The 130,271-nt window shown below is 41.6% G+C and overlaps 1 long non-coding RNA gene across 1 annotated transcript; it reads left to right on the top strand.

The window, feature by feature from the left end:
* Window positions 1–10,983: 10,983 nt before the first annotated feature.
* Window positions 10,984–97,178, top strand: LOC141990048 (uncharacterized). The gene is made up of 3 exons (XR_012640062.1): window positions 10,984–11,048; window positions 76,564–76,648; window positions 97,029–97,178. It is a non-coding gene; the product is annotated as an uncharacterized LOC141990048 (long non-coding RNA).
* Window positions 97,179–130,271: the final 33,093 nt, after the last annotated feature.

Raw genomic sequence — 130,271 nt, 5'->3', positions numbered from 1 at the left:
ATATCAATATTACATCTCTATAAAAGCCTAAATTCACATTTGGCATTAATAATTTCTGTCAAAATATCATTGAAATAATTAAGAACACTAGTAAAGGCAGATAGATAATAATTGACATTGAAAAACTGAGCAAATAATTTAAATCCAATTCTGTTCTTTTGCAATGCTAAAATTAGTCAGTTTCCCTGACAAAGATTTTGAATATATAGTATCTGAAAAAGTAAAGCTAGATAAAAGCTGCCCTCTAGATCCACTGAAAATATTAATTGTGAGTAGAGCAGGTTAAAAATAAAATAAAAAAAAATGTAGGGGCATTTTTCTCTTTTGTCATCAACATTTTGGTTTTTATTTTTTTTTCCTGACCAACTTTATTCATGAAAAAATTATCAGGTGAATTTACCCCCCCCCCTTTTTTTTTTTTGCTTACAAATCATTCTTAGAGCTTTTCTAGTGTCTGTGAATATATTCATTTACAAGTACTTTTCAAATAATTTACACAAGCAGTTTTCAGTCTATGAATTGTTTCCCAACTTTTCCAACTCAATGTGTCTTTGTTTGTTGATTTGAACATTCACTGCAATTAGAGACCTGTCCACTTTAATACCATTTTATTCATGTTTATTCCTTTAGAAAAAGAGAAGCAGAAGTTTTTTGTCCTCTTTGTTTGCTGATATTATTCTGGCAGATTACACAATTTGTGTTCCAGAAACTATGCATCTGATAAGCAATGAACGCATCATTCATAGCAACTGTTGGATGAAATACACTAATTCCATCAGAGTTTTGTTGTTGTTTGATGTTTGTTTTTTTATTTAAATATTTATTTATTTATGGTCAGACATATATTTCTACCACCGAATTTTCTCTCCTATAATCCTGCACTTGATTGACTGAAATGTCCCTCAAAAATCTATCAATGACCCAAATAATTGAAATGTAATGCTTCAACAATAATTCTTTTAAATATTTGTAACTATTGACATTTTAAACAGTAAGTCGCTTGTCAAGTCAGTTTGCCTGATTCTTTTGTAGAGAACCTCTCCAAGCTTATCTCAGCCAACAATAATCCCCTCTAGGATTCTTATGCAGAGAGGAACATCTTCAAAACTCATCCCCGCCACCAATAATCCTCTTGGGTCTGGAGCTCAGAATGCAGCAGGCTGTGCTATTGCTACTTCAGTTTTCAATATCCTCTCACAGCAACTCAAATATCTATGAAGTTTCTGCCCATGGGGAGAAATAGCAGAGCTGGATAGGAATGAATTGACATGGCAGTGCCCCTTCATCCTCTGACCAGCTGAAACAAAAATGTAAAACCTTTTTCAATTTTTTTTAATTGACAATGAGCACGGGAAGCAAACCCTATAGTATGTCATTTTGTAGACATCTCCCAAAGGGCAAACTGAAACATTTTGTGAAAGAAATGAAAAGGAAGCAAAGAAAAATGGGTGGGGGAGAAAAGAGGGAAAGAAAGCTGAAGGAGGGAGAGAAATTAATTTTTAAATACAAAATCAGTAATAGAATATGTGTATATTAAGAAATTAACATATGAAAGACACAGTCCTGCACACAAGGGACACACTTTAACTGGGCAAAATCTCCACTGAGATCAGTGTGCCTTAATAAGTAAGCACTGCAGGCTTGCTCCCAAATAAAGGTTAAAAGACTCATTCCTCCATTATTCCTCTTCCAATATTTGAATGAAGGGGTTCTGTGTTTCTTCTGCAACAGCTCATGAAATCACTAATGCCAAAAGTATGTAAAAAATGCAGCTGTCTGCCCCATTTTAGGGTTTTAGTAATGTCACCAACTGTGGCAGGAGAAACATAAGCCCCTGAATTTAAATCTTGGCAGGGAGAAACATTTCTATTCCACTTACGGTTCTGGGTGAAAAAATCCTGACTCCACTGAAGTCAATAACAGTTTTGCCATTGATTTCAATAGGGCCAGTGCTTCACACCCCCACCCCCCACCCCCCGGAATCAGGCTAATGTTCTTTGTATTGTTACATTTAATTGGGTGGTAAAAGTTCTAGATTCTTCTACAGGTTAGGACTGTCACATAAAGGGCAACAGACTTTTGAAAACAATTATCTGTTACAAATGGTGAAAGGTAGGGTGACCAGATGGCCTGATTTTATAGAGACAGTCCCAATTTTGGGGGCTTTTTCTTATAGAGGCACCTATTACCCCTCACCCCCCGTCCTGATTTTTTACACTGGCTATCTGGTCACCCTAGTCAGAGGAATGGATGACTACGTTTGCACTACAGACCTGAAAGAAAAGCACAATGTAGAGTCATTTGTGCCAAAAGAACAGCTTGCCCTAAGAAGACAGCAGAGTGGATGAGATTCAGAAGTTTGAGTGAACATTAAAGAAAGAAAATGTATCCCACTTTTTCTTTTCTCAAAATCATGAATATCTGCATAGTATTTCCTGTGGGTGAAAAGCACCTTTGTGAATAGGACTTGTGCTGGCCCTGTGCACAGGACTGAATTTCATCTGAATAGAATAGAGAATATAGTGATTCTCAGATACAACATTGTGGTTGCTGTGGATGAATGATGTATTTATAATGGTGATGGCAGTATATGCTGGGAAATGGGTATTCACATTTCATGCTTCAGGACATCATTGGTCATCACACTAGTGAGAAAGGGCACGTTTCCCCGATACCCTGCATTGCGAAAGCAGCAAGGTGTATTGTATTTGCCTTCCTCTGGAACATCAGGCATAGTCATAGAATCATAGAATATCCGGGTTGGAAGGGACCTCAGGATGTCATCTAGTCCAACCCCCTGCTCAAAGCAGGACCAATCCACAATTTTTGCCCCAGATCCCTAAATGGCCCCCTCAAGGATTGAACTCACAACACTGGGTTTAGCAAGCCAATGCTCAAACCACTGAGCTATCCCTCCTCTGTTGAAAGCAGGATATCGGACTAAATGCACTACTGGTCTGATCTGGTATTTCCAACACTGTTGCATGTTCCTATCATAACCACACTAATCCATTGTTCAGGAGATGAGAGTTCAGATGGCCTGTTGTTTCTCGGGTGACAAGCTCTCCCTCCTGCTGCCTAATGGCTTGGAGAAATATTGACAGACCCCGGAGGAAGCTGCATCTAATCATTGTCAGCAAGATGGAGAATTGCAGTGATTTGACAGAGAGTGGGAAGCATGTGGCGAAAAATATAGGGAAGATTTTATAAAAATGACATCTGGGCCGGGCTGTCACCTGGAGTGATTAGGGGAATTGGAATCAAGAGGCCTTGGTAGCATTCCTGGCTCTGCCACTGACTCAGTGTGTAACCTTGTACAAATTTCTTATCTTCTTGGTGCCTCATTTTTCAACTGGTAGAATAGGTACAATTATACTGCTCTACTTTGAGGGGAAAGGGGGTGTTAGTAGGGTTAATGAATGTTTCTAAAGCTCTTTCAGAACCTTGGATAAAAAGCATCACAGAAGAGGAAAGTGTTATTACTGCTGAGTTTCTTAAACAGTATGTTATACAAAGTGTGTAATTCTACAGTCCTTCACTTGCTCCTTGCTCAGACAAACCTAGATTGAAGAAAAAGAGGTGTTTGCATGAGGGTAAGGATTGAATAAGAGACTGCAGGATTTGGCACAACATTTGTTTTTTAATTGTTAGCTCAGCCCAACCTCTGAAATCAAGTAATGTCATTTCTCTCCATTTCAGCTCTACCAACCAGCACTACAAGACAGAATCAGAAATCGGAAATGAGATGGAAATTTTGTTATACACTCATGAGACAGAATCAGACCCAGCTGTGCCCTTCTGCAGCTGCATTGACTCAGTGGTGCTGACTGAGCTAGGCTGAATCCGTAGATAACAATAGCAGTGAAGACAGTGCAGTGTGGGCTTCAAAGTGGGCTGGTGAACCGAGTACATACTCAGGGACTGTGTCAGAGTGTACTACCTACAAATGCATGGTTCACTCGTGTATTATTATTATTCCTGACAAATAAAAAACATCCAAACAAAACAGAACAGTTCAAACATCTATGAGTGCAGCTGACTGAATACAGAAATAATAAATACAAGAAATTGTGGATACTAGGTCTGGTTCAATTTAACTATATTCATAGTCATCAGTATTTGTGAGCATATGAAGCTTTACAAGTGGCCTGAATGATTCAGATGCAAACATCTCTTTGACACTGAATATTTTTACTAAGCCAATTAAGGCTCTTTATGAAGATTTAGTCATCCAATGAGGGAACAGAAACAAAACCATGTGATTCAGCTCAGCTACCAAATACCAGAACTGGCTATTTTGTTAATAATTTCCTAGACAAGCACTATGTGCTTGGAAAATGTCTTGATTAACACCAAAGATATTCACAAAAGCTGTGATTGGTTTAATTTTTTTAAAAAATTTATTCTGTGCATGTTGTTCAATCAGCTCTACTCATGCAATTTACAAAGATATTGGTCATAATTGATAACCAATGGCTGGCTACAGGGTCAACTGTCCTGAAAGAGAAGAAATCCTGTAACTCAGTCTGTTTTATGGTTTATGAGGAAACATTAAATGAACTAAACATATATAACTGCTTCATCCTGTATTGGCCATTTCCTACCTCCATCTCCACAGAGAGTGGTGGCTACAGAGCATCAGTCCTTCTCAGCAGCGGAACTCTGTACAGTGCTCAGATGAATTTTGTGGTTAAAACCCAAATCAGACATGAAATTCTCTTAGGGCTTGACTATACAGAGAGTTAGTGCACAGCAATTGGAGTATAAATCTACAGTGTTCTAATGTGCCATGCAATAACTGTTCACATAGATGCTAATGCTGAGCAGTAAAAGTTCAGTAGCACTGTGAAGTCTAGGACCGTTTAGTGTGTAACAACAGGGTCAACATGGACAGCTAATGCATGACACACTACAGCTTTATAGATTTACACCCCAACCTGCCACACACTAACTCTCCATATTGACAAACCCTCAGTGTTCACCTTTCCTTCTGTTTTCTAAAATCTAAATTCCGTAGAGTTGCCTATGTACATGGCTGGCCTTACCATGAGGCGAACTGAGGCGGCCGACTCAGGTGCCAGACTGTGGGGGCACCGCTAGGACCCAGAGTGTAGAAAATTGTGTCCGCTGCTGGTGCATATGTATTCTCTCTGCTCTAGATGCACAGAGATGGTGGAGTGCTGTGCTGGAGGAAGGAGGGCACAAGAGACATAACAGGCAGGCAGGAGAAAAGGTGAGCGGGAATAACAGAAAGCAGCAGGAGCTGCAGGGAGAGAGAGGAGGAGGAGCCTTTTATGTACCTCTCTAGCACCCCCAGGAGCCTGGACTGATTAACCACAGCTTCTCAGGGAGCTTCCTGTTTTCTGCTGTTTCCCTGAACCCACTTGAGAAGAACAGGCAGTCAACTGAAGTACTAGGAGCCAGTTAGGCCCTTGAGACGCTGATATCTTCCCTCACTCAGGCCCTGCTACCAGCCTGCTTATTTGTCCCCTTCAGTTGAGTGTTGAGAGCCACTATAGCTGGCACGGAATACCAGTCATGAGTGAAAGAAGAAAACACCCCTCTGGGGCAGCATTCAGAAAAAGAAAGCAATCAAAGGAAGCTTTTCTATCTAAGCAGGAAGGAGCTCTCCTGAGATACATAGATATAAATGTTCATGTTGAGCGCAGTGAGGATGTGAGTGGTGAGGAGATGCCTGATCTTCCAGATAGTCAGAGTGCAGGTGTCCTGGCAGCCACTGCAGCATCCATATCTCCATCTCAAATGGATGTAACCATGCACATTCCTGAAGAAAAGTGTAGATCAGAGAAGAGTGTGGTTGAGGCGCAAGAAACAGCTGCTGCTGAGTTTAGTTCCTTAAGTCGAGATGATCCAGGAGCGTGGACCCACTTGAGCAGTAGCTTGAGGCACTTCCTTGTACTGCATGGGCCACAGTAAGTGAAAAACTTCATGTTCCCCAAAGACAATGAAAATAGAAGTTTCCATCCAACACATTACTGGCGTGAAATCCCCAATGGTGACAAAGTGGAGAGGCCATGGCTTATGTACTCAAAACCCCAGAATGTTGCATACTGTTTTTGTTGCAAACTCTTCCAGTCTAATGTTCTAGCCACATTGGGTTCTATAGAAACAAAGGACTGGAAAAATCTGGCTAGAAATCTGGCATGCAATGAGAAGGCAGCAAATCACCAGAGAGCATTCCATAGGTGGAAAGAGCTTGAGATGAGACTAAGGTTAAAGGCCACCATAGATGATCAGCATCAGAGTCTCTTTACTGGTAAAATGTTCTGAAAAATTTCATTGCCATTGTAAGAATGCTTGCTACCCAAAACGTAGCACTGCATGGCACTTCAGATCAGCTGTATGTGCTAAACAATGGAAACTTCCTGAAAAATTGTGGAGCTGATGGCTGAATTTGATGTTGTACTCCAGGAGCATCTAAGAAGAGTCACCACCCAATAAATGTACACACACCACTACCTTGGAAAATGAGATCATACAGTTACTGGCAACACAAATCAAACAGAAGATTGTGGCAGATCTGAAGTGAGCAAGATATTACTCTGTTATTCTGGACTGCACACCTGACATCAGCCATATGGAACAAATTACGGTAATGGTGTGTTTTGTAACAACAACACAACCTAGTGAAAATGTCCCTGCAATGGTGACTGTCAGCGAGCATTTTCTGGAATTTATTGACATTGATGATACTACAGGAGCTGGGATGACAAATGTGCTTCTTAAAAAGCTGGAAGATACAGGAATTGCGATAGCTGACATGAGAGGTCAGGGCTACAATAATGGAGCCAACATGAGAGGAAAGAACAAAGGAGTGCAGACACAGAGCCGAGAATTAAACCCTCAAGCTTTTTTTGTCCCATGCAGTTCTCATTCATTGAACTTGGTTTTCAGGGATGCAGCATCAGCTTCTAGTGAGGCTGCAGCATTTTTTAATGTAATTCAAAGCATCTGTGTATTTTTCTCTGCATCAACTCATTGATGGCAAATTTTGAAGCAACATTTGGGAACCTCCTCTCTGACACTGAAACCACTGAGTGCCACACAATGGGAAAGTTGAGTGGAGGCGATAAAGCCTATCAAACACCAAATTGGAAAGATAGATGATGCCATAGTTGCCATTATGGAGGATAATGCTATGACAGGAACTGTTCATGGGAGAACAGTGGCAGAGGGTAACGAAATCACCAGAAACATACATAACTTCAAATTTCTATGTGGCTTAGTGTTGTTGCATGACATATTGTTTGAAATAAATGTTGTAAGCAAGAGACTCCAAGGTGTTGACCTTGATATATCTGGAGCAATGGAAAAACTGGAAAAAGCAAAGTCATACCTACAGTCTTGCCGGTCAGATGAGAGATTTCAAAATGTTCTGAAGAGTGCACAGAAGTTGGCAGAGGAACTTCACACTGAAGCTATTTTCCCACCCATTCAAGAATACAAGAGTCACCGAAGAAGAAGAAGACGACATTTTGATAACGAGGTACAGGATATTCCCATAAGAGACCCCTAACAACAATTCAAAGTTGAATTCTTTAACCAGGTGCTAGATTGTGCAACACAGTCAGTTGAAGAACGTTTCATGCAGCTCAAGGAACGCAGCAGTATATTTGGGATGTTGTATGATAATCCAAAACTCCTCACTATAACTGAAGAAGACCTACACCAGCAATGCAGGGCACTAGAGACAGTGTTGACACATGATGACATGCGTGATATTGATGCAAGTGATTTAGGTGATGAACTGAAAGCCCTTTCAAGATACATTTCAGCAGGATCAACTCCAAAGGCTGTTCTGGAATATATGTGCACAGATAAGATGACCACCCTCTTTCCAAATGCTTTTGTTGCTCTGCACGTACTTCTAACACTTCCTGGAACAGTTGCCAGTGGAGAACCCAGCTGCTCCAAGCTGAAGTTAATAAAAACACATCTACGTTCCACAATGACACAGGACAGGCTGATCAGCCTTGCAACCATCTCAATAGAGCACGAGCTGGCCCAGACTGTGGACCTTCAGCAGGAAGCAGTTCAAATCTTTGCAACCAAGAAGGCATGGAAAGCACTTTGATTATTCAAACAGACAAAAATGCCAGTGTTTACTACGCAGACAAGAAATTGCAATGATTTGGTGGTGCAAGGGCACCTGTGAAAGGGCCATTGTCAATATTCATAACAAACCAAAATATGTTTTAGAAGCCCTAAGGGTATCAATCTGCTTTAGGTCAGATTGGAGAATATTTGCATCATGAAATCATTTGGACTAGAAGGGAGTGCAGACTCTAAGCATATAGTCTGTCCTGCTGTAGAATGGTAGAATTGTGATTTCAAGAGCACTCCTTGCCTGACTATCCTTCCTGGGGACATTTGTCCCTTGTAAAATCTACTGGACTATTTGGCTCATTAGTTATTTTTGAATATCAGAGGGCCAGAACTTAAGTCCCCCCAGGCCTGATCCAAAGCCCATTATGGAGGTTTTCCATTGACTTCAATGAACTTTGGATCAGGCCACAATACAGCAATGCACTTAAGCCCTTGTCAGACTTCAAACATGAGTAGTCCCATTGACTTAAAGAGTGGCAAAAGTGCTGTAGAGCAGATCAGAATAAAGGTGCCTTGGTAAAACTCTCTGGTGCCCAAGATTTGAATAGCAAGGATGCTGCTAGTCATGACTGAAGTTCATTGAAAGAGCCAGCTTGAACAGCATAAGAAATGCATTTTAAAAAAAAGAAAGAACATGCATTACATTGCAAATATGAAAAGAAAGCAAACTATTAAAAACCATTGAAAGCAGTGTTCAGTTTGACCCGGTAATTTTATAACATTATAAATAAATATAACAGTTATAAATTCATAACTTATCAATGCTCTATCACAACGGTCAGTCAGGGGCAACATTAAAATAATAGAAACTACACTATGTTTATGGAGAGAGTGTGAGAGACTGGCCTCAACTATTAATACAGTCTCATCTCAGAATCCTGGATATGCTTGGTCTGTATCAGTGGGAAATTAAAGGGTTTATTTATGTTTACATGAAGGTGCGTGCAGGTAAAAACATGCTTAGAAAACATCACAACTGATTCTGTGCAAGTTAGCCTTACACAGTGCTATCAGTCTAATAGTCTCCTTTGGGGAAGACATTTAAACTCTGTTTGCTTAGAATCAGAAGACTGATTGCTGCATTTTTGGTGTATCACTTTGACAGCCCTTTTGAATTCCTGTCTCTGAAGCTGAAATTGGAAAACAAAATGCAAAGCAAGGTAAGCCAGAGATTCTAAAGCTGGTACCATAAGAGCATAGAGATTTCAATACTTTATCCCAGCTCCCTTAGATCTCTGGTCCAGAATCCAAAATAAGGCACATTCAGGTTCTACCCATGATCAAAAAAGTTTGGTATGCTTTCTCACCAACCAGTACGTTACACAGAACATTGAGCAAGACACTGAGAATTCCATATGCAGCACTGATGGGTCCTTCAAGAGATGAATTGTTAAGAAATGGAGAGAGTTTAGTACACAAGCAATGAGGAAGTTGTACTGGGTGCAGCACAAGGATTCTTCTGTTTTCCATAGGAGCAAGAACCATGCCTTCCTATTTGTTTGCACAATTCTTAGAACAATGGAGCCCCACACCTGACTGGAGCCATTGCACAATGCTGCTACACATATAACTAATAATTTTAATTAATAATTAAGTTCCTATATCCATGGATCTAGACTGTTCTCAGTGGTAGCAGATAACAGAACGAGGAGTAATGGTCTCAAGTTGCAGTGGGGGAGGTTTAGGTTGGATATTAGGAAAAACTTTTTCACTAGGAGGGTGGTAAAACACTGGAATGCATTACCTAGAGAGGTGGTGGAATCTCCTTCCTTAGAAGTTTTTAAGGTCAGGCTTGACAAAGCCCTGGCTGGGATGATTTAGTTGGGGATTGGTCCTGCTTTGAGCAGGGAGTTGGACTAGATGACCTCCTGAGGTCCCTTCCAACCCTGATATTCTATGATTCTATGCTTAGGCAAGTAAATAAGTGACCTGAATTTCAGTACTCAGCAACTCTGAAAAAAAACAGGCCATTTCTTTTGTTGCCTAAATATGAATCTGGGTGATCAGCTCCATGCACGTCAGTTCCAAATTTTGCCCATGGTATTTCTCAAAGGGCTTTGAACATTTTTTTTTCTAAATTTTACAAAATTGTACAACTGTAATGAGTGTCCTATATGTTACAGGCTCACAGCCTCTGGATTGTCAAGTACTTCATCTTCACAGCACCCTGCATGATAGATAAGTAAGTATAATTTTAACTCTGCTTTGCAGATGGGGAAACTAACAGTATTGACAAGAAGTAACCGTTGCCCTCGTTGTTGGGGACGCCCTGACAACAGTGAACATCCCTAGACTTATATAAAAGTATTGAATTCACAGCCTATGAAAAAAATGAGCCTACTTGAAAATTGTCAAGAGCCACCCACATTCAATCATTTCTCCTTTCTTAAATGCAGAACAAATGATAGAAATACCTTCCTACATGACATTAAAGGACAATATGGTACTAAAAAAATCCCACCCAAAATACCTGTATTTTTTTTAACCAATGCAGTTCCCTGAAGGGCAGATTAATTGTACCCATAAGACTAAAAGAGAATGGCAGTTTTAGAAATGTGCTGGAAAGGAATCAAATCAATTGGTCTGAACCTATTTTAAAGCAGATTTTAAATATTACTCCCTGATCTCCTTAAGTCTGAAATATTTATAAAAATTGCTGCAAAACCTTCTGTTCTGAATAATTATATCCTATTCTTGTTGTTTTTTGATGATGCTAAAAAAACAACAACAAGGAACTTGGACCAATACAGGCTTTTTTTCATAAACAGAAATACACTTTAGAAATCTTTACAACATAGCCTGAATTTGTTGAACTACATTGAGAAATAAGATGAAATGGCCAATCAATGAAATACTAGCTAAGAGCTTGATTCTGTGAGTAGCTGTGCTTCCTAAATTTTCATTGCTGAAAGCTGAGGGAGGTAAGCACTTTACAGATGTTTATTCCAAGTGTGATTAGATAAATAGGGAAAAAAATATGTACCTATGATTTTATCTGCCCTGAACATGATACTCAGCAATATAAAGTTTAAAGTCCTGAAATGTTTAGCTTAACCAGCTGAATACTTTATGATATGCCATGCAGACTTTTATTTTTATTTTTCTCCTTGGTTTGCTTTTGGAACATGAAATGGTATAATTTTCTCCTGTGATTAAATGTTCCCATTAATTGGCTCAAGTGCTTTCAATGGTGATAGAAAATTGTTTGGTTTGCATTTATTCGGAATAATTATAATACTCCAATCTACTGACTATCAGTTTTGCAAAAATTAAGAGGAATATAAATATTACACAAATACACCTTATGAGCCATTTTGATGACATATACTTTAATGACTGATTACTATTAGGACTAGAACATGGACAAACCATGACCTACACGTAGAAAGAACTGAAATATTTTTCCTTTCTAGGGTTGTATGACAGGGTTTGTAATCAGGCACTGTCATTTGTTGTGGCTGTATTCCTAGGATTTAAACTGGACAAACCAAAACCTAGTGAAAGCTATGGTAGGAATGACCTTTTCAAGGTGCTTTTGTGTTTATGTGAATATATTTGTAGTTTGGGGATCTTAAATATCTACACAGCCTCTGCATGGGTTCTTTGATCAAAAGGGCAAATTGATGATAATGATCTTCCATTTATATAGCCTCCTTTCATCCACTTGAATCAAAAAGTGCTCTATATACTTCACTGACTTACAAAGTATGTATGGGCGTGATCCTGCTGTCCTTGGAAAGAGCTATTCTGTGTGTGTGTGTGTGTGGTATAACGCTTCCATTTTTATTCTTGATAGGTCATTAGATGTCAGATTCTTAGATGTTAGATCTGTCACTGTAAAGCACTGAACATTCTCCATGCTAGACTTTGAGCCATGGTCATTGGGTGGTGGAGAAAGGGGATACCATATTCTGGGGGGGAAAGAAAAATAAATGTCTGGTAGCTGAAATTGCTTAGATCAGGTGTTCTCAAACTGGGGGTCAGGACCCCTCAGGGGTTGTGAGGTTATTAGATGGGGGGTCACGAGCTGTCAGCCTCCACCCAAACTCCGCTTTGCCTCCAGCATTTATAATGGTGTTAAATATATTAAAAGGTGTTTTTAATTTATAAAGGGGGTCACGCTCAGAGGCTTGCTATGTAAAAGGGGTCACCAGTACAAAAGTTTGAGAAACACTGGCTTTAGACATTTGTAATATTAGAAGCAGCTCTGATAAGAATGCATTAGTGGATAAAGTGCAGGGGAAGTAAACTCTGTAATTTATCCCATGGTTCTGCAATTTATCACATGAATGTTACCGTCACATATGTGGTAATTACACATATGCAATGTACATATATCTAAATATATTTGAAAAGTTTGTAAATTTAAATGGAGAACTGAAGTGTTAAATACAATATGGTGGGGCTGATAGCCAACTGTGGACTAGATCCTCCACTGGTATAAATCAAGATAGCTCCACTAAATTCAATTGAACTCTGCCAAATTACACCAGCTGATGATCTGGCCCTGTGTCTGTTAGACCTCTAGATAAACAATCCTTTTCAACCTGTGGACAGATAATAAGAAACAATTATTCTTGGGAAGAGATAATTTGCAAAAAAATAAATGGGGACAAATGGAATAGAAAATGTGATAAAACATGTTAAATTAATCAATGTGAATAACTTGATTTTTATCCTTCCAGCAAAAAATAATCAGTTCTGTTTCTCATGTATTTGGGGGGGGTGGGGGGTAGGAGGGAGGCATAGTCTATCTCTTTCTAGTTTTTTTTCCCCTAAAATCTGAAAGCTCTGAATGAGAGCAAAATGAGAGTTCCACAGAAAGAGAGAGAACATCAAAGATAATAGTGAAGAAAATAAATGCATAAGAAATGGATCAAATCCAAGCCAATAATATTTAAGGTCTGCAATTCTAAAACAAGGGTTTCTTTCATGCTAGAATAACTATAGGTATTTGGAAGGTAAAGAAACAAAGCCTTTTATTTCATGAAACACAGTTTTCAGGTATCATTGAGATAGATATAGATATTTCATTTTTCACCTACAATCTATATCTATCCATCTATAGCCAGATATATCTACAGATATATCTAGATATAGATTATATAGATCTATTTATCTATATGTATGTGGCTTAGGGAGAGTTGCCACAGAAGTATTGTAAATAAAACTCCCAGAATTTAACTAAGATTGCAAAAACTATAAGAAGTCAGAGAGCACAAAACAGAGGTGAAATAGGAGTACAAGAAAGATTTTATATAGTATCTGCCCAGCAATGGCCAGATATAGAATAATTATTTTATTTATTAGCTATTATTATCAGACAGAGGCACTTACTAGAACTGGGGAGAAAATTCAAAACTTTGGGTATGGCAGTTTGAAAGCTATAAAATAATTTCTGTAACACTCTTCATTAAAGTTTGAATTTTCAAATGCATAGGGCCTGATTCAGTCTTCCAGATCCAAGATGTGCATATTAGGCACTCCTAAGGTTTACAGTGGCGCCAAAGGTGCCATTGTGCCGGGGTCACACTCAGAAAGGGCCCATTATGGGTGCCAGGCAGGAGCACTGGAAGCTCCCTAAAAGTGTGGGGGGGCTACCGGCACCTGGACCGTGGCCCCGCCTGTGCTCCACCCTTCTCCCCGAGGCCCCACTTGTGCTCTGCCCCTCCCTGTGACCCTGCCCATGCTCTGTCCCAAGGATCCATCCCCGCTCAGCCTCTTCCCCTGAGGCTCCGCCCATGTTCCACCTCTTCCCACCCCTGTAATGCCCCTTCTTCCAAGGCCCCGTCTGCTACTTGCTCCTCTCCATCCCCTCTCTCCCCCGTTCCTTGCCTTTAAGGAAGGAAAAAAGTGGTGGGTCCATGGCCCCCTGATCCTCCCTGCTCTGGTGCCCCTGTTGCCAGGTGTCTGCTTTTCAGTTGGAAAAGTCCAGTTGGAAAGCAGAGCTGGCAGTGTTTAGTCAGCCGTGCTGTCCGGACACTAAAAGTCCTGTTGCAGGAGTAACTGCAATCAGTCTCCCTGCCAGGAGCGTGGGAAAAGCAGCTGCTGCCACCTAGAGGAGCTGCTTCTCAAGCTGGAGAGAGAGAGAACTGGTTGCCAAGGTCTCAGCTCCAGTGGAGAGAGGAAGGTACTGGCTCCACGCTGCCTCTGGGGGATCTCGTCCACCCCTCTACCCCACTGTGCTTATTCCCAGCCGCTGCCTCACTCCAGGGACCAACCCTTTCCCCCCTCCCCACGCTGTGCTCTTACCCCAGCCCCTGGCTGGCTCCGGGGACTGACCCTCCCCACCCCCAGGGGGCCCACAAATATGTTTGGTGCCAGGCCCACAAAAGTTTAATCCAGCCCAGTGCACTCTTAGTTCTACAACAGCACTGCATTCGCAGCAAAGGCTGCCTGGGAAAGGTGCTGAACCAGCACATCTACCAGATGACCTTGCCCAAATCTAATTTTGGTTGTGCTGGCCAGCCACAACAAGGAGCATCAACATGGTAGGGGTTGTGGGTGATTTGTACCAGTGTATCCACCCTCAAACTGGATTTTTTGCTGTTCAGGGCCCAGACCCTGAGTTCCACTGGCTCAGCTGGCTCCACAGTCTGAAGAGAACTTGGTCCTGTAAACTTAAAAAAACAAAAGTATGGAACAAAATAGTATCTGGATTTATTGACTATAACATACAGTACAATACTGGACTTATTACCCAGCCTCTGATTCTCTATTCTGTCATCTGTGTCGCTGTGGTGTATTATTTATCGTTTGCATTAGAAGTGGAAAGCCTGTACTGTCACACAGGTGTAATTTGTTTTGTTGTGTGTAAAAAAGCCAAAAATGGGGGCTTTTGTCTTCATGGAATTTGTTGTCGTGAGCATCGTTTGTGCATGTTCCCACAAGCATGTGCACAGAGCCAGACCTTGGCTGGAGCCACAACCCTCTCTTTGTGACCTCACATGGCTGTTACATCCATTTGCTCTGATCAATGACCACACTCCAACTGCCACAGAAACTTTAGACTCCAACATTCCAGCTGGTCCTCACAGGGCCCAGTAACAATTAAACTCGGTGACAGTCTAAACAAAAAACCTCTCAGCCATGTATGTAGATGTTTCTATCACTTCACCCTGATCAAACAGACAGAGCAACAGTCCTGGAAGATTTGTGTTGAGTTTTTGTGGGTGGTGAATGAGGTGTGTGTGCTGCAGTGAGGGACTGTGTATGTTTGGGGTTATTGTGTGTGCTGGTTATATTGTTGTGTGGGTGATTTTGGAGAACTATGCAGCTGGGTAAAGTAATCCACAATCTGTGCAGTTTCCCTCATACAACCAGTGATATTGTTGCATACAAATTAGCAGCAGATTAAGGTGGGCGATTGATTGAGTTACCTCTGATATCACAATGGTCTAAGACTTTTGGCCAGGCATAAAGGTATGCATTATTGTAGCTGAAAGCCCATGAACATAAGAATGGCCATACTGGGTCAGACCAAAGGTCCATCCAGCCCAGTATCCTGTCTACCCACAGTGGCCAATGCCAGTGCCCCAGAGGGAGTGAACCTAACAGGTAATGATCAAGTGATCTCTCTCCTGCCATCCATCTCCACCCTCTGACAAACAGAGGCTAGGAACACCATTTCTTACCCATCCTGGCTAATAGCCATTAATGGACTTAACCTCCATGAATTTATCCAGTTCTCTTTTAAACCCTTTTATAGTCTTAGCCTTCACAACCTCCTCAGGCAAGGAATTCGACAGGTTGACTGTGCGCTGAGTGAGGAAATTCCTTTTTTTGTTTTAAACCTGCTACCCATTAATTTCATTTGTTCTTGTATTATGGGAACAAGTAAATAACTTTTACTTATTCACTTTTTTCACACCACTCATTATTTTATATACCTCTATCATACCCCCCCCTTAGTCTCCTCTTTTCCAAGCTGAAAAGTCCTAGCCTCTTTAATCTCTCCTTATATGGGATCCGTTCCAAACCCCTAATCAATTTAGTTGCCCTTCTCTGAATCTTTTCTAATGCCAGTATATCTTTTTTGAGATGAGGGGACCACATCTGTTCACAGTATTCAAAATGTGGGTGCACCATGGATTTATATAAGGGCAATAAGATATTCTCTGTCTTATTCTTGATCCCTTTTTTAATGATTCCTAACATCCCGTTTGTTTTTTGATGGCCGCTGCAGACTGCTTGGATGTCTTTCGAGAACTATCCATGATGACTCCAAGATCTTTCTCCTGATTAGCTGTAGCTAAATTAGCTCCCATCATATTGAATGTATAGTTGGGGTAATTTTTTTTCCAATGTGCATTACTTTACATTTATCCACATTAAATTTCATTTGTCATTTTGTTGCCCGATCATTTAGTTTTGTGAGATCTTTTTGAAGTTCTTCACAGTCTGCTTTGGTCTTAACTATCTTGAGCAGTTTAGTATCATCTGCAAACTTTGCCACCTCACTGTTTACCCCTTTTTCCAGATCATTTCTCCATCTTTCCTATGGGAGCAAGTTGTAAAGTCAAAATGGCTGTCAATTTTCAAACTGGCTGGTAACAGACTGAAAAAAACCAGTGATGATAGCAAGGTTTAGTTAGAGATGTATCAGCTGAATGACAAAGAAGAAGGGACGTGGGTAAGGAGACAAGGCAGGGAAGAAGAGGGTAATGGGGCAGGGGTGGAATGAAGCTGAGTTGAAGAGACTGTGAGGGAGGAGGGGCAAACAGTATGGGACAGAGAAATCCGGTCAAAACTACAGGATGTTGTTTACAGGCCAAGAGTCCCTGCTTTGGCTGCTTCTGCCCTACCAGCTGGAGACTCTGGCTGGCTCCTTTTTGTAGTTTATGCCCAAGCCCACAAGGCAGGGGTGAGGTCAGTCACCGCCTGGGTCCTAGTATTCCCAGAATACAAGGATCTGTCCTGCAGAATTATGGGTCCATTGGGGAGGGGATGGGAGAGGATGGGTGATGTTCCACTGAACTTGTGATGCGGCAAGACATATCTGCTATGGCCAGAGAGCTAAAGCTGTATTTTGCTCAGTATACAGAAGTCACCACTGAAATGTCTGCAGTTTTGCTTGTGCCCAGTTAAGGATACTGTGGCATTCACAGTATGTTGAACACAATGAAGGTTCTGAATGCCACAATATCATTCATGACTGTTGTAAAGACTGTGTACTGTATAATCAGCTCCAGGGAGTGAGGATTTCTGTGGTTGAATTAAGAAAAGGAGTACTTGTGGCACCTTAGAGACTAACCAATTTATTTGAGCATAAGCTTTCGTGAGCTACAGCTCACTTCATCGGATGCATACTGTGGAAAGTACAGAAGATCTTTTTATACACACAAACCATGAAAAAATGGGTGTTTACCACTGCAAAAGGTTTTCTCTCCCCCCACCCCACTCTCCTGCTGGTAAAGATAAGCTATTACCAGCAGGAGAGTGGGGGTGGGGCGAGAGAAAACCTTTTGCAGTGGTAAACACCCATTTTTTCATGGTTTGTGTGTATAAAAAGATCTTCTGTACTTTCCACAGTATGCATCCGATGAAGTGAGCTGTAGCTCACGAAAGCTTATGCTCAAATAAATTGGTTAGTCTCTAAGGTGCCACAAGTACTCCTTTTCTTTTTGCGAATACAGACTAACACGGCTGTTACTCTGAAACCTGTGGTTGAATTAGTGGACTGAAAGGCTGTGTGACCTGGGGTAGTCACTTAAGAAGTGGTGCATTTATACCACACAGGGTTGTTTTGAGGTTTAATTAACCAATGTTTAGAAAGTACTTCTACATTCTCAGTTGAAAGGCACTAATGAAGGGCAAAGTATTGTGAGAGAGAACACATGTCAGCAATGGAAGAGTAAATGAGCCTAATCATTTTGGGTCAGATGTCCAGATACCTCAGGACATGATGTATAGCACCATACTCTACAGATAGTCCCATTGTTTTCCACTGGGACTGGGTGTTATTAAATATTAGTAGGAATATCAGAATCTGGCCCTTTGAAATTAGGATCTGTGTCTTATTAGGTTCAAATATATAGGATAATATGGCAGATTTGCACATGTTTAACCAGCAGGCTCAGTTTGCAAATCTATAAATTTAAAGATTCTGAAATGCAGTAAGAGAAGAAAAGGAAGGCGAGGAAAAGAAAGACAAAACAAGAAATTATTTAACTAAGAACCTTTTATCTTACTCAGCCAATGGATATTTGTCTGTAAAGATGATTGCAAAACGAAAAATATATAACCCATTCTAGATAGGAAGAAAATGCTCTCATAGGAAAAAACATAAAGAATTAGTACTGAGCATCATGGAATAATGGCTGCTGTCTAGCAGTGATGGTTTCTTGACAGTAGTTGCTGATTATCCAATATGTCTGCATAGTTGCGTATTTGAAAGCTTCAAAACAATGTTAATCTCATCACTTCTATGGCACTATTTCAATTTCGGTGCTATGGTACTAGATCTGACCACCCCACACTTCTGAAATGAGACATGGCCCTTGCACCAGCCAGAGTCTCCATTTTATGTGTCATTCAAAAGCTAGAAGGCATGAAGGAGTTCAAGAAAGAATGGATATTAGTTTATGTTATTTTGTTAGGACCCGGGCACTCAAGTACTGTAAAAGGTGCACTGGAAATGGAGAGAAAATAAGACAGATTTGCCAAAATTTGGAGTTAACACCTGAACTACTTTGTGGTGTTCTCATCCCAACTACGTAAATATTTTTTTTTACTCTAAATCTAAGTGAAAATCCCATCCTGTGGCTAATGCTCAGTGCCTTCTGAGTCCCTTTGCTCCCCAGCCAGTCAGGGAAGGGAGCATATATCTACACCATTGCTGGAAAAGAGGTGTTTCTTTTCAATTGGCAAGTCTGCACCTCTGAGAATTACTTTTCCAGGAACCCTCTTTAAGCACTGCAGTGAGGCTGCCAAAGATGTAACACAAGTCTTTAAAAGGACATCTTTCAGTGTGTTCCGAAAACAGCGAACAAGGCTAGCTGTCACAAGGAGCTGGGGTTGGAAGGCATCATGTTAAGTAGGACATCACCAGCTCGTTTCATTAATTGGTACAGATTGAAAGAGCGTTTCATTCCTATTAGATATCATTATGAAACAACCTTCTTTCCCCAACAGCCACCTTAATTTAATTAATGTTTCACCCATTACTGGCTGAATTCATAACACTGGCAGCTATATTGCAAATGGAGGAGTGGGAATGACTTGAAGCTCAGGTCACTAGAGCTCTCTCCCTGAGATATGTTACCTTGCTTAGTACAGCAGTGACTAGTAAGAAACTTCAACTCATATGCTTTATGGATATTTAAAAAAAAAATCAGTGAAGCCTCATGTCAGGGATTCATTTGTTTCTGAAAAGATTGATTTGCTTTATTTCACAGTGGTGTTCTGCAACAGGGGAGGAGAGGGTAAGATGTAGAGAATGGAAAAAGACACTGAATTCTGTGGGCTCCACCAGAAGTTTGTCTAAGTACTCATTCATAGGAATATTTGAGTATCACACAAACATTAATGTATTAACCCTCACAACACCCTTGAAATATAGAGCAATGTTATTTATCCCCACTTTATATATGAAAAATTGAGACACAGAAAAGTATCACACAATAAACAAATGTAAAAGGTAAAAACTACAGTGCTATTTTTTATGATGTCTTCAAATTGTTTCAAGTGAATTGTGTTGAAGGTTTAACTCTTTTGATGGTCTGTGCTCATGTGCTTCAGTGCTGATGTATAGCAGCCCTACTCTTCCAGGTCTAAATCCCCAAGCCTAAATTCCAAACAATCCTGATCTGCAACTCCAATATAATTGCAGCCTTGATTATTCCTCCACAGCAGCTGCAACAGGTGTACTTAATTTCTGGTCTACATTGCTTTTTGTTATTCCAGTCTCCCATCTTCTATCCTGACCTCTGATGCACTTCATTCCTAACTTGCATCACCTTCTGCTATTTCAGATCTGGCTGTTCAAAAGTCTATGTCAATGTATTTCAGTCTGATTGCCACCCACTCTATAATACTGAAAGTGCCCTCATCAAGGGCACCAGTGACCTCTCCTGTGTGAAGTCTCAAGATCTCATCTCAGTTTTCATCATTATCAACTTATGTGATGTCTTAGTAATTGTTGGCTCACTCTCCCTTATTTCAAAATCTCTCTTCCCTGGGATTCCATGACTCCTGATTGTTCACTTAGCTCTCTAAGCATTTCCTTTAATTGTTCTTTCTCTTTCCTGCTCTGTTAGGGTCCCCAAGGAATTTGACGACCTTGAACTGTCTTATATTCTCCTTGTATACCTTATCCCACCCAATCTTGCCTCTGTTCATGGCTTTAATCATTCTATCAGTTACTTCCAGATCCACTCCAACCATTCTGCTGCTGTTCAGTCATGTCTCTGAGTCTGTCTAATATGTCCTGATTCATGTGCAGACGGTAAAAGTGTAAACACCACATTTTTCATCCCAAATCTTCAGACCTCTCATTTCTCCATTACTGCTGCATCGCCATCTTCTCCCAGTCCTTCCAGGCCACAACTACAGCTGTTCAGAAATGGATTTTTTGTCTTTTGTGCGAGATTTTGACATTTCAGAATTGCTTTATGATCCAAATCAGAATGAAAAGTCAACATTTCACCAATTTCATTAACAAAATCAGAAAAATTTCAAACGGGAAATGTCAAAATAGCAAATTGAAACTTTTTCAGTTGAACCATTTCAACACATAGAAGTAAAATGATTCCATGTGTCAAAATGATTTTTTTAAAATTTTCAATTGACATTTCAACATGAAAAAAAAATCATTTTTGAAATGCTGATTTCAAATGAAATTTTTCAATTCAGTGTTCCCATTGGACATTTGAAAAAAAACTAATGGAAGTCAGCATTTCAGGTTCAGATCAGTTTTGCTTAGACAGGCACCAAATCCTTTCAGACAGCAAATATTGTACTAGCGGGAAACATTACTGGTCAGAACTAAGAGAGGTAAACAAATTTGTATATGTGGGTGGCGGAGAGGACTCAGATTCAGCTGCTAATCACTGGTAAGGTTTCCTAGCATCTCTTTCATGCTTCCTTTTTATTCCCCACAAATTCAGCTCCTGTTTAAAGAAAAATAATCTTTTTTCTAAGTGTTATGGTTGTTGAGAGAGCCTCAAAAACATGAACTGAGTGTAAATGATGCAGACACATGTACCTGTGTTTGCAAAATTTGAAATAATAGCTCAGAAAGGTGTGAACTGCCTCATTTATCTGAATGGAAGCTAATTCAGATACTCATTGAAAACAGTGTTGACATTTAAAGAATTAGCCATGTCACTACTTATTAATGTATGTAAGAAAGCAGAGGTATTATTGTATGATGAAGAGCTGCACAATATACTGCAAGTGACAGCATATTTTAGCATCACGAGTAAATGGACTGGGAGTTTGCCACCATTTATCCCCGCTCCCCAGTCAAGAAGTAGTCAGACCCAAGTTGCCTAACAGAGCCCTGTGGTACATTGGAGTCCCCACAAGTGACCACAGCTCAAGAAGTCCGGTGGGGCACATCAACCTTATTGACAGGAAGCCAAGAAGAAGGGTCACCGCAAAGCTTATGAGCATATTGAGACACAATGAAAGAACATATATGTGACCATATATTAAATGTCTCTGCAATCTACTATGGTGTCTTATGTGGGTGGAGTTTATTTTGGGGAGTGGATTGGAAGACTGCCATGACTTTTTTTTTCTGACCCCTGATGGGGAATATATAGTGGACAGCTGAGCTGGAATACCAGACTAGGCATCACTAGCAAAGCTGTGTAGGGAACAAAAACTGGAACTGTAGGGTCTACTGCAAGTTAGAACTGAGGTGCACAGGTACAGTTGAACGGGAACCCAGGACTGGAATAGCAGAGGGTGGTGTACCTCATGATTGAGGAGCATAGGTATAGCAATGTGAGGCCCAGAACAGGATGAGCAGGGGTTTGCTGGCTAAGATGGAGGTTCATTGGCATAGTTATATGGATGAGAGGATGTAAATCTTGCACAGCACCCACTCACACTTCACCTCACTCAAGCTAGCACAATCAGCTTCTCACTCCCACAGGAACTAAATTTATTTACACACTGTGACAGGGTCGGGCCAGATGGCTACAGGAGAGTAATAGAAGACAGATATATTAGCCCCAGTTTAAGTAGGTCCCTTTTCCCTGGGTAAGGTAACAGGGAAGGTTCTAGAACAATCAGGAACCTTCTGGACACAATTAAGACAGACAGGCTGATTAGAACACCTGCAGCCAATCAAGAAGCTGCTAGAATCAATTAAGGCAGGCTAATCGGGGCACCTGGGTTTAAAAAGGAGCTCACTTCAGTTTGTGGTGCACGTGTAAGGAGCTGGGAACAAGAGGCGCTAGGAGCTGAGAGTGAGAACGCATACTGTTGGAGGACTGAGGTGTACAAGCATTATCAGACACCAGGAGGAAGGTCCTATGGTGAGGATAAAGAAAGGGTTGGGAGGAGGCCATGGGGAAGTAGCCCAGGGAGTTGTAGCTGTCGCACAGCTGTTCCAGGAGGCACTCTAGACAGCTGCATTCCACAGAGCCCTGGGCTGGAACCTGGAGTAGAGGGCCCAAACCTGCCAACTCCTGGTCAGACACAGGAGGAGTTGACCTGGACTGTGGGTTCACGAAAACGGCCAAACTGAGGGCTGCTGTGAAGCTCCAAGGTGAGCAAATCTGCCAATAAGCGCAAGACCCACCAAGGTAGAGGAGGAACGTTGTCACAACACATTAAAAAACAAGCTTATAAAACCTCAACCCTGGAACATAGAACATTAAACCCTGACATTCTAGGCAGGACCTTGGCTGATATGATGGATAATGTTTTGACCAAGTCAAGACTTATTTTGCATTGTTATTATCATCCTTTTTTTAATCCTGAAAGGTCAGCTGTCAGAAACAGTCCAAGTTTATCATCTTTTTCCCCCTCCCCTGAGGTTTTTAGTTAGCAGGAAACGATGATGAATTTCAGTAACAAGTACTATTCCAAGTCTTTCAAAGGATGGAAATAAGTCTATAAGATGCTTTTTTTAATGTGTCCACAGAGTTCTTGCCAATTTCTTGCACACAACAAGCAAAAGTGGAGAATGTCAAAAATGAACCTGCTTTAATGCATAGTCTTGCAGAGGAATCATAAGATCAAAAAAAATCAGACATAGCCTTTACGTTTGTCTCATCAACACAATGTATTCCAAACACTATATTCACCAAAAATGTGTCTAGTTCAGTTTACAATAACTCAAGAGATATGATCTCTGCCACATTTGGTAGAAAATAATTGTTACTAGTTAAACAAGTGCCTAGAACAAACATTTTTTCTCGGTAAATTATTAATCATATTCTAACACACAGAAACATCAGTGGAAAGGGTCAGTTGTTTAGCATTCAGAAATTTTGGCAATGGTTAGGCGGTTGGGCTGGTTCCTGCTTCTACTTAAGTTAATGTTAAAACTTTCATTGACCTCAGAGATGCTAGATCAGGCCCCCGGTGCACTGGGACCACTGTGTATCATACTGACCATTTTTCCAAGTAGCAGCCGTGTTAGTCTGTATTCGCAAAAAAGAAAAGGAGTACTTGTGGCAGCTTAGAGACTAACCAATTTATTTGAGCATAAGCTTTCATGAGCTACAGCTCACTTCATCGGATGCATCATCGGTTGCATCCGATGAAGTGAGCTGTAGCTCACGATAGCTTATGCTCAAATAAATTGGTTAGTCTCTAAGGTGCCACTAGTACTCCTTTTCTTCATACTGACTATTGTTGTCTTCTGCTCTCTGCCATCTGTTTGTTCAATTCACCTGTTGCCTCTTGTGTTATACTTAGGGATTGTCTACATGGGAAAGTTATACCAGCATATGCTAAGGTATGCATTTAAATCAATATAGTTATACTGATATAACCCCCCATGTGAATGCTCTTAATCAGTAGAAAAATGCCTTTTTTCAGTTTAGCTTATGTTGTTTAGGAAGGGATTTAAGTTAACCTGAAAAAAGCTATTCTTATACTGGAATAAGAATGTCCATATGATTGGGTATACTGGCAACACTGTTGGTAAAACATTCCCATGTACATAAGACCTTAGATTTTAAACTTTTCAGAAAAGGAAATCATATTTTGTTAGGCATTTGTGCAGCAGTTATCATAGTAGAGCCTGTTTCATACATGGAGACCATTGGCACTACCACAATACAAATAACTAATAATAATAACTAACAATAATAATGCCATTTCCAGTGGGCTCAGTGGTAAGGGAATTAAGGCAAGAGGGTATATCTGACAAGTCTAAAATGATAAGAAGAAATGTCACTGATTTAATCTGCAAAACTAGTTCCTATAAAATGTTCTCCAGTTAAGCAAATGCTGTAAAAGACAAAGGCTTTATATCTCCTGAGACACTCACAGTATCAAGAAACTGTACCCTTAGCTTGAGGAGGAAGGTCGGTCTTGTGGTTGCGATACTGAACTGGGATACAAGAGATCTGCATTCAGTTTCGAGCTCTGTCATAGACTTCATGTATTACCTTGAGTAAGCCATTTAATCCTTCTATGACTAAAGTTCCCCATCTGTAAAATGGAGGTAATATTTCCTTTTCTTTCTGTTTGGTCAATTTATAGTGTAAGCATTTTGGTGCTGTCTTTTATTATATGTGTGGACATTAGTGCTGGTTGAAAATTTTCAGACAAAACGTTTTGATTTTTTCATCTGAGAATGTTGTTTCATTTTGAAACAAAAATCAGAAATTCTGAATTTTTTTGCTTTGTAATGGAGGGCTTTTTCACACCTTCTGACTCTTCTCCTCCCCCCCCCCAACTTTTGCTAGATGGAAAACAGGAAGTACAAAAAAGTAGGAAGAAAAATATTTCCCATATTTTCAAAAAGTCTAATGAAAAAAAACAAAATTTTCCAATGGGAACATTTCAAAAGGGAATTTTTACCATGAAAATGTTCATAGGGAAAATCCACTTTTCTGGCCATCTCTAGTGTACAGTATCTAACATTATGGGGCCCTGATCTTGATTGGCACCTCTAGGTGCTACCACATTACAAGTAATAATAGTTGACCCTATTTACTGCCCAAAGCTGCCTCTAATGCGATAACATTTTCATCGACGAGAGAGACCACACTCTAGAAAATGCTAGTATATACTATTGGGAATAAAATGGCCATTTTGCAATAAAGTTGTTCTCGAAATCACAGATTGTGTCAACATCTGTGTTTTCACAGCATCTAGCACAGTGGGGCTCCAATCCTGCAGGGACCTTTGTGTGTTACAAAAATATAAGTAATAACTAGTATGGCTGGTACATTTTCTAACACTTAAAAAGTTACCCCCAGGGCCAATGCACATTCTGTAAGCTGCTTTACAAGCAAAACTCTATGCCTAATCTGAGGGTATGCGTACGCTGAAATCATAGGGTGTGATTGTACATTGTACCTGAGTTAGCTTTTCTCTATTTAGCTTGGTACCAGCAGCATGGGCTGCACAAGTCCACCTGGAACCTTGGATAAATACTCAGGTGGCTAGCATGCACTGAAACCTGTGCCACCATGGTTTCCCTGCTCCAGTACCCAAAATAGATTAAAGCAGTGATCAGCAACCTTTGGCACGCGACCCGCTAGGAAAATCCTCTGGCGGGCCGGGATGGTTTGTTTACCTGCAGCGTCCACAGGTTCAGCCGATCGCAGCTTCCATTGGCCGCGGTTCACTGTTCCAGGCCAATGGGGGCTGTGGGAAGCGGCGTGGGCCGAGGGATGTGCTGGCCGCCGCTTCCCGCAGCCCCCATTGGCCTGGAACAGTGAACCGTGGCCAGTGGGAGCTGCGATCAGCCAAACTTGAGGACGCTGCAGGTAAACAAACCATCCCGGCCCGCCAGAGGATTTTCCTAGCGGGCCACGTGCCAAAGGTTGCCGATCCCCTGGATTAAAGCTAGGTCAGGTAAGTCTACATGATCTGAAAGCACACACTGTGAATTAGGGTAACCAGATAGCAAGTGTGAAAAATCAGGACGGGGGTGGAGGGTAATAGGATCCTATATAAGAAAAAAATCCAAAAATTGGGACTGTCCCTATAAAATTGGGACATCTGGTCACCCTACTGTGAATGCAGTGTAAATATACCCTAAGTGTGTAAATTGATCTATAAAATCAAATTCTGTTCTGGGGGAGAATACAGAAAGTATTCTTATAACCATAATAAGTATCCTCCTAAGCTTACCTAGATCAGTAAATGATTTTCAGATTTCCTTTGCTTTTATGTATAAGACATATTCAATTGGCTGGATTATCTACAACCTTTCAGCTTGCACTATCATTTACATCTGTGCTAAGTAAGTGTTAAATGGTCTTGTTTTGACTTGGCAGTATTTTACACTCACTTTGCATAAATGGACATGAAGATGCAAGTTGCAAAGCAATAGGAAATCAGGCCCAAAATGTCTGTTTCAGACCCTTTCTGTACTTCATATCCCTTACACGTCAGTCACTTTTGGCAAAATCAGTCAGACCTCCGTGTGCATACAAATGATATTCTGTTTTGACTTGCCATGCTTCAGTAAATGATTTATATAATAACAAAGAGTCAATGACAAGCTGATTTGGGATCTGGAGCCCTGGACTGAATCCATTTCAGACTCTGGCATTGACCATTCTTGATTGCCAAGGTTCGCAATGGCAGTATCGGCAGGGTACTGAAAAACCCTCATTTCTGTTTTCCAAACTTCTTCCTTGAAGTGCTTGTGACTTGCCTGTTGCTGCAGACCCCTAAATGTTGCAGTTGAACATTGGATAATGGATGGGAGTGGGGGAATAAATTCAGGCAAATTAACTGAAAAGACTTATCCACCTGACTTTCAAAATGGAAAAAGGTGAAATTCACCTTTGTGCATAGGACCAACACAAGGCCAATACATAATTTATATTTCAATTAAACTCTAATTTCAGGGCATAGATGAACTATAAGTTGTGCATAGGCTTTGTACTTATTCTCTGCAAAGGGGTGAATTTCACCCTAATTTAGTTAGATGCTTATCTGAGGAAAGGGATGTACATATTAAAATTAATGTTATCATCAAGTTTGCTATGAGAGGGGTAGCTGTGTTAGTCTGGATCTGTAAAAGTGGCAAAGAGTCCTGTGGCACCTTATAGACTAACAGACATATTGGAGCATAAGCTTTCGTGGGTGAATACTCACTTCGTCAGATGCATGCAGTGGAAATTTCCAGAGGCAGGTATAAATATGCAAGCAAGAATCAGGCTAGGGATAACGAGGTTAGTTCAATCAGGGAGGATGAAGCCCTCTTCTAGCAGTTGAGGTGGGAACACCAAAGGAGGAGAAACTGAGTTTGTAGCTGGCTAGCCATTCACAGTCTTTGTTTAATCCTGAGCTGATGGTGTCAAATTTGCAAATGAACTGAAGCTCAGCAGTTTCTCTTTGAAGTCTGGTCCTGAAGTTTTTTTGCTGCAGGATGGCTACCTTTAAATCTGCTATTGTGTGTCCAGGGAGATTGAAGTGTTCTCCTACAGGTTTTTGTATATTGCCATTCCTACTACCTGATTTGTGTCCATTTATCCTTTTATGTAGGGACTGTCCAGTTTGGCTGAGGTACACAGCAGAGGGGCATTGATGGCACATGATGGCGTATGTTACATTGGTGGACGTGCAGGTGAATGAACCGATGTTGGTGTGGCTGATCTGGTTAGGTCTGTGATGGTGTCGCTGGTGTAGATATGTGGGCAGAGTTGGCATCAAGGTTTGCTGCATGGATTGGTTCTGAGTTAGAGTTACAATTGTACGGTTTGTCGTTGCTGGTGAGAATATGCTTCAGGTTGCCGGGTTTCTGTGGTGGGTTGTCTGCCTCCCACGTCCTGTGAAAGTGACGGTTCGTTGTCCAGGATGGGTTGCAGATCACTGATGATTCGTTGGAGAGGTTTTAGCTGAGGAGACTGTATGTGATGGCCAGTGGAGTTCTGTTGGTTTCTTTCTTGGGCTTGTCTCACAGCAGGAGGCTTCTGGGTACACGTCTGGCTCTGTTGATCTGTTTCCTTATTTCCTCGTGCGGGTATCGTTGTTTTGAGAATGCTTGGTGAAGATCTTGTAGGTGTTGGTCTCTGTCTGAGGGGTTGGAGCAAGTTTGCTGGCTCTCTTGTTGGTCTAGATTGAATAGACAAAAGGTTTTGCCTAAATATATTATGGGAAACAGTAGAATTCATGTGGCTTCTTCTGTTGTAACAATGGCATACATACTTAATATTGCTGTTTCAGTGTACTCACAGGTCTGCTCTAAACCTCCTCCGTTCAGATTTGCCTTCAAAACAAGATGCTGCGCTATTCATTGACAGTTCATGAATAATCAGTTCATACATGCACAGTACTTATATATCAAATGTGTGTTATGTTGATAGAACACTTTCTGGTTAAGATACGTGATTATATTTACAAAAAATATATTATAAGGAAACAATATCCATACAGGTTTCAGAGTAGCAGCCGTGTTAGTCTGTATTCTCAAAAAGAAAAGGAGGACTTGTGGCACCTTAGAGACTAACCAATTTATTTGAGCATACGCTTTCGTGAGCTACAGCTCACTTCATCGGATGCATACTGTGGAAAGTCTAGAAGATCTTATTATATACACACAAAGCATGAAAAAAAGTGCAATAGCTATTACCAGCAGGAGAGTGGGGTGGGAGGAGGTATTTTTTCATGGTTTGTGTGTATATAATAAGATCTTCTACACTTTCCACAGTATGCATCCGATGAAGTGAGCTGTAGCTCACGAAAGCTTATGCTCAAATAAATTGGTTAGTCTCTAAGGTGCCACAAGTACTCCTTTTCTTTTTGCGAATATCCATACAGTGTTGCAGCAATCCGTAACTTGATTGCAAATAGTAAGAGCAGTAACAACCCGATGCAAAGCCAATAAGTGAGTAGAAAGCTTGGCTCAGGCCCTAACTGCTTTTTTTTTGGTTAGTTTTTATTATAGTCAAGGGCCAAATTCAGTGCTGGTGTAAGTGGAAACTGCTTCACAGATGTTAACGATTATACTTTGGGCTCAATAATTAGAAAATCATAATTAGAATTTACCAGGAAGTTAATTTTGACAGATTTATTATTTGGTTTAAAGTGCTGTAACAGGCCTCCAAGTGTGTCACAAAAAGAAAACAACATTAAAAACTCTGTATTTTAAAGGATCACAAAAGCCTTATCGACAAATGAAGTAACAAAACTAATAGAAAAAAGCCTATTAGAACCAATCTTCTACTAATCCATCCTATCCCAATATAAAAACAACCCCCACAGAATGTTAACTAAAAAAGAAATAACCTTGTCACTGATGGATATATCTTAAGGGAGGGACCATTCTAGTCACAGGCTCTTGAAAGAGAGGGCCCATCTTCTCTTTTTAAGACTACACCTGGAACAATCAGTAGATCCAGCCATGCTGATCAGATGCCCCATGTCAGGAGACAAACTGAGGTGGACTATCCAAATATTATTTATTTTAAAGTTCATGTAAGAGATCATTACTTGGTATTCATTGTAATAAGCCTTTGCTTTTGGAGTACAGACCTGGAGCCTTAAAATTCCACCTTTATTATAGGAGTGGATGTCAGTTTTTCCAGGAACTCAGTGTTTTTTAAGGGAATCCACCCTACAGGAGAATCGTGTTCAGAATTGTACAGGTATATGGGGGCTTCTCATTTGGAAGCCTAAATAATAGATTGGGAGGTCAGTAATTCACCAGGTTCATCCAGGGCTGAAGCACAAATCATTGTCCTGATAAGAGAAAGCAAACAAAAAGAAGAAATGCTATTAATATCTTTAGTCTTCAAACATTACAAGGGGAACTTGCAATAATGTTAACATGAGCTTCTCTTTGCTATTTGGGTCTCATTATGGAACAGATTAGTGAAGCTATGGGAAAGGGAAAAATCTGTATAATCTATACACTGAAACTATATTCTGGGAATGTAGGTTGTGGTAGGGCTCAGTACATGGTATGGCTTCAATAAAACTATGTTTATTTACACCACCTAAGGATCTGGTCCACGGAGTAGTAACATTGGATCATGATACAGATATATACAATATTGTACAATATATGCACAAAATATATCAGAAGGACAGAACAGGTCGTGTGGTGGGGGAGGAGTGGCACTATATGTGAAAGAAAATGTAGAATCAAATGAAATAAAAATCTTAAATGAATCCACATGTCCATAGAATTTCTATGGATAGTAATCTCATGCTGTAATAAGAATAGAACAGGAGGGATCTATTATCGACCACCTGACCAGGACAGTGATAGTGATGATGAAATGTTAAGGGAGATTAGAGAGGTTATCAAAATTAAAAACTCAATAATAGTGGGGGATTTCAATTATCCCCGTGTTGACTGGGTACATGTCACCTGAGGACGAAATGCAGAGACAAAATTTCTCGATACTTTAAATGACTGCTTCTTGGAGCAGCTGGTACAGGAACCCACAAAGGGAGAGGCAACTTTCAATCTCGTCCTGAGTGGAGTGCAGGATCTGGTCCAAGAGGTAACTATAACAGGAATGCTTGGAAATAATGACCATAATATAATAACATTTAACATTCCTGTGGTGGGAAGAACACCTCAACAGCCCAACCCTGTGGCATTTAATTTCAGAAAGGGGAGCTATGCAAAAATGAGAGGTTAGTTAAACAGAAATTAAAAGGTACGGTGATAGAGTGAAATCACTGCAAGCTGCATGGCCACTTTTCAAAGACACCATAATAGAGGCTCAACTTAAATGTATACCCCAAATTAAAAACACAGGAAAAGAACTAAAAAAGAGCCACCGGGGCTTAACAACCATGTAAAAGAAGCAGTCAGAGATACAAAGGCATCTTTTAAAAAGTGGAAGTCAAATCCTAGTGAGGTAAATAGAAAGGAGCATAAACACTGCCAAATTAAATGTAATAAGAAAAGCCAAAAAGTTGTTTGAAGAACAGCTAGCCAAAAACTCAAAAGGTAATAACAAAATGTTTTTTAAGTACATCAGAAGCAGCTGCTAAACAACCAGTGGGGCCCCTGGATGATCGAGATACAAAAGGAGCACTTTTGTATGATAAATGATAAAGTCATCGCAGAGAAACTAAAGGAATTCTTTGCTTCAGTCATGGCTGAGGATGTTAGTGAGATTCCCAAACTTGAGCCATCTTTTGTAGGTGACAAATCTGAGGAATTGTCCCAGATTGAAGTGTCACTAGAGGTGGTTTGGGAATTAATTGAGAAACTTAACAGTAACAAGTCACCGGGACCAGATGGCATTCACCCAAGAGTTCTGAAAGAACTCAAATGTGAAATTGCGGAACTGTTAACTATGGTTTGTAACCTGTCCTTTAAATCAGCTACTGTACCCAATGACTGGAAGATAGCTAATGTAATGCCAATATTTAAGAAGGGCTCTAGAGGTTATCCTGGCAATTATGGACCGGTAAGTCTAATGTCAGTACAGGGCAAATTAGCTGAAACAATACTAAAGAATAAAATTGCCCGACACATAGATGAACATAAATTGTGGCGCAAAAGTCAACATGGTTTCTGTAAAGGGAGATCATGTCTTACTAATTTATTAGAGTTCTTTGAGGGGGTCAACAAACATGTGGACAAGGGGATCCAGTGGACAGACTGTACTTAGATTTCCAGAAAGCCTTTGACAAGGTCCCTCACCAAAAGCTCTTACATAATTTAAGTTGTCATGCGATAAGAGGGAAGATCTTTTCATGGCTTGAGAACTGGCAGCAAAATGGCAAATGAAATTTAAAGTGGATAAATGTAAAGTAATGCACATTGGAACAAATAACCCCAACTATACATACAATATGATGAGGGATAATGTAGCTACAGCTAATCAGGAGAAAGATCTTGGAGTCATCGTGGATAGTTCTCTGAAGATGTCCATGCAGTGTGCACTGGCAGTCAAAAAAGCAAACGGGATGTTAGGAATCATTAAAAAAGGGATAGAGAATAAGATGGAGAATATCTTATTGCCCTCATATAAATCCATGGTACACCCACATCTTGAATACTGCCTACAGATGTGGTCCCTTCATCTCAAAGAAGATATACTGGCATTAGAAAAGGTTCAGAAAAGGGCAACTAAAATGATTAGGGGTTTGGAACGGGTCCCATATGAGAAGAGATTAAAGAGGCTAGGACTTTTCAGCTTGGAAAAGAGGAAACTAAGGGGCATATGATAGAGGCATATAAAATCATGAGTGGCGTGGAGAAAGTGAATAAGGAAAAGTTATTTACTTGTTCCCATAATATAAGAACTAGGGGCCACCAAATGAAACTAATGGGTAGCAGGTTTAAAACAAATAAAAAGAAGTTCTCCTTCACTCAGCGCACAGTCAACCTGTGGAATTCCTTGCCTGAGGAGGTTGTGAAGGCTAGGACTATAACAGAGTTTAAAAGAGAAGTGGATAAATTCATGGAGATTAAGTCAATTAATGGCTATTAGCCAGGATGGGTAAGGAATGGTGTCCCTAGCCTCGTTTGTTTGTTTGTCAGAGGGTGGAGATGGATGGCAGGAGAGAGATCACTTGATCATTACCTGTTAGGTTCACTCCCTCTGGGGCACCTGGCATTGATGAAGTGAGCTGTAGCTCACGAAAGCTTATGCTCAAATAAATTGGTTAGTCTCTAAGGTGCCACAAGTACTCCTTTTCTTTTTGCGAATACACACTAACACGGCTGTTACTCTGAAACCTGTCGGTAGAGAGGATATTGGACTGGATGGACCTTTGGTCTGAGACAGTATGGCCATTCTTATGTTCTTATGATGTGACGATGTTGCATGACACTGAGATTTGATGCAGTTTGCATAAGTATTCAGGCCTAGAAGAGTCTTGTGCTCTAACATTCTAACTTCAGACTATGGAAAGGAGTTTTGGTTTACCATAAAGAGCTTCACCAACCCATACCTAATTGCAGCATTTCCATTCCCCCATACTTCCTCACCTCTGGCCTAAACGAGACACAGACTTGAAGCAAACTCTGAAAGAGTCTCAATGAATGCAGGAAGAAAGGATAGAGAGGGTATAACATTGACCAACTGTGACACTAGTATTTTATGGTAAATCATTTTTATAGCTTTTCCCCCCAGTCTACTCAGTATTCTGGCTGGGCCACAACTGAAATGGCAGAAACACAATAATAAAGTTGCAAAAGAAATTGAAAGGTTTCAGGGGGAAGACTATAGCTGTGCACAGAGGCAAACTGGTGTTTGATTCTGGTGGTGGCAGAAGGTGAGCAAAATTCAGATACAAACAGCAGGCACCCACGAGCCCTCAGCTCTACTTTACCTCTTCCTCAGTAAGTAGTTTAAATGATATTGAGAATTTATATTCTTCAGCTATGGCAAAAACTGGAAGATTAAAATTGTTGAGTGTAGGGGTTATCCTGTGGTAAAATAATCATTAGAGTTATGTATGACTTTGATCAGCTCAGATTCTGTAAAATAAGGAGGCTTGGGATCTGGCTGGTATCTGTTTGCCAGACTTACAAGAAAAATCAGGGTATTCTGGGAAGCTAGATCAGTGTTTTAGTTGTTGGTTTCACTGAACTAATGTCCCAGCATGGCACTGGAGCACATCATCCTGCTGCAAATGCTGCTGCTTGGATGACATATAAAAAAAAATGCATTGACCACGTTATTATTATTCATTGTGCTTAGGAGCAAAGATCAGCCACCATTGTGCTAGGTTCTGAACAAACAAGTAACCCAGGAGACAGGATCTGCCTCCGAGAGCTTACAATCTAGGTGTCAGACAGGTTATAGCAAATGAAGAACACAGACAAATGGGGAGGAAGAAGGCTGTGGTCATGAAGTAACAATAAAAGAGTTTTGCATAAAACTAGAAGCCTCAGCTTTCTTGACTGCCCAGACAGTAGTCACTTGGGAGCATCACAGCAGAAGCAGATTTTAAGAAGGAATTTAAAAGTAGATAAAATGGTAACTTTACTAGTTTTGATGGGGAATTTTCCCCAGGCATAAGAGGTGGCTAATTACTGAAAACATGGAGGTGCTTGAGGGAGAAACAGAACTCTCCCACATGGTTATTAAAAGTAATGACATTTTTTAGCTACAATAGGGGTATTATTCCCAATGTCTTGGCTAAACTCTGTAGTTTTAATTGAATAAGGTGATATTATGCATGTCTTGTCTTAAAATATTGATTAAAACAATGAAAAATCTTGATGGTTTCTCCCTTACAGCTGTTACTATTTCATTGGTGAGTGAATTGAATCCTGAATGTTTATAAAATGTTTAGGCATTTTTCAGGGTGAAAAATGTTATTTAAATATAAAATACTATGAAACGCTGCAGTAAAATTGTACCTCGTAAGGGCATACCCAATGATTTAGAAAGTGAACAGCAACAAAAGTGTTAGGAAATTTTTACTGAGCATGGGACATTTGTGGCATGAAATTGAAAGCAGTTCATGAAAACAAGTGCAATATTTCCTGAACTGCTTTTACTATCCTTCTCTTCTCTAGGTTACCAATTTGATTTAACTAATTCATGCAGATCAGTGGAAACCCATTTGCTTTGCTGACCCAGCATCAGTATGTAGATATTTTTGTATATCTTCCTTTGTTTTTTTAATCTTAAAAGGACATTTGAGAGCTAAAATGGATATTATTGTAGTGTTTTAATGCTGTGTGAAAAGACTGTGTTTGGTAAATAAAGAGAAGTTCTATGTAAGATTTTTTTTTTAAAGTTGACAGCTAGAACCATGATGTGAGCCAAAAAAATCAAAACCATAAATTTGAATCATCCATTGATGGGAGTCTAGTCCTCTACCCAATTGTTGTTCTTATTATGAATAATTCCTATATCTAGCCTAAAGGCCCAATTCTGCAAATACACATGCATGTAGCTTTTCACATGTGCATAGTCCTTGCCCTTTCAATGGGACCAGTTATGTGTGCGAAGTTAAGTATGTGTCTTGGTCTTTGGAGGCCTAGTGCTGATTCACAAGGGCTCTCAGTTAATAGCAGTGTAAACCTATAGTAAATCCAAAATTATTCCTAATTTACATTGGTGTACATTGCAGATCAGAATTGATCCTTGGTATTTTTCCACCCTTACCACCACGAGAAAGATGATACTGTTTGGAAAGTGAATCCAGTCCTCCAATGCAATGGGGAGAATCAACCACTGAGCTATTAATACTGATAAGAACTGAAAACTGGAAGGGACCTCCTGGGTCATCGAGTCCCGTCCCCTACTGTTGCAGGCAACCATGCCTTACAATCCCATTCATACTCAAAGACCATACGAGTCTTCTCGTTAGCCCAATTTTTTGCCCCTGCTTTACGCAAGATGAGCAGCAAGATGGTGGTTTTAACAGTGCTACTCCATTGTACTCGCCATTGCACTATTTTACTAAGCTCTCTGTTTGGACCACCTCCCTCCGGTAGAAGGTATTCTCATCTTGGGGTTGCCCTTGAAAAAGACCTTGAGGCTTCAGCAGTTCATCTCTTGAGTGGAGCAGGTAACTATGAACACAGAATAACAGTTCTTTCTGGCTGTTTAGTTTATTCACTTCCAGGTGCTGTTCCAGGAGGTTACAGTTATAACAGAGTGAAATTTTTCAACCAAAACTTTTTCTGGCTTTGTGTCATCAAAAAAGGTACCTCAAACTATAAAGTGCTCACTAATGCAATTTAGCACTAAAGCTAAAGGAATAAGTAGCTATGTTACTGTGATGAATTTGTTTCCTTTCAACTGCATCTTTACATTATTAATGAGTCTTCTGCTCTCTCTCTCAGGGCATCTGCCATTTTGTTTAGGCAGAGATGATGCTGTTCATTACCAAAGAAACACATGTAGGTCTGTCATTGGGACTTTATTTTTGTTCTTTCTTGCATTCTTATTTTTCATGAGAAACTGAGGTCATTCAAAGTGACTGTATAAAGCTATTCTTTTTGTATGGAAAAATATAACATGATGAGATAATGGTTCTGGTACTAACTTAGAAATCAGCATGCCAGCTACTGAATCCACAGCACCAATTCCTGCATCTTCTCGCTTCTCCCTGGAGGGGTCCCATCCAAGTGCCGATCACCCACTTCTGCTTTATTCATTCCTAGTGTGTTGTAGTTGCAGGTGTTAAACAACCAGAAAGCATTCTTTTGAAATGAAAAGTGCGTGAAAGTATTTTGCAGCCAGCATTTATATGCACTTAATAGAACAATAAGTCAGCAGTTCTCATCCCAGTTCATCCAGGTGCCTAATTGTTAATTACAACTGAAAGTAAGATTATTGCTAGGGGACATTGTACAAATAACTTCAGTGAAGTCATTTACTGAAATCTCCAAGCTGCAATAAACATTACCTACTTGTTAGTGTACTAATATAAGCCTAGTTTTACCAGGCTAAAATAATTATTTACTAAATAATAATTATTTATTAAAAATAATTCAATTTTATCTCATTTCCAGGAAGAGTTTAATACAGATTTGGATTAAATCAGCATTCTTTTAATGTTTTAAAGAGACCTCATCACAATAGAATCATAGTTGTATCATACACATTAATTGAGAATTCCATCAGTGAAAAGTTAGGAGGAGACTAGACCAGTAATGTGGTGAGAGAGACCAAAAGTTGTAAAAGAACAGTCCCCTCCAGGGTTGTATGTTGTTGGATTCAAGGTTGGCTGAACATTAACAGCGATCACTTTACTAATCTTGCTGTTGATCTAAAATTAAGGGCTAAGCTAATAAAAGAGTAAATGTTTTGTTACTTGATCTTGGAAGGTAATTAGGAAACCATATAAAAAGAACAACTCCAGAGCAAACCCTAAATATGGCTGAAACTGTTATAGCTCAACTGTCTTTCAGCAACATATAAAATAGCACATATTCCATGGATTAAAAAGTGGCTCTTTGATTGCTCTCAAAATTTATTTGGTAATGGGGAGTCCTAATTGATTGGGTGAGTTTCTAGTGAGGCCCTGCAGGGACTGGTTCTTGGCTCACCATTTAAGATTTATATCAATGATCTGGAGGAAAATACAAAATCATGAATCAGAGGGCTTTATTCATATCCTGGGGCAAATCCTTGCATCTGAAGCTCTAAAGGTATATCTACACTGCAATTAAACACGCGTGGCTGGCCCAAGTCAGCTGACTCAGGCTTGTGGGGCTTGGGCTCTGAGACTACAAAATTGCAGTGTAGATGTTTGAGCTTGGGCTGGAGCCCAGGCTCTGAGACCCTGTGAGCAGAGAGGGCCCCAAGCCCAAACATTTACCTTGCAATTTTATAGCCCCTCAGACAAATCCCATGAGCTTGAATCAGCTGATATGGGCCAGACACGGGTGTTTAATTACAGTTTAGACATAGCCTAAGGGGCAACTCCTGAGGTACTCACTTTTTTTTGAGTCCTTATTTGGGCAGACTCCTAATGATCTCGACTGGAGTTTGTCCTTAATAAGAACAGCTGAGGCCTAGAACACTCCCATTGAGGAAGAGGAAAGAGTTGCAAATATGAGAGAGATCTAAGGGAAGAAAACACTATAAGCATGTCTGTAATAGAACTTCTACCAAATTCTTCTATCAGGGAAGCATTGTTAGCCCTTCCATCTTTCTGCGGAAGGAGCAGGGGGTTCAATGCCCAAATCCTTCAGATTCCTTGAGATCTGCCACAGATCTGGGGGATTTGAAGGAGAATGGGACAATCCATGTGGAGCTCCTGAGCCTTGACAGCAGCTCTCAGATCAAATCCAATGGAGAGTATTAACAGGTTCACTACGAAGGAACATCATATCATGGAGGAGCCTCCACAATAAATACAAGACAGCCTGTGGCTGTATTACTGTTTGCATGGTTTTCCTACAGTGTTTGTAAGGAAATAATTCAGTCCCACTATCCTCCAATATCACCCCTCATCCTGACCTGGCTCTTCCTCAGTCATGGATAATTGACCTAGTGAACAGCTCCTGAAAAAAAGTGGTCTGAGACTATGGAATGAATTCCCCAAAGAATTAAGGACCATCACACACCTTACCACCTTCTTCCCCATGTGCAAGGCACATTTCTTTTACTTTTTTGGGAGAAAGAAAGACAGAAAGAAAGCTGGATTGGGGATTATTTAAACTAGTTATTTTCAAGAGATGAATTTCTCATTTAGTTTAAATATGCTATTATTTAGTAGAAGGTCACAGCTCAGAAGAAGGCTGGTTTGTCAGAGGTTTACTGTGTATATATACACATATAAAACAACAATAAAAAATACACTGACAAACCAAGAGAGGAGAGAATGAAACAACACATGACAGATTTGTAGTCACATTGTTTAACACATTAGTGCAAACCCTCAGATACTATGGTGATGAGTATTGTATCAGAGTTAGATAGATCCACAAAAGGTGTGAGGCATTTAAGAAGGGAATGATGGTTTTGTGAATAAGGAATTTATCACTTGACCAATTGACTTTATTGTGGGTTGGGGATTCTCAGCAGGATTTGGCCCAATATTTCTACATTTTAAATACCCCAAGAAGTACAAATCAAACACAGTAATTTAGTTTTCTGTCCCAAAGAAATCCTATGTTCACATTAGGACTGAATTCTGTTTCTTGCCCTAATCTTACGCCTTTTTGATATATCTATACAATTGTTATTGGAAGCGTAAATGAATCATTTTGTTTAATTAGCTAGCTTGGTTTTTCTTTTTGTCAGTGCAGGTACTTAATGAAAATTAAACTTAGAAAATGACAACTGCCCTTTGACATGGACAATCTCTTATGCTGCAGGAGTAAGTTATCCTATAGGCAAGGCCCGGAATGTTCTGCAAATTGCAGTTGCAGTCTTCCCTGCAAATTATGGGCCTTCTGTTGCAGAATTCATAAAGAGCAAAGTGATATACAGATGAAAGCAGCACACATGTTGTTTGGATCATTGAGGCAAGGGATGTGCCAAACAGAATCTGCTGTAACATCATCATAGTCAGCACTGAAGAACTCTAGGAACCCAAAATGTCCTGATACTTATTGTGTTATTCCAGTTTTATAATTCCACTGAAGTCAAGTAATCTATAATGGCATAAAACCACAATAAGGCAGTAGAAAATTAAGTGTAAGGGCTCTTATAATGCAAAGTCATTTTCAAGAGAGTTGCCATAAAATTCCATGGACCTAAGACTTCAGTAAGTCAGTGTGAATGGTCACTGCATCTGCCATTTATGCTGTAGAAGCTAAACATAAGGAAGCATAGATGGGTAGCAGTTTAGATCAGATTTTTATTCCTAATTTTGAACATATGGGCTTTTGCAAACTTCTGTCAGCCCTTGGACTTGGTGTGATTTGAATAACATTTGTGGGGTTTTTGGTGGCTTAGCTACTATTGGTACATGAGTAACTAACAATCTGAATTCCTGCAATCTTTTGTCTGTTCTTATTTCCACCTACGCCAGCCAAAATGTCAGATGATTGGTTGAGGGCACACATATTTCTTCTGTAGGAAAGAGGCAAATGAGAGAAAACATATGAATTCGGACATGACAGACACATGAAGAAGCCCATGTTAATTAATACAGCATTGTCCAATAGAAAATAAGTTTAAAAGATTTTTTTTCTTGACAACATGCATATTTATTTGGGGAATTTTGAAAAGCCCCGAGGAAAAAGGGTTGTAGATTTAGTTGAAGCATTGCTTTGCCTGAGTGAGCAGGAACAAGTGTCTGCCTTTGATAATTGTGCAGACATCAGACTCTGAATATTAAAGAGTGTTGGCAGCTACAATATAAACTGGGGCACTTGCCATTACTGGACAAACCCTGTTGTTCTTATTGGGCAGTCTGCTAGTAAATGCTCCAAAGTTTCTCGCCTGTGTTTGTTCTCTGGGAAAAAGAAAAATGAAAGAAAGAAAGCTGAACTGGGAATTATTTAAACTAGTTATTTTGAAGAGATGAATTTCCAATTTAGCTTTAAATGTGCTATTTAGTAGAAGGTCAGTGCTCACAGGGAGGCTGATTTGTCAGAAGTATACCTTAAGTAAAATAAAATACTAGATAAATTCTCAGATAATAGAGAAGATAGCCTGCTCTTGTTGTTACACACCCTCCTATTTGGCCAAGTAGCTAGGTAAATCAGCCAGCAGTATCTCCCTGTCTATCAATATGAACCCAATCACTGGTCATTCACCCAAGAGTTCTGAACTCATATGTGAAATTGTGGAACTATTAACTATAGTTCGTAATCTGTCCTTTAAATCAGCTTCTGTATCCGATGACTGGAAGATAGCTAATGTAACGCCAATATTTAAGAAGGGCTCTAGAGGTGATCCTGGCAATTACAGACAGGTAAGTCTAACGTCAGTACCGGGCAAATTAGTTGAAACAATAGTAAAGAATAAAATTGTCAGACACATAGAAGAACATAAACAGTTGCACAAAAGTCCACATGGTTTCTGTAAAGGGAGATCATGTCTTACTAATCTATTAGTGTTCCTTGAGGGGGTCAACAAACGTGTGGACAAGGGGGATCCAGTGGACATAGTGTACTTAGGTTTCCAGAAAGCCTTTGACAAGGTTCCTCACCAAAGGCTCTTACGTAAATTAAGTTGTCATGCGATAAGAGGGAAGATCTTTTCATGGATTGAGAACTGGTTAAAAGAAAGGGAACAAAGGGTAGGAATAAATGGTAAATTTTCAGAAATGAGAGGGGTAAGGAGTGGTGTTCCCCAAGGGTCGGTTCTAGGACTAATCCTATTCAACTTATTCATAAATGATCTGGAGAAAGGGGTAAACAGTGAGGTGGCAAAGTTTGCAGATGATACTAAACTGCTCAAGATAGTTAAGCAGACTGTGAAGAACTTCAAAAAGATCTCACAAAACTAAGTGATTGGACAACAAAATGGCAAATGAAATTTAAAGTGGATAAATGTAAAGTAGTGCACATTGGAACAAATAACCCCAACTATACATACAATATGATGGGGGATAATTTAGCTACAGCTAATCACGAGAAAGATCTTGGAGTCATTGTGGATAGTTCTCTGAAAATGTCCATGCAGTGTGCAGTGGCAGTCAAAAAAGCAAACGGGATGTTAGGAATCATTAGAAAAGGGATAGAGAATAAGATGGAGAATATCTTATTGCCCTTATATAAATCCATGGTACGCCCACATCTTGAATACTGCCTACAGATGTGGTCCCCTCATCTCAAAAAAGATATACTGGCATTAGAAAAGGTTCCGAAAAGGGCAACTAAAATGATTAGGGGTTTGGAACGGGTCCCATATGAGGAGAGATTAAAGAGGCTAGGACTTTTCAGTTTGGAAAGAGGAGACTAAGGGGGGATATGATAGAGGTATATAAAATCATGAGTATTGTGGGGCACCTGGCATTGGCCACTGTCAGTAGACAGGATACTGGGCTGGATGGGCCTTTGGTCTGAGCCCATATGGCCATTCTTATGTTCTTATGTCTGTGTCTCAGCATTAGTATTTCAGGTATATATGACTTCATTTAGGATGCCCATGCCTTCCTGAACAGCATGTGTCCTTAACTCTAGGGAAATTAATGCCTACTTTCCGTTTAGTTAGTATGTGTTCTAATCCTCAATGTAAGTTTGGTTGCTCTGAGCCCCTACCTCCCCATGGGGGTTAGAGTCTGCATAGGAAATGGCAGGTCTACATCCAGGTCTAGAGCCTAATCCTACTCCCCCTGAAGCAATATACAAAAATCTTACTGACTTTGGGGGTTGCACAATCAGGAGCTTAGTCTGGTGAGGCTGGTAACTACTCTCAGACTACTTCTAGACATCTGCTTGCCTTTCTATTGACAATGTGTACCCTGGTAAATTTCACACTGATTGTAATAGGCTGCAGGACTACAAAGCTGCATTTACAACTGACTTCAGGTGGATTGCAATGTATTATGTTATTATTATTATAGGTTAAATATATTTGTGAACTGCTTTGATTATTTGCATGTGAGGAGGAGGTTGGCAATTTTTAGTATTTTGCTTTTTACTCTACCTTGTTTTTTTCTTATGTCCTTGACACTTTTGCCTTGGGATCCTCATGTAAAAGAATTCTCCAAAACTCAAGATGACATCTTGGCTACATTTAGGGGTTGGGTTAAACCTAGTTGAAGCTGGGGGATGTAACAGCTGCCTTTCATTCAGGACAAATGTAAAAAGCAAGCAAACTCTTTTATGGAATAGAAAGCTGAACCAAAGCAAAGCCATGCAGAAGGCTAGAGTTGGAGTTAGCCTTGTGGTCCCAAATCAAATTAATCTACTGTTAATCTGATAAACTCAGGGGTGAGAGATTGCTTGGATTGGAATTATGTGTTTGTGAGAAAGAGAATGTGAGAAAAACCAACAAAACCCCTTTCCCACAAGACACTGAAACAGACACAGAGAAGGAGCACAAAGCCAAAGACTCAGCAAAATAGGCACAGAGACTGTCTCTGAGAAAGTCAACCAAGAGAGCTTTCTGGGCTGAGTACTGCTTGAAAGAGGCTTTGAATTATGAGGAAAGAAACTATATCCTATTGTTTGATTCCTCCTGGGTTCTGAGAAATAGGATTTTGCATACATTCTTTGTAAATAAACAAGATTGCATCAAATAAATACCTGACTTATCGTCTCTTTCTTCTCTGAACCAAAACAACCTGGCAGACACCCAATATCGGCTAACTACATACAAATATACATACATTCTGTAGTGTAATAGCAGAAATCCCTTGATATTTGAACAATTAAATTTTGTTATGACTATAGCTATTTGTGTCACTTTCTTACTGTGATTCTTGGAACTACTGGGATGATTTGACAGAATTTTGTTTTTACCTTTATTTGATATTTTCGTGGCCCTGATAGTGTTCCTTAATGCATCACTTTCTGTTTCCCTCAGCCTGACAGTCACAATTACACTCAGCGGTAGGGAAAAGCTGCAATCCTATTTCAAGCTTTGTGAAGAGCTAGAATATTCCTGCAGTCTCCGCTACACGTATTCTTTTATTTCACTTCTGTTTCTGTTTCCTACTTACTGTGGAATACTTTAGTGATCATAATAATATTTTACACTTCAATAATACCTTCCATGCCAGGCTGTGGAAATGCTTAGCAAACATTAATAAAGCCTAATATTGGGAATTTTTCAACAAAACTTTTTTTTCATTGGAAAATGCCAATTTGTCAAAACCAAATTTTTTTGTGAGAAAGGGTTAATTTTTGACAAATTTCCCATTTTGGAAAAAAAAATGGAAAAAAGTTTCAAAATTGTTGAAATATACCCTTTTGTCATTTTTGAAAGGATAAGTTCCAATTTTTTGGTGCAAAACTACTTTTGTTTTGAAATTTAAATTAATTTGTTGATAAAACATGAAAAGTTAAAAAAAATCATTAACTGAAACAGAATTTTTAAAATGCTTGAAATGAAATGTTTTGACTGACCCAAACTGATTTTTTTCAGATATTTGGTTCACAAACATTTTTGAGATTTTGACTTTTTGTCTTAATTCACAAAGAGCAAAAAAAATCAAAATTTCTATTTATTTTTCATGGGGTGGGAAATCCAGTTCCCATCTAGCTCTACTGTGAAGAAATTATAATTCCCATTTTTATGGATGGCAAAAACTGAGCCACACAAAGGTATGAGTGAGTTACCAAAGATCAGAAGGCAAATGAGTGGTATGGAAAGGAATAGAATCCAGGAGTCCTGTTTCCTAGTTCTCTGGTATAAGCACTACATCATATTGTTTCTAATATAATGATAAAAATACACTTACTGGATACAACATATTTTCTAACCTCAGATCGTTTACAAATTATATTAGCCCTATTTCACAGATGAGGAAACTCACACAGACAGATGGTAAATAAGATGCCCGAGAGAACAGGCAAATTCAGGTCTGCAAAAAGCAGAATTCAGGTCATCTGAGTCACGTGATGCTGTGCTAACCACTTGACTATGTTGCCTCCCATTACTGAATGCCTTTAATTAATGTTAGACTAATCTGGGATTATGGAAATATTAATAATTTCCATTGGCTATATTAAAGGTTTAAGGAAACGTATCCAAAATGAATTGATTCTCTAACCCTTTAGAGCTTCAGCCTTTACTAATTTATACAAATTACTATAATGTCAGGTGTTAATGTTCAGTCTATTCTATAGTATAATTGCATACTAGTTCAGAAGCAATATGAATGATCATGTAGTTCAAAACTATAGCAAAATGTGTACACATGTAACACTGTACATTTTGTAATACAATATACATACACAGAGAGACATTTAAGCTAGTTATTAAAAGAAAAAGCATAATAAGTTTGAGCTTGCTTTCGTCAAGGTTTTGGCTCGAAATTGATCTGATCTGATAAGGTTTATAGACAGATGACATCAACTCTAATGCTAGGAAGGAGACGATGCACAGCAATTAGTCCCAAAGCTATTTTCCAAACCCCAGATATAGGAGTTAATCCTGAAAGGTGCTGCCGTCTCCTGGGAGATGCTGTGTGCTCTCAGCACTCCACTGGAAGATGAGCATGCTTGGCACCTCACAGCAGTGCTCAGCACCTGTTAGGATTAAGCCCTTAAAAATCATCATGCACACTGGCCCATGAGAAATCTGATCCAATATTTTAATTTCATTTCTGCTCCCCAGAATCAGGAAGTCCATCAGTAAGATCCGCTGTCATTTGGCACAATAGGATTACAGAGTCAGCAATTAGATGTTGTCAAAATGACAAAACAGTTATCACCGGCATTCCCTTCCCCATTTAGAAATTATCATCCCCACTTAGCTGCTCTTCCTCAGAAATTATGTTGATAGACTGTAAACTGGACATGGTTTCTTAGATACCACAATATTGCAGTCAGACTCCCCATTCAGCTGATGCACAAATGAGGGATAAAGGCTTATAGCCAGTGGTTTAAGGGAATTTAATATGATGGTGCATTATATCATTTAGACACAAACAATTGTGCCCATAATGCTAATTTTCTAATTCTTGAGTGGTCAAGATGTTTTGAAGTTCAAGTGGTGTATTAAGGCCCATCAACAGAATGGTCTGCAGGAGGTCTGCACTTCTGGAGACCACATTGTACCTAACCCTTATAGACCATTATAATCTAAGCAGAGATTTTTGATCTCCAGCAGAGTCAATATTGAAAACTTTTCAGTAGGATTAAAATTACTTATAGTAGAAAAGGGGAAAAATATTTACAATAATTAAAGTGAAAGAATATGATTTTGGGGAAAGGAAGTAAATTTTCACTTATATTAGGGGCAATCTTTAAAGGGTTAGGATGTAAATTTATGATCTGCCTTAAGTAAGGGATGGTGCATAGATGCCCCCCTGCCCCCCCAAAAAAACCAATATTGTTTCATGGTCTCTGTGTATATAATGTCTTCTGCAGTTTCCACAGTATGCATCCGATGCAGTGAGCTGTAGCTCACGAAAGCTTATGCTCAAATAAATTGGTTAGTCTCTAAGGTGCCACAAGTACTCCTTTTCTTTTTGCGAATACAGACTAACACGGCTGTTACTCTGAAACCTGTCGAAGTGCAAAATGAAATGCTGCATGCCATTTCTACCTCACGGGAGTGTTCTGAGGTTAAATTAATTAATATTTGTAAAGTGCTTTGAAATCCTTGAATGAAAAGATGCTATGAAAATATTTTACTCTATTGTTTACTATGTTACTCATTTGGCTACAGGCCCCAAAAATCCACTGTTTGTGAATATTCAGATGAAGAAAACTTGGACCTTAAAAACTATCATAAACAGTGAATACTACGGGGCACAAGAGATTAAATTGCACACTGCTCAGCCAGCTCTATGGACAGCTATGATTCCTTATTGTAAGAAAAGTGGAAGAGAATCATTATTAATCACTAGGGATAATGTCTGCTATACAGGTGACACCTATATCAGCACAGTGCCTTTCAGCAATATGTTCAGTACCAACTCAGAGGAGTGAATGCCACCTGCCAATCACCAACGCTATTTCTGAGTGTATGTAGGTTTTTCTTGGTCATTTGTCTTTTTCCATACATAGGTCCCAATTCTGCAAAGACATACACTCATGCTTAACTATGTGTACCTTGAGTTGTTCCATAGGAGTCAAGTAGTAAAAAAATTAAAATCTGTATCAGAAAACAAAGTTTGTGTGTATTCTCAGAAGGAGGCCACAACTGCAATAACAAAATTACTGCTGTCTCAACATATAGCTGAAATGGCAGGGTGAAGGGCACAGAAAACAGACACACCACAGTTTGCATAGCTTCCCGCACCAAACTGTTTATTATTTGTGTTACATTAGAGTCTAGAGACCCCACCGTGACTCAGGGTCCATTGTTCTAGTCATTATAACAATGTAGTAAGAGACTGCCCATGCCCCAAAGAGCTTAGGCCCAGAGCCCCAAAGGGACTTAGATGTTTTGGATTCATTTAGATGGAATAAATGGGCCAAAGATGTTAATGTAACCCAGTCACTGTCCACACTAAACAGTTTTAAAAAAGGTTTAGGGTTTGATATACTGAGACCTTAGCCAGCTTAGTACCATGGCAAACACCACTAAAAATCCTTTTAACCTTTTATTAGAGATACAAAAAAGAAGGAAAAAATAGTTAAAGCATTTGAAATGTAAAGTATGAAGTAAGGCTTTCATTTTAATAATATTTCTTGTTCCCTTCCCTTTAGCTGGAAAGAGTTCTTAGATGGAAACCCCTTGTTTGACAGTCTCCTTGATGGTAGTAAAGATGGTAATAACTATCCTTTTTGGGAAAACAGAATAAATTAATTGAGATGAAATAGAGATGTTGTTGGTTTGTTAGGTCTGATTATTATTTTAGCCCATGTAGTGTTTGGGATTCAGCTGGAGCTGGTAGGGATGGTGATGTTATCTGGGTCTCTCTCTCTGGCCTGATCTCATCAGGACAGCCCTCAGGATTAGGATTAAGAAGAGCTAGGATTCCAGAAAACAATTGGGGTGGCAGGGATGATGGTGAAACTCACTCCAGTGCTTAACTCTCATAGAAATCAACAGGAGTTATGCAATTTTCTGCACTATCTGGGCCACATATTCTAAGGCCATGATTCAAGAGAGCACATAAATGTGTGAATAAGTCCATACTTATGTAGGAAAGCACTTATGAATGTGCTTAACTTTAAGTCATTAAAGTTACTGATGTTTAAGTGCTTGCCTGAATGGGGTTGCTTTCTTAAATCAAAGACTATATAATCATGAATGTCAAAGGGTGAGAGAAAGGAAATAGCAGTATTTCCATTTTATAGGTGGGAAGCTCAGGCACAGAGAGCTTAAAGGCCAGATTCTCAGAGCTATTTAGACTCCTAACTGCCATTGAAATTAGTGGAAGTTAGAAGCCTAGCTATTTGTGGATCTGTGCTTAAGTGACTTGCCCAAGGTCACAGGAGGAGATGCTGGCAGAGCTGGGAATTGAGTTCTATCCCATTCTTTAATCACAAAGCCATTCTTCCCCCCCCCATCAAAGTACTAACCACACTTATTTTATGAGATCTGATGAGATTAAAACCCTTGGTAGAATGGGTTTTGGCCAATTTTCTTTTTATAGTATTTGTCACAATTTCAGGGTAACTGCTCCTGTATTTACCTCTCTGTGGTGCCTTGAGGGTGTCTACTTAAAGATTTCCAGTTCCCAGTCATCACCTCTCTTGGGCAGAAACCTGCATCTCACCTCTTCCTGACTGGAGGGCTTAAGATTGTATAGCTCCCTAGATTATAATATGATAGTCCCAGGAAGCCAGTCTGCCTAAAAAGGCCATTGCCTGCACTTTGCTTTCTCTCCAAAGGCTAAGGACACTGAACATACCAGCAGTTACAAGTTACCACATAGTTTTGTTTTGTTTTTTTCTAAGCAAGAATGCTTATTTTTCAGGTAAAAGCATTACAGAGACAAAATATAAAAACATTCCTAAAACTTTACCAGAGGTCACCCTATAATTTATGGTGGTTTACCAGTCTTCTGGGAACTGAGAAGGCAATCCTTCCACATGGTTTTGGGTTCCACTTGGACAGGCTGTCCTGTGCATTTGTTGGATCAGCAAGAAGACCCGAAATCAGTTTAAGCTCAAGCAATTTGTCCTGCATTTCTTTGTCTGTTGGTCTCTGGACAATCCAGTCTGAACCACAATATGTGAGAGTGGTGGTACCTCTATGCAGGTGTTATAACCTAAGTGATTTGCCTTAATCATCCCCTATTGTTTTCATTTCCTGGAGAAGCTGTGACAACCCTCTCCTCGTGTAGTGCATACAATCCCTGGTTCACAATGAAAATAAACCATTCACATACTTAAGACAATAGTCTCCCAAAGATATTGCAGGAAGTTGCCCTACCTGTCGCAGTATTATAGAAACAATAGTCAGTAGTCAGTAAAGTAGCTGTGAAACCTCAGTTTTGCAGTTTAGCAGGTAAGACTACCTAGCAGCAAGGCTATTCTATCATATAGACACAACAGTATAAAGGTCAGCAAAATATCTAGTGGCTCATTAGTGTGGAGTTGGGATGAGTGGATATGTTCTAGCTTTCCTTAAGGCAGAAAGCATCAAAACTCTAGGGCTGGCACATTCTGCTCATAAACCTTGTGCAGTTTTAGACGTCTTTCTGAATTTCCCAGCTCTGAGTATATTGTATTGTGTGTCAGAGAGGTAGCTGCAAGCACACCTGCACTGTTTGCTATTTATAGAATTGGTAATTACAATGACATCGTGTTGAAATAAAAAATTTGCTGGATTGGAATTAAATTGTGAAAACAATGATGTATTCAAATGATTTGCATGTCAGTCATTCCATTCATCAAGACTGCAATTAATCTAGTCCTATCCAAAGCCATTGTGGCTGCAACAAAGACAGATATCCTAGCATCTGGTTAGTGATAGCGAGAAAGGCTGCTTATAGTTGTACTTTCTTTTTCTTTTTTTTTTCCTCATAAAACTTTGTAACTATCGTGTTTATGAGGTGCTTAAAAATTCTCCAGTGTTCAGTGTTTTATCTTGACTGTGCTCTGGACTCAAGAGCATTCCAGACCAATGAAGAGCAGCAAAATACTTGTTTAAAAATAAACCACTTAAAAACAATTTCTATCTTTTTTTCCCTCTGCAATTTCCATGGAATTCCTATAATAAATTGCAAGAGAATGTGATTTGGTTTTATGACTTTTTAAAATAACTTCACTTTAATACCAGGATTAATGTTATACTTGCAGGGGAGAAGAAATGGCTGGGAGATTATATGCTCTATTGATGAAATGGAAACCTGACTCCCAAATTATATCTGCAGAGAGGTAGAGAAATAGCAATATGAAATGAATGCAGTGCATTAGTACATCCAAAAGTTAATAGAGGCAAAAGACCCTCTAAGGAATCCCCCTTCCATAGTTTTGAAAAGTGGGTTCTTCCCCCCAGATCCAAACACTGACAGACTTGTTGCTAACCATGATCCAGCCTACAATCCTCTGGGACTTTATCAGTCAGTCTAAATATCTGGTTAATGTGGCTTTGTCTAAAGATGGCCATAGAAGTGGTGAACTGGGTGGCTCTCCATTGTGCTGATATTTGAGGAAGGAAAAGAGTAACAGTGTTCATGAAGGATTGGGTTTGGGCTCTCCTGTCAGCCACAAAGTTAAAGGTAACAGGCAATGGTTCTCCTGCCTATCTTTTCCTCAGAAGTTTCTAAAGAAGGATGCCAGAGATCAGGGTTCTTCTCAGCCAGGAATTTGAGACTGCTTTTAATCTGAGGTGATAATTACATAGTAATGCAGTGTAACACCTTAGTAAAGTAAGATGCCACAAAGACTTTCTGCCATCAAAGCCCTGGATCCTTTTAGCCTACATCTCTGATCCCACCTCTTAGTCTTTCCTCCCTTGACACCATTCTGTCTGCCAATTAATACAGTCCTCAACACTGACTTCTTGTCTTCCTTCCACTCCTCTCTCTCTGCCTACTACATCCTGCCTCTAATGCATTGAATGGCCTCGTTATTCCAGTGGGCCCATTCTCTATTCTCTTGTCATTCAAATTCCTTCTAAAGATGTGTTTCTTCTGCAATACCTAAAAACACAAGCTCCCTTGTATTGTGTTAAAGAAGAAAATTAGGTCAAAATAACGTACTCAAATTCTTAGCTTACTCACTTCTCTAGGCCTCCCAGTGCATCTTGCCATCTCTGTGTCGGTCTCTTCCCCAAATATCTTATCAGCTATAAAACAATCTTTATATTTGTGTTTCATTTAGCAACACTGAAACCACTGTTACCTCTTAATAAAAAGAGGAGGAGAAAGAAGATGGCAATGATTTTATGGCTCACTTTATAGACCTGCGCTATAACACACTTGCCACAAAGGGCCTGATTCTCCATTCACTTCCACATGTATACAAGTGTTGTAACTATATTATCTTCAATGGACTTAATTTCTTATTTATAATAATGTAGATGTCAGAAGAATCCTACTCAAAGTGTATAGGGGAGCTGTGCTATGAAATATTTTTTCTAGCTATTTTCTAGCTTTGAAGAGTTATGCTGTATTGTGGCCAGTGCCGTATGTCGTTCAAAAATGGGTATCTGAAACCTGGAAGGACCAATCAAAGAGCTGACCCATTAGAATTGGGCAAATATTTTTTAATGGCATCAGATAGTTTATTTACTAGATATCAAGACAATTGTTGAATACACTTGAGACCCTAAGAGCCCTCACTGCCATATAATGGCAACACCTATCAACCTGACAAAACTCACTACACCTAACACATTCCATTCATGATACTTATCTATAAAATCCATAAGATATCAAATGAAAACCTATATCATTGATGTCATCATAGGCATATGTGGGTGTTAATCAATGACGTATGTGTATACTAAAAATATGTTCAAAACAGCATAACCAAGTAGGGTTGATAAACAAGTCTTCCCCAGCCAAGAGAACGTTGATTTATCTCTCTGCCTAGATATCTATTGTGAATCAAGTATTGTGAAACCAATACAACAGATTCTTCATTTGCATTTTAAATCAACAGAAAAAGCAAATAATTAGGCGAATAAAAAAACAGCATGATGTCAGCTCACTGGAACACAAAAAGCAGGGGAAAAGACCTGTAGCTGGGGATACTCTTCAATGGTTTCAAAGATTTATGGGACTATGAAATGAAGGGGAAAGAACCCATTTGTTTTCTGGCAAACAAAGATCAAAGAGGTCAGTTATCTGTGTATTCCATGAATCGTGATCCTTGGCCATGTGAGGTGAGTGATGCTGAAAGATTGCTTTAGGAAACTAAATTGTCTTAGTCAAGGACTGTAGCCAATTGAATAGAGTTTTAGTCACTAGGACACATGATTATACTTTTGTTTTACTTGTAACCATTTTTTGTTTTTATTATCTCTGGTAAGTATCACTTAAATCTCTGTTCTTTAGTGATAAAGTTATTCTTTTGTTTAAATTAATCTGTTTTGTTATATTTAAGTGAGATGTGCATCCTCAGCTGAGCCAACAGAACAGTGTGTATTCTGTCTCTTTGGAGATGGTGGATTTGGTAATTTCCGAGATGTCCAGTGACAAGGGCTGGATGCCACAGAGAGATTAACCCACAAGGCTTCGTTACAACTGGTGGAGTCCTGAGGAGTTTGTTTGGCTGGTTAACAAACTGGAGTGGCAGGGAGCTATCACACAGTTTAGCCCCAGCAAATTCCTGTTTTGCTGAGGCAGAGGGGTAACAGGGTGATTTATAGTTTTGGATGCTGCAAGGAAGCATCACAACATTATTAAATCCACGGCTTCTACTCTGAAACAGAATATTATTTGACTAGCTCTAGTCTCCACACAGGCAGACCAGAAGCAAGTGTAGAGGAACCTGGGAAATACCTTACAATTACCCCTTTCAGATTTCTCAGGAGGTAAACTTCTGGAGTCAAACTGCCAGCGCCAGCAGCTAAATCAGAATTAAACATATTCCAGAACTGGTGGATCTTGTAGTGTTATGAGACTGTATTTGTTGTTCTCTTCAGGGCCAATCCATGGTATTGGTTGCTGATCTAATTAGAGGAATCTTCAGTGCAAACAAAGTCAGTCCAATTGTTTATGATTGAAAACACTCACATTTGTATATCATAGTGCAGGGGTGGGCAAAGTTTTTGGCTTGAGGGCCATATCGGGAAATAGAAATTGCATGGTGAGCCATGAATGCTCACAAAATTGGGGTTGGGGTGTGGGAGGGGATGCGGGCTCTGGGGTGGGACTGGGGATGAGGAGTTTGGGGTGTAGGAGGGTGCTCTGGACTGGGACCAAGGGGTTCGGAGGGCTGGAGGGGGATCAAGGCTGGGGCAGGGGTATTCCATGCGGGAAGGCATGCAGGTTCCGCCTGGGGGTGCGGTCTCTGGGGTGGGGCTGGAGATGAGAGGTTTGGGGTGCAGGAGGGTACTCTGGGATGAGATCGAGGAGTATGGAGAATGGGTGGGGAATCAGGGGTGGGGCAGGGGGTGAAGGCTCTGAGCAGCGCTTACATCAAGTGGGTCCCCAAAGCAATGGCATGTCCCTCTCCAGCTCCTCTGTGGAGGCACAGTCAGGCAGCTCTGCATGCTGCCCCATCTGCAGGCACCATCCTTGCAGCTGCCATTGGAGCATGTAGGAGCCAGAGCGGGGCCATGCCGCGCCTTCTGGGAGCCGCGTGGTGTGGCCCTCCTTCCTGCGTCATGGCCAGAGTACTGGAGCAGGGAGGAACTGCATGGCCGCGTGGCCCAACCCCAGCTGGAGCGCCGGAGCAGGGGCTGGCTTAAAACATCTCGCGGGCTGAATGCAGCCCGCGGGCTGTAGTTTGCCCACCTCTGTCATAGTGACTTGGTAGTGAAGTTAAATCTCTGGGTTATGATTTAGTTGGGGATTGGTCCTGCTTTGAGCAGGGGGTTGGACTAGATGACCTCCTGAGGTCCCTTCCAACCCTGATATTCTATGATTCTATGATTCCACATGGTGGTGTTGTTCCAGTTGATGAGAATTTAGGAAAGAAGACATTAGGATAATTGTTGACCAGAGAGCACCAGTAACAATGATAATGATGGCATCTGCCAGAGGACTGAGGAGAAAAGGGAATATTGCAACTGGGTGGGGAGGATGGAAATCTTTGAATATTCAGTACAGTGGGAGTTAATTAGCAAGGCGCTGTTATCCATCTGGTTCATTTATACATGCTGGTTGTGTTCTAGAAGCCAGAATATTTGTGTTGGCCCCAAACACTCACTAGTCTGAACTAGTTCCAGTCCTGATTTAAATGGAATCTGATTTAAATTTGAATTTCCATAAGTTGGGCTGTGGTGGAAAAGGCTGCATTCAATAAGCCACCAAGATTAGCTTTGCAACAATAGGCCCTTTGCATTTCTTTCAGTGAGTTTGATATTGTGGTTTTCAAGGCTAATTCCCCACTCTGGCACTTCGAGTGCAGAAGGTGGGGGCCTGCAAGGATTCTAAAAATTAATACTGGCCACTCCAGGCTTGTATTAAATTCCCAAGGTTACAGCTTCTCTCTGACCTTGGATGCTGCCACCACCCAAACGCAAAACACCTTGGAATCCAGGAAGGCACACTTGGGAATTCCTTCCTGTGGGGGTATCCCTCCGGGGAAGAGCTGAGAAAGAAAACAAAGGAAATTAGCTATGGCCCCAGCTAATTTAACAACATATGCACAAACCTCTTAGGACACCAAAAATCCAATCTTGTTCTTTAAAAGGTAAATTTTATTAAAAACAAAAAGAAAGAAAATACATCTGGAACTTAGGCTTTTGCTAGATTTAAAAATCCCACTTACAAAAATTAAACATCAAAAATAACCTTCTTGAGGTCCAGCTTAAAGGTTACAAGCAAAACAAAAAACATTTGGGGTTAGCACAGAGGAGTCCACAAGCCAAAAAGAAATAAACAGAAATAAACCTCATTGTGTCTTTCTAAACATTCCTGATCTACTTACATATCTGGGTTGTTAAATAAGTAGTCCTAGATATGATCCGATGATTTTCATATCTGGCCTTCAGCTTCTCAGAGCATAACTGCTCCCTGTTTCCCTCTTTCCCAGAGAACAACAACAGAACAGACAAAGGGAAGTTTTTTCCCCAATTTTAAAAGTTCTAGCCTTCCCATTGACTCTTTTGGTCAGGTGCCCACTCCTTTCCTTTTTACCTGTGAACTTTCTAACCCTTTACAGGTAAAGCAAGTAGAGAACAGCTACTAAGATGAATTTTATAGCTAGCTGGCTGGCTGGGTGTCCATAAAAGGGAGCTACCCCCCCCTTTCATTTATCACAGTGGCACATAGGGAGAAGAATTTATTCCCAGAAGCACAGTCTACAGGTGCCATGTTTCTTCATTCTATTCCTCCATCTTTTGCCTAAATTGAACCATCAATATCAGAAATATGAATTCTCAAAACTAGTTCTCACTTGAGGTAAAGGAACTTTGCTTGACATTTCATGCTACATTAGTGGTCTGTTCTCACTACCCATAGAATAAGACTGTCACCATTGTCTCTTTTTCAGTTGTATTGGAGATTCTGCTGTCTTGAGTATAAACTCTTTAATAATTGATGTAAGAATATACCAATATTTTTGTCTATTTGGATTATTTTTAGGGGGTTGAAGAGTGGACTTCAACACCGGACTAAGATTTTTTTTGATCAAAAATCCCAACCAGATCTAGTCAAGATAAGCTGTTATGTTTTTTCTATCAAAAAACTTCAGCTACTCTGAAAACCATGCCTCTCAGCCAAAAGGTTGGATTCCAGCTGTTTATATTGATCCCACGGGTTAAAGGTGTTTTACGTTACATTCAAAGTTAAGGCAGAATCTGGCCCTTTGTATGCATGCTAATGTTTCACTCTTTCTGTAGAAAGTAGAAAGCAACCAAAGAATGGATTGTGGGGAACAAATATCAATTGGCCCCCAGGGAGAAGGCCTACATAGAATAATTGGTCTATTTCTCTCTTTCCTTTCCTAAGAAAGGAGCAGCCACAGAAGAAAGAAAAATCAGAAGTTCACTATTTATCAATAGGTCAAGCACAGTTTCCACTTTGTTCTGAAAAGTCTTGCTTTCTAAGGGGGAAGATTTGCTGATTCATGTGGCATGGAGAGTGCAAATGTCCTCAATTTCTGCAGAGTAAAAACATCAGCAATTTTTCAGCATGAGGAGGCAAGAGGCTTGACTTAAAAAAATACATGAAAGCAAAATTGGGAGAAGCAGAAAAAAACTAAAATTATTTCTTGCATGAACAAAACCTATTTAGGTGTCATAAAACTGCTGCCAGAATAAGTGGTCCAGTATTTCTATGGCTTTTATTAGGTCAGCCGTTAAGCCTGCTTTTCTCTCAGAATGGCTGATGTCATCTAGCACAGTCTGCCAAATTCTGCATCCTTTATTCAGACAATATATTCTTTTTATTTCAGTGAGGACACACATATGAGTAAGGGCTGCAGGATTGGACCCCATGTCAGGAGAGGACCCTTAACACAACAAGCTTTAGGGACCAACATTCCCTTCATGGCAAGGGGGAGAGAAAAACCTCCCAGAAATCAAGGTGGGATTGCCACTCAGACAAAAAAATCATCTTGGGCTTTGTGACAGTGTTCAGCTCTATGAATGTCTTTGTGTCAATGTTTGCTTGATGTTGCATGACCACATGATGGTTCAAAACCATACACGTAAACGTAACATCACACAACAAAGACCCAAATGCCATAACGCTATAATACTGCATCACAGCATAGTGGTACAATGAGGGTTCTTGGACATCCCTGTAGTATATTAGTCTTGAGGAAAAGCTTCCTAAAACTTAAAGATGATCCTGCTAATGGGAAGGGGAAGGAGAAAGGAGGAAATGACACTTCTTTGAAAGGAATCCAGACAATTACCAGGAATGGCTAATACTAAGCAGGTTTTAGATCCACCAAAATGTGTACCTCAACTCCCATCTTCCTTCCAGCTTCCATAGCATGGGCCTCTTGTCATTCTCCCTTTCCAGAGTCCTTTATTTTTCTTGTGACACTGTTCATCCATCCAGCAGCAATCACCTTTGTGCTGTACTATCACTTGTTTCTCTTCTTCACTCTAGGTGTAGGGCCCAGATCCCAGTAATCCAAAGAATATGCTACCTTCTCTGGCACATCCTGAAACTAGGATCTATTTAGAAAAAAGTAGGATTGGTGCTTCAGAATTTTCTTGAGATGCAGGAGCAAAGCAAAATAAATATCACCAGGTGGATTTTCAGAACAATGTTGCAAAATGAGACTGAGGCCAGGTAGCTCCCAGGTATTTTTTTCTGATCCTGTTCTCCATCAAATGTCTTGGGATCTTTGAGTGGAAGATATTAGAGAAGGTCAAAGAAGTAGTAGTAACATTATTTATTCCAACCTGCAGTTCCATGATAACAATTAGAGAGAAAGTATATCATGTTAAAAAGCCAGAGGAAGATACACCAAATCAGTTGTAAAACCAAATATTTTGCTCCTCAAAAGTATTGTAGCCACTTCCAAAGAAATAGTCCTGATGCAGATATTTCCCAAGGTCACATGCTGCCTTTTGAGCTATTATTGCCTGCTGTGTACACACCATTCCTGGGGAAGGGAAAAGGATGGTTCAAAACCCACCCAAATGTTTATTTATTTATTGGGAGCCAATTTACCTGACATTCAGCTTGTGCTGACAAAACAGCTGGTTTCATGCCAAACTATTAATATAAAGGATTGTTACTGATGGCAAAATTCCTGATCTCTCCTTTTAATTGTTGGCATCTGTCAATGATTTTCTTTCAGAAAAAAATTTGAATAATCTCTGGGCACTGTTGGATAGTTGTTCCAAGAATAAGACAAACAGTGTGATTTTTTTTATTGGCAATATAAATATCCTGCACAGTCGAGGCCAGAGGACCAAATTTAATCCACCGTCCTGTATCTTTTTAAGTCAACGGCTAATTAGTTTGTAAATCCCCAGAGTGAAAATTATCTGGTAGAATTTATCATGACTCTTAAATAAAATAATAATAATAATAAAACCCCTAAACCCCTCTCTTTCTCAAATCTCTTATGCATGAGGCAAACAAACAAAAACCAAACAACTCCCACCTGCCCCGTGCATACAAAGACTCTAACTCTATAAATATGTATGTGGGAATGGATAGTAAAACAGGAGACTAATGCTTAAAATCGCACTGAGACCTATATCAAATAACAATTAGTCTACCTTGACAGATATTTTAGAGCAAGCTATGCCTGCAAGAACTAATGAACCTGGGCCATTTTTAGGTCTCTTCTTAGGGCAGTAACTGAGGGATATATCCCTCCATTCCAAAGAAAAACTCTTGAATAAAGTGTTGTGTATGATAAGGTTGACAGATAAATTGAGAGAGAGATCACAGTATATTTTTCAGAAATGTGAAAGTGTACTGGCTCGAATGCTTTCAGAAATATGGCATTGCTTTTCCTTTGTTTTTAACTCTAAGCAGTGAAATCAATTTGATAACATGAAAGGGCTTCACCTAAAGAAAGCTTTGAGAGGTATAACCTTACATTGAACTCTGCATAGGTTTAGCCCTGCTTTTTTTGCAATAGCAATATCCCCCCTTCACTGCCCGCCATCCAACACAGACACTCATGATGATGGCAGTAACTTTTCTTCTTTTATTTTTTTTAAAAAAATCCATCCTCAAGAAGATACTGTCTTGTTTCCTCCTTTATAAAACTAAATAGGTTTTATTGCTGTGGCACTGGAGAAGGAAGACCTCTTTATTCAATGTATTTGTTCTTGTTGTGATGATGTCTGAACTTAAAGAAACTCCAGCCAATCAATTCAAATTGAAAGGGAGGGGAATATCACAGTTTGATTTTCAGAGAAAGCAGCTGACAAGTGGAAATAGTTTATGAATAATAGTTAATGGAGTATGCTTAGCTTTCTTATTTCATCTCCCTTCTGGTGTTATAAATCCATGCTGGCAGGAATATCATATTTTATTTGTTAAGCCTCTCGGGGAGGGGAAATAAATAAAAATTAGTATTTGAGGGAAATGGTCAATATGAGATCTGCATTAAATACCTAGAATTCAGTGGGTGATGGATATACTGCCTCTCACTGCCTAAAAGTTATTTAATGGTCTAGTTGAAATGACTTCCATAATAAAGGAATACATGAAAACAAATATTGCAAATGGCTGTTGTGCTGTCCATCTATCTGTCTGGCTCATAGGAGTATGTGCTCTAAGGGGAACTATGGGAAATAGAACAAGGAGTACTTGTGGCACCTTAGAGACTAACAAATTTATTTGGGCATAAGCTTTTGTTGGCTAAGACCCACTTCATCAGCTGCATGAAGTGGAAAATACAATAGGCAGGTATATATACACAGTAGATGAAAAGATGGGAGTTGCCTTACCAAGTGGGCAGTCAATGCTAATGAGACAATTCAATTAAAGTGTGGGTGGGCTATTCTCAACAGTAGAATACCAAGGGAGGAAAAATCACTTTTGTAGTGGTAATGAGGCCAATGTAATAAGGGTGGCCCATTTCAAACAGTTGGCAAGAGAGTGTGAGTAACAGTAGGGGGAAATTAGTTTTTGTAGTGATCCATTCAAATAGAAAGCTCTTTGGATCCATATAGAGAACATACAAGCAGCAGTGGGTAAAGAAGTCTCTATATTGTTTTTTAAAGAAAAGTGACAGAAGGATATGAAAGGGTCCATGCTTTCCATCTCAGAGTGTAACCTCCAGCAGGAGATTTATATCCTTATCAGAGTTTTGATCACTGGGAAGCAGGATCTGATAGTTTGCAGGTTTATCAGAGACAGGTCAAAGATGTACATCATATATGTTTAGAACTAGAAGAGATCTGTTGAGTATATAGTCCATTTCCCTGGGGTCACTGCAGGATTGTTCCCTACTGACAATTGGTTGTGTTTTGTCTAGATTATTTTTACAATATCTAAGGTGATGGGGCTTCCACTACATAATTTAGGAGTCTACAGTCACAATGACTGGGGAAAAAAAGGAAGAAACACAGAATCACATGAGATGAAGATGGAGAAGAAGTCTAATTACAATCACAGGAGAAGGACCACATAGATTCTAACTCCAGTACTTCCCGGAGAAAATGTGAAATTCCACAGGATCCCTGTTCTACAAATGTGCCATAGAAGAAAATTCCCTCACCACCAAAATTGGCCATCTCTGCCGTCCTATACATGTGAATAAGAGTCACCAGAATCAAGAGAATACAAGAAAACATAACTTTGCTGGACAGAAGACCAGTACAAGGGCTATATCCCATATAAACCCTACCTGGAACTTAGGTGTTGACATTCTGCACCAGACAATTATTCTAAAAAGATGATACAGGCTGTGGAAAAAAAGGGACAAAAGTAAATGTTCAGCCAATTGATAGTGTTAGACAAAAGTAATATAAGCTTTCTTTAAAAAACACGTTCTGGTGAATTGTGAGTTATGGAAAATTACTGGATTGTTGCCAGTGCTGCAGACTAAAATCCTTTGTTTATTTGAAACAAAATCTGCTTTTCTGATCTTGGTTAGGATGTGAAAAAGTAGAATTATGGAAATATTTGACAAAGATATATTAACCATTCAGTATTATTTGAATATTTTAGCATTTTGCTGCAAAATAGTCTTATTTTAAAAAATGGTCAGAGAAATCACAATTTTCGGTGCTCTTACATTTTGATGCTGCAGTGAGTCAATTTTCAAACATGAGGAGTCATGAAATTTCTAGTAAAATTGGGCAGAATTAAAAAATGAAAATTGCCTGGTTTTAGCAAGGTGGAATGCCAGAGAAAATGTGAAAAAGTGGATTTTCCAAATTTGTTCCAGAGGAACAAAAGGGTTACTTACCTTGTGTAAACAGAGTTTTTCAAGATGCATGATCCCTATCTGCATTCCACTGTTGGGTACATATGTGGTCCTTGAGGCTGAGACTGGAATTCTCACATGTATTCATCATCAGATTGTACTAATTCCACAGGTGGACTGCCTCTATGCAAAGGGATGTAGATCGTCTTTGTTTATTGGTATAGAATACAGTTGTCATATTGTTCAACCTCACATGAACAAGCTGGGAGTGAATAAATGGTAAGAATTTTTTGCCGGCCTCCCAGACTGCTCTCAGTTCCAGGTCGACGTCGGTGTCCTTCGCACCCCCCCCACCCCCACAAGCAATGCCGGTACCGCTAGCAGTGGCATCGCCGACAGGAGTTCTGGCATCGCTGTTACACCCTACAGCTCTGGAACCGACCCTCCCATCAGCGGCACCACTGGCATAGACGAGATCGGCACCGCCGGAACTAGCAGCTTCAGCATCTACATCGGCACGGATATTTCTGCCTCCAGCGACCCTGGTACCACACACAGTGGAATACCGTGTACTGCGAGACCGACAGGATGCTGAAGGCAGTGAGCAAGGTCCACTGCCAGGTCTCTCCTCCTCATCCTCCCCAAATGAAGTGGTCGCGGGGATGTCGATGGCCCCAGCTTTGGAGGATAACAGGGCACTCCAGCAGCACTTACACTGTGCTGCCCAGAACCTGGGTATACAGACGGAGGAGGTGGTGGAGGAATTGGACCCAGTTGTTGACATCCTCGCACTCTCTGGTCCTCGCAGGTCACCTCACCTTTCATAAAGAAGACAGCTGAGATGACCAAAACCCTGTGGCAGATCCCTGCTTCTCTGGCCCCTATGGCCAAGAGGAATGAAAGGTGATACTTTGTCCCTTCTAAGGGATATGAACATTATATACCCACCCATGCAATGACTCACTGGCGGTTGATGCAGCCAATCAGTGGGAGCACCAGGGCTTCCAGGGCACCTCCCCTAAGAACAGGGAGGCAAAAGACTCAACCTTTTCAGCAGAAAGGTTTATTCTACTAGGGGACTACAGCTCCGCATCGCAGACCAACAGGCCATCGTGAGCAGATACGCATACAACACCTGCACTGCGATGGCCAAGTTTGCAGAGCTCCTGCTGCAGGACTCTCATACTGAGTTCTCTGCATTAGTGGAGGAGGGAAAGCTGGTCTCCCGAACTTCCCTACAGGCAGCATTGGACACAGCAGATGCGGCTTCACGTACAATGGCTATAGGGGTTGTAATGAGTAGGGACTCCTGGTTGCAGGTCTCTGGTCTGCCCCATGAGGTCCAGCAAACAATCCAGGAGCTCCCCTTCAAGTGTTCAGCCCTCTTTTCTGACAAAACTGATAAGAGACTCCATAGTCTGAAGTACTCAAGGGCCACTCTGAGGTCTTTGGGGCTCCATACACCAGCCACCCAGCGTAGGCATTTCCGGCCACAGCCTCCCTCCAGGTTCTGCCAACCCCAGAATCTCCAGGACGCTCTTCATAGGAGGAATAGGAGTGGTAGAAGGAGGGAACATCCCATCTTGGGGCAGAGCTCTGGCCAGCCCAAGCCTCAGCCCAGCCCCAGATCCCCTTTTGAAGGTGCAGTCGAGGACGGCACACCAGTACTGCAACTGGATCCATCCCCTCTCACCTTTTTGTCCCGTCTATCCTCTTTCTACCATGCTTGGTCCTGTATCACCTTGGACTGCTGGGTGCTCTGCAGGGTAGAGAGGGGATACTCCATCCAATTTTGTGCCCTCCTGCCCTTCCATCCCCCTTCCCTGTCCCTCTTCAGGGACCCTTCTCACGAGCAACTTCTAATACAGGAAGTGCACTCCCTCCTCTAGGTAGGGGCAGTGGAAGAGGTTCCTCAGGGCAAAGGGGCAAGGGCTTCTACTCCCGGTATTTCCTAATACTGAAAGACAAGGGTGGCCTCAGAGCCATCCTGGACCTGCGGGAGCTTAACAAGTTTGTCAAGAAACTCAAATTCCGCATGGTCTCCTTGACCTCCATTATCCGCTCATTGGATCCAGGAGACTGGTACGTCCTTCGACTTGAAGGACACATATTTTCACATAGCAATAGTTCCACCTCACAGACGATACCTCAGGTTTGTGGTGAACAACAGCCACTATCAGTTTACTGTCCTCTCTTTTGACCGGTCAGCAGCACATTGAGTTTTCACCAAGTGCATGGCAGTCGTCGCAGTGTTCCTGTGCAAGTGGCAGATACAGGTTTTCCCGTACCTCGATGACTGGCTGATCAAAGGCCACTCTAGATCTCAATGGAGGAGCAGGTCAGCTTCATAAGAAGGATGTTGGACGAAATGGGCCTCCTTCCAAATGAGGCCAAATCCACCCTGTCCCCGGTGCAGAGGATAGAGTTTATAGGCACAGTGCTAGACTCGACTCAAGCCAGGGCATACCTCCCAGAAGCCAGATTTACGATTCTGGGTGACATCATCTGGGGCCACAGGCAGTTCCCCATGACCACAGCAAGGAGCTGCCTGAAACTGCTGGGACATATGGCCACTTGTACCTATGTAGTACAGCATGCCAGACTCCGACTTCGCCCGCTCCAGGCATGGCTAGCATCTGTTTACCGCTTGAGACGCTTTGGACAGCATTGTAACTCTGCATTGCCCAATATTAGACTCCCTCCTGTGGTGGCTCGACCCTCAGGTAGTTTGTGAAGGAGTTCCCTTCGCCAGCCCCCAGCCATCCCTCTTGTTAGTGATCTCGGATCTGGGATGGGGAGCACATTTGGGAGACCTCAGGACACAAGGTCTCTGGTCTCAGGCAGACCTAGCTCAGCATATCAATGTCAGAGAACTGAGAGCGGTGCACCTGGTATGCCAGGTTCTCAGAGCCCACATATTACAGACAACACCACAGCGATGTTTTATATCAACAAGCAGAAGGGTGCATGCTCCTCTCCCCTGTGCCAGGAAGCCCTCATGCTGTGGGACTTCTGTGTAGAGCACTCAATACACCTGCAGGCTTCATACCTCCCTGGGATACAGAATGAGCTGGAAGACACTCTGAGCCAGTTTTTTCATGGCCAAGAGTGGTCCCTCTGGCCGGACATAGTGAGCTCAATTTTCTATCTCTGGGGCTTTCCCAAATAGACCAGTTCACCACATGCCACAACAGGAAGTGTCAGCTATTTTGCTCCTTCATGAAACACAGCCTGGGTTCCATCGTGGATGCCTTCCTTCTTCCATGGGGGCGCTGTCTACTTTATGTGTTCCCACCGGTTCTGTTGGTCCACAAGGTGCTTCTCGAAATCCACAGGGACCAAGCCCTAGTGATATTGATAGCTTCAGTCTGGCCATGCCAGTACTGGTTCACATTACTCCTGGAAATATCTGTGGTGACTCCATTCACCCTATCACTTGTCCCAGACCTAATCATGCAGGATCACTGCCACCTTCAGCACCCGAACCTCGAGTTGCTCCACCTCACAGCATGGATGCTCCATGGCTAAACACCATGGAGCTGTCCTGTTCTGATCAAGTCAGACAAATTATCCTTGGCAATAGAAAGCCCTCCACAAGGGCAACATACCTTGCCAAGTGAAGGAGGTTCTGTCTCTGGTCAGAGCAGCGCCATCAGCTGCCGACTCTCACCTCGGTGCCACTTATACTGGACTACCTCCTCCATCTTAAGCAACAAGTTCTGTTTATGTCATCAGTAAGGGTCCACTTGGCTGCCATCTCCGCCTTCCATCTAGGTACAGACAGCCACTCAGTCTTCACGAACCCTGTGGTCAGCCATTTCCTTAAAGTTCTCGACAGACTCTACCCACAAGTATGACAGCCTGTCCTGACTTGTGACCTTAATCTGGTCCTTTCCAGACATGCTCCCTGCTTTATCTCTCATATAAGGTGGTGTTTCTGGTGGTTCTAGGAGAGTGTTGGAGCTCATTGCCCTTACATCAGAGCCCCCTTACACCATATTCCATAAAGACAAGGTTCAGCTCAGGCCTCACACGGCTTTTCTCCCTAAGGTTGTCTCCCAGTTTCACATCAACCAGGACATCTTCCTCCCAGTGTTCTATCCTAAGTTGCATTCCTGCGGTAGGGGGAAAAGGCTTCACCCATTCGATGTCCGCAGAGCGCTGGCCTTCTATATAGAGAGAACTAAGCCATTCCGAAAGTCCCCCCAGTTATTCGTAGCGGTGGCAGACAGGATGAAAGGCCTCCCCGTCTCATCCCAATGCATCTCATCGTGGATCACGCCATGCATTAGGGTGTGTTACGACCTGGCAAAGGTGCCGGCTCCACCGCACACTCCACCAGAGCTCAGGCCTCCTTGGCAGCATTCCTGGCGCAGGTCCCCACACAGGAAATCTGCAGGGCGGCAATGTGGTCCTCGAGACACACTTTCACAACGCACTATGCGATCACACAACAGGCCAGAGACGATGCAGCCTTCGGACAAGCCATGCTCCAATCAGTATATGACTCTGACCCCACCTCCTGAACTCTGGCTTGTGAGTCACCTGATTGGAATGGACATGAACAAGCATTCGAGGAAGAATAAACGGTTACTCACCTTCTCGTAACTGTTGGTCTTTGAGATGTGTTGTTCATGTCCATTCCAATACCCACCCTCCTACCCCTCTATCGGAGCAACCGGCAAGAAGGAACTGAGTGGGGGGGTTGGCAGGGTGCTATAATGGGTGCCATGAAGGCACAACTCCAAGGGGTACCTAAGCCAACCCTACGGACGCTGCTAAGGGAAAAATCCTCTGGCTGGTTTGCGTGCAGCGCGCACACACCTGATTGGAATGGACATGAAGAACAACAGTTACGAGAAGGTGAATAACCATTTTCCCTCTTTTATTTGAGGATAAATAGGAAACTTCACTACTGCCCATCCTGTCCCATCTGCAATGAAACAATGTGCTCTGCAATTGAGTTTGGCTTAGTGGCTCTTCAGAGACTATGACAATCTTATTTTTTCAGTCTGCCTAATAAAGGAGCTGGAGAGAGATGTGAAACATTTCTTATCTCCATGCCATTGACCCAGACCTTTCAGTCCCCTCTGCTCATCACCTGAGAGTGAGGACAAAGATTAAAATTGCATCATTCTGAACCTGTAATTGCAGACTCCCTCCTTCCCACAGTCAACTAAAGCAAAAATCTTGTCCAGAACATTACATAATTGCAGAGCAGGGCCTTAAAAGTTCACTAACTCATGCAAAACTACACTACACTAAACACCACATAGGCTGTAAACTTGCTGATTTATTTCCTCTTTAAACAGAGATGGGAAAATGAACTTTGTAAAAATCACTTTGTATATAAGCTGAAATCTTAAATCTAGTGCCTGACCTGGACAGGAGGGTCAAACGCTGATGAGACGTACAGGGAAGAGGGAAGTAGAGAAAGAGGAATCCTTACCCATCAGGCCATTGGGGGAATGCTCCACAGAAGTAACTTCAGGCCAGTGGTGGCCCTGTCTTTGGCCTATCCAGTCCCCATCGCTTCTGGCCACTGTTCATGGCTGCGGAATAGGGCTCCATACTATGGGATGCAGTGCACAAAACCTTCATGGCAGTGCTGCATTCAGTCCCTCCTTATGCAGTGGAACCATGAGGGATTTAAATTATTGGATGCTTTAGAAAATGTTGACCTAAGTGACTTGCCAAAGGTGACACAGCCAGGCAGTGGCAAAGCCAGAGCATCCGCCCCCCCTCCCCCACAAACCCCCTGAAGAGTCTTGATTATCACTTTCCTGCTCTAACTCTTTCGACACTATTCTGTACACTAATACTAGCATGACTGATACTCTGCAAATAACTTGATTGGACTAGGTTAGAATCAATATATTGAATTTCTCTTAACAAGTGACCAGGAGTTGTGCTGTAAATATTTTATCACATTTATTTATTTTCTAATTTATTTAAAAATAAACCTATTACATTAAAGGCCCTCCATTAGGCCTTGAACCCGAGTTCAATCCTTGAGGGGGCCATTTAGGGATTGGGGGCAAAAATTGGGGATTGGTCCTGCTTTGAGCAGGGGGTTGGACTAGATGACCTCCTGAGGTCCCTTTCAACCCGGATATTCTATGATTCTATGTATAAATAGGGCACATCTGGAGTAAAAAAATAACAAGTCATATGAAAGTAGTTAACCAACATCAGTCTAAAATAAATAGATTTGTCCCTTCAAACCAGTCATAAAAATGACATCAGGACTTACAACCTCAAGCTTTCAGGTAAAAAGGTTTAGAAAGCGGCAGTGAACACAAAATTAAACACAATTCATTTCTCTTTAAAAAGTAATTTTGTACATATCAAACAAGTTACTTTATAGAATACAGTAGTTGGGCCAAAATAAAATACCTACCTGAATTTCCTCTGCTCCATGCCTGTTTATAAATCACTCAGTCATATGTGACCATAACTGTTGATTGGTGAGTTACAAGCTTCTCTCTTCACCCAACTGAGCCATCTATTATCCCATATGTAATGCCTATGGAATTATATCTGACATTTCTATTAGCACCAGAAGCGCTTGTCTGTGATTAACACTATTGCTATGAATATTAAAAGAATTAATAATGATTTACTGCTATTGTAAAGCATTGACACTTTCACAATAACTGGAAAGACACATTGCTTGAATATGAATTACATTTATTCCTGAACTGTAACTATGCGGCACTGTCTTCCATTGATTTTTTTACTCCTTTCAGACTGATTTTTTTTTAAAAAAAAATCTTCCCCTGACTGATGTGGATGTATCTTTTGCCTCCATACTGTGTGTATGTGTTTAAATGATTAATTGTCTCCGTGGTAGTTATTCTGAAGCTATGCAAAACTGGAGGTTAGCAAATGCCTGTGAAGGTGATTGGCAAGTGGGGATGCACTATCATCCAGCTGATGATTAGGGGCTGGAATTTGCTTGTTTTCTTTGATATTATTGATTTTTTTCCCAATATGACTGGCTCTGTATTTATCACCACGAATATTGTTTAGCCACTTCTCTGCTCCTATCCCCAGGCACATGACAATAGTTTTACCCTTGAAAGGTAGTTGATTCTACTCATTTGCAGGACAATATGTCAAAGAAAATTGATGTGCAGCAAATACGAAATATATTTAATGGGCTCTTTCAATCTGTCTAAAACCCCAAATGAAGTTTTCTTCAACAAAGGTACATTTCATGCACCTAGAGCTGGGAAAAATATTCTTTAGTGGAGAATTTATTTGATCATTTTAGCCCTTAATTACTCATAGAAAGACTTCAACTTTTTAAAGTATGCTTGTTACGTAATGGAATTTTTACTGTAACTGCGCAAAAAAAAATGTATGCAAAGTTATTCCAACACATGAGATATTGGTGAAGTGTTCACTACAGCAAGGTCTTTGACTATTGGGTATTCATTGCCTCATTGTTTCCTCATGCTCCTCCGTCTGTCTATCTATATCCAGCAATCATCTCTTCTTGTGCTTAGACTCTAAGCCCTTTGGGAAAGGGACCATCTTTTTGTTTGGTGTTTATACAGTGTCTAGCACAGTGGGATCTTGGTCCATAATTAGAGCTCTTAGGCAGTACAGCAATTTAATTAATAAATCAACATAAATAACCGGGCTGGTCACTAAGTCACATGCTGTTAATTCTGCTCCTTGATTGGGTGACTAAAACTTTGTTGAGAGGATGTGGGCACTTCTGATACAGATCAGAATAATTAATAATTGGAGTAATTAATAATTGGAACAATTTGTCAAGGGTTGAGGTGGATTCTGCATTCCTGGCAATTTTAAAATCAAGTAGGACTTTTTAAAGGAATTATTTTTGTGTAGTTCTTTGGCCTGTGTTATACAGGAGATCAGCCTTGATGATCACAGTGATCCCTTCTAGTCTTGGAATCTATGCAATCCTGAATTTGTGTGAGACGCTTTTTTACACATTCAAATACATGAGTCTGCAATAAGAAAAGCCGTAGCCCATTTTTCCCTGACATGTAAAGTGCTTATTACTATAGCTAGTCAGAACTTTTTTTAATCAAGAAAAATAAATTTAAAATGCACTTCAAGGCTAGTTCAAATTATTTAAAAAAATCTTACTGGGTTTTTAAAATATTTTTCAATTTTTTTAAAAAGTAATTAAAATTTTGAATTAAAAATTCAGTAAAATAGTTGACTTTGTTTTTGCGACTTAGCTTTGAGAAAAATAACTTGATTTTGATCACTGTGTGCTTTAAGAAATCAGTATAGTTGTTTATTTTCAATTCAGGCTTTATACCTAAGATAGAAATTGCAGAATGATTTTTCAATCACAAAAATGGCAGCAGAGAGAGAGAGGATGAAAAAAACACCTGATTATCATTGATGGTAACTATTTTTGCTTTCCTTTCCATTCAAATATATTTTTCCTCCCTCCTCCACTTAAAGTAATTCAGTTATCCACTCCACTTTATTCTTGACTGCAGTGCTGTGAAATGTTGTTCTTAAGTGATGCTTCTGCTAAAGAAAATGGTTACATGCTGAAATATTTAATCAGTACTAGAGACTCAGGGTGGGCTCCCAAAGGTGCCTAAGGGTATGTCTTCACTACCACCAGATTGGCAGGCAGTGATCGATCCATCGGGGATTGATTTATTGCGTCTAGTCTAGATGCGATAAATCGACCCCCGAGCACTCTCCTGTTAACTCCTGTACTCCAGCGCTGCGAGAGGTGCAGGCAGAGTTGACGGGGGAGTGGCAGCAGTTGACTCACCACAGTGAAGACACCACGATAAGTCGATCTAAGTACGTTGATTTCAGCTATGTTATTCAAGTAGCTGAAGTTGCGTAACTTTGATTGATTGCCCCCACCCCTCCCCCACCCAGTGTAGAGCAGGGCTAAGTTCCATCTTTAGGCCACACTATAAGCCACAAAACTGCTTGGCTTCTGCCTAGCCCTGTAGGGGGCTAAACTCACTGAGTGGTAAAGTTTTTGCCTCTGCTCATGCACACTAGTACCTCATGTCAGGAGCCCAGATGCTTATCTCCCACCTGAGACCCAGAGCAATGCACAAACTGGAAAAAGCTAGACATTTGGCTACCTAAGTTGCATGCAGGGGCCCGATCTGTAAGGTAACCTCTGAGGGATCTGTGAACTGTCAGGTGAGTGCCCTAAACACTAGACTAAAGAATATTCTGAGTTGGGTCTCTATCAATATAGCCTGTTGAAGTTGTTCCGCTTTAATTGAAAGATTGAATAGTTAAATATAATTGGGACAGAGAAAGACTTAGAATGACTCTAAAGCCAAAGGTTAGAGCATTACCCTGAGAGGTAGCAGATCCCTGTTCAAATCCTTTCTCCCTTTCAAGAAGGAGGAGGACTTGAAGTGGGGGATCTCCCACATCCTGGGTGAGTACCCTATCTACTAGGCTAAAGGTTATCAGGGAAGTTGTCGCCATGCTCCTCCCAGGCCCCAGTTTTGTTTCAGGCCCCACACGTAACTTAGGCAGCAAAATGCCTGTCTTCTCTCATTCGTGGATTGCTGGCAGAGTTAGGTACTGCCCTGCAGCTTGGATTTAGATTCCTATTTCCAAGAGCAGGGATTAGCATACACCTCTCTGGTAAATGTCTCCATCTTAAACTCCTTCCCACTTAGCATGCTGGGTTTGTGGATTGCATTCTTAGGTGCCTATCTTTCTCCATTCAATGTATAGGGAGCTTAGATACCTAACGCAGGTTGTGAACAGCAGTGATGTTCCTGTGTATTTCTAGGCACCTAAAACTTAGGTGCTGTCATGTATAGCGTTGCAACACTTAAATTCCTTCATAGATCCCACCTTTAGATCCCAGACGTCTGAAAAGGAATGTCATGGGAAAATGGAAATTCCATACTTGATCAGGGCAACGGCCCATCTAGTTCACCTCCAGTCATTGCCAGGGTCGGCCCACAACATTTTGGCATCTGAGGTGGGGAGCTCAAATGACACCCCCATACCCACTCGCTTGGGCCAAAACTTCGAAAGGTCTCAATTTTGCCTTCTTCCTGTTCCACTCCTCTCATGGTACTGCTCTGCTACCTACCCCAATAAAGGAGAACTAACAACTTAAAATACCGTGTTCAAAAATTTTCAGTAACACTTAACTTTCAAACGCCTGAACAGCAAATGTAACTTTTCTTGTCCGTATAGTAAACACTGGCATTTTTGTCTGTTTGAATAATCAAAGTGCTTTCCGTGCCTTCTTGGTTGCAAAGATTTGAACTGCTTCCTGCTGAAGGTCCACAGTCTGGGCCAGCTCGTGCTCTACTGAGATGGTTGCAAGGCTGACCAGACTGTCCTGTGTCATTGTGGAACGTAGATGTATTTTTATTAACTTCAGCTTGGAGCAGCTGCGTTCTCCACTGGCAACTGTTCCAGGAAGTGTTAGAAGTATGTGCAGAGCAACAAAAGCATTTGGAAAGAGGGTGGTCATCTTATTTGTGCACATATATTCCAGAACAGCCTTTGGAGTTGATCCTGCTGAAATGTATCTTGAAAGGGCTTTCAGTTCATCACCTAAATCACTCGCATCAATATCGCGCATGTCACCATGTGTCAACACTGTCTCTAGTGCCCTGCATTGCTGGTTTAGGTCTTCTTCAGCTACAGTGAGGAGTTTTGGATTATCATACAACTTCCTTGAACTGCATGAAATGTTCTTCAACTGACTGTAATGCACAATCTAGTACCTGGTTAAAGAATTCAACTTTGGATTGTTGTTTGGGATCTCTTATGGGATTATCCCATGCCTTGAAATCAAAATGTCTTCTTCTTTGGTGACTTTTGTATTCTTGAATGGGTAGGAAAATAGCTTCAGTGTGAAGTTCCTCTGCCAACTTCTGTGCACTCTTCAGAACATTTTGAAATCCCTCATCCAGGAGGCCTGGGATTACTTTAAATCAAAGCTGCAGAAGCTATTGGAAGCCTACATCCCAAGAAAGGGGAAAAAATTCATAGGCAGGAGTTGTAGACCAAGCTGGATAAGCAAGCATCTCAGAGAGGTGATTAAGAAAAAGCAGAAAGCATACAGGGAGTGGAAGATGGGAGGGATCAGCAAGGAAAGCTACCTTATTGAGGTCAGAATATGTAGGGATAAAGTGAGACAGGCTAAAAGTCAAGTAGAGTTGGACCTTGCAAAGGGAATTAAAACCAGTAGTAAAAGGTTCTAAAGCCATATAAATAAGAAGAAAACAAAGAAAGAAGAAGTGGGACCTCTAAACACTGAGGATGGAGTGGAAGTCAAGGATAATCTAGGCATGGCCCAATATCTAAACAAATACTTTGCCTCAGTCTTTAATAAGGCTAAAGAGGATCTTAGGGATAATGGTAGCATGACAAATGAAGATGAGGATATGGAGGTAGATATTACCATATCTGAGGTAGAAGCGAAACTCAAACAGTTTAATGGGACTAAATCGGGGGGTCCAGATAATCTTCATCCAAGAATATTAAAAGAATTGGCACATGAAATTGCCAGCCCATTAGCAAGAATTTTTAATGCATCTGTAAACTCAGGGGTTGTACCGTATGATTGGAGAATTGCTAACATAGTTCCTATTTTTAAGAAAGGGAAAAAACGTGATCCGGGTAACTACAGGCCTGTTAGTTTGACATATGTAGTATGCAAGGTCTTGGAAAAACTTTTGAAGGAGAAAGTAGTTAAGGACATTGAGGTCAATGGTAAATGGGACAAAATACAACATGGTTTTAGACAAGGTAGATCGTGCCAAACCAACCTGATCTCCTTCTTTGAGAAAGTAACAGATTTTTTAGACAAAGGAAACGCAGTGGATCTAATTTACCTAGATTTCAGTAAGGCGTTTGATACTGTGCCACATGGGGAATTATTAGTTAAATTGGAAAAGATGGGGATCAATATGAAAATTGAAAGGTGGATAAGGAATTGGTTAACAGGGAGACTACAGTGGGTCCTACTGAAAGGTGCACCGTCAGGCTGGAGGGAGGTTACCAGTGGAGTTCCTCAGGGATCAGTTTTGGGACCAATCTTATTTAATCTTTTTATTACTGACATCAGCACAAAAAGGGGGAGTATGCTAATAAAGTTTGCGGATGATACAAAGCTGGGAGGTATTGCTAATTTAGAGAAGGACCGGGAAATCATACAGGAAGATTTGGATGACCTTGTAAACTGGAGTAATAGTAATAGGATGAAATTTAATAGTGAGAAGTGTAAGGTCATGCATTTAGGGATTAATAACAAGAATTTTAGTTATAAGCTGGGGACACATCAATTAGAAGTAATGGAGGAGGAGAAGGACCTTAGAGTATTGGTTGATCATAGGATGACTATGAGCTGCCAATGTGATATGGCCGTGAAAAAAGCTAATGCGGTCTTGAGATGCATCAGGCGAGGTATTTCCAGTAGAGATAAGGAGGTTTTAGTACTGTTATACAAGGCACTGGTGAGACCTCACCTGGAATAGTGTGTGCAGTTCTGGTCTCCCATGTTTAAGAAGGATGAATTCAAACTGGAACAGGTACAGAGAAGGGCTGCTAGGATGATCCGAGGAATGGAAAACTTGTCTTATGAAAGGAGACTCAGGGAGCTTGGTTTGTTTAGCCTAACTAAAAGAAGGTTGAGGGGAGATATGATTGCTCTCTATAAATATATCAGAGGGATAAATACCAGAGAGGGAGAGGAATTATTTAAACTCAGTACCAATGTGGACACAAGAACAAATGGATATAAACTGGCCACTAGGAAATTTAGATTAGAAATTAGACGAAGGTTTCTAACCATCAGAGGAGTGAAGTTTTGGAATAGCCTTCCAAGGGAAGCAGTGGGGGCAAAAGACCTATCTGGCTTCAAGATTAAACTCGATAAGTTTATGGAGGAGATGGTATGATGGGATAACATGATTTTGGTAATTAATTGATCTTTAAATATTCATGGTAAATCGGCCCAATGGTCTGTAATGGGATGTTAGATGGGGTGGGATCTGAGTTACTACAGAAAATTCTTTCCTGGGTATCTGGCTGGTGAATCTTGCCCATATGCTCAGGGTTTAGCTGATTGCCATATTTGGAGTTGGGAAGGAATTTTCCTCCAGGGCAGATTGGAAGAGGTCCTGGAGGTTTTTCACCTTCCTCTGTAGCATGGGGCATGGGTCACTTGCTGGAGGATTCTCTGCTCCTTGAAGTCTTTAAACCAGGATTTGAGGACTTCAATAGCTCAGACATAGGAGAGAGGTTTTTCGCAGGAGTGGGTGGGTCAGATTCTGTGGCCTGCGTTGTGCAGGAGGTCGGACTAGATGATCATAATGGTTCCTTCTGAGCTTAGTATCTATGAATCTATGAATCTATTAATCTGATCGGTAAGACTGTAGGTATGATTTTGCTTTGTCCAGTTGTTCCATTGTTCCAGATATATCGAGGTCAACACCTTGGAGTCTCTTGCTTACAACATTTATTTCAATCAGTATGTCATGCCACAACACTAAGCCACACAGAAATTTGAAGTTATGTATGTTTCTGGTGATTCCATTTCCCTTTGCCTTTGTTCTCCCATGAACAGTTCCTGTCATAGCATTATACTCCATAATGGCAACTATGGCATCATCTGTCTTCCTAATTTGGTGTTTGATAGGCTTTATCACCTCCACTCAACTTTCCCATCGTGTGGCGCTCAGTGGTTTCAGTGTCAGAGAGGAGGTTCCCAGATGTTGCTTCAAAATTTGCCATCGATGAGTTAATGCAGAGAAAAATACATTGATGGTTTGAATTACATTAAAAAATTCATCAGCCTCACTAGAAGCTGATGCTGCATCACTGACCACGAAGTTCAATGAATGAGAACTGCATGAGACAAAAAAAGCTCGGATCTGTGTCTGCACTCCTCTGTTCTTTCCTCTCATGTTGGCACCATTATCATAGCCCTGACCTCTCATTGTCAGCTATCACAATTCCTGTATCTTCCAGCTTTTTAAGAAGCACATTTGTCATCCCAGCTCCTGTAGTATCATCAATGTCAATAAATTCCAGAAAATGCTTGCTGACAGTTACCATTGCAGGGACATTTTCACTAGGTTCTGTTGTTGTTTCAAAACGCACCATTAAAGTCATTTGTTCCATATGGCTGATGTCAGGTGTGCAGTCCGGAATAACAGAGTAATATCTTGCTGACTTCAGATCTGCCACAATCTTCTGTTTGACTTTTGTTGCCAGTAACTGTATGATATCATTTTGAATTGTTTTTCCAAGGTAGTGGTGTGTATACATTTCTTGGGTGGTGACTCTTCTTAGATGCTCCTAGAGTACAACATCAAACTCAGCCATCAGCTCCACAATTTTTCAGGAAGTTTCCATTGTTTAGCACATACAGATGTTCTGAAGTGCCATGCAGTGCTAGGTTTTGGGAAGCAAGCATTCTCACAATGGCAATGAGCCTTTTCAGAACATTTTGCCAGTAAAGAGACTCTGATGCAATCTTCTCTTGATGCTGATCATCTATGGTGGCCTTTAACCTTAGTCTCATCTCAAGCTCTTTCCACCTATGGAATGCTCTCTGGTGATTTGCTGCCTTCTCATGGCATGCCAGATTTCTATCCAGATTTTTCCGGTCCTTTGTTCTTGTAGAACTCAATGTGGCTGGAACATTAGACTGGAAGAGTTTGCAACAAAAACAGTATGCAGCATTCTGGGTTTTTGAGTACATAAGCCAGGGCCTCTCCACTTTGTCACCATTGGGGATTTCACGCCAGTAATGTGTTGGATGGAAACTTTTGTTTTCACTGTCTTTGGGGAACATGAAGTTTTTCACTTGCTGTGGCCCATGCAGTACAAGGAAGTCCCTCAGGCTACTGCTCAAGTGGGTCCAGAGTCCTGGATCATCTCAACTTAAGGAACTAAACTCAGCAGCAGCTGTTTCTTGCGCCTCCACCACACTCTTCTCTGATCTACACTTTTCTTTAGGAATGTGCATGGTTACATCCATTTGAGATGGAGATATGGATGCTGCAGTAGCTGCCAAGTCACCTGCACTCTTACTGACTGGAAGATCAGGCATCTCCTCACCACTCAGATCCTCACTGTACCCAGAAGGCTCACCATGAACATTTGTGCCTATATATCTCAGGAGAGCTCCTTCCTGCTTACATAGAAAAGCTTCCTTTGATTGCTTTCTTTTTCTGAATGCTGCCCCAGAGGGGCGTTTTCTTCTTTCACTCATGACTGCTGTTCTGTGCCAGCTATAGTGGCTCTCAACACTCAATTGAAGGGGACAAATAAGCAGGCTGGTAGCAGGGCCTGAGTGAGGGAACATATCAGCATCTTAAGGGCCTAACTGGCTCCTACTACTTCAGTTGACTGCCTGTTCTTCTCAAGTGGGTTCAGGGAAACAGCAGGAAACAGGAAATTCCCTGAGAAGCTGGGGTTAATCAGTCCAGGCTCCTGGGGGTGCTAGAGAGGTACATAAGAGGCTCCTCCTCCTCCTCTCTCCCTGCACCTCCTGCTGCTTTGTGTTATTTCCTCTCACCTTTTCTCCTAGATGCCTGTTATGTCTCTTGTGCCCTCCTTCCTCCAGCTCAGCACTCCACCATCTCTGTGCATCTAGAGCAGAGAGAATAGATATGCACCAGCAGCAGACACAATTTTCTACACTCTGGGTCCTAGTGGAGCCCTCCTCGCCCCCGTCTGGCACCGGAGGCGGCTGCCTCAGTTCACCTCATGGTAAGGCCAGCCCTGGTCTTTGCCTTTGGCCAGTACCATATGCTTCAGTAATAACTAATTTCCTCCATAGGAAAGTTATCTGGTTATCTTCCAAAGAATCATAATTAGTTATCCTATCTTGAAACTACAAAACTGATCCCTAATCCACTGACATCAATGGGAAGTCTCTGATTTCAATTGGTGTTGGTATCGGCTCTATTTTTATACCGCTATATCAAAATGTTTCAAATGCTGTCTTTTTCCCTGTGCATCTCTTTGAATAGGTGGATCCTGATTTTTAACTGTAAATTTTGTTTTTATACCAGTGTGACTCCATTAACTGTAGAACATTTACTCCTAGTTTACTGCAGTGTTCATGAGATAGGAGTCAGGCCTAGAGAGTTTACATCATTAGGTAATATGTCTTTGGTAACAAAGAGGTGCTGAGAATGCTGTGATACCTTGTGCTCTTATTAGTTGAATGTATGTCATGAGTTTGCTGAAATTTTCACTTAACTTCACCTTTCAAAGCCTACTTTAATACACTAAAACCCTGCTCCTTATGCATCTAGTTAACTTTGAGTAGTCCCACTGAGTATTTGCAGGATTGGGGTCTAAGCCGTATTTGAGACATGCCCACTTGGAAACAGCAGCAGGAGGAAGATTAGAGGCAAAAAAGAACTGTGCTGGAGAGGGGAACTTGTCTGAGCACACTGGATTGCTTTAATGGTACCCAGGCAGCACCACACAGTTGGTTGCAAGCACTGGGTCCTTTGGGAGCAAAATTTATGAGCCATCATCTTTTTTTGCAGCAGTGACACCAGTACCAGCAGCACCTTGTGAAAATGTAGATATCATGCCTGATGTCAGAATTGGATCCTAAAAGTCCACAAAAAGGTACCATGCGACTCTTTATACCAACAATTAACTTCTCCTGTCTCCAACCTCATCTGCTTCCCACTCTCATGTACCTGCTACTCACTTCCACTCTTTTTTCTTATTAATTTTGGATATTAAGAAACTAGTGGCTGAGCACTAGACAAAGTGATAATGGCAAAATATCAGAAGTGCCCTCAAATTTTACGTTTTAGAGTAGCAGCCGTGTTGGTCTGTATTCGCAAAACGAAAAGGAGTACTAGTGGCACCTTAGAGCCTACCCAATTTATTTGAGCATAAGCTTTCGGATCGATGAAGTGAGCTGTAGCTCACGAAAGCTTATGCTCAAATAAATTGGTTAGTCTCTAAGGTGCCACTAGTACTCCTTTTCTTTTTTCTCAAATTTTAGGTGCCTCAATTTTTTTTGATGTCCAATTTTAGGTACTTCTAAGGCATGCTTTTTTGATGTGTTAAGCTCACACAGCTCTTTAACTGAAAATCAGGCCACATATGAGTCTAAAATTGGCCATCCTGGAAAAAATTGGGCCCTATAATTTTTCTGTATTTCGGTTTCCCTTATTTGTGTAATAAGGATCTCTCTCTCACACACAGAGGTGTTGTGAGGATTCATTAGTTAATGTTTGCATTGTCCCTGGAAGAAGTGAAGTGCTAAGTATTATTATTATGGTGCTATGAAGATGCAGAGTGCCAAGTATTATTATTATTAACAATGCTCTTGCCTATTTTCTTTTGTCTCAGAGACAAAATAGTAATTTCCAGGCTTCTGAATTTTTGGAGTATGTTGTGATTTAATTCCATTAATGTTTCCTATTTGTTTATTAAAATGTATATCCCAACATCTATGGAACACCCATGATTGTCTATACTTTTAAGGTTTCCAAATAACCCTGAGAACATCAACAAGGATGTAAGGATCACACAATACTATGTATGCCAATACATATGTCTGTTTAGTGACAACTGCTGAAGCACTACCAATAAGATAGGATTGAACCTGTTCCTCCCACAAGACATTATTTGTAATTTGACAGGTCAACATTTAGATATGACAGTTCCTTGATTTGGTATTTAAGAAAATAACCAGAGGTACTTAAATATCAGTCGATCTTTTCACAGACATAAATTATATAAAGGTCCAGATCCACCACTGAAGCCAGGGAGTGCTAAATGAAGCTGTGGAAATAGGGGTACAAGGATTTCTTCTCCTCTAATCCTGGGGTCCTATTTGTGCCCAGCCAGTTCCCATCTAGCTGCCAGTCTGATCCCAGTACGCTTTAATTTAGGATGGCTGCCTATCGTCCCTAGGAACTGTTACAATAGCCAGAGATCACTGAGGTGTATGCTGGTCACCATGAGGAGATAATATAGGAACTACTATCATTGCTCAATGACATCCAAGGATTCCCTTGTGCAACGGCCAGTTAGCTGGTTTTAGGATACCTTTGAACTGCAAGAGCTCTGCAAGTCTTTCCTGGCATATAAGAGAGTCTATCCCTCAGAATATATGCCAGATTGTGATCTCAGTTATATTGTTTGTAACTCCAAAACACTACCATTAAAACCAATATTCCAAAATTTACAGCAATGTAACTAAGATCAGAATTAGGCGGTGCTTTAGTTTTAGATAGAATTGCTTTCAAAAACTGCTTGTTACTTTAGTCTCAGTGAAATACCTTAATGATAGACACATTAATTTGTTTTAAACTCAGCAATTGCAGGCCTAATCCTACTGCCCTTACTTACCTGAGTAGTTCTTTGTATGAAAGCAGATTGTTCAAGTGAGTAAAGGATGCAGGATCATGTCTTGCTAGAGGATATGTTTTATGCAAGCATGTAGTGAAAAAACTAACAAGTGGAGCTGGGCGAAAATGTTAAAAGTAATTTCATTAAAATTGTCAAAATTTTCATTTTATTTGCATTGACGTGTTTGAAACTGAACAAGTCTTTGCTTCTAAAATTTGTCCAAAAACAGAATGTTTTGGTAAATGATATTTTGTTTTGTATTGGGCTGAATAATTTTATTTCCAAAAAAAAGGACAATTTTCTGCAGAACATTCTTCATTTTAGAGATTTTGACCAGCTCTATTCACAAGGACCACTGTCCTAAGATTGGAATTTCTGGCTAATTATGCAGGTTCAAGGAGCTCAGGTAATATTCAACTAGATTTACTCACAAAACTGCTATATCCATACACTCCAGAACTTTTCAACCAGATTTTAAACTCATAACTTCAAGCGTCATTTCTAACTATACTCTTAGTCCAGTAGAAGAATCTGTCCTATTTCGGGGCCTTTCCTTCTGCCCCTCCACCCCCACGAACATGATCCCATTTTTTCATGTTCTGTGTGTATATAAATCTCCTCAATGTATTTTCCACTGAATGCATCTGATGAAGTGAGCTGTAGCTCACGAAAGCTTATGCTCAAATTAATTGGTTAGTCTCTAAGGTGCCACTAGTACTCCTTTTCTTTTTGCGAATACAGACTAACACGGCTGCTACTCTGAAACATTTCTAATCTGAACAGACACTCCATTTTCTTGTAGTCTCTCACTATATAGTGTGAGACTAATTTGCTTTTCTGTGAGATTGCGTATCTTGATTTAAATCACATTGATTTGTTTGAGAGCCGTACTGGTCTTATCTAAAATACTGTGTTATAAAGCTTTGTATAATCTGATAAAATTGAAAATGATGTGTGATGTTATGTAATCTATTGCTTTCTGTGTAAATTATCATTAGCAATAGGAGCATCCTGGTTTCTGTATATGATTAATTGATTTTTTTCTGTATGATATATCAGTGCTGGGTTGTTTATGTATGGAAATACACAAGCCTGCATGGCGGTATACAATACTAATCAGGGTTGAACTTCACATATTGACTTTCATTCTTGTTAAGGGGAAGAAAAGATAGGGACCCTTCCTCATGGGGTATGGGCAAATGTAGTGCCCTATACTCAGTTTATCAATGAAACCACAGAGTCAGATATCAGTGTCAAAATATCCACAATGATTATCATGAAATTGATTGCTAGATAAGGCTTCTTGCATAGTCAAATGTGTCACTCATTAATTTATAGGGTGAGAGATCTGTGATAAAAGTAAAATTCTTTCTTAATCATGACATCTGCATGTGCATCATTCTACAAAGTTATCCACATTTTAAAAATTACTAATGGGAAAAACAAACCAAAATTAAGGAAGCTAATACATCTTCCAGTTAGAAAACTGATTCTTTTGTGGGAAAGAAACTCATATAAAAAGAGGAGCCTGTGTGTATGAGAGAGAGAGAGAGAGAGAGAGAGATGCGTGCACATCCACACACACAATCACTTACTCAATACCAAACTGCAACTAGCTCTGGAGTGGAATGGAGCAGTGATTCTGCAGTAGTAGCACTTTACAACACAGGAAGTATAGAATAGCTTCTCCAAATGAATCTAAAAGTGCAGTTCAGGTAGGTAGAATGTAATTACCCAGACTGGTATTTGGTCTGGACTTTGGGAAGAACACCTGTACTCATGTGAAAACTGTGGGAAAACATGGGATTTGCAAGGGAAGTGAGTGCCTAAGGACAAATTTATATCTGACCCAGAATAAGGGACCTCCAGCTACAGTGTCAGGGCCTGTATGACAATAAGTCAATACTACAGCTGGTCAAACATTTTCATTTTTTTTCCCAAATAAAAAATGGCTTGTTTGAAAATGAAAATTTTCACAGGAAATGTTTCTTTATAAATGTTCAGGTGTGTGCATGTGTCTCTGTGTGTGTGTGTGTGTGTGTGTGTGTAGGGGAGGGGTTAAAAAAACCCTGAAAACAGAACAATTACTGTTTTTGAAAACAAAAACAGAAAACCAAACATTTGTCAAAAATATAAAAGAAATTCAGTGAATTGTCTTTTAAAAATAATTTAAAAAATCATTTCTTTTTAAAATATTTCTCTGAAAATATTTACCATTTTCCAACCAGATCTAGTCAATACTGAGGCAGAGGAGACATCAACAACAATACTTCAGGCAACATCTGGATTTTTCTCCCATCCAAGTACTGACCTGGCCCAATCCTGCTTAGTTTAATGAGATTTGATGAAATTGTAGCGTGAGGTGATATGGCTTCAGATAAATTGAACAGCTGGACTGGCCATGATTTCTGACAAAAATTAAATTGGATGAAGCCAATCAACTAGAAATTAAATAGGTCAGAGAAGAGAAGAATGGGTGGCTTAAAGTCCTGAGTCATTTCAGCAATCTCCTTCTTTGATGGAGCTGCCCCAGAAATAAGTTTGGTAAATTTAAGTACAACTAAGTCTTCTGTGCCAGGAATAACTCCAATTTTTGTTTCCTTTTGGTTTTATGAGTTAATTGCAGGACAAACAATAGATTCTGATACCTCACTCATGTTAAATGTTACTTCACTTTATGAGTAGTCTCATGGAACGTATGGGGAGAAAGGTGCTAAATAAGGGTATCAGATTTTAGCCTTAACTAATTAGCGATGAAGAACTGTCATAATCAGGCCTCTCCTTTTTATTTTATTTTATTTTGGCGGGCTGAGGGGAGGAGGAGGGAAGTCTGCAAAGCAAAATATTTCATCATGAACCCCACCTCCTTCTGCAGGGATCCCTAGAGTGCATTGCCACTAACACTCAGATAGTGTGCCAGAGTCCAGGATTTCGGCCTTATAATCTCTAAGAGTTTGGGATTTGAACTTCCTTACCTATAGATATTATTTATTAATTATTTGTATTTTCATTGTGGTTAGGAGCCCCAGTCCTGAACCCGCTGAACTGCTACGTCCTGCACAAATACTGAACAAAAAGATGGTCTCTGTATTAAAGACTGTACAATCTAAGTGGCCATGATTTAGCCCGTATTATCTATATGGGTCCAAACTCTGATCTCTGGCAATAGTTTGTTCTGTTGATTGGAGGAAAGGCCAGATAGCTGCTTTCATAAATTGACATGTAAATTTGTCTGTGTGCTGCACATGATTCAAATACATCTACTATTTTCTTTCCTTCCATCAACACAATAAACTATTGGTTTGAGAGACTTTTTGAAAAGGAGATAGTAGAAAGTGATAAATAGGACCTTGTTTCTCTTATTAGAAATGATCAGAAAGATTAATCATTTCACATCAATACACCTTAGTCAAGCTTGGCCTTGCCCTGCTCAACAAGGTCTTTCAATTCAGCGCCTCCCTTCCATTATCAGTGGAGAGGAGTAGGTGAAAAAGACCAAGCAGAAAGGCTGCACACTAGCCTGGGGCTAAAGTAAATGCATTTAAAAACAGTGTTAAACCACTGTGACAAGAATAGTGTGCTGGGAGGAGGCTGCCAGAGAATCCAGCTGGAAAAATAAAATCTTTTTGTGTGGCAAACATTTAATAACCTCTTTGTTGTGTTGATGGAAATGAGTAATGCAGTTTCCACTTTAAATTGCACATTTCAAAGAAAGTAGCAGTCAGAAACTGTCTTGTCTATGGACCATTTGTATATATCCTAGATGGAGGGAATCAGAACTCTGGAGTAAGTTGAATGCAAGGAATACAGGCAGTCAAACCCTACCGTTATTGAACTCAAGCCAGCAAAATGCTGAGGTAACACACGTGCTTAGCTTCAGCTGATGAAAGCAGCCAGACTTTGGGAGTAAGATTGATCTAATTGTTTCCTAAACATCTTTCTTCTTATTTGCAACCGTGTGGCAAATTCAGCAATCCTGGCATAAAACAGTGAATTATGTGTGTATCTTGGCTATCTGTAACATGTTAAGAGATTTACTCATTTTGTAAAAAAGTTACTGTATATTTTTCTTGTTGACAATCAATCAGAAGTGCTCTCTAGTGCATCATGGACCTTATAGTGGAAAAAAAGTAAACTACATTCTCCTTTATCTTAAGTGGCTGGGGCCTGCACTTGAGTAGTAGAAGGATCTGTTATATTAATTCTAGCCACTTTCCCACAGTTAAGTTCATATCTGGGGTAGGCTTACTAGACTGTAATTACAACAGAGGTCCACTACCACAATGAAGTTCTGAATGCCCAGGGGTGTGCAGAAGAGTGATGTCTGTGAAGTCCTAGCTTGTCATGGTTTGTTACATTATCATGATGTTACTGTGCTTCACTCATGTATTTAACATGTAACATGTTACATTTAATATGCAATTAAGCTAGGTGTATATGATTTTCTCTATTTTAGAGCTGTGGGAGCCTGGGAAAACCAGCCTGGTGTATTTATATACACAAATGAATTTAATTAAATAAAGCTTACAAGCCCTAGGAAGAACTTAATTAGAATCAATGGAGAAATTGCAAGTGATTTAAAATAAAAATAAAAACCAGCAAAGGCCAGAGAGCTAGCTATGAAGTATGTTTGGGCTGAGTTGAGCTCACACAAGCTATAGATGAATCCGAGCGCACACAAACAAGAGATGGACCTGAGCCAACAAGTTAGGGTCTGGATCTAAATTCAGAACTGAACTTGCCCAAAACTTGGGGGGGGGGGGTGAAGCCCATTATGCAGATAAGGACCAGATACGTAGCTGATCTGAACAGTGGTCAGTGGTCTGCTATTGGCAGTAGTTGTTCAAACTACTATCCCCAGTCCTACTAGTGCAACTGCACCCTGATCTGCAGGGACCTCTCAAGGGGAGAGAGGCAGCTGCAAGTTACATTCTGACTTGTGGCCTAACACTGGAAGTTCCATATTCCATTACCAAAAATGCGCAGAACCTTCTCTTAGGAGGTGGAATTTTGTTATCTATTAGTTAGATTAAGAGAATGGGAGCCAGGAGTACAGATTTCCATTCTGAGATCTGCCACTTATTTAGTGCATGGGACTAAACAAATCACTTATTTTCTGTGAGTCACAGTTCACCCGTGTGAAGCTTGATTGTTTTAAAAATGCTTTGAGAGGCTCAAATACAGGTATGTTGGCAGTGCAGAATGTTACAAATTAAGGGCCTGATCCTTTGAAGTTAATGGATGGGTTCCTGTTGACTTCAATGAACATTGGATCAGGCTCTAGGCTTCCACAGGTGGCCCCACAGCGCACACACATCATGAAAGCCTTCAGAAATGTTAATTGAAACCATTCATAGAAATGGTAGTGTCATATTAAGGCACGATCTGAACCAATTTAGGCTTTACTGATCCCTGACATTTCTAAACAGAAAAGCCTGGTTGATTTCTCATTTTGTGTCCCAAAATACAGAAACACACTCCATTCCCTTTTGAACTGATTGCCTATGAAGTGTCATTTTAAAAATCAAAGCCATTATTGAGCTTTTAGAGTCTCTGAAACACAAGCATCTCTATAATTAATTGCTAAATAAATTCATGAACAAGCTATTTTTGTTGAGTTGATACAGCTGTAGTGTTGGTTTCACACTGGGCAGCAGAGCTGCCATATTCCATTGCCTCAAAACACCATCACAGATATATACGTAGAGAGAGAGAGAGCGCAACCGAGAGCGGCCCCTTCGTCCAACACCATTATCCAACCCTTACTCTAATGTCAGTACTATGCAAGTCAGCTTCCCAGTAGAGGAGACGTCAGTGACGCAATCTGGGTATTTGAAGGGCATATCTACACAGTGAATTTTCCTGGTATAATTATACAGCTGCAGTTATACTGGTACAACTCCCTGTGTGGACACTACTCTGGACTCTCCCATATGGGAAATTATAACAGCATAATTATAGTTGTATAGTTATACCCATAAGTTTCACTTTGCAGACAAGCCTGTAGTGTAATTCATTTTATTTACACATATACACCAGTCCAACAATGGGTGTATGTGCATAGTAAAAACACCACATGGACAATCCTCTTTTCCAGAAATCTGAGCTCACACAGAAATGTCCAGTTCCTAGGAAGCTACTTTGTCCCCAACATTACCTCTAAATATAGACAATAAAGCAGATAGTTAGGTTGTAAGTCCTCCTGAGAAAGAAGCTGTGGCAGACAGCAGAAAGCAAACTAACAATAGAGCATTTCTTCCAGATTAAAAAAATTGCTCACACACTAGGCTATGTCCACACTGTACACCTTACAATGGCGCGGCTGTGCCACTGCAGCCACGCCATTGTAAAGAGTTCTGTGTAGCTGCTCTTTACCGCCAGGAGAGAGCTTTCTTGGTGACAAAATAAAACCACCTCCAACGAGGGGCAGTAGCTACATCACTGGGAGTGCAGCTTCCACGGATGAAGCATTGTCCACACTGAAGCTTTTCGTAGTTAAAACTTTTGTCATTCAGAGGGGTGTTTTTTCACACCCCTGAGTGACAAAAGTTTTAATGATGAAAGTGCCAGTGTAGACAATGCCTAAGTAAAAGAAATTGGAGGAGTATGCATTAACAATGTCATTTGGTGTCTCTAGCCACAACACTGTATCTAGGATTAGCAAAGAGAATGAAATGAGTTTGTCATTGTGGTAAACAGAGTTGTGATAGGAACCAACAGATAGGGATAATCTGGTGTCATTGGGTGGCCCCAGTTGGAACATCCTCCAACCCAGTGTCACAGATGCAGCTGCCTCAGTTTCCCTCCTTCAATGTCCTCAGTAACTCCACAACAATGTTTGTGCCTGATAATACCCTCTTTGGGAGCTGTTTATTATAAAAACATAGTGCGAATAGTCCAAAACAAAAGTCCCCAAATATAGGCCATTTATCAACCACTGTGCATATAGTCCTTAAAATACCATGGCATAACACCCTACATATCACACTCCAGTATCTTCCACTACACCTGAGCTCTTCTTCGGTTCTCTCCTGTCCTTTTAGCCACCCCAGCCTTTCTAGGTGAAGTGCAACCCCACGCTTCCAGAAAGAACCTTCCACAGCCTGTATACTGGGAATCCATCCATCACGCCCCCTGGCCTTCAGCTTTCTCTAACTCTCTGATTCCAGCATGGAGACATCAACAGATAAGCCCCTCTATAGTTCCACTGCCTTCAGCCCTCTGTGGCCCTGGGCTTTGGCTCTGCAGCTTAGATATCAGCAGGCAACTCCTGGTGCTGCTCTCTAGCCTTCAGGCCTCTACCACCCTCTGATTACGGTTTGAGAAAGTGAGTCAACAAATAATTATCTATCTCATAGAGGGCCATTGTAAAAAATAATTCTTAATATTGGTAATAAACTCTGAGATTCCCCAGGCTGAATGAACTACAAAGGTTGAAAATATCATTACTTAGGAAGCTGATATGGCTGTTTTTTGAGCTAAATAGCCTTGGAAATCATCTTCCTATTCTTTAGGTGGTAATATCAAAAGAAAGCATCAGAAATGGGGCAGAAAGATTGCAGATAAATAGATCTAACTATGGATAGAAGCACTATTAGTTTATGTAGACAAATTGCAAGATTTCTTTTAATGCTGTGCTGTTTACAACATGATCTAATCAGAACTTTAGTTTGTGTGACCTGGAAAACAATGAATGGCTCATGGAAAATCTCACATTTCTTTATTTTTGTTTGTAAAAAGCTAAGGCAATACTATCTTAACTTAATATCTTTGGTCTTTAAATCTACTCAGCCACTATATCAATAGATATGGCATGTGCATAATCTGCTGCTAAGATTTATGGTGGACATTTATTAAAGGATTAAGGTGCAATGAAGCCTTTGATGGCTGTGCTACTACATTTTTACTGAGTATTTACCAAAACTGAAAACGGATAAACATGTGAGCCTCTCGGTAATTTAAGTTAAAACTACAATTTTCTTCATCTTTGCTATTGCTTAGGAAATTCCAACATAAACTGATTTGGAAAAAGCACCTTAAACAGTAGCTTTGCAATGGAATATAATCATTTTGCTTTGATACAGTGATCTTCATACTCAAGGTATCTTGTATCTGGAATTAAGTGGTGAGTTAAATACTGGGTTTGCAATAACTGTGAAATGCACAGAACCTATTAGGTTTTCAGATGAGTTCTAAAACCAAAGTTCTGATTCATGGTTCATGTATCGAGCTGTCTGCACCAAAGTCCTGGCCAGCTGCTAACTTTCTGCCTATCTACATTTCATTTGCATTTTCAGGTGGAGAGATAGTGTTTTCTTCTTCATTTCCTGCTTTAAAGTCTTGTGACATTTTCCTATATGCTGTTAAGCACCTTACATGATCCACATGAAGAGGCTACCCTCCAGATAGGTATAAATTGATTCCTGTATACAGTATTTAATGTTAGAGTCAGTATATGGGATTGTAAGAGCTCAAAAAAAAAATTTCACGGAGACCATTGAGAACTACCAAGGTAAAACCTAGGTTTCATGAGCAGCTAAGAGCAGGTGGGAAAAAAAAAAACAGGTCTCATGGTTTGTGATGTTATCACACCTTCCAGGACTGAGAAAAAGAAATTGCTGGCTTAATAGCATAGTGCTTTTAATTTTATTTATTTAAGGCTTTTCTCTGGTATCCATTATTTTCGTTTCTGAGCATCTCATAACCAGCAGTGAATTTCACATGGCAGGTGAGACCACCCCATGTTTCATGAGAAAAGCCTGACCTGGCTTAGGCACCTAACTCCAGGAGAAGGTTCATGGTTGTGAATCCCAGCTGGAGATTGACCTCTGACCCAGAGTTATGTATCTAAGGACCTGGAGTGAAACTGTCTATTTATTATGATAACACCATCACATGATAACAAGTTTTGTCTAATAATAATTAGCAGTTATATATAGCATACTTTATCTTCTATGTGCTTTACAAACATTACTAAATGAGGCTGGAATTGACCCAGTTACCCAGAGGTGAAATACTCCTTTCAAGGGCACTAAATTCTCACAAAGAAAATCAAGGGGTACTAGGTTAAATTAAGAAAGAACAAGGTGTTGTTGGAATTGACAGATAATTTCTTTATACAGAATACCAACTAAATATGGCAAAGGTGAGAACAGGGAATAAGTATTCAGGTATCCTGGGTCCTGCTTTCAGCTCTTCCACCAGCTCCCTGTGTGATTTTTGGATGAGTCATTTTCCATCTTTACGCCTTAACCTACCCCTCTTCAAAATGATTCTAGCACATGTCTGGCTCTTTCTGTGTATGTGTAGCTTGTGTCATGAAGATCAGTCAATTCCTGTGATTTTATTTATTTATTTTAATGTACATGGAAAACAAGTACAAAGTTGAGAATGGGGGGAGGAAACAAAGGCTAACAGAACAAAAGGGGAAAGGAACTGGTCAGTGAGTAACATACTGGCTAAGAGTGTGTAAAAATGGGATTAGGAAAAGGGATGTGAGGATGTGGCTATATAAGGTTAGTGGGAGTAGAGAAGGAAGGCGAGATGGTAAAGCAGAGATTGAGTGGAGTAAATACTGCAGGAGTTTGAGAACTGTGACCCAAAGTACCCAGGTATTCCCATCCTACACAGTGTTGTGATAATCTTTGTACAAAATATGTCTTGTAAGGTAGCATTTAAAAACTAGTAAATCGCTGGTCAACAATGACGTGGTGAAATATATGTAGCAACATTATATGTATAGTTCTGAATTCCCCCTTTATGATGTTACTAGAACATGTTCAAGACCTGATGTCTTTGCCTAAGTAAAGGTGTTGGGTAGATCTGTCCTAAACAAAGGAATGCTGGCTTACCTCAATTTACATACAAGCAGTAAACAGAACCATCAAGGCAGCAGGGGAAGGAGACTTCAGAAAACAGAATGGTTTGCATTTTAGCAAATACCAGCAGGGAACAAAACCCAGCAGACTCCATGTCACTTTCGTCACAATTTGAATAAACTTTGCTTTGAGGGGTAACCTTTAAAATAATCCATTCCAAAAGTTCAATGGAGTATAAAAGAAAGGGTCAGAAAATCCCAAATTCATTCTTTCACCTAAGAAGACAAAGGAACCAGTAGTTTGGGCTTTTGGAGGAGATCCGTTCTGGGATTTGGGGGGATGGGGTGTCAACTGTCATTTTGCTGGAAGACTGTGAGTGAGAAAAGCCACCTTGAAGAAAGCCTTTGCCTTGCTAGATTAAGTAAGCTTTTTTTTTCACTTTTATTTGTAACCATTTCAATCTCTATTTTTCATATCTGATCTGACTTAAAATCCTATTTTTAATTCATAAACTTCTTTTACTTTTCATTTAAACCAGCCATGCTGTGGTTGAATTAAAGTGTTAGTTAACTACAGTTAAAGTGGTAAGCTGTACATTTTGTGTCTTTAGAGGGGCAAATAAACCGTATTTTTTCCCTGACTGGTCCAGGAAGGCCTGGAAATTTCAAGACACATGCTTGGGGAAATCTGGGACTGGTACTGGGTCAGGATCATTTTGCAAGTTGTAACCAAGGCTGGTGGAAGCTAGAGTGGGGCAGTGGGACTGTAGCCAGGTTGTCGGGGTCAGAGCTGCTGAACCAGGACTGGCTGCACAGCACAGACACTCTGAGTGCAACCTATATGTTTGTTGCTGATTGTGAGGGTCCCAGGCTGAGAGCTACAGTGGTAAAGCATTGTGAAGCACTCAGGGTTACAGGGTAAGAGGTGACACAGCCCCTCATTTGTCTGGACTGCATCCCGAAGTGTGACAACAACCAAGGCAGAATAGCTGAAGAGGGGCAGGATTAATGTTAATAAAAAATGGCAGAAGGCCTGTGATTAAGGGACTAGAGTGGGGCTCAGGAGATCTGGATTTAGTTCCTGGTTCTGCCATAGACTTCGAGCGAGGTCTTGGACAAGTTACTTAAATGATCTGATCTCCAGAAGTGCAGAGCATCTATATATCCCATTAAAATGAATGGGAGCTGCAGATGCTCAAAATTAGGCCATTAGTCTCTCCATGCCTTGGTTTTCCTATGTGAGTTTGGCCAAGACATGTAATCCACCTTGGACAGATTGTGATATCTTTCTTTATGTGGAACAATTCTTTAGAAAACAAATAAACCCACTGAAGTCAATGGGGCAATTTGTGGAGTCTGGTGTTAGTTACTAACTGGAGTATAGGCATGAGAATCCTGGCCTCTATGCCTCAGCTGTAGAATGGAGATAATAATTTATTTGTTTGTCTATCTTTTGTATAGAGACTGTAAATTCTTTTGGGAAAGAACTATCTCTAACTTCATGTGTCTAGCACAAAAGGACCTCAAACTCAGTTGGACCTTTTCTGCTCTCTTTGAATATTTACAATAATAATAATTAATAAGTTAATAATTTTGGTTCAAAGAAGTCAAATTCAGGATAAAACAAAATCTGACAACAAAGTACATTAAACCATATTAACAGGATAGCCAAATTCTTATTTTATGTTTAAAATATTTGTTTTTGATTGCTGTTGAGGAACTGGAAATGATTCACGTTAGCAATGGAATGCATTCAAAGAGAAGAAAATATATGCCCAATGTAATGTTTGCCACCTAGCAATGAACACAGCAAGAATATTAATTAAAAAAATACAAAGCCAGTATAGATAAAATAAGAATGTGGCCTATCAAAGCAAAATCGTGTCCATTATAGATCTTTGGCAGGAAATTTCATTATTCTTCATCACATGCAGTAACGTAGTGTGAGGTATGATATTCCATTTTTTGGAAGTGGGAATTTATAGAAGTTGCTTACTGGAGAACAATATAATCTGTGGAAATAAGCAGAAGGTGCATACAACGTGATCATTCCCCATGTGTAATCGAAAATGGTTGCAAGAATTAATAGAAGTGCATAAAATCTTTTAAAAGGATGGCACTAATGTTTGCCAGAGTTGTTAAGGAAACCCATTAGAGGAACATAAGGGAATACATAAGAAGTGAAATTTGGAGCATTTTTTATACATAATATTGTTTACACCCGGGAAGATTGGAATGGGTAATAACTATATGGAAACCTATGGGAAATGGAGTATATGTAAGTGAACGAGCTTTTAATAAACCAGATGATTGTAATTCGCCTCCAAATAATGGTCTCCACATTATATAAATGACATTGGACAAATTGGAGAGCATTCAAAGAAGCCCAACTAGAATAACACAATAATTAGATGGCGTGGCATGTGGAGGGAGACAAGGGGAGCTTAATTTAGACTGTCTGAAAAGCAAAGAAATATAGGGCTTGATCTTGCAAGATACTGAGCTACATCTGAAAAATGCTGAGCACAGTGAAATCAACAAGAACTCAGTGAAGTCAAGAAGAGCTGGTGTGTCTGAGGTGACTTACTCCACATCTTTCTGAATCTGTCACCCAGCAGAAAGGGGAAGCAACATAACTGTGCAAATAGCTTTTATTTTCCCACACACACTTGGGGAATAACACAAAGTAAAAATATAAGTTAAATGTTAAGTATCTCAAAGATGACCAGAGAGTTTTCCAATAAATTCTTTCAGTTATATCTATTTGACATTCATTCACTAAAGGTTTTCTAAACTTCTTTCCCAGACATCTAATACTCAATCTAATGTATAAACATGCTGAACAGAACTGGTCCGGAATTTTTCTAGTTAATGCTTTTTTAAGAAAATGTCAATTTGTCAAAATTGAAACTTTTTGTAGAAACTTGTTTCTTGAGATGAAACCTTCATCAAGAACGTTTCTCAGGTCTAGGATGGAACGTATACTCAGCCAAAGAAGAAGTACTGGTAGCTGCTTACAGTACTCATGTAAGTTATAGGAGACTCAAGTTCAAGTTCTACTCTCCCTAATTCTTTCTCACCCAATGAATATTTAATAATTCTCTGCTATGATTCAGACAGAGCACATATTGGAACCTGGGTCTCCCACATCCCAGATCAGTGCCATTGCTATTGGCTTATCTATCTTTTTTTCAATTTTTTTGAAAAATCTCTATTTCATTCCGATGTGGAACAAAACCAAATCTCAAACCTCAGAAATTTTTTACAGACCAGATTTTTTTTTCCATCCATCCCTAGCTCTCTGAATTACCACCAGAGCTGGGTTAAGAGAGACATTTCTTCTGGGGTCATTCAGCCCCACTTGACTTGTCAGGAGCACATGTTGTACAGATGACAGCCCTGCAGGTTTCCCTATGTCCTGCTTCCTGTTATTGTTCTATGAACATAATGCTAAGATGGTAATTTAGTCTTCATGGCCCATTTAGTCTATAACCTCTCTTTTGAGGCAACAAATTACCAGGGCTAACAATTAGGATAGTGTCTTTTGTGATAAAGATGCAAAATAACAAATGGTAGAAAAAAAATGCAAAATCCTCAGCCACTGTAGGAAACAAATGAAAACTTTCTTTTTACACCAGGCTGATGCAGTAGATCATGCTCTAGTGCATTTTACTCAGTGTCAGGGCTCCAAAAAATTTTAATGGATTCATGTTAATTTTGAACCTACAGGTTCTCACTTATGGGATACTACACTCACCAGTGATTAATTCAGAAGCTTGGCGGGCAGTAGTGCTTTGCCTGCAACTGTACCAAAGGTTGTTACTCAGGCACAGAGACTAATCTCAGATAAAAAAGCTGTGAGGAAAAGTCACAGAGAGAAGGCAGTCTTCAGTATTTGCCATTCAGGGACATATTTCTTAGTCCCCATCATTGCGCTATAGCATCTGAGCATGAAGAAAAATAGGAGTATCTACAATGACATTCTTATACAGTAACACAATAGCGATGAATTTTACTATGGTTGAAAGAAAGAAAAAGCCCTACTTCTTTACAACACACCATCTGTGTAAATTAGAAAATTATTCCTTGGGTTAGATCCCGAGCTTGTGTAAATTGACATCATTTATGGAACTACCCCAATTTACTCCTGTTTAGAATCTAACCCCTTCTTTTCTAGGTAGTATTTAAGGAATATAAGCATTACACATAAAGTGGTTCTTACCCACAGGAAAACAGACTTTGAGCTGCTTGTTTTGCATTCATTCCATTTTGAAAATGATTCCTATAGTTGTTTCCACAGGTAAGAAAGTGACAGTGGCATGGCAAGCAAGTTTGTGATTTCTGTTGCATTCTGGAAAGCAAGTAAATTAATCAGCCACTTCAGATGTTAGGGCAGCTAGCACAGCTAGATTGTGAAACACCTGAGATCAGAGGAGACTTCACCCCATGTGAGCTGAATGCAAAGGAAAGAGGGAATAAAATCTGAGAATTAGGTTATAATTCCCAGCTATATTCTGTATAACTTTAAATTTTTAAGGAGAAAGAATAAATAATTAGACAAGTTAGTTTATCTATTACATTGATCTCTATTAAAGTTTTCAAAGCTCACGAGCTGTCATGTCATCCTTAAAAACACAATTTCCTCCTAACCTCTTTAACATCAGTATAACTTTGATTCTAGTCCTCTGTTTTCTACAGCATTTTAAATAGATGGGGGGGGGGTGATTTTGTTTATTACAGAGATGGAAGTGTGGGTTCCTCCCGCCCCCTGTAGCTCTGTGGGAAGATAGTTCAAAGCTATAAATCTCTTCAAGGGAGGAACATAGAAAAGTGAAAGAATTAAAAAAAAAATCCTCACTCCCACAGATAGGTAGGAAGGAGGTAAGTGTGAGGACTGTTTCTTGAATCACATGGTGCATAGCTAATTCAGTAAGCCTATTACTTACTGCATCATAAGAGAAGTAATTAGGTTCATTTCCATATGTAATTTTGAAATGTGACAATTCACTCACTGCTTTTTTGTCTTTTCAAAAATCTGCATGAAATCCCCTTGAATTACTCAGCATTCTATATCTTCTCCCAATACAGAGGCCACTGTTGAATTATCTACAGCTGAAGATTATTCTGTTCATTCAGTAAGGAAGACATGGTTTGTGCGCTGACACCCAAGCCTCCTGATAATTTTGGAACCTGTGGGTAGGACTCCAGCTGATACTGGGATAGTTTATTCCCTAAACCTGGGAACCAATCTAGTCTATTTTACACAATCCCATTTCCTTTTAGTGGATTGTCTCTGCAAGGGAGTTTAGAAATGTAATGAAACAGCCCCCCCCCCCCCAAATGTCAGTAGAACATGGCTGGGTACACTGAAGATTTAAACAATAAATATGCCTTTTCTTATCAATTAGTAACTTTTGGCCTGTATGATATTGGATCAAATGTTTTAACATAAAACTAAAAATTAAAGTGTTTCCAAAGTTACTGTGAATGGTGATAAATTTGTCCCTTTCTGATTTACTCACATTCCAAGTTTAGCCATAATTTCTAACAAAAAGTCCCAGTGGCCCAATATACCGCTTCATATCTTCTATGTCTTTCCTTAATGGTGCTTAATGACTGAAAATAATTTCTGAGGAAACGGTTACTTTATATTTGTATATAAAGTTGGGGTAAAAGGGAGTAGAGCCAATTTTTCTTCTAATGATTCATGGAATCAAAACTAATATTTCAATGTCATAATTCAATACATATGGACTGCTTTTGGAATACTACTACTAAAGTTTTAACAGGTGGTAATGGTGGCATTGCGAGTGATTATTATGTTAAAAAAATTCTGGACCTGATTCTCCAATCCCCATTGGATTCCCATTGTCCGTTTACACCCACAGAGAATTTGGCCTAAAGAGTTTTTTTCCCCTTAATATAGTTATCACAGCAGTGTTTTTTTTTTTAAATGACCAGCCTCATGAATTCATGGATAAGGTACATTTGCCACTGAAAATTTGTCACGGTATCATTTTACATGATTATTTACTACCTATATATCAACTTTGAGATGTATGGTATTTTACAAACCAATAAAGATAGAGTCCTTGTTCCAAAGAGTTTACAGTCGTTGGTCTTGATCTTTCAATGAATTCAGAAGAGAAACAATTAGGCCCACAAGGAGTGCCACTGAAGTCAATCTCATTGAAGGATCTGGGCCTCAGAGTACTACAACTGAAAGAGATGGCATCATGCAGAGAGGTTTTGAGCTGGTAAGAGGTAGAAAATTTCAGCCAAAACTTTTTAAGGTGAAAAATTTAGATTTGGTGACACCAAAATATTTTACCAATTTGTGTCACTTTTGTTCAGTTGTTTGTTTATATATTTTTTAAAAAGTCCAAAAAGTGTTTTTTTAATTCAAAATGATTTTTTATTAGTAATTTCCTTCAATTTTAAAAATGCTCAAAGTCAAAATGAAACATTTTGTTTTGGGTTGAACAAAATATTTTATGTAACAAGAAATTAATTGTGCAAGGGTTTTTTTGTTTACTTTTTGATTCACTGAAAAAAATAGGAGAAAAAAACATTTTTTATTTTATTTTTTTTAATTGACAGCAATCTGAAAAATCAGTTATTCACACAGGTCTTGTAGGAGGACAAGAAAAAATATGCTGATTTGGAGAGTAACACTTATTCTAAGTATAGGAGGAGATTTTCCTACACCCCTCCCCAAATTCTCCCATCCCCCCCAGTGGGCAAAACACACTGTGGTTACTACAGATACCTGGGATGACAGAGGCCACAAAAATGGCTGGCTTAAATGTCATTTGATTTTTGTAAACATGTTTGAAAGTTATTCAGGACAACACATTTAGGGGACCTTGTATTATGAGGCTTATGGAGTGACTTTCACACTGTTCTGTACAAAACAGTCAAATATATCAGATTTAGAGGGGCACTGTCAAGATAAAAATCATGTAATGTATCACAGTTGCTTTTCCTCTCAAAAGATAGCCAGGGCTTGAACAACTGTAGAGTTACTACAAGACTGAGGTTCATTGTCAAATCTGTGTGAGCGCCCTGACCTAGAATAGCAGGGCTACTGCAAGTTAGGATTCTGGTGCCTTGGCCGAGGTTTTTCTGGGGAGCTGATATAGCCTCTGTTTGTGTACTCATATGACTCCCATCAAAGTGCCTCTAAACACAGCTCCTTAGACATTATGATCATCCTGACTGAAGATGATTGAGTCTTACAAATGATTCAAGTCAGTGCTATATGCATCTTGTTTACATTAACATTAAATTCACACTCAAGCAAAAAAGCAAACCATATAGTATGTAAAAGGCAACAATCAGCCTCTTCATCTCTCATTTGCTGCCTTCTTAATAAATGTGGAACATATCATAAAAAAATGGCATTTAAGATAAGGATCTTCTCCAAAACACAGCAGGCCAGATTAAACCTGTGTAGCTGCATTGACTTGAGTGAATGACACAGCTCTCTACCAGCTGAGGATGTGGTCCTCCATTAGTTTGTTCTTCGTGGTCAGTGATGGGAAACACAGCAAATCCTCCATTTTCCTGCAAAAGTGTGAGTGATAGTCACAATGATTTTTATGTTGTTTGAAAAAAACACAACAACCAGACTCAGGAAATTAATTTTATTTCTAATTAGGCAGAAATAAATGGTGAAATTCAATGAGCCCAAGCAGTAACTGTGGGGGGAGAGTGAGTTACCTTTCTCTATTAGACTATAATAATGTTATATACTGTATAAACAGGCCACCATGACCTTTAGAGCCACTTCAGAATCCAATAAATGACATTAGCCTTGACTCTGTCAGCAGCATAGATTTTTATCAGGATATTGCTGTTTACTGCCACTGTACTGGGCTTTCATTTTTCTGCCGTTTTTGTCTGACTTCAAATTCAGAAATGTTCTAAAGCTTATTTACACATCAGATTTTAAGCAGTTGTTAAGTGAAAGAACTACAGCATTCACTGGTCTTATACCACTAAACTTATCCAGCTTACATGATTTTTCATTGTTTGTCTTATATCTAGTCTGAGTCTACGTTAGTGTAGAACTGAGTGAATGATTTGCCTTTTTGATTTGGTGACACGGGGACTGTCAGGACCCTTAGATTCCATTACTGGCTATTAGAGGGACTATTATATAGTACAAAGAGCAGGAGACTGGAAGTTAGGATGGATGGAATATATTTTTGGCTCTGGCACTGACTCTTTAGGTAGCCTTAAGGCAGTTGCTTCACCTCTCTATAAAATGGCCATTATAACACTGATGTCAAAGAGTTCTCTGCAGAGCTGGATAGGGAATGATTTTTTTTTTCACACTAAATTTTTGATGAAGATGATTTTTTTTTGTTTTAGCAGAAAATTTTCTGTGATTTTCCCCCAAAATTTTTGCTGAAAAAAAAAAGTACTTGAAAATGAAAAAAATGGGGTTTTCAAACATACAATGGACATATTTTGAAAAAAAAAATCAGATTTATCAAAAGCCTGTTTTTGGGGGGGGGGGAAGGGGGAATGCTATGAAGTACAATTTTTGATTAGCCCTCATTTCCTGTAGTCTTTGAGATACCTTCCCATTATAGCCAGCCTAAAAAAAAGAAAAAAATCTTAAATTATGACACAGGTGAATTTGTCCATATTGCTACCCTGGTTCACTGAAAACCTAAAAGAATAAAGCTATTGGCCAAGCAACTGACTAGATTCGCACTACTCAAATTTCCATAAAGCTGGCATCACTTTCACTTAAATTGTACAAATATAGCAAAAACAAACAAACTTCAGTGATATTGTTTAATATTTTAGAGACAAGACATGAGAAATCTTCATGAGTTTACATCTGGAGGGACGACTACTCTTGTCAAAAGAAAAGTAAGTACACAACCAAATAAGGCAGTCAGTGTCACATTATAAAAATACTTGTGACTGGGAGCATTACAAAGAACCTGCCTCTGCTACCACAGAGTTAAAACAATTCAGCAAGCATTAGAGTAAAGCTGCCATTTTTTCATTTACTAATTGGTTTTATCTCCCATGGCTGTGCGTTCCTGTTCCATTACTTGTGTTTATTATTTATGGATAACTTTTGGTCTATCTCTGATTGCTGGCCATAATGTTGGTCATTGCACTTGTGGTCTCCTGTGTCCCACACTGAAATTAGATGATTAGTGAAACTTTAAACCATTAAAAAAAAAAAAACCTAAACAAAAAAAACCAGAGAAGGTTCAAAGGAAAAGAGCCTTATGTATTTCTGCATCTGAATCTGGGTTTAGGTCCTCAGAGTTGGGATGGATGTCAGTGCATGACATCTAGTGGTAGATTGAGGGCAGATCCATTGATGAAGAGGTTCCTAGGTAGCAGCATTTGCACCCTGCACTAGTGGCAGTTATTTCCATCTGATGGTGGTTCAGTGGCATATGTGAAATGAATTTGTGATCTCAGTCCAGTCTCTACTGGACTAGTGTATACACAGGATGACCACCAGCACTTATTTTAAGGGACAACCCTTATTAGGATCCTAGTTCCCATTGTCCAATAAGGAGGTACCGAGAAACATTTGATCAGAGATAACATTTCTTTATAAGCTATGAACATGCAAAAGATCATACAGTGTTATATATAATAAAAGTGTGTGAGAGAGAGACAGCGTGAGCGTGTTTTGTGTTGGTGGGATGGACAAAATATTGTGAGGTGTTGGCCCTTAAAAATAACTATTATCTGTATAAGTGACTGGTGTATCCTTGAAATCTTATTGTTTACCCTGTACATTGGCCAGATAGGAATCCTACTTGGCATTCTAAACAGTGAGAACAAAAACTGAATTGGGCCACTGAAGCCAAACTACCATTCAGGTAGGCCCTCCAGCTCTGGAAAAGTAGGCATTGTTGCTGACTGTACTGTATCTCTTCTGGGGATACATAAAAAAGTCAGCTTCCATGGCTATAGAAATGCTACATCACCAGCACAAGTGAATGGTATTTTTCATGTCCTTAAAGTTAAGCTCCTGCTTGAGTGCTTTGCTGGGTCAGAGCCTAATAGAAGTGATGTTAGTTACTTAGTCAGTTTTCTAAAGGAAAATAAATAGTCAATTAATTTAAAATATTTAAACATAGCACTTAAGGCACTTATCTGTAAATAGCTTTTAACTAGCGTGTATGTGTTACTTCCAAAAAGCTATGTTGAAATAATGCTAAGATCCCAAAACCAAGCATTCAAAAATTAGGTAATGTCAGAATTAAGATTACTCTGAGTTAGGCAGGTGTCCTGTTGGGGAAAGAAAAAAAATGTAATGAAAGGCTGTATAATAATACATATACATAGGGAGCTAAATTAAAATTGCACAAGGAATCTTTATTCTGACATTGCTTAATTTTTGAGTGCTTGAGTTTGCAACGTTAGTACTGTTTGTAATATAGTTTTTTAGTGCAATTTCATAATCACAAATCAACTGAAAAAATAAAGTCTATCATTTGGAATGATATTGATGGCTATTTTAGGTCACCAGCAGGGTTTGGAACTTTAGCTTCGCAGAGCAAGCCTCTACCACTTTAGCTAATGGTAGCAGTAAAAGGCTGTTACTCTATACATGGATTAGCTGCTATTTATTGACAGAAAAATGTAGAGACTCAGGACTCCTAGGTTCAATTCCAAGTACTGTAGGGGAATGTGCCAGAAATTGTTCTAGTGGTTATAAACCCTTTTACGCAGTGCTCTATGCCCCTTTGCTCTTATCCACCATCCTTCTGTCCTTCTCTCCACCCCTGCTCCTCCAGCCTTACCTTTTGCCAGGCGTCCAATGGGGTGATGGGGAAGACAAGGGGCTACTCTTGGCCAGCTCTGGAGACACTGCAGCTGCTGCCTTCCCTTCCAGTTTTTTCCAAGGCAGCAGTGCAGGGCAATCCATGGCTGGGAACCCACCGCCCACAGAGGAAGTAACAGCTGGGGTGCCTGCATCCCTGCCCATTGAGGGAGCCCCTGATGAAGTCCTGGCGCTGCGGGCTGAGGGTGGGTAGGACCCAGCACTTCCCTGAGTCTTCTGCCCCAAGTAGGGCAGTAGTGTAAATGGAGGCTGCAGCCCAGGTGCTGGGGCTTTCCACAGGAAGTAGAGGCACTGGGTGGCCATGGGCATCCCCGGGGCTGCACCCTGTGTGGCACCAGGGGCCCAGACTTGGCACATCCCAGTGCTTCCTTCCCTGGCTGCAGTCCCACAACCCTGCCTGTGACTGGCTCTGTGTTCTGCGGGCCATGCACTAAGCTGAGCTGTGCCACTGGAACACCCTGTGTGCTGTGCCCCACCATCTTCTCTGCCCTGGGACAGGCCTCCTACTGGATGTGCTCCTGCCTTTTGCTCTTATCAACCCTTGGCCCTGGACTGGCTTTGATACCCTTCCTGTTCTGCCTCCTCCACCTGCTTACTCCCTTCCTTTCCTGGCCCTCCCCATTTTTCACCCCTCTGCAAGGCTTCCCACGTGTACGAGTTTTACCTGGACAGTACAGCTTTTGTTGTCTGTGTCTGGGTGCCATTTGACAAGCCCTGATATCTCGTTTTAAGTGAAACACATAAGCAACACCAACAACCTTACTGCTTAAGTGCAATATATTGTTTAGTGCTGAAATGTATATTTTACGTTTTTGTGTTATTTTATGTTAAATAAGTGAAAATATGTGCTGTTCTTTTGTTGAACCTCTAGGGTGACCAGATAGCAAGTGTGAAAAATTGGGACGGGGGGATGGTAAATAGGAGCCTATATAAGAAAAAGCCCCAAATATCAGGACTGTCCCTATATAATTGGGATATCTAGTCACCCTATGTAGCTCACATGTCTTGTACCTAAGCCCAACACTTTCTGGTGTCTTGTTTTGACATAATATCCATCAGCTGATGTGACATGTGATTCATGACTCACAGGATTTCAGGTGAGAGGACCCTCACCCTGACCTTCAAATTGTTCTGTAATATATGCAAATGGAGGTGGCAAATGAACAATCCACCTTCTATGACAAAGAAAGTTAAAAGATTTTGTTCTTTCCAAGATGAGTGACTTGAAATTGATGAGTTTAAAGCCTGGAGTTCAAAAAAAAAAACCCCACAGTGATAGAACCTCAGCAAGATGCAACATATGCCACACATCATTTAGAGTAAAACACAATGGTATACTGGCTGTATGACAGGTTTCAGAGTAGCAGCCGTGTTAGTCTGTATCCGCAAAAAGAAAAGGAGGACTTATGGCATCTTAGAGACTAACAAATTTATCTGAGCATAAGCTTTCGTGAGCTACAGCTCACTTCATCGGATGCATTTGTATGAGTTCATCTAAATACTGATCACCATGAATGGGCTTTTCAGGCTCAGAAATCCAGTAACACTCTGTCTCAGGTAAAAAAAGACTGTAAGCAAAACTGCAGTATAGGCCTACCAGTTTATTTCTTTTTCAGTATTTTTATATTTGTACGACCTAGCCATTGATTGAATTCCCTTATATATAGTATGTGTTTGTTTAAAAACTGTTCAACCTCCTGGAATAAAAAAATATACATTATTTCTATTAGGGTATTACTTAAAAATGCTACTAACTTAGTGTTGAACATTGGTTTTTTACATACCGTATCGTATTAATGACATTCTAAAATGCTTGATTTGGAAATCTCTAATAGTGGTTAAATGTGTCTAAAAACGAAGGCTATATAATGTGGTTATTATGTTAATGAAAAGTAGGAAGTGGTTTTGAACTTGAATACTTTGCTATATGCAAAGTAAGGTGGCTTTAATTAGGAATGTAAGGATATCTGGTACTTTTAAATCTAGTTAGTTTTTTTTTTATAGAGTGTACAAAATATCTACTGCAACTTAGCATAGCATGATTAAGCATACAGCACTATCAGTTTTGTCTGCAAACTTACTTTTGGGCATGGATACACTTGCAGATGTAGAGCGCTGTAAGTTAATCCAGCCCTCGGAGAGCACAGTAGGGAAAGTGCTGCAGTCTGTCCACACTGTTAGCTGCAAGCGCACTGGCGTGGCCACATTTGCGGCACTAGCAGCGGCATTGGGAGTGGTGCATTATGGGCAGCTATCCCACAGGGCACCTCTTCCCATTCTGGTGCTGTGGCTTGTGGGAAGGGGGTGGGCATTCTGGGTCCTGTCTCAACACCCCGTGATGCATTCCAGCAGTCCCTGTGCTTCCGTCTACATTTGGCGCCATCTTTCAATGTTTTTTGTACTGCACACTCTGTCTTCCCTTTCGGTTTGCGCGAATGGAGTCCAAAGTGCTGAGGAATATGCTGATGAGTCTTGCCAGCACATCGCGTTTGGCGGTCAAGTTACTCCTTAAGCTACAAACGGACAGTGAGGAGTCCGACGATGTCGACCCACGTAACGCATATGACACGACTTTGCTCATGGCATTCACGGACATGCTCACCACCGTGGAATGCTGCTTTTGGGCTCAGGAAACAAGCACTGAGTGGTGGGATCACATCGTCACGCAAGTGTGGGATGACCAGCAGTGGCTGCAGAACTTTCGGATGAGAAAAGCCACTTTCATGGGACTGTGTGATGAGATCGTCCCCCACCCTGTGCGCAAGGACACGAGATTGAGAGCTGCCCTGCTGGTGAAGAAGCGGGTGGCTATTGCAATCTGGCAACTCCAGATAGCTACCGATCAGTCACTCACCAGCTTGGAGTGAAAAAGTCAACTGTTGGAATCATGTTGAGGCAAGTTTGCAGGGCCATTAATCGCATCCTGCTCAGAAGAACCATGACTCTGGGTAACGTGCATGAAATTGTGGCTGGCTTTGCACAAATGGGTTTCCCTAACTGTGGAGGGGCGACAGATGGGACGCATATTCCAAATCTGGCACCAGCCCACCTAGCCTCCGAGTATGTTAATCAGACGGAGTATTTCTCTATGGTTCTCCAGGCATTTGTGGATCACCATGGGTGTTTCACTGACATTAACGCAGGCTGGCCTGGAAAGGTGCATGACACACTGTGGCGGTGAGGGACTCACCCCTGTGGCGCCTCCTGCTGGTCTCTCAGGGAATTAGCGTTCCAGCCTCCAGAGTACCCTTTGCAGGCTGGTGTCTCACTGCTGCTGGCCCTCATGTCTCTCCCAGACACCGGTGCCCCTTTCCCTGGAGCCCTGCCCCTGGCAGTGCCCCCACAGCCTCTGGGTCTCTCCCTCCCAGGGGAACTCCCAACCCCCTATCTCCACCTCACCTCAGTCTTTGACTACTGCCAGTCATCAACTGGGGCAGACTGTAGTGTAAATGCCATCCATCACCGGCAAGCGGGGTTTGGACCTGCTGCCTTTGCCTACCCGTGGGCTGCTCCCTGCAACCCCAATACCTAGTTGGCCTTACTTTAGGCCTGCAGCCTGGGGGGCTTCCAGGCCGGAGCACCCCAGCTCCTCTGGCCTTCCCCCAGCCCTGCTCCACCTCAGGTATTCTCTCAGCTTCCAGGCAGCCAAGCCCTTCTCCCTAAACAGCTAGAGGGAGAGTCCCGTCCTCCCTGGATTCTGGCCCACTGCACTCTTATAAGGGCCAGCTGGGCCTTAATTAAGCTGGCCACAGCTGTGATCAGCTACTCACTCAGGTTCCCCAGCTGTTCTTAATCCCCTTATTTCCAGCCACAGCCCTCTCCAGGGCTGCTTTAACCCCTTCAGGGCCAGAGCGGGGTGACCACCCCACTACACGCACGCATCTTTCGGAACACTGGCCTGTTCAGGAAGCTGCAAGCCGGGATTTTCTTCCCAGACCAGAAGATCACCGTAGGGGAAGTCGAAATGCCCATTGTGATCCTTGGAGACCCTGCTTACCCTTTAATGCCGTGGCTCATGAAACCCTACACAGGGAGCCTTGACAGCAGCAAAGGTCGGTTCAACAACAGGATGAGTCGGTGCAGAATGACCGTGGACTGTGCTTTTGGCCATTTAAAGGGCCGCTGGCACTGTCTGTATGGGAAGCTGGACCTGGTCGATGACAACATCCCCACGGTTATATCCACATGCTATACCATCCATAACATTTGTGAAGGGAAGGATGAAAGATTCACTCAGGCATGGAACTCGGAGGTTCAACACCTGGAAGCTGAATTTGAACAACCAGAGAGCAGGGCTATTAGAGGGGCCCAGCGTGGGGCTGCAAGAGGGGGATGTCTTGAGGGAGCAAGTTGAGGCTGAAAGCCACCAGTAATGTTTGGTGTCCTGCACGGGAGTGAAGAGTGATGGTTCCAATGTTAGTAGGAATTTGTGTTTGATACACTGACTTGCAGTGCATGTTGCTTTCCTGAGCTAAGGTATCTTTTACTTAATGCAATAATAAAGAATGTTTTCAAAGCCAAAAAATCCATTTATTGAAAAGAAAATTCATTTATTGAACAGAAACACAACTGCTTGGGAAACAGAAAGAGCAAGGGGGTGGGGTGGGGAACAGTTCAATCACAGATTTGTTTATGTGCTGTTATCATATTCAGCCTTCCTGTTTGGAGTGCCGTGCAATGAGTGCTGCACTTCAGGCTGGCTAAAATGCATGATGATGGAGGTTGAGTGCAGTGGGTAAGGGTCGTAGTTTGCAGGGCTGGGTGGTGAAGCTACAGGTGTTGGGGGCAACTGGTGGTGATAAGAACCCGGATGTGGGGGAAAGTGGGTTGTAGGTGACATGGGGGCACAGGGAAAGAGTTTTGGGACAAGGGCTGCAGGGGGAGACAGGCACGGTAGTACTCCGCCTGCATCGCTATGAGCACCTGTATCGAGTCTGCTTGGCACTCCATGACGCTTTGCAGCCACTCCGTGCTTTGATGCTGGCAATCCACATTCTGCTTGTGGACCCCCCTTTCACTCTCCCGCCACTCCTGCGCTTTTTGATTTTCATTAAGGGACTGCTGCATTACTTCATGCAGCATGTCCTCTTTACTTCTACGTGGCCTCTTCCCAATTCTTTGGAGTCTTTTGGCCAGTGATAACAAGGACAGCTGAGATCTCAAGGTTGCATCTGTAAAGCCAAAATGCAACACTTAACAGAGGCAGCATTGTTCACACCAGACAGAGCAATGATTCACCCGTACTTAAAGACAAGCACAGTCTACACAATAGCAGAATTTGCCCTTCCCAAAGCGAGCACACATAACCCACAGGAGCCCCAAAATGTTGAGTAAGCACAGGGGTAAGGGGGGCTGATTGTTTCATGGCCGTATTGTCCTCTGGGTTTCTGTGCCTTGGGGAGAGCTAACACCTGCAGAGGGCCCCTATACTGAACACTGTCCCCACATTTTCCACAGGAGTTCATCCTGGAAGATACCTCGCTGCTGAGGGTGACCTGGGAAGCAAAGGAAGGTCTTCTGCTACAATGTGGCTTCCACCCTGGCCCATATGCAGCTTGCCTGTGTGCATCATGGTCCCCCTGCCCCTCACAGCACAGTGGCACAGACATGTTAGCCTGACTGGGACAAGGAGCTAAGTAGCTCTCCCAAGGAACCTGCACAAGCACATTGCCCAGCTTCTGCATGAGCCCTTTGAAGAGATCACTGAGGCCGATTACTGAGATGTGAAAGAGCACATCAACGCCCTATTCTGCATCTAGGCATGCATGCAGCACTAACCCTCCTAACCCCAAGAGCCCGCACCGAATAAATTCCTTCCCAAAATAAAAGCCGTTTAACGGGAACTTCCTCTGGTGTTTGTCCTTCCCCAAGCACTGGCCACCGCAACTGGCTACCTTCCTCCTGGCTTGAGAACAGCTCCTGGCTGCATGCATCTAGGGATGCAGGGGCATCTCCCTCCTCCTCAGTATCCTCGCTCCCGCTTTCCTCCTTTTCCTCCTGCCTTGTTGAACTGGGATCTGAAGTGTCCATGGTGGTCCTTGGAGTGGAGGTGGGGTCGCCCCCCAAGTATTGCGTCCAGCTCTTTGTAGAAACGGCAGGTCAGGGGGGCAGCACCGGAGCGGCGGTTTGCCTCACGGGCTTTGTGGTAGGCGTTCTGCAGCTCCTTCACTTTAACCCTGCACTGCTGTGCGTCCAGGTCATGGCCCCTTTCCATCATGTCCCTTGATATTTGTCCAAAGGTATCGTAATTCCTATGGCTGGGGCGCAGCTGGGACTGGACAGCTTCCTCCCCCCAAACACTGATGAGGTCCAGCACTTTGCCATTGCTCCATACTGGGGATCGCCTGGCGTGTGGAGGCGTGGTCACCTGGAAAGATTTCTGAGAGCACTCCACACCTTGCTGAGCAAACAGGAAGGGGATTTTCAAAATTCCCAGAGAATTTAAAGGGCGGGTCTGACGGTTGGTCACCTGAGGGCAGGGCAGTAGAGTTCAAACTGATGACCAGAGTGGCTAGAACAGGCATTGCGGGACACTTCTGGAGGACAATCAGAGCACACTATAGTACCAGGGCGTCCACACTGGTGCCGTGGCACTCCAGCCGGGGCGCAGCAAGTGTTATGCCTCTTGTCAAGGTGGATTACCAGGAGCACTCCAGCCACATGCCTTGCCAGTGTGGATGCGTTGCGAGTTAGGGCTCCCAGGGCTGTTTTAATGCACTCTAACTCGCAAGTGTAGCCATGCGCTTTGTTACTGTTAAAGGTGGTTGGGGTTTCGCAGGTGTACTGCAGGTCACAGTTGATGTACATGAACAAAGCGGGGGTGGGGGGGCAGGGGAAGGAAAGGAATCCTGTACACTGTACTTGTCAATAGCTATGCCTTGCACAAAACAGTGCTAATTATCCTTAATGTTTTCTAAACCTACCTTCAAAAATTGCTAAAGCCCCCACGCAATGAAGAACAACGAAAAATAATACCCAAAAATAATAAAGCACAGTATAAAACATAAATTATCTGTCAAAGCAGAATAGGGAAAAAAATCAATTCTACTGTGTGTCCATTAGCCAAATGGCCTTTTCAGAGTCTTTAGTTTCAGTGGGAGTTTACAAATGCTAAAGAAATACAGTTGGACCAACTTCTGGTCTAGTCAAAAGTATTACCTCACTCACCTTGTCTCTCTAATATCCTGGGACCAACATGGCTACAACACTACATACACAGAAATATAGTGGTTACATTATGTCACAACACAGCAACAGGATGGAGAGGTTACTGCTGGAAGATTCCAATATCCAGTTCAATTGCAATCAACGTTTTGACTCAGTGGTTTCCTTTGTGTCTGAAAGAGAAGCCTTGGAAAATCCCTTATGGTATCCCATTAACATAAGAGTAAATACAAGAAACATAGTCAAAAGATGCCTGGCCTTTTTATAGAGCTCTTGTTGAAATGGTTACCATTTTGCACTTGTTTGATCAGGAATTGCAGCAGTGCTGGGTAAAATAGAACAAAGTGGCTACTCTGCATGTAAAATAGGCCTCAAAGTGCCTCTTTCTGAACCCCTCCCCACTCCAACCCCCAACCCCCATCTTTCTCCCACTAACCCACTCCTCCAATCTTCCACTTGTTGTCTCCATGGTAACAGCAGCACTGGGATTCTGTTGAAGTGTGTTTTCAAAGCTGCCTTTACTCTGGGAAGTTAGCATTTGACAATTTCTGTCCATTTTCCTGGTTCTGTCAAACCCAGCTAGTTTCTGTAGGCAGGAGAAGTCACCTGTAGAACTTCATTGTAACTGAAAGTCTGTTCAGCTATTAAACACACTCCAAAGAGCAGCTTCCCTTACGCTTTGCTGCTTCTTTTGATTGCAAATGGTGTCTGATGACAGGAGTTGAAAAGCTTTGTATCAGTGGAACATTGTGCAAAAGGATTAAGTATATACAGGTTGGTTTGTGCAGGGGGTTAGCAACCTACCCAAAACAAGCAAGGCAAAGACAGGGCTGTGTACTGCCTAAGAAAATACACGTATGTCCAACTCTCTGATGTGCACCCTGATCCCATTAACTTCAGTGAGGTTACACAAGGTGAATGCCATTGGTGGATAAACCCATGTGCATCATATATATGTGGGGCCCAAATTCAGTGCTTCGGGAAGCTGACACATTGATTTCCCAGGCATATGTTGGCCTTAAGCTGCTCCTACGCTGGAAGAATTTCCCTGCAGGCCTTAAGTTCACTCTATGGCCCCTTTCACCACATGAGCAGCATGAAGGGAACACAGAATGAGCCAGAAACTGGACATTTGTTGTGTTTACATTCTGGGTCTTGATCCTGTGAGGTGCTAAAGTCCCAAGTGCGCATTGACTTTGATGGGACAGAGAGTCTTCTATACCTCTCATTTGGTGCTCACCACCCTGCTGAATCAGGAAGTATAAGTTTCTTGTGAGGAAAGGTTTCTTATTGTTGGATCATGTTTAGAGTTCTCCATGGAATGTGTATGGAGGCAGAGTTCCATTAGCCAGTCTGCACTGACTGTGTAAATTCTTTAAGTACTAACGGGCACAATGTTTTTCTTTTTTCCCTGTGTTTAGTATTCTCCAACAGCATTTCACATCCGCAATTTGTATCTTCTGCATTTTGTTTCAATAATCACCACTATAATGTGGGTTTAGTTTAGTTGAATCTTGTAGTCTTTCTAGCTTTCTCCCTTTCAAAGGAGAGGAAAAACTCCGTTACCCCATGGAGATGAGCCCAGACTAAAAACATATATACCTGCACTCCTAAACTTGGGGAAGTTTGAATCCATATCTGAATGTGGTAGGTTGGGCCTGTCTCTACAATAAGCTGAACCAACCCCCTGGATATGAACACTCCTAGTGCTGGTTGTTAGAAATCTAGGCCTAGTGTTTGAGACTCTCCCTAATAATATTTTGCAGTCATTTCTATATCCTTTTTCACCCTGGAGGTCCCACAAAAATGTTACAGCTATACAATCTATACTATACATATATGCAATCATCACTGAAATGCAGCTACCTCTGGGGTACAGGTTGATAGGTGGGCAGAGCAATGAAGAAAATCACACTGCACAATGGGAGAGGATGACAAATTTTGGACAAGGACACTGGGACAAACCCTGCTTTAGGAAAACTACTATGGGCCTTTAATGTCCAGGTAGAGCACACAGGATCATTGAAAGACTAATATATCGGCTATGAGATGGCATTCAGGTTATCTGTCTTTTGTCTCCTGTTTAAGTACTTCCCATAAAAATAGAGTTCTTCCAAGAGTCCTCTCTCTTATATTATTTACCATCCTGGCATAGGCAGTTCTTCTTGCCTGCATGGACTACTAAAAGCATGTTAGCTGTCTAACATCATGCATTTGTTTCTCCCAAAAGCACCTTTACACTGTCCTATATGCTGGCCCTTATGCATGGAATGCTCTCCCCAAACCAATCTGCAAAAGCCATTAGAACTCTGTCCTCCTTCAAATCCCTTCTCAATGCCAATTTTGACCATGATTGTTATGGTATGAAGCAAACTGAGACAGTCTGGGCATGTAGCCTGTAAAGACTAATTAAAATCTTATATTTATTGGCATCTACCGGAAAAAAAAAAAGTCTGGAAACCTGCAAATTATACACAGCTAGTCATTTAACCTGGTCCTCACATCCTCTATGCCCCATCCCCTCCATGGTTTGTTATATTTATCTGTAGCATCTTGTCTATAATTAGATTTTAAGATAATTAGAAGTCAAATACTGTCTCTTACTCTATATTTGACCAGTGCAGTGCAGTGGGGCACCAGTTCTAACTAGGGCTTTCTGGGCACTATCATAACACACATCAGAATAATAATTAATCCTCTCAATCTACAGTGTTTGTTTTTTTTTAAAACCACTGGCATTTAATTTAGGCTTTTATGAATGAGAACACCAGTGAGCGTCGACTCCTGAGCTAAAATTCCCTACAACATGCAAAGCAGAGAGAGAAGAGAAGTGAAGTCAGACAGCGAGCGAGCGAGAGAGAGAGAGACCACACATGCACACACAGAGACTGATTACACTGATAACGGGGATCCATCAGGAAGTGGTTAGAGTGTCAGTGGAAATGCAGTGGGCAAGAAGTGCAGCATGAAATAAAAAAGCAGGATTTTTAAAAACCCTGCAGCCGCAGCATTTGACTTTCTAATAAAGTCAGTCTCAGAGGAGAGCAGAGATGGAAATGAGAAAAGGGTGCACTTGTGATGCAGTCATTCTTTCTGTCACTGCTTTATGGCTTTTCAGTAGGCCACACAAGGCCAATCCAGCAGAATATGAATCAGATACAGTCAAGGCCCCCACAGAATACAGTAGGAGGCATCACCACTCACTGTTTGGGTTCTAATAGCTTTTTCCACCTCAATAAATTCTCTCTGTAAACAAAAAGCCTGTCCCAGTCTCTTCCCCCCTCCCTCTCCCAACACACACTTTTCCTTTGGTGGTTATTTTGAGGGGCCTTGGCTAATTGTCAGAGAATTAACAGCCAAGGAAAATTCCATGAAGCAGCACCCATTTGTAGTCAGTTTTGTTCCCATCATTAGGACTTGTGTTTTTACCATTCAACATTATTACTTGGCTATGTGTGGAGAGATATGATAGGCAGCAGAGAAAATGTGTTAAAGGGCAAAGGGTATTCGAAGCTCAAGCATTTTCTCCACTCATTACATGACTCAAACTCCCTGTAAAATACTGTTAGGGTGGATAGAGGTATTTTATTATTGTCTCTGGTGGGAGTGTGGGCATCATTGTGCTACACCACCCTGATCCAAACAATTGCACTCCAAACACTGTCAACTCAATCCAGTATATACGAAGCTATTCTGATGAACTGTTCAACTGCTGTCAGTTTTCGCAAGTCTCAATATAATAGATTCTTGTCAGTCAAACATACAACACCAGGAAATGTAAGTTAATTCTGTTGACCACCATGCCACCTGGTCTTAAAATGGGCCGCTGGAGTGTGTGTAGCTATGATTCCACAATTTCATTTTCTCTGTGCTATACCTTTAAAAATAAAGGCACCCTGTTCCTCCATTACTGCACGAGGAGGTGGATTGAAGGCAACTTTTCACTACTTCTGTGTTCCCCATGTTCTGGGACAGTGGGGGTGGAGAGAGGGCGGTTTCTCACCCCCTCAACTGTAAGTTAGGGCTTGTCTACACTGGCACTTTACAGTGCTGCAACTTTCTCGCTCAGGGATGTGAAAAAACACCCCCCTGAGAGCAGCAAAGTTGCAGCGCTGTAAAGCGCCAGTGTAGACAGTGTACCAGTGCTGAGAGCTGCGCTCCCAGTGCTGGCAGCTACGCCCCTCAGGGAGGTGGGTTTTTTAGAGCCCTGGGAGAGCTGTCTCCCAGCGCTGCGCTGCGACCACACAAGGCACGTTAAAGTGCTGCCACAGCTAGCCCTCAGAGAAGCCCCAATGCTGCTGTAACTAAGGATATGTCTACACTAGAAATGTAAGGCAACCTAGATTAGGTCAATTTACAACCACCACAGTGGTGCATGTCCACACTACCTTCCGAGGGTTGGTGATGCATGTGCTACCAGGAGCCCAGCTGCCCCACTGGCTCCCAGGCAGGCTGTCCCCGCACCCACTCCCTGTTCCCAGCTTGGAGCCGGCTCCATTTCCCCCCCGACTCTCCGGGGAAGCAGAGAGGCAGCTGGGCTCTAGCTGCCCAGCTTTCTTGTGAATTTCAGGGCTCCTGTTGTGAAGTTGAGAAGACAGCCAGCAGCCAATATAAGGGACGCGTAGGCGCCGACCCCTTGGCTGCTCCAGGGCTGGAACACTCACGCCGGGGCGGGGCAATGACCAGCAATAGAGCTGCAGCTCCAGCCAGGGATCAGTAGTTCCTGGGCAGCCCCATCCCCACCGATCAGCTAGTACATGGTTGCGTTAATCGTCTATGAGCTGTTCAACTTTTGTGGCCCCTGGGCTTGCTGCAGTGGAGGCAGAGCCAGCCCTCCTCCAGCAGCCTCAGGAAGCTGCCCTCCACTGCTCCAGCTAGGGTAAGCGGTGGGCTGGGGGAGGAGCACAGCGGTCATTCTGCCCTGCAGAAGACCAGCCTGATCATCAGCAGTGAAACCCTGCTCACCTGGGTCGCCCCACCTCGTACCTAGATCTCCTGGGCAAGCTCCAACTCCAGGCAGCACTAGGTGAATCCTGTTTCAGGCAGAGGAGTCTGGCAGAAGGTGGCTGTAGTGTCGGGAAAGGGGGAGGGGAGTCCACCAGGGAAGCAGTTTGGTGGCGGGGGGCATGTAGAGTCACTGCCAGTGTTGAGCTGCTCTGATCTCCCTAGCAGGGGTGGCAGGTTTGCAGAAATTTTGGTGGTGCCCAGAACCCCCCCGCCTCAAACTCTACTCCCCACCTGCCTAAGGCTCTGGGAGGGAGTTTGAGTGGGGGAGGAGATCTGGGGTGCAGGCCCTGGGCTGGGGATTAGGGTGCAGGAGGGGTGCAGGCTCTGGGAGGGAGTTTGGGTGCTGGGTGTAGGCTCCTGGCTGGGACAGGGGTGCAGGAGGGGATGAGGGATGCAGGCTCTGGGACGGCATTTGGGTGCAGGCTCTGGGCTGGGGCAAGGCGTGGGAGTGTAGCAGGGGGTGAGGGGTGCAGGCTCTGGGAGGGAGTTTTGGGGCAGGAGGGATGTGTGGGAAGGGGGATGTTAGCCGATGGCCAGGGATGTTTGGTGAGGTGCCAGCTATGCCCGTTTATACCATCCGTGACTTTAACCGCTGGGACGCACTGTCCCTTCGTGGCGGGCAGCCCGGGCTAGGCTGACGGATGCCCCAAGGTCCTAACCACCCGTGACTTTAACTGCTAGAGCTCAGAGCTCCTTCGCAGCGGGCAGTCAACACTGACTGACAGGTGCCCCAATGGCAGCACTAAGAGCCTCTCCACACCCGTGACTTTAACTGCTAGAGCTCAGAGCTCCTTCGCAGCGGGCAGTCAGGATTGACTGACAGGTGCCCCAAGAGTTTGCCCCGTGGAGGCGGCACAACTCAACGCTAGGCTCTTAGTACTCTCACCTAATGGCCAGGCTTTATAGCCAAAACGGCTGAGGTTCTTTTAATTGTGTTGGCTGCTTTACAGTAAACCAGAGAAACAAGTCAGGCTTATGCATAAATGGTTACCAAAATTTATTAAACTAGATTCTAATCATGTGGTTACAAAATTGCTAGTGCCTACTTATTTAAGTGTAGAGATGTTACACACACAAACAAGTTACAAAACTGAAGCTACAATCCCAAAGAGAGAAAACAAAGTATAGAGCTCTATTTCAAAATATGTGTACACTAAAGATAGGAGATCAGGTGTGGGTGCTTCTTACCCTCCTTGCATCTCTCGATTCCAGCGGTGCCAAGCCAGGATCGGTCACTCAATTCCGCAGAAAGACGAATAAGGGACAAGGCTTAGGGACCCTCTTAGCTGCAGAAGCTTTGGGAGGCTGTCACTTATCTGACCAGCAGATAGATAGTGAAAAGCACTCAAAAATCATGGTGCTGTAGGTCCCCTACTTATACCTCTGTACTCCTTTATTCTCTTTCTCCTTTCTATGCCAAATTGGGGCTGGTCTGTCGGGGTGACGCCAGCTCTCGCAAGAGTAGTTCACACTTGCAAGGGAGAAACAATAAGTTTCGACTACTGGACACTTCTTTTATCAGGGTAAATATTTTCCCACCTAGGATGTTGGTGTGTGTGCATCATGCTGTTTTAGTAGGGGCTAAGAGCCATGTCTGTCACAGCGCCTCTGCCTGCTGTGAGCCCAATTGTTGTATACGTTCCCAGAGGCACATTGTCGCAGCACACCTGTGCTTCTCTCAGCTTCAAAGGCTGTGCTGGAGTGCCCTGGTGTTTTGGCTCCCGTGTGTTTCCAGCAATGCTGGTCTGAGGGGGGGGGGCTGGCTGTCTGGCTACATTCCACCCCCTGATGCACCACACTACATCCCAGATTGCAAGGTGGCGGTGATGCCAGCACCTCTTGCCCTCCTTGGGGAAATCTAGAAATACCCAACAACCAAATTAGAGGATGAGGGTTCGCGGAATTGGTTAGGATCCCTTTTTAGCTCTAGGTATCTGATTTGTGTGGAGGAAAGAGCAGTTTGAATCAAACGCTTCATAATACATAAAGTTACACAAAAAACAATTACAATAATTAAAATGGTTAAAACAGTATTTACAACCGAATGTAAAAACGGGGAGAGGGAAAATCCCAAGTGTTGAGCTAACCATTGCATCCATGAGGTTTGTCCATTCTCAGCCACTGCATGTAAAATTTTAACTGCACCTTTAATAGCAACCACATCTTGCTCTATTTGCCCTGAATGATTTACATAAACTTCTTTAGATGATCCCGTTACATATTTCACAGGCCGTCCCCAAACAGTGCGATGCCATTGTCCCACCTCCCCCGAGTCAATGCGAGCGTTGTTGGTGTACCATACTGGTCCCCACTGAAAGATGTCGCTTTTGTTCCACCAATCATTTAGGCTGAGTGGTACAAATTCAATTCCCAGTCCATTGATTGAATTTTAGCAAGGTGCACATCCAGCAATTTGTAGCACCAGCAGCTGAGGCGATGGTTTGGATTGCTCCCCGAAGAGGATGTTCTGGTATTGCCAAGGTGACTGGAGCCAACAGAAGGATCATGAGGGCTTGCAGGAACATATCTCTGGTGGGTCGTGGTCTAGCTAAAAAACTTATTTTAAAACCAAAAGCAAAAATTACACCTGCTATTATAAGTAATGGCAAATATATCAACAGTCCATAGTAGTCTCTAGTGATCACAGGTCTGCTGCATGGTCCATTTTGCTGACAGGTTAGCTGGCAGGTTGCTCGGAACCATGGGACCATTCCTGCAATAAATCACATGGTCAGCCGGTCTTGGATGCGATCCAAGCCTCTGTAATGGTTATTAGCCTTTTATCAGCATTTAAGGCACTCCATACACCTTTCTCTTTATAGGCGTGCAAAACGCAGGTAAAGGTTCCCAGGGCTGGGTGTTTAATCACCACAGTGTCTCCGGGAGCATACTTGGCACTGTGCAGTGGTGTTCTGGCAGGGGAGATAGCTTTCCCTGTAGGGAAGAATCCCCTGCTGATTGGACTTCCTGTAGGAGTCTGTCTGTTGTTTAATCTCTGCACCACTTCGTCCAGTCTGTCTCCCCATGTGCCATCAGTAGGCTTCAAGTGATTCTTTAGCAACCCATTCCAGCGCTCGACCGTGCCATTAGATTGAGGTCGATATGGAAGGTGGAAGGTCCATTGGACTCCATGGTTAAGGGTCCATTCCCTTACAAGTTTATTCTTAAAATGCGAACCATTATCTGATTGGATTTCTTGAGGCATTGGGACAATTGCTGTTAAGCGGTTTAGTCCCATAATTGTGGACAACCCTGTTGCCAATCGGGTTGGATATGCAAAACCAATCCCTGAAACAATTTCTACCCCAGTCAAGATGTATTTCCAACTCTGCCTTGTAGTGGGCAGCGGTCCGACATAGTCGACCTGCCAGGTTGCCCATAGTGTTTTCCCATCTCTTAGCCTGGCAAACCTTTGTCCTTCTGCTATATGTTTTCTAGTCTCAGCACAAATAGCGCAGGCTTGCACCAGGTCTCTAGCCTGTCTGTGGGTGATAGGCCACCCCCTGATATGTGCTTGCCGAACTAACTCATCACTTCCTGTGTGTCCTAAATTATCATGTAACCATGAATATAAGCGTTCCCATTCTACTTGTGTGGTAAAGAGCTGGGCAGCTGCATCGGCTAAATTGTTTAACTGTGCAGCTGGGGTATTATTCCTCTGATGAGCTGAGACATGTCCTATAGACAGGGGTTGTTGCAGGGCATGCTGATATAACCACTTCCAGTATTCCAGTCCCCATACTGGTTTACCTCCTATTTCCCAGTGGTTATTTTTCCAGTTAGTGATCCACTGAGTGGCACCTGCCCATACCGCATAGGAATCCGTATATACTGCGGTGGCTCCTGCTTCACAAGCCAGTTTAATTGCAGCCAATTCTGCAAGTTGTGCTGACCCATCAATTTCAGCAGTTAGGGGTGCTGCAGAGGTGTCTGCAGGCACTGCTGCAGCTTTTCCCTTCCATTTTCCTTTAACCAGCCTGGCACTGCCATCAGTGAACCATACTCCCTCAGGCTTAGAAGGATCAAATGGGGCAGCATCCTTAACGGGAGACTGCTGTGGAGGTAGGCGGTATTCATCAGGCATTCCTACTTTCCATAGGGATTCCTGAATCATAGTGGGGTTTTGTGCAGTGTCTGCACTACCTACCCTGTGGTGTATGTAAAGTGCCCATCTTTGGATAGTCATTTTTTGTGCTACACCAGGTGGTAACTCTTTCCCTTCCAATATAGGTTTAATGATTGGAAGAGGAGTGTGAATTGTGATGTCCTTATCCTGAGTTAATTCCTCAGTTTCTCTCAAGGCTGTGTAAGCTGCCAGAAGCACCTTCTCATAAGGCATGTAGTTAGCCTGTGACCCTTGCCATGACTTGGAACCAAACTGAATTGGTCGTCTGGGAGCAGTGTCACTTTCTTGCCAGAGAGCATAAGACATTCCAGTGGCTCCCACAGTTAGGTACAAATGGAATGGGGCTTCAGGATGTATGGGACCCAGAGCCTGATAGGTGTGTATCTCCCCTATCAGTTGCCTGAGGGCTTCCTCATGGGCAGGAGCCCATTCCCAGGCAGCACTTTTCTTTAACAAATTGTACAATGGTCTGGCTATAATGGCAAAGCCAGGTACATGTTTTCTCCAAAACCCCAGGGTTCCCAAAATCTGTCTCAATTGATCTTTACTTTCAGGGGAGGGTGCCTGATTTAGCTCTTGCACAGTGTCATTAGGCACAGACCTCCTACCTCCCATCCATACAGTACCTAAGAATTTTATCTCTTGGGAGGGACCTTGGCATTTCTCAGCTGGTAACTCTAAATTAAGGGCTTCTAGTGCTCCTTTGATTTGATTCATAGCCTCCTGTACCTCTTCTGAGGTTTTCCCACCTATTAAGATGTCATCAATGTATTGCACAGTTTGTACATTGGGTGGCAGTATAAGGTCATCTAGGACCTTTGCCAGTGCCCCATGGCAAATAGTGGGTGAGTGTTTAAACCCTTGTGGCATTCGGGTAAAAGTGTATTGTACACCTCTCCAAGTAAAAGCAAATCTTTCCTGGTCAGCTGGTTGCAAAGGGACCATGAAGAACATGTCCTTTACATCTAATACTGCTAGCCAGGGTTTATCCCAGGTTTGTATGGTGTTTACAATATCTGTTATGCTAGGGACTGCTGCCGTTAATGGTCCAGTGTTACTGTTTAGCTTCCTATAGTCTATAGTGAGTCTCCATTTGCCATTTGGTTTCTTGATGGGCCACACAGGAGAATTAAAGCGAGAGTGGGTACGAATTAAAATTCCTCGCTGTTCCAAATCTTTGATCAGGTCAGTAACAGGGCTTATGGCCTCAGCTGGGACATTATACTGCTTTATGTTTGTTACTGTTGAGGGCGGGAGAGCAGGCGCGCTGCTAAGTAAGTTTAAAGAATAGTGGGGAGGGCTTTCCTCTTCCAGGTGGGTGGCATGAGGAACAGAACTGACTCCAAAAGCCCATCTTTCCCCATTAATCCTTCCCTTCTTTCCTCTTAAAACGTCCATGCCCAGTATGTTGGCATTGCCCAAAATCACCTCATATTTTCGGGGCTGATGGTGGGGTTGCAATGGGATATCCAGTTTTATCTTAACTAATGGGTAAGTTATGGTACTGCCATTTACTCCTGTAACAAGTACCTGCTTTCGGCCAGTAAGTGGCAAGCCCTGAAAACTTTCTCGCTTAATCATGGACATTTGAGCCCCTGTGTCCATTAAGAAAGGAATAATGTGTTTGTCATTTACAGTTACATGTATCCGGGGGTCTTTTGCTGTTGTTTTCTCCTCTTTGGATTTAAGCTGGTTTATTAGGAGAGGAGATTGACCCCCGCAAGCTAGTTTCCCTGCTCTGGTAACTCTTGCAGTTGCTGGAGCAATGGAGTATACAGAGTGTCTGTAAGAGGGGGAGGAGGAGAGAGCTGCAGAGGTGCACTGGGAGTAGCATTAGTTGTCTCCCAGTCAGCTCTTTTAAAGGTGGTGAATAATTTTAGCCGCTCTGTGGGCAGTCCATTTATCACCTCTCTGGGATAACCTAAAGCCAGACATTGTCTCCACAACTTGGCTCTAAGCTCCTTTTCCTCCTGGGTTGGCTCTCGCTTGTTTTTATGTCCTTTAGATGGTGCCCCCTTGTTTCCCTGAAGGGAACGCATCTTAGCTTTGCCTGTCAGTGCTCTGATGTCTCCGAATTCTCTAAAGTATGACACCAGAAGGTTTAGCAGTGCCCGAAAGGTACTGTTATGTGCTGCAGCTTCTGTTCTAAGGGACAGTGCCATAGCCCTATGGTTACTCGGAGCTCCCTTAAGCAGGGGTCTGAGATCATCTACATTTACCTGACCCTCCCATGGACTTTCATAGTTTAACTCTTGAGGGTTTTGGCCAAGCATGCTAATGACAGCCGCAATTAATAGAGCTGCTTTTACCTCATCTATGTTGGTCCAGTGCATTACTGTGGGTTCATCTCGGTCTGCTGGGTAAATTCCTCTTGCCCATCGACAAGCCAGAGACCAAAGTGTTTTAGGGGTGTTCCCCTCTGAATGTTCCAGGAATATTCCTGCACCTAAGTTAAGGCGCTCAGTTTCTTGGGCTGTCAGGCGTATATATATCCACCCCCAGTGTCCCAGAGGCGGACCAGCCACTCTATTATACCTTCCTCAGGCTTTTTAGCAAAATCTCCCTGGATTGTTTTTAACTCCATGGGAGTATATTGGCGGGTGGTAATTTTGGTAAAGTGTGTTGGAGCTTTATTCCCTTTTCCCTTTTTACCTCCCCTCTTTGTTTTTGAAGAGGTGGATGGATCATTGTCATCCCCTTCTTCATCCTGCTCTGCCCCACTCAAATTTCCCTCATGTTCTTCTGATTTGTGCTGTGTGATAGCTGGTCTTAATTTTACAGAGGGACCTTCCTCCTCAGAGGAGGGGGACTCATCTGCTGAATCCCAAATATCTCCATCCCATTCCTCAGGGTCTAGCCAGAGAGCAGTCTCAACTTTAGCCCGGTTGATTCTGCGTGTTTTAGTCTCCAGCTTTTCCCTTCGTTCTATCCCTTCTTTCTCAATTAAGGGAAGTAATCTTTTCTGAAGATGTTCCATATCCCTATTCAGTGTTCTTACTCTGGTATCTAAATTCTGGCATTCCTTGCGCAGTGTGTCCCTTTCCTGTTGTAGCCTATTAAATTCTATTGCCAGACTATGATAATCCTTACAGGCAGCTTGCCAAATGTTAGTAAGCAGCCATATACAAGCACCTTTTCCTTTCCCTTTCTTCATCTTGCAGGCAGTTCTCCAGTTACAGAAATGCTGCCAGATCTCTGCTGGTTTTCCCCAATATTTCTCCAGCAGTTCTTTGCTCCACAGAGGATTTCCCCATCCCTCTTGGGTCAAACTTTTCTCTAGCTCAGGGAATTCTGTGGTCTTTATCATGACTGGTTTCATTGTGTTACTGTAGTGCAGCCTATATCACAATCCTGTTCGTGACGCCAAATCTGTTAGCCGATGGCCAGGGATGTTTGGTGAGGTGCCAGCTATGCCCGTTTATACCATCCGTGACTTTAACCGCTGGGACGCACTGTCCCTTCGCGGCGGGCAGCCCGGGCTAGGCTGACGGATGCCCCAAGGTCCTAACCACCCGTGACTTTAACTGCTAGAGCTCAGAGCTCCTTCGCAGCGGGCAGTCAACACTGACTGACAGGTGCCCCAATGGCAGCACTAAGAGCCTCTCCACACCCGTGACTTTAACTGCTAGAGCTCAGAGCTCCTTCGCAGCGGGCAGTCAGGATTGACTGACAGGTGCCCCAAGAGTTTGCCCCGTGGAGGCGGCACAACTCAACGCTAGGCTCTTAGTACTCTCACCTAATGGCCAGGCTTTATAGCCAAAACGGCTGAGGTTCTTTTAATTGTGTTGGCTGCTTTACAGTAAACCAGAGAAACAAGTCAGGCTTATGCATAAATGGTTACCAAAATTTATTAAACTAGATTCTAATCATGTGGTTACAAAATTGCTAGTGCCTACTTATTTAAGTGTAGAGATGTTACACACACAAACAAGTTACAAAACTGAAGCTACAATCCCAAAGAGAGAAAACAAAGTATAGAGCTCTATTTCAAAATATGTGTACACTAAAGATAGGAGATCAGGTGTGGGTGCTTCTTACCCTCCTTGCATCTCTCGATTCCAGCGGTGCCAAGCCAGGATCGGTCACTCAATTCCGCAGAAAGACGAATAAGGGACAAGGCTTAGGGACCCTCTTAGCTGCAGAAGCCTTGGGAGGCTGTCACTTATCTGACCAGCAGATAGATAGTGAAAAGCACTCAAAAATCATGGTGCTGTAGGTCCCCTACTTATACCTCTGTACTCCTTTATTCTCTTTCTCCTTTCTATGCCAAATTGGGGCTGGTCTGTCGGGGTGACGCCAGCTCTCGCAAGAGTAGTTCACACTTGCAAGGGAGAAACAATAAGTTTCGACTACTGGACACTTCTTTTATCAGGGTAAATATTTTCCCACCTAGGATGTTGGTGTGTGTGCATCATGCTGTTTTAGTAGGGGCTAAGAGCCATGTCTGTCACAGCGCCTCTGCCTGCTGTGAGCCCAATTGTTGTATATGTTCCCAGAGGCACATTGTCGCAGCACACCTGTGCTTCTCTCAGCTTCAAAGGCTGTGCTGGAGTGCCCTGGTGTTTTGGCTCCCGTGTGTTTCCAGCAATGCTGGTCTGAGGGGGGGGGCTGGCTGTCTGGCTTCAGGGGAGGGGGTGCAGGCTCTGGGAGGGAGTTTGGGGATAGGAGGGGGTGCAGGGGTGAGGGCTGTGGGGCTGAGGATGAGAAGTTTGGGGTGTGGGAGGGGCTCCAGGGCTGGGACAGAAAATTAGAGTGCAGGCAGATGAGGGCTCTGTCTAGGGTTGGGCTTGAGGGTTTGGGGCATTGGAAAAGCTCAGAGCTAGGGCAGAAGGGCAGGGTAAGGGCAGCCTGCCCTGCCATTAGTGAATGGGGGGCACTAGGACACTGCGGCAGCAGTTGATGCGGGGAGCCAGCAGAGCAGAGGCAGTGTGAGCTGCAGGCTCCGGGGCTGAGGGAGGTGAGCGGGAGCAGCAAGTGGGGGCCAGAGAACATTCGGAGGAGGTTGTGGGGGCGGGAGGGGCAGTTGGAGTCGGGGGAGAGACCCAGCCCCAAACATTGGTGGAGCCGGGCCTCCGGGCCCTGAATATTGCTGGAGCCCGGGCACCACGAGTGTGTATAACTCGCCGCCCCTGCTCCCTAGGTGGGGAAATGTCTGTCCTCAGGGGTGCCATTTAGGGGAGGGAGACAGTCCTGGCCTCCCAGGATAGTAAAAATCTGGGGGCAAATTTATCTCTCTCGTCTTTCCCTTGGACCCTGCATCCTTTATCCAAAATACCAATTTGGCACTGAAGTTAAAAGGTGTTAACAAAATCAGACAAAACAGAGTTTTTCAAAGTGTGATTTAAAATCCCTTCCCCTCTCCATTGCTCAGTTTTCTGTCTCTTGACTCTTGTGATGTTATCATTTCACTAGTTCTCTTGTTATCATAGATTTCAGAGTAACAGCCATGTTAGTCTGTATTCGCAAAAAGAAAAGGAGTACTTGTGGCACCTTAGAGACTAACCAATTTATTTGAGCATAAATTGAGCATAAAGTGGAAAATGCATCCGATGAAGTGAACTGTAGCTCACGAAAGCTTATGCTCAAATAAATTGGTTAGTCTCTAAGGTGCCACAAGTACTCCTTTTCTTTTTGTTATCATAGACTTTGTCTGAACTAGTGTTTGTTCTCTTGTTGTAATTGATTGCAAATTGCTTGTTAAGTGACTGTAAATGCTAATCTAGACAGTTTCAGAGTGGTAGCCGTGTTAGTCTGCATCAGCAAAAAGAACGAGGTTGAAGGTTGTCCAGGGAAGTTGAAGTGTTCTCTGACTGGTTTTTGAATGTTATAATTCTTGACGTCTGATTTGTGTCCATTTGTTCTTTTGCATAGAGACTGTCCAGTTTGGCCAATGCACATGGCAGAGGGGCATTACTGGCACATGATGGCATATATCACACAGGTAAATGTGCAGGTGAACGAGCCTCTAATAGTGTGGCTAATGTGATTAGGTCCTATGATAGAGTCCCTTGAATAGATATGTGGACAGAGTTGGCAATGGGCTTTGTTGCAAGGATAGGTTCTGGGTTAGTGTTTTTGTTGTGTGGTTGCTGGTGAGTATTTGCTTCAGGTTGGGGGGCTGTCTGTAAGCGAGAACTGGCCTGTCTCCCAAGATCTGTGAGAGTGAGGGATTGTCCTTCAGGATAGGTTGTAGATCCTTGATGATGCTTTGGAGAGATTTTAGTTGGGGGCTGAAGGTGACGGCTAGTAGCGTTCTGTTACTTTCTTTGTTGGGCTTGTCCTGTACTAGGTGACAGCCTACCAGTTGGAGAACACTTCAACCTCCCTGGACACTCAATTACAGACCTAAAAGTTGCAATTATTCAACAAAAAAACTTCAAAAACAGACTCCAATGAGAAACTGCAGAACTGGAATTAATTTGCAAGCTGGACACCATTAAATTAGGCTTGAATAAAGACTGGGAGTGGATGAGTCATTACACAAACTAAAAACTATTTCCCCATGCTAATTCCCCCCCCGCATTGTTACTCACACCCTCTTGTCAACTGTTTGAAATGGGCCATCCTGACTATCACTAGGAAAGTTTTTTTTTCTCCTGCTGATAATAGCCCACCTTAATCAATTACTCTCATTAGTGTTGGTAAGGCAACCCACATTTTTTCATGTTCTCTGTATTTATATATCTTCCTACTGTACTTTCCACTGCATGCATCTGATGAAGTGGGCTTTAGCCCACGAAAGCTTATGCTCAAATAAATTTGTTAGTCTCTAAGGTGCCACAAGTACTCCTCGTTCTTTTTATCAGGACATGGTGGCTCAGCCTCAGGCAAACCACAAAACTTTGTGCCCCAGAACAAACATTTGTGGAGAGCCTCAGTTATCAACACAATTAGTATTTACAATCACTTAGCTCAAATTATAACAGGATCACAAACTCTAGTCTAGACAAAGCCAAAGCATGAGTCCCCCATGCTAGACAGGACCTGGATTTTTAACATAAAAGGAGGCAACATAAATGTATTTTCCCATCCCCAAAACAAACAAAAAGAAACATACAAACAAAAAACCACCTAGGCTCCCAAATCATCATGTCTTCTTTACACATCAGAAGAAAATCAAACAAAAACACGGTCTCAGTTATTGCCCCTTTACAGATCATCTTTAAAATGAAATTATCCTTTACATTCTTAATTCCCCCAAATCAGGGTAACTGCTGACTTTGTGGGACTAAAAGACTAGATCTGGATGTGAAAATTTCTCCCATTCCACCCTTGCATGTACATACAGAACAGAGTGCTGGGAACGCAACAGAATAGGTTAGGGTAAGAGAAAGCTGATTAGAGGAAAGAGGCCATCAAAAAAATCTTGTCTTGAAAATAGCCACAGGGTTAGTTTAGTAATCAAGATTTTTGAGGTTAAGTGAGATACAGTCCCACTAAAATAATCATGTGGCATCCAAATTTTACACTTATAACTTTTTTTTACACGTACTTGGGGCTCAATCTATGGCTTTCGTTCTGATATAGCTCTCTCTGGGTCAATAGTAGATAATTTCCACCACCCTCTTCCCTTTTGGGGAAGCAATAATTATAAAGCTATTCAGGGACTGGGGTAGAATTTATGGTGGAAATTTAGGTCATTTGATCAAGAGGTTCCAAATATATATTCTCCCCCTGCATTATGCTCTTCTTTTAATTTTCAAAGTACTTTAAAATCCACATGCATAATGAGATTATCTAGGATATTGGTATGCCACAATAGTTGCAATGGTGCAAGTTTGGAATAATTTGATTCCAACATTCTTCAGATACTATCCCCCCACAATAACAGGAAAAATTTAATATGCCAGTTGCTCTAAAACTGACATGCATAGTGAGATTACCTTGAACAGTGGTATTCCACAACTGAAACTGAGGTAGAGGGGAACTCCCATTGAGATGAATGGGTCATTTCACGCCACCCAGAGTTATTGTGTTAGAATATTCATCTCTTTGGAGCATCCTAACTCATCTGAGCACACCCCTCTGAGGTGAATGGGCCATTCAACATATCATCATGTCAATAGTACTCCTGTACTGCAGATGACTGTGCAGAGCCCCTTCCTTTACACTAGCTCCCTGAAGTAGATACAAAGTCTGGTGCTTCCTGCTATTCCTCTTGCTGCCTCCAGCTGGTAGATGTGCTCCTCATAGCCCATCAGTTACCATCCTCCTTTCTTCCCATGGCCCTTCCAGCCCTACTGGGGGCCTGGTGGAGCCAGGAGGAAGGCAGAGCTGGTAGCTAAAGTGGAAGATTATTCCCCTCCCATGGGTGCCCTCCAATCATGTCCCCTCACTAACACCTGTTCGTCAAGAAACAAGGGAAATTAACAGCCCCAAAATATGGTTAATACAGGACTTGTTTACACTCCAATGTCTTTGCCAGTATAGCTATGCCAGCTAGACTCACCCATGCTTAGTACCCTCTTCAGCTCAAGAAGTGTGTTTCAGATTCCTGCTGGCACTGCCATTCTGACGTGTCTTCTCTGGCCTGTCAGATTGGTTTTAGATCTGCTGGTGAACCACAGCGCCACTCATTAGATTGCTTCCCAGGCTGGTGAACCACCTGTGATTCATTAATCTTATACCAGTGTAATTCCACTGATTTCATTGGGGTTGTTCCTGATTTACACTGCCCAGTCTAGGCACTGACTCCAGGGGTGCACCAGGGCTCAAGCACCCACAGAAAATAATAGTGTAAATAGTGTAATAATAATAGGAAAACCACAGATGTTCAGCTGCTGGTATGGGGTCTTTGGGGAGAGGGTGGAGTGGGGCAAGAAGAGGTGGCGTGAGGGCGGAGCCTCGATGGAGGGACGGAGCAGGGACAGGAAGAGGTGGAGTGGAGGTGGAGAGGGGTGGAGCACCCACCGGGAAAAATAAAAGCATCTATGAGGGGATGCAGTGTCTACATAGAGAGTGCATAGCCCTAACTACATCAACATAAGTCCTATGCCTCTTGTGGAGATGGAGTTATTATGTCGGTGTAGTAAGGCATGTACATCAGCGCAAGGAAGACTGCAGTGTAGACACTGACATACATAGCTGCCTTATATCAACCTAACTGTGTAGTGTAGACCAGCTCTTATACTTAGTTCCAGTAGTCCTCTGTAGGCTGCATGAAGAGAATAATGGGAGTGCACTGGGCTCTCTCCAGCATGTCCCCTACACTGGGGACCATGAGGGGAGCCACACAGGACCCTTAGGCTGGCTGTTCACCTACTGCGTAAGCCACCAGCACTGGGTACAGTTCCTACAGGCATTGTACATCAGCTTTCTGCCCCATGTACACCACTGGAGAAATACAGTAGGACAATCACCCTAGAGAATCAGGCTTTTGTATTCTCCATACTCATCTGCTGACCAGAAGTGCTTTAAGGGGATTCAGGAAGGAGGATGTTAGAGAGGGAGCAACACATTCTTCTTTCTCTGTCTCACATTCTGGGGTACGGTCCAGACCAGTGATGGGTTGTGTCAGGACCTGCCCTGAAACCTTGGGAGCTGCACAATGCTTTGCTATTGTAGCTCACAACCTAGGCTGCTCACAAAATAGCAAAATAGCATGCAGGTCATACCCTGAGTGTCTGTGTAGAGCTGCAGTCCTTGTCCAGCAACTCTGACCCCAGCAGCCTGCCAGCAACACACCAGCCACACTCTGGCTTCCAGCAGCTGTGGTTACTACTTTCAGGGTGACCCCAACATAGTCCCAGTACCAACTTTTCCCCAAAAACCTGTGTTTGACACTGACCAGTACACTTCTGGACAGTTCAGATATTAGAGGTCCTTTGCTACTCTAAGGGGGTCAATCTCCAACAGTTTGCTACTTTTAACAGACAGTTCAGTTTAAACACAGCACTGGATTAGTTTTGTTTTTTAATCAAAATAAGTTTAACTACAAGGCAATAGATTTTAAGTGAGTACAAGGATAAGGTATTAGAGTGAGAAATGGTTACAAGGCAAATAAGGCTAAAACACTGTCTAATAGCTAAAACTTAACAAACTAGATTTTGTTCAAGGTAAAATCCTTACCACATGGTCCCAGCAACATTACTAACCAAATTTTCATGTCAGGATCAGCTCCCAAAGTCAAAAGGTTTGTTCCTTTGTCTTCTTAGGTGAAAGAGTGAGAGGACGTGTGAGAGATATAGAGAGAAAGATAGATAACCTGGCGTGTTTTTGCGCTTCACTTTTATAGTCCAGTAGCCGTTTGAAATTATTTTTTCCTGATGGTCACCCCTAGATAAAAATTGATTCCCATTGGGAGGACAGAGACCTGGAGTTTCATGGTGAAAAAGAAAAGGAGTACTTGTGGCACCTTAGAGACTAACCAATTTATTTGAGCATAAGCTTTCGTGAGCTACAGCTCACTTCATCAGATGCATAAAAGTGGAAAATGCAGTGAGGATGTTTTTATACACACAGACCATGAAAAAATGGGTGTTTATCACTTCAAAAGGTTTTCTCCCCCCACCCCACTCTCCTGCTGGTAATAGCTTATCTAAAGTGATCACTCTCCTTACAATGTGTATGATAATCAAGGTGGGCCATTTCCAGCACAAATCCAGGGTTTAACAAGAATGTCTGAGGAATCGGGGGGGGGGGGTGAGGGGGGGAAGGGGGTAGGAAAAAACAAGCGGAAATAGGTTACCTTGCATAATGACTTAGCCACTCCCAGTCTCTATTCAAGCCTAAGTTAACTGTATCCAATTTGCAACTGAATTCCAATTCAGCAGTCTCTCGCTGGACTCTGGTTTTGAAGTTTTTCTGTTGTAATATTGCAACTTTCATGTCTGTAATCGCGTGACCAGAGAGACTGAAGTGTTCTCCGACTGGTTTATGAATGTTATAATTCTTGACATCTGATTTGTGTCCATTTATTCTTTTACGTAGAGACTGTCCAGTTTGACCAATGTACATGGCAGAGGGGCATTGCTGGCACATGATGGCATATATCACATTGGTGGATGTGCAGGTGAACGAGCCTCTGATAGTGTGGCTGATGTTATTAGGCCCTGTGATGGTGTCCCCTGAATAGATATGTGGGCACAGTTGGCAATGGGCTTTGTTGCAAGGATAGGTTCCTGGGTTAGTGGTTCTGTTGTGTGGTATGTACTTGCTGGTGAGTATTTGCTTCAGGTTGGGGGGCTGTCTGTAGGCAAGGACTGGCCTGTCTCCCAAGATTTGTGAGAGTGATGGGTCATCCTTCAGGATAGGTTGTAGATCCCTGATAATGCATTGGAGACGTTTTAGTTGGGGGCTGAAGGTGACGGCTAGTGGCGTTCTGTTATTTTCTTTGTTAGGACTGTCCTGTAGTAGGTGACTTCTGGGTACTCTTCTGGCTATGTCAGTCTGTTTCTTCACTTCAGCAGGTGGGTATTGTAGTTGTAAGAATGCTTGATAGAGATCTTGTAGGTGTTTGTCTGTGTCTGAGGGGTTGGAGCAAATGCAGTTGTATCGTAGAGCTTGGCTGTAGACAATGGACCGTGTGGTGTGGTCTGGGTGAAAGCTGGAGGCATGTAGGTAGGAATAGCGGTCAGTAAGTTTCCGGTATAGGGTGGTGTTTATGTGACCATCGCTTATTAGCACTGTAGTGTCCAGGAAGTGGATCTCTTGTGTGGACTGGTCCAGGCTGAGGTTGATGGTGGGATGGAAATTGTTGAAATCATGGTGGAATTCCTCAAGGGCTTCTTTTCCATGGGTCCACATGATGAAGATGTCATCAATATAGCGCAAGTAGAGTAGGGGTATTAGGGGACGAGAGCTGAGGAAGCATTGTTCTAAGTCAGCCATAAAAATGTTGGCATACTGTAGGACCATGTGGGTACCCATAGCAGTGCCGCTGATTTGAAGGTATACATTGTCTCCAAATGTGAAATAGTTAGGGGTGAGGACAAAGTCACAAAGTTCAGCCACCAGGTTTGCTGTGACATGCGGTGAAAAAGGTTATTGCTTGTTAAAATGTAGATCGATCTGTTCTTCCCCCCTATGTTGCCAAAGAATGGCCACTTAACTAGTGATTGCCAATCAACTTTGATGACACCTGGCTAGAAGTGTCAGATTGCCCTTTTTCTTTGTGAAACAGATTTACCTCTCCTGCTGTTACAAGGACCCTGCTTATATGTAAATTGAGGTAAACACACATTTCTTTGTTTAGGGTAGATCTGTTTAACAACTTCTGCCTGGTCATGTGCTAACATCGTCATAGAGAGAGAATTCATAACTTGACATATAATGTTGCTACAGGAAAAGGAGTACTTGTGGCACCTTAGAGACTAACCAATTTATTTGAGCATAAGCTTTCATGAGCTACAGCTCACTTCATCGATGAGGTGAGCTGTAGCTCACGAAAGCTTATGCTGAAATAAATTGGTTAGTCTCTAAGGTGCCACAAGTACTCCTTTTCTTTTTGCGAATACAGACTAACACGGCTGTTACTCTGAATGTTGCTACATACATTTCACCATGATATTGTTGACCAGTGTGTTATTAGTTTTCAAATGATACTTCACAAGACCTATTATGTACAAAGATTATTACAATAGTAAAGGAGTACTTGTGGCACCTTAGAGACTAACCAATTTATTTGAGCATAATTTGAGCATAAAGTGGAAAATGCATCCGATGAAGTGAACTGTAGCTCACGAAAGCTTATGTTCAAATAAATTGGTTAGTCTCTAAGGTGCCACAAGTACTCCTTTTCTTTTTGTGAATACAGACTAACACGGCTGCTACTCTAACACCTATTACAATAGTGTATATGATATGAATACAGGGGTGCATTTGGTCACACTCTTCAATTGATATTTTATATTGGTTGAGTCTTTTTTCTTTCTTAATGTGAAATACAAGCAATCTAGTCTAAAAATACATGTTGCTCCTTGAGAATCAAAATCAGAACATTAGGTAAACGAATTTTTGCTGCCACCAAGCATAACTGACTTCTTTGTCTTCACCATGAAAGGGGCTGACTGAAGGATTTGGAGAGCTGATCCCCTGGGACACATGCAAAGTTAACATCCTCATTAAAAACAAAAAATGGAATCAGAACCTTCCACTCACATCCAGCCTTTTGCTGCAAAAGAAGAGAAGCCCAGCTGCTTCTGCAGGTATCTTTGTATATTTCTTAACATTGAAAATAGCTTATTTTGAAGGACAATTGCCAAAATCAGCCAAAGGACTGAGAATCTGCCAGTATCCAGGGGGCTTTATGTGCATTGCGGTTATTTTTTGCACTAACATAGCATTTACAAACATTACTTACTTATTTACCAACCTTACAGCATTAATTATTATCCTCATGCAGAAGGAGAAATGCAGACCCAAAGGTTAGGTAGCTAGACCAAGGTCATATCAGAATATCAAAGCCAGGATTACAACACATACATTCTTTGCTAGACCATTCTTCCTCTCATACTATTGTATTGCCAGAGTCCACATCTAGAGTAGTCAGCAGGGGAGCTGGCTGATCTGCAGGCTAAATAGAGATAAATTCATAGATGCTATATTCAAAGTTAATCATTTGTTATAATGATTGTGTCCGAGGGTATGTATATTATACACTGCACAAGTACATCTGTCTCCTTACAAAAAGGTATGAGTTAGTAGAAGACACAAAACTCTCCTGAGTCATGGCTTCAGCTAATATTGCCTGCCACTGAAGGAATTAAGCTTTATTGGCAAAGTGTATGTTGCATCCTCAAATTGTTTGATATAAAGCACCTTGTATAAAAATAGATTGGGACATGGTATACTTTATTGATTGACCAGATTGTAGTGTAGAAGAAAATGAGTCTTTGACGTGCACTGGCCTCAAGTTTTTGGAGCTAATATGTTTGGTCAGGGTGGATTAAGTTGTTTGACAAAATACATTTTTATACACTGTGGATATGGATTAAGGTGATTTCTGCAGGATGAGAATCTGATCAGTTTAACCTATTTCTATAAACCAAGGTGAGGCAAGGGGATGATACACCAAGCAAACTGGTGCATTTGAATCAAAAAAGTTCAGTGCTGTTCTTTGTGTTCATTTTGTGAAGTAACCAGGACCTTTCTAGCACCCACACTATGAAAATCTGGGCCAAAAACATACTAAGGATATTTTGTATTTAAAATAAAGAAGAACCTTCAACATTTCAGTCCCAAATCTTGCAGTGGGACAACTCACATGTTTAAAGTTGTGTATGCATTTAAATGCTTGTCTGCATCATGCCCTATTACTGATTAATCCATTTTACATTTTGGTAAACTGAGGCACAGTGATTTCCCGAGTGCTGAACACAGCATGTCTCAGGGAGAGTCAGGAATAGAATCTAACTCTCAGTCTCTCTTCTAACTATACTTCTCTTCAACCACACAAAAGAACAGATTCTGATTTTATTTACACTGTTAATTTGCAGTAATCTGCATAATCTTTAGTGCAGTTACACTGGTTTAGGACTGATGTCAATGAGATCAGATTCTGACCCAACTGTCTTTATTTTGGCTTTTTGCTGTATCCTAATTTTAAGATCTTTCATCTTTGTTTCAAATTTCCTTCTGCATTTTCTAACATCTCTGCATTTTTAGATGCAGTATTCCTCCTCAAAGGAAATATGACAGTATTTACAAATTCTATTCTTTATTTTCACAACACCATGTACATAACATAAGAGAGAGCAAAAAGCTTCACCTCCAAGATAAGTATTACAGTATTTTTAAGACCAAAAGTTCTGGGGCCAGGGTTTATCCCTTTCATCTCTCATCATCTCTAATCATTGGTCACAAGAAAATAAAATTGCAAACAATTAAACAAAAAGAACCAATATAACTGAGAAGCAGCCTCAGCAGACGTCCGAATCTCACACACTAGTCCCACTTTAATACCTGCCTTTGGACACTGTCTAGGCAAGATTGC

This window comes from Natator depressus, chromosome 6 (genome assembly GCF_965152275.1).
Source record: "Natator depressus isolate rNatDep1 chromosome 6, rNatDep2.hap1, whole genome shotgun sequence".
Lineage (NCBI taxonomy): Eukaryota > Metazoa > Chordata > Testudines > Cheloniidae > Natator > Natator depressus.
This window is presented reverse-complemented; position numbering and strand designations above follow the sequence as displayed.